Source organism: Gambusia affinis, linkage group LG03 (assembly GCF_019740435.1).
Source record: "Gambusia affinis linkage group LG03, SWU_Gaff_1.0, whole genome shotgun sequence".
Taxonomy (NCBI): domain Eukaryota; kingdom Metazoa; phylum Chordata; class Actinopteri; order Cyprinodontiformes; family Poeciliidae; genus Gambusia; species Gambusia affinis.
Genome location: NC_057870.1, coordinates 29,297,953 through 29,416,048, shown reverse-complemented (window position 1 = coordinate 29,416,048; position 118,096 = coordinate 29,297,953). Strand labels below are relative to the sequence as shown.

At 37.4% G+C, this 118,096-nt stretch overlaps 2 protein-coding genes across 2 annotated transcripts; one reads left to right on the top strand and one right to left on the bottom strand.

The window, feature by feature from the left end:
• The first annotated feature begins 31,812 nt into the window (after positions 1-31,812).
• col27a1b (collagen, type XXVII, alpha 1b) lies at positions 31,813-111,307 on the top strand. The gene is made up of 62 exons (XM_044112034.1): positions 31,813-31,942; positions 32,120-32,260; positions 33,905-33,969; positions 37,707-38,863; positions 42,401-42,454; positions 51,028-51,081; positions 56,512-56,565; positions 56,645-56,698; positions 64,795-64,839; positions 66,692-66,745; positions 67,839-67,883; positions 69,131-69,184; positions 69,634-69,678; positions 73,283-73,336; positions 75,576-75,620; positions 75,882-75,935; positions 76,057-76,101; positions 76,296-76,349; positions 76,551-76,604; positions 77,221-77,274; positions 77,417-77,470; positions 77,546-77,599; positions 77,688-77,732; positions 79,713-79,766; positions 80,004-80,048; positions 80,192-80,245; positions 80,432-80,485; positions 80,681-80,734; positions 81,278-81,331; positions 85,396-85,449; positions 85,777-85,821; positions 86,580-86,624; positions 86,713-86,766; positions 87,304-87,357; positions 87,444-87,497; positions 88,407-88,460; positions 88,697-88,750; positions 92,895-93,002; positions 93,102-93,155; positions 93,410-93,517; positions 93,593-93,646; positions 94,859-94,912; positions 95,885-95,941; positions 96,033-96,086; positions 96,179-96,232; positions 96,341-96,394; positions 96,512-96,565; positions 97,047-97,154; positions 97,252-97,359; positions 98,069-98,176; positions 98,265-98,318; positions 99,851-99,913; positions 100,079-100,132; positions 100,236-100,271; positions 100,769-100,786; positions 100,878-100,913; positions 102,774-102,800; positions 102,880-102,945; positions 103,039-103,207; positions 103,303-103,412; positions 106,891-107,109; positions 109,625-111,307. Exons 2-62 carry the CDS (start codon positions 32,208-32,210, stop codon positions 109,769-109,771), a joined length of 4,950 nt encoding a protein of 1,649 aa, XP_043967969.1. The 5' UTR covers positions 31,813-31,942; positions 32,120-32,207; the 3' UTR covers positions 109,772-111,307.
• A 132-nt stretch (positions 111,308-111,439) lies between these two features.
• Positions 111,440-117,407, bottom strand: zgc:101858 (uncharacterized protein LOC449555 homolog). The gene is made up of 8 exons (XM_044112035.1): positions 117,300-117,407; positions 116,957-117,127; positions 116,440-116,618; positions 112,637-112,730; positions 112,423-112,492; positions 112,305-112,341; positions 112,128-112,191; positions 111,440-111,645 (listed from the first exon to the last, which is right to left on the bottom strand). The coding sequence occupies exons 1-8, from the start codon at positions 117,321-117,323 to the stop codon at positions 111,487-111,489; spliced, it is 798 nt and encodes a 265-aa protein (XP_043967970.1). The 5' UTR covers positions 117,324-117,407; the 3' UTR covers positions 111,440-111,486.
• Positions 117,408-118,096: the final 689 nt, after the last annotated feature.

Here is a 118,096-nt window from a genome sequence, read left to right as displayed (position 1 = left end):
TTTTGGGAAAATGTGCTGAAATTAAATTCTTCATCATTCAGTGGGGCATCATGTCTTTTCAACATCTTGATCATGGTCCCTGGCACTTTATATGAACGTAAATGGCTAACATAGGTAATTTTAGTATAAAAACTGGAAGAAAGAAAATCCAGAAGGACTGGATTATTTATACAAAGTGCAAAGTCTATACCGCACTCAAGAGTAAGATGGTGACATCTTGAGTTGTTCCTCTCTGTGGTTTGAGCTTCTGATGCTCAGTATAGGCTATTATTACACAGGGAAGGCAGGAATATTTGAAAATCTAAAAGACTACAGTGAAAAGTGGAACACAGGATGACTTCTAAGTGATTAAACCTGCCCCCTGATAGCAGATAATTACATAAGCTGTCTGTAAAATGCTTTGATCACTTCCAAGCTCTCGCTGCTGTCTCTCATGCTTATTTCCTTGTTGCTAATTGATGACATTTACAAACCTCGACCCTCAAAGATGCCGCGCTGTGACAAAAGACAAATCGCAGCTCCTGCAAAGCTCGTCTCACATAATGCTCCCCCATTCCAGGATTGTGCAGGGCGGAGGTGTGTGACGAACCAGTAACAAACCGACACATTTCATCAGTGAACATGGCAGGGAGCAAACGTTGTGCTGCCAAGCCAAATACGCTCAGACCCCTATCAGTTTATGAACGTAATGGATCCAGCAGCCAGGCTGAGAGCGTGGCCTCCAGAGGCTCTTTGAATGTGCCACAGCACATAAGAAACTGCAAAGAGCTTGTAAGCGCTCGGCAGGCCAGGCTTTTTTTTTTAGAGACAGCTGAGGCCCACAGTGCACAGTACAACCATTTAGACAGCTTACAGAGGAAATGTCTTAAAAAAGAGCAGGTCTCTCTGACAAAGGGCTGAAAAGTAGCTATTATATAAATGATGATGCCAGAAAAATTTATTTTAGACCATAAATGCTGGTGGACTTACTGCACGAAACAAAAGCTTCATATCTGAGATGTTCTTCAGGTTTTATTTTAGATAGAAAACAACCAAAAATATGCTTAGTTTTACTTAGTAACAGTGCTATTTATTGTGTCAAGGTGGAAGATTTTCTGGTGATGTTTTAAAAATGTTTTGGGCAACATTCTTAAAACTATTTCTCAACCCTTTGCCTATTAGGAACCACAACTGTATTGTTGGTCATGGTCCTCTTTGCATTTTAAGTTTTTCTGGTAAGCAAGAAAAACAATTCCTCAGAGACTTCAAAACAGGAAGAACCACAACATGAAAAAACCCACGTAAAAATGCAAGAGACCAAGAAAAGAATAAAGTTCAAAAAGTAATTTTGAACAGCCACAAAATAACCACGAACAGGGATAACAAAAACAACAACAAAACAAGAAACACAACCCACACAATAGTAATGTGTTACTCTACTGAAATGAACTGAACTAAATAACACCTATGAACGATAGGGATACAAAGAATTAAAAAAAACAGAGAGAATTGACTAAAATGAAGACTCCAAGTGACAAAATATCCAAGAAATGCAGGGCAAGGAAATTCCAGGAAGAGAGGTTAACAGTGAACAACAGTAGAGGTGCAAAATACAGGAATGAAGGTCCAGCCATTATGCCATAATAACATAATGACATATAGTAATACATGGGATAAAGCAGCACACCTTAACCTGACCCAGGAGAAAGATCCAGTACAATGGAAGATATTCTGTCCTGTTCCCGGACCCAGCAGTCCTTACTGACTGCAAACCTGCTGCCCAAGAATCACACACCATAAAGTAGTGGAGAGACTCTTACTGACCCATTAAGAAAACAAATTATCACCTTTTGGGATCCACTGTAGTTTGATAATCATTATCAGGTTGTAGTTGAAGATGCTATCATACAGCTTCTTCAAACTCGCTGTCATCTGGACTAAGCAGGCAACACTATGAAGATGACCGTCTTTGATTTCTAAGGTCCATCTACCACAGATAAGTCTGATTTATACTAGCAAGACAGGATCTCAGTTTGAGAGCCTGGAGCATTGTTTGTCTAAGCAGGCCATCAGGTGGAGCACCACAGGGCACTGTACTCTCACTCTTTACACTTTGGACATTTTGTGAAAGTTCTGTATCTGCAAACATATTCAGATGACTCTGCAGTAGTTTCAAGTATCAGAGATTGATGAGAAGCTGCATAAAAACAGCTTGTAGCTTGGTGTAAGAGCAGTCATCTAATTTTGAATGCAAACAAAGCAAAGATGAGTGTAGATTTGCAGAGAAACATAAATATGTCAACCACTGGACTGTCACTTTGCATGAAGGGAATGAGGGGACTGGATTAATTGAGGAATGTTTTGTCATTTTGCTTGCAGCAGGATGTTGCTGATCTACTACACATCTGTAGTGGGAGTACAATTTCTACTGCAGTCATTTGTTTGGGAATCAACATCAGATCCAGTCGCTTCAGGATCTCGTCAAAGAAACTTGGAGTCAATACCACAACTAATTTACCTTCTAAAATAGTAATGTGTTACTCAACTAAACTGAACGAATACACATTAGCAACAATTTGGCCTTTTTATACTAGGCTCTATTGTTCTACTCAATAAATACCTAACCCATATGAAGCCACCATCAATCAAAATTTGACATAAAACCTTTATGCTTTACAAATAAACTTTTAAAAGGAAAACGCTAAAACAGAACACTCATAATGTGACATTTATTGGATCAGACAGAATGAGAACCAGAATTTTAAATGTTATACTTCTGTAAGTAAAAGTAGTTCTTTTTTGTTTCAAGCATTTTAAGAAATGCAACTGAAGAGTAATGAACAAAGGTCAGCCGAAATTAAAGATGCATGAGCAACCAGTGTGAGGACGGCAGCGTCTCAGTGCCAAAGGTGTGCACTGCTCAGGTGTCACCGGTTGGCTGCGTGAGGAGAGCAGAGAACAGGAGATCAGCAGCTGTGCAGGTATCAGATCACCTGGTGCAAAAAGACTCTTTCAGCTCCACACTCAGACAAGGCGGCAGGTAAGGCTGTGCTGTGTGGGTTTAACAGAAAAGCATTGAATCAAAGAAGAGATTTCACTTTCTATACATTAAGGTTGTTATAGACATGGTTCTTAAAGGTGTTTTCTACTTCTAAGTAAATAATCTTTGCATTTCTCAGATCAAAGAATGCCATTGGTTTAAAATGATCAGTAGCCAGAATGACTCCTCTTTTAAAATGCAGCCTGTTCCATACATACGCAGTTCTGCTACAGAAAAGTCTCCATCACCTCTGCATTCAAGCCAGGATTTAGAAATTTAGTGGAGCGACTGATTCGTTGACCTTAGTGTTCTGGCTGGAGTGTAACTGTGTTAAAAGTTCAGGCAGGTAAGGCAGTCATAAGTCAGAAAGAGTTGAAAAAAAAAACAAGATGGTTAACTTGATCCTATTATGTATATAAAACTACCATAGGGAAGCCAGTGCATCTGTCTTCTGAATACAAATACAATGTTTTTGTACCTTGCAGGCACAAAAATAATAATGTAAACATCATGGAATCATTTCATTAATACGTCCTGTGTCAAAGTCATGTATTACGAGGTGGCCTGACTCTGATGGTCATTAAAAGCTGTAATAGCTTAGGTTTTCCAGCTTTACAACAGCAGTAAATAAAATTAATTTAAATTTTAAATTGTTGCTATGGAGACTTGGTAACCCTAAGACACTCCATTTCTCTTAGCCTCCTTTATGAATATCCTCATTGTGCGTGGTAGAAAGAAAATCTGTAATCCTCTTGCAGTCGTGTATGTCACAGTTCCAGTTTTAAGCTTATGAATTATTGCTTTTCTTCTATATATGACCACATGAAGAAAAGTTTCTATTTTTCTCGCTGTTTCTTGTCAGACTCATATCTGTCCGACTGAAATGGGATATTTTCTTATCGTTCCCAGAGCGACCATAAGGAGAAAAACAAATTTCTGTTGAATGACATTTATACCACAGGGAATGTTCCTTGTATTTCTGAATGTGAGATCATGTGACTGCAATTACAAATCAATTTATTTTATCACTTCATACGTATCTTTACCATGTGTTGGGATGGTATATATTTGCACTGTAAATATAAATACGCTGCCTGCTGTCTGTTTTTCCGGAATCCCTCAGTCCAGATGCAATTATTAGGTTTGATGTTCCACATCTCAATGTCAGGCTGCAAAAGGAACAATGGAGGCTTGTTAGTGAGAAGTGAAAAAAAAAAAAAAAAACAACTAAGATCACTGTCATCTCAATATATTCTTTCTGTGGAGTTTTTCTTTAACACATTGGGTACCACAGAGCAGCTATTGTGCTTGAATGAATTCGCTGAGCTGCAGGATCACAGCGGTTCCTCAGCTCAGGTGAGAAGAAGACTAAATCAATTTTCACCCTCAGACACTAATCTCATGACTTCACCTCATTCTGCTTGAGTGAATTACTTTCCACATCGTACCCCAACCAGGAAAATCTATTCTGTCCTCTGTTGGTTCAGTGTTCATAATAGATACCAGATAATCACTTTGTCATAGGCAACAGCTGTACAAATCAGCATGGTAACTCAAAAAAGCAACGTTTGACAAATATAAATGAGTTAGCATAATTTTATTCTTTCAGATAAACAAGGACCTAACCAATAAGCACATATTTATTTCTTTGTGATAATCAAAATTTAACATTTAAATGTTTTTGTAGCTCTCTATTGCACCAATTTACATCAATTTATTAGTTTTTAGGAAGTTAATTTATTTATTTAAAATTTTTTCTTAATTTTTACCAGTGATTCCCCAGCACATGCAGCCATTTTAAGTCTTCTTAAAATTTTTGTAATAATTTTGAATAATAATTTTGAATGTGAAATATTTTATTTCAAAATCTCCTTCCAAATCGGACAAAGCAAAAGTTGGATGTATTACCACAAATTTCTCCAGTTTTCACATTTTAGATGCTGCAAACCATCAAATAGCTGCAGTTGATCATTTGTGCTAACTGACAAAAAATTTTTAATTGAGCCATTAAACGGTTTTAAAGCATCATGGACCTGTTTAAGGAATCATTATATCATCTCTTTGAGGAGCTTTTTTCCCCATAATAAATTAATTCATCATTTACAAATAGCTTTTATAGACTTTACTATGATATTAAAACATATTTGTTGACTACTTTGTGTCTTTCTCATATATAATTTTCACATCTGCAGAGAACCCTTCAAAACTCTCAAGGATGTCAGTGTTGACAAATGAACTATTCTATTCAATAGAAATTGATTTTAGTGTTCCATAAAATAAAAGTGTTTATATCCATTTGTCTGAGTTTGTGATGGAGACAAATCAGAACAAGTCGATGAGAAGAACTCGGAGGAACAGCCAGGCTCTTCTTCAGGATCCGTATTACAGGGAAGTTCCTGGAAGAGATAGAGACACTCCTGTGAGTCTTCATTACATTTCCTTGTCATATTTAGGAAGATGTTTCAATTTATCCTCCACTGTCTGTGTTTGTGATTGTTTGATTTGTATGTGCAGATCCCAGGAATGCCAAGAGATGCTAAAATGATTCACTCCATTGCAAGTCTGATCAGGGCAAAGAGCAAACTGCTCCTGCTCGAGAACCCTGATACTGTGGAAATCTACAAGGTAAGTAACACTTATGCAGTTATAAGTAAGTTATAAGTTATAGACATTTCTACACTGAAAGTTATATTTTCTTTCAAGTTTAAAACTGAGTTATAAAGGAGAAACAACATGCATTCCAAGCAACAGCTAAACATGTGCATTATGCAAAAGTCTAGAGCTACATTAATGTTTTATTTTTTGCAACACTTTAATAATCCTGACTAATAATGTAATGTTTTATCATTCAATGAATACAGTCTGAGAAAAAGAGAAAAATGTTGTCCTTTGATCAAAATACCACTTTGTTTTACTTTTATTTTACTTTTTATTGCTTACATTCAAATGCTTCTGTTTTTAAGGGCAATATTGATTTAGGCTGTATTTAAAAATAAAAGCAATGCCCTTCTTCGTTTTAACATAATTTCTGCAGTACCACCCATTACCTTTGAGAGGCGCCAGAGTACAGGACGCCCATATGGTTAAAAAGAAATGAAGAAACAGCTGTAAAGGCTGGTTAGCTAAGATAAAATGCATTTTTTTATGAAATATTGAGCCAAAACATTATCGAAGAATCCAGTTAACATGAAACAGATATAGAGACATGAAGAGAGGTTTGACAGTGCTGAAAGATTTCTTATACAGAAACTTTAATGGTTCTGTGCACAATCAAGGTGATAGTCATCAGACCTTTGCAAACTTTTTAAAAAGCTCTTTTTATCTGTTTGTGTATGCTGGATTTAGCTGAATGATCCCACAGCTGATACCAGAAAGTCGGCAAGAGGTGACCTTTATCTTCCAGCCATCTCAAAAAAAGCTCCAAGCCTAAACTCACTCAGCAGAGCTCTGAGTCAGTCCTGCCCTTATCTATATGACAAAAGGAGAGGATCCTTCTCATCAGTTACTTCACAGAGAACAAGAGTTCACACAGAAAAACAGGTGAAGTGACTGTTTATCAGATTCATGCTGAAAAAGATTTATATAAACTGTTATGTACTAACCAGTCACTTTATTTGGTGTATCTCTTCCATTGATCATACAGTAAATTAGATGATTTACGTATCTTTCAATTCCAGATGGGCTAAACTTTATCAGAAACTGCTGATCTGTTGTGATTTACACACAAAGCTATTTCTTTGGTGACAGAGAAGGTTTTTAAAAAATGTAGCCTGGTCCGATGATTCTTCGGTTTAGCAGTAATAATCTGATCGCTATGTCAGATTTTGATGCTGATAACATAAAAGCATGGCTCCATCCTGCTTTTTATCAACATTTTAGACTGCTACAGCTCAGACTGAGGTAACTGTATTTCAGTGGACTCCACAATCAAACAGTTATCATAACCTAATGCCTGATGATGCATTAGTGATCTTTGGAGTTCTTTAGCTCATTTTTTTTCTCTGCTTTTAACACATCAACTTTGAGAACAACATTTTCACTTATAGCACAAATGCAAGTATGTATGACTTGTCTTTCTTTATAGCAGAATAACCTAAAGGCCCAAAAGGAGGCAAAGAAATCCAATGTGACAGTGACTATGACCTACTTAGGAAGAAGTCAGCGACGGTCACTCTCAAAGTCCAGCAAGGATGAACTGAAGGTGCTTCAGCAAGTCAATGGAGGAGAAAATCTCTGTGTCTTTAAGGGCCTGGTTAGCACAGGAGGTAATATACAAATCTCTTATAATTTTGGATAAATTGAAGCTGTTGTTAATTATTTAAGATGAAACAGATTCAAAAACTAATGTAATATGTTACAAGTCCAGGTTTTCCCTAAATAACTGCTAAGGTTTGACAATATTTTACGTAGAAAGATCATTACTTCTCTGTATCAGTTGTATGATCCTTCTTTATTCTTTATTTCCTTCATTCTAACACGCTGCCTTGCACATTGCTCATCGGTTATTTGTTATGAAACTTTTTACAGCTTATGGAACTTACAGATATTTACAGATATTTAAATATCTGTAAATTTGCTTTAAATTTGCTGTTACTTTCGGGTTTTTCCACTTATTTTGGTAACTTCCACTCAATTGTTTCTCATTTTACCAGTCTCAAGTGTTTCCATCAAAGTCTACTTTATAAAACAAGACATAAAGATGCCAGTGTAGATTTAGTGTCTTCGATTGTGTCCACATGATTTGGCTGTAAGTTCCCTTAACACCAGACTAAGAACGGACCACAAGATTAAAATCCACCAGAGTGTGGATGATGATCTCTGCAGGGCCTCAGAAAGGTGTTCTGCAGAGCATAAAGATCGTAATCCACTCTCCATTAAGCGGTCGGATTGGGAGAGTTTCTTGAGTGTTTTGAGCTTTCACTAAATCTTTGGGGCGGTGCATCACTGCAGACTGGTTTTAAGAGTATCTGAGGCTGCAGCACCTGTTGAGTAATCTATAATTTTCACAACAACTCAATAAAAGCACTGTGCTGAGATTTCTTGCACATAGAAATTGGCATGTGTTTCATTCACAGGTAGTAAGGATCACATTTGTTAAGACGACATCTAAATTGCAATAAATAGGTTAATGCTGGGGGACTGAAAGAAACTGAGAGTTTTTCAGACTGCAGAAAAAATGCAAACTGGACGGATACAAAGCTGTCAAACAGACGTCCTGGCATCGTATTTAACAATCAAGATGTGAGAGGAGGAAAATGTACAAGAAGCAGCTTATATACTGCAATGCAATACTGATATGCCCTTTAATACTGAGCAAACAGAAGGAAGTCAGGGAAAGCAGCAGGAATAACATTGATGCTGAGCAACCAGAGACCAGTCTGAAGTCATGAGAGCGAAATGGATTTTACAAATTTGCTGCAATCCAGCAATGTTTCAATATTTCTAACAATCCTAGATGCCATTCGATTGACTTAATCTGATGTGACAGATTTAACATACGCTTACTGATATATTGAAATAAACCCAATAAATATCTTGAATATAAAGAGTAAAGGATATAGTTGCTCCTGTATTGATGGAAATGGGAGACCTTCAGTTTGAAATATTATTTTAAGTCTTACTGTTTGTCCTCTTTTACTTTTCAGAGCAGTTTCAGTTTGTGTCTCAAAGGCACAGAGGTTTCCCCTTCAGCGCCAGCTTGTATGTCAACGGCATCATGGTGGCTCGGATCAGCTCCTGCTGTGAGTACCGTTACGCTCCCGGCTTTCAGCAGGGCAGGAAAAGCTACTTCAGACTGAGCTGGCTGGCTGGTGGGACCCCCTGCTACAGGTTAGGTTTCATCCTACAGTGAAGGTACAGCCACATGTCGGCAGAAATTTAAAATCAGAACCAGAGAAAACAAAAGGCAAATCTAACACTAGACATTTGGGAACAAAAGAGAAAGACTGCTTAAAAAATAATGGTAGTGACGATGGTGGCACAGGGGAGGAAATATGACTTATGATGAAAGCACATTTTTCATCTTTTTCAGATGCACTAGTCTCCGAAACAAATACAGCTCCTGCCAACAGCTGAACAACGGCACAAAGGAAAACTTAATTCTCCCTCTCGAGCAGAACACTGGCAATGGTACAAAGCCTGGAAATGAGTGTCTCCATTTTCCATTACTTCCTAAAGCTTATTCATCAATATTTTTTGACATTGTGCCCACTCCTGGGTTGCAGAGGACTACTCTAACTGAAAAATCTACCACAAAGACTTATTTCTTTCATTTTGTCTCCCATAAAGGCACCATCGAGTCGTGTCCATCATCCCCTCTTTTTATCCCAGCCAAACCTGAGAAGATATCAGTGAGGGGAACTAGAAAACATGTTAAGGAATGCAGCGGAGGATCCACTGACAGTGAAGAGGCTGTTGTTTCTGGGATAAAAGAAAAATTCAGGAGGAAAAAACGCAAGGGTCAAACCGATCAGAAAGAGAGCAAAGGAAAGACAGGTGGGAAAAGCAGAGGGGAAGATGAGCAAGGCGGCAAGGGCTCAGAGAGATCAACAGTGCCTGAACAATCTGAGGAGCAGGCAGGACAGAAACCCAACCACTCAAAAACAAAAGGAAAAGTCACTAAGCCGCAGACAGAACAGCTGCCATCAAACAAGACAAGTAAAACCGTTGGTGAGTGCTGGACCATTCCTGGTGGTTTCATTACTGTGAAACAGAATGAAAAAGTGAAACTAGTGTTTGTATTTTTGACCTCAACATTTGGTTTCATCAGCTATAAAAGCATAAAAATCAATTTGCTAAAACCAAATGTGAACATAACAGTTATGATTTTATAATTTTTAAGAGTTCAATGCTACTAGCCTGTCGTCTTGGCAAAAATGCATTTTATTTATTCATTATAAATTTATAATTAGTCTACTTGTTTGTCCAAATTAAAAATTAAATGTTTAGGGCGTAAAATTCAAATGTTATGGATTTTGGACATGACTGACTCACTTTGCGACTTTGTACTTGACCTGTGACCCAACTAGATGGAAGGATTTCTTTTTAAATTGTTCAATTCAGTCTGACATATTTCATATAAACTTGTGAAGTTGATCAAATTTGTTCTTTCAAAGAATTGACCACATGTTCTCATTAGGTTTAGCGTTGAAAATGTTCTGACCATATGTCCAAAAATTCATGTGGTTGAAGTGGTTAATCTGTAAACCACTTCAACATGATCAGAGCTCCATCACACTGGAAAATTATTAAATTTTTATCTAATATGATGAAATGACACCACTCTTTCTTCATGGCATTGTTCTTTGGTAGAATTATTAAGCTCATTCTTTTGGATGAGCAGCAATCCAATATGAACGATTCACTTGTGGCATGACACGGGACAGACAATGCTCATAATCTCTTGCTGGAAAAATGGTTCTCCAGATGCTGCTGAACTATGAACTTGTTCAAAAAATAAAGTTTAAATTCCTGCAGTCAGAGAGCAAAGTGGTCTGTTAGGAAAATATGGAAAATCTTTAATGTATCTTGATTATTAAGGGATTTACTAGAGAGCTAAAATATGATCTTTCTTTTTAATTATCATCCAAACTTTTCCAGGAGGGTTTTAGATCAGCAAAAATCTTTTAATGCAAATGCATTTGGTGGACTTCCTGACAGTAAAGAATCACAGTCGTCCTGCCTTAAAGTAACAAATGCAAAGTCTAGTTTTACAGTGTCACCCCTGGACAGGAGGTGTAACTCAACCTGACAAGATTTGTGCATGTGTTATTTCTCTTTAATGGTTTTGCAATAAAAGAAGAAGAGCATTTCTTTTTAAAAGATTCATTGCAGGATGAGGAGGGACTGACTAAGCAGAACAGAAAGGAGCAGAGCGACCTTAAATCAGATGGGAAAACCAGCGATGGGGGAAGACTGAAGGACTTCTACAAAGAATGTGTGGAAATGAGTGTTGAATTGAACCAGAGCCCAAGCAAACACTGGTTCAAGGCAAACAGTGAGTACAGACTATGCATAACAGCAGAATTAAAATGAGTCCCACTGGAGGGCTGTAACTCATTTACATAACACAATTTTTGGGGAAAAAATGACTGAATTTGCAAGAAGCACGCTGAGCAGCGTCTGCTTGAAGGAAGATTGATGATGTGTGGGAGAGATTATACAGATGTTGCCTACACAGACACACATATTCCCACATCTATAAATCTAAACTGTTTCACTTTCTCTATGGCTTAATGGATGCACAAACTGAACATTTCTAGTTTGACTCTCGGATGCAACTCTTGTGTTCCTTTCACACGGTTTTATCACCCATTAGTTGCTTGATTCTTTCTTTAAGTCCTAGAGAGGTGCCGGCTCCAGAAGAGGATGTCGTCCTCATGCCCCAAAGCTCAAAACTCCGATGTGGAGCTGAGTGCAGAAAGTGACACGGTACCACAGCCTGACGGAGAGCCGCCAGAAGAGGAGGTGGACACTGCAGACCAGGATGCTGCCAAAGAGGAGCCTGTTCAAGAACAAGACCTGCAGGCACAGGTGTGTGTCCAACACAAATCCAATGTGGAGAGAACCTGTGTTTCTGCCAGAAGCACTGCTGCCTTGAAATCACAAGCACAGGCTGTGCCAGATGACCAGATTTTGGAATTACTTTATGCAAGCATGTGCATTGGTTTTTTTAGATTGGGGAAAAAAACAATAGCCCACCAAACTAAAACACATTTAGTTTTTTAGGATTGTTTATTATAATTGCTGCAACACATCAAGTCAGAGTTGATATCAAAAATCAATCAAAATGCTAAAGTTTACAGAGATGGATTGAAACGCCAGGAAAAGAAAAGAGTGAGAAATAAAGAAATAAACCTCCCAAAAACAACATCAAGTGTAATATATTCATGAAATATATGTGACATTTTATCTCTGTCCTTCTTTAAAAATTCTATTAAAATAATCTGGTGTTTATGTTCAAACCCAGGCTTTAAACCACTTTTTTGTTAATTTGAGTTTTTATTACTGTGATAGTGGTGCTTGACAATTTGAGAACTCTAAATAATTTATCAATAATTTTGCCTGAATATGAACAAAACCTTGATAGTGTTTTCATAGAAATCCTTAAGATCAATAAACAAAATAAAAATGTTCCACCATAAGTTGTCTCATTTTACATTAGAACCATCAATAAAACACAATCATAGAATTAGAATATTCTGATGAGCATTGACGTGAATTGCCTTCCATACACGATGAGAAAACAAATTTTGTTTCATTTGTGAATCCAGGAGGAACTAAATCCTAGTTAGGAACAATAAATCACAAAAAATGTTGCTAAATAATAAATGTTGTTTTTGATGGATATAAAGCCAGCAGTTAGGGGAAGAAACCTACAAGAAATATTTTAAAGGTGATGGGAAATCTTTATGTGCAAATGACATCAGAAACAAAAAGCAACGGTTTACACTATTGTTTCTCTGAGGCTGTGTTGTCATGTTGAAAGGAAGTACATTCTTTCCAAAACAGTAATGGTTCTTGCTTGTCTATTTAATAACACTTGTTCCAAATCTGCTTCGATATGTAACAACATGTTTTCTTTCTGGACGTGTAATCAGATTATTTTAAATTAGATTTTTCTTGTACTCTTTAAATCTTCTTTAATACTACTGCTTTCACTTTTATCTGTAATGATTTTTGTTGACGCTTTCTAATGAGGATAAACAGCGGTCTTGAATTTTCTGAGTTGATTCGCTGTGTCTTTATGAAGATGGTTTTCTCTTGCTGATGAGCATCAACATCTCTTCTTACCTCTTGTAATCTTGTTTAGTTGAGTCTTGATGATGTGATCGATTGCTGTTCTGTAGATAAATTAGGGCAGCCACTCACCTCTAAAGGTCATCCCATTGATCGGTCTCGCTCATTTATTCTAATTGCACCTTTGACTTAATCAACAAGACGAATGCGTACACCTTCTCATCACATATGGGTTCCTGTAATGCACAACAGCACCAAGGCTCAATAATTAAAAATGATTACATTATCATGGAATATGCTTTAATTAGTATCCTCATGTTTCTTACATCAAGGTTTCTGTTTGCATCCATCAATGTTAAACTGGCACATTATCAACAAGAAGTGCTTGAAGAGTGAAGCTCAAATGGAAAAAGAGAAAACATAGGAATAAACTAAAAACTTTGCTTTTCTACCATTTTTGAAAACTGGTAGATAATAAAAAAGAAAAGCAAGTATAGCATAAGTGAAATTGGAAAAAATATTATAAACATTGTTTTTTTTTTAGATGGAAATCTCAGAGAAATAAACAAAAGTCTTCAGAGGGTAACTGCAGGCCTCTGCAATGTGGAGCTTTGTAAACGTGTTTCTTATAAGTTGTAATAAATTACTTTGGTTTATTGCCGTTCTGTTTGTTTATTGCTGAACATAAAGTTTGCACCATCGTAACTTTGTTGATGCATGAGTTGCTTGGTCAAAGGATTCCAAGAAGAAAACAGTTTGTAAATCAGGGATGATTTAAACATCATACTTATAGGACAGAATACTTATGGACCGGTGACCAGAACATGGACGCATCTTTCACTGGACAATTTTACTAAAGATTGGAATATTTTTTTGCTTGCATCTATAAAACACATTTTCTTCATTTGCGTACCTAATTGTTTTGTCAAATAAATCATAACATCACAAGCATATGATGCAGTCACCAGTTGTAAAACCAGTAACAAACATTGCATTGTGCCAAGTGCCCTCATTAAATATATCAATACACGTCAAATGTGTTGGTCAATGTTCCAGTTATCTTGGGTCAAAAGCAACTTTGAACAGATAAGTTTTTAGCATTGATCTAAAGGAACTCAGTGTTTCAGCTGTTTAGCAGTTTTCTGGAAGTTTGTTTCCCTTGGTGCTGCTGTGGTTTATGGGCATACAGGAACCAATCAGTATCATTTAATCTCCTTCTTGCGTCAGGAGTCGATTCCAGCTTTTGGTCAAACAAATCCATGAGAAGTAGAGAAACATGCTGAGAGCATACTTGCAGATATAAACAATTTGACTGTCATACTTTTATCAGACATTAATTCAGAAGAGACAAATGGACCAACTGACACAAAACTGCATTAGAATTATTTTTTAAAGAGTTAGCAACAGTGTAAATTTGTTTTATAGTGCTTTATTCAGTCTTATTATAAACCATAAAAAAATGAATCATTCCCAGCACATTATTTTGTATAAAATGAAACATATACATTGATAGATATGAATGAACTGCTTCAACATTTTAGCATAATTTTAAGTTTAATCCTTTCCACCTTTTTCTAGAAAATAGTAAACTGAAAACTAATATTCTTACCATTTCCACAAAAGTGTCAAAATTACTTCTAAAATCACATAAATTCTCTATAAATCCAGGCTACTCTAATAGATAATTAGTTGCATTTTGCTGCAACATGTAACAGTTGCAGCAAATGGTCCTTGAACTTTATCTGAGGTAAGAAGATCAGGATGTCACATAGATCAGGATGAAAAATCTTCAGCAGTGCATGAAGAATTCCTCATTCTCTCGCAAAGTGGCCAGGCAGACGTGGCCGACAGCCAGACCATATGTCTCCCCTGGACCCTCTTCTCATCTCTGTATTTAAGCCTCCAACACCTGCCTTCCTCATATCTCTATTCCACGAGCATCAAGATGCTTTGAAGCTGTGCTGCTGCCTTTTGCATAAACAGTTAATATCTTATTTTTTGTTTGTTTGCGCATATTGCACAAATTTATATCCATACGAAGGAGAAGATGATATTTCTTACTCAAATGTGTTTTACAGTGTTCTTCTCTTTCATTTGACATAATTTCCTGCAGGAAACAAAATACATAAATAAGTAAATAGGTGAAAAGTGTATATTATGTGGAACCTTTAGAGCCCTGAATACACAACTCTTGCTATATCTATGAAATATGTCTAAAATTCTGTGGGAAACTTTTTGATAGACTTTTGTTTTGTTTTACTTTCAGATTTTTTTCAACTTGTGAAGCTAAACAAGTTTTCTACACTGCTAAAACAAAATCTTCAGTCTAGTTTATTGTGCAAATATCTTAGTACACTTGAAATAATAACACACAAACTTATATTTCCTGCTGAAAAGTTACTTGTAATGTAAGTAGTTCTGTCTTATTTCATGTGTAGTAATATATTTCCACTAGAAACTAAACCAAAAATGCCCTGTGACAGACTGGCGACCTGTCCAGGGTCTGCCCAGCCTCTCGCTCAAAACTTTTGCTGGAGACAAGCACCAGCACCTCCCAACCCCACTGAGGACAAGGATGTTAGAAAATGGATGGATGGACTAAACCAAAAACACCTGAAGAGATTTTATGCTTTTGCAGTGTGCCGTTATCTTACAACAAACCTAAATTACTTTAGAACACAGCATCTTGCTTTAATAATGTAACACCTTTTTTCTTGTGTTGTGAACACAGTTTGATGCCATGATGACGGTGTTGAGCACATCTGATGAGGTTGAGCAGCTGGTTCTGAGGAACACTGAACTGACAGATGACCTTTTGTTCAGTCTCGCGGGAGTTCTGAAGAGCAGTGCGTCTGAAGTCACGTTGCTCAATCTCAACCTGAACCTCATTGGGCCCTACGGCGCTCACATCCTGCTGGACGTCCTGAGAGTAAAGCCGCAGGTCCAACGCTTACAGTAAGTCCGTGGTTCCACCCAATCGTATTACATCAGATAAAAATCTGGCAAAGAAATAGATTATCTAAAAATCACAACATGTCCTGCAGTCATGAGATTATTTAAAATAGCTTACCCTAACAAAAGAAGACAATTAAATAAATTAAAGAGACAGGGCAAAGATTTCTACTGGCAAGCTTTGTCTTTTTTTATATGAACAAAGAGATTCTCCAGCTCTATAAACTCACCTCTATAACTTTCTGAGTTATGTCCTTTTTCATAATAAACAGTCTTGCTATAGCTTTATGTGAATTTATACTGCCTCAAGAAAAAGTGCTGTCATTATTGTCATTTACATTTACATTAAACCATTCTTTAGTTATACATACTCTGCTTCTCAGAGCCCAGAGACCTTTTTTTTCTGTATTGATTATGAGCTCCATATTTTTACTCTTTTCCTTTGGTCTTTGGCTGCTTTAGACTTTGGATATCTGTTCCTAACACCCACAACTGTCTACAGGAGACAGACAAAATCTGAATGTTACATCTTTAAGAAAGAAATGGAAAAATCTTGATGCAGGACCAGAGTGAGCCATCCTCAAGTTGTCAGCTGACACTGTCCTGGTCTTTCAGCGTCTTTGTGACACTGGTGGCAACAACGTGACTAAACATCCTATTTAAACTTGAATATGACCTAATTTGTTGACACAACTAGTCCCTGAAGTTTTTCACTCTTTTCATATCTACATGACTCAGATGCCAGAGAAGACAGACTAAACAGTCACAAAACATTTTGTATGAAAACTATTGGGTCTAAAACTGAGTTAAAAGCAAAACATCTATGCTCAAAGTAAATATTACAACATTTAACATAAAATAATTATCAAAACTACTTTTGATAAAATAAAGTTAAATTAAAACAAACAAGAAATTAACTACTCAAATATTTGATGTTTACTGTAATTATATTAATATTTATAACAAAATTTGGAAATAGGTAAATATAGGAATATACATTTTTCTGCACCTACTCCTGCATTGCTTGTTCTTTATTTTTGCAGCTTGTTTGGGAACAAACTGCGTGACCACGGAGTGCTGACCCTCTTGAGTGGCGTAGCGGAGCTGCAGGATCAAACTGCAGCAGCTGCCGCAGCCATCTACCAGACGCTGCCTTTCCCATTAGAGCAAAATGCGCTGCTGCAGCTCCCCACTGGCTGGAGCTCTTTTAGGGCTTTTACGCTTCTGGAACTGGATATTGGTGGAAATGGCCTCGGCAGCGATGGGGTCAAGGTTTTAGCATCATACATGAGATCCCACTCACAGCTGCAGTACCTGGGGCTGGCACAAACAAATGGCGCTGATCTGTCTGCGTGGAAGGAACTTTTTGACAGCCTGAAAGGCAACAACTCTCTGACTCAGATCATCCTAGATGAGAACAATCTGGGGGACCCTGGAGTTAGGCTGCTGGCAGACATGTTGAAAGAAAACACCAGTCTGCAGCAGGTGGACCTCGACAGGAACGGCATCAGCGATGTGGGAGGAAATGACATCATGGGGGCGCTGCTCTGCAGGACTCAGGTACCCTTGACACATCTTAGCCTTGATGAGAACACCATAAGTGAAGGATTGATGAGCAGAATACAGGAGCAGACAAAATTCAAATAAAGCCTGCAAGAAGAACTGAGTAAGGTTGAAAAACACCAACAAGTTGTACAAATTAAACAGCCTTGATCCCTGGTGTTCACTGTTTGATGACAGATGAACAAACTGACTCATTGGATTTGTTTTATCATCAAACACATACACTCACACAAATGTCTCTTCCTTCCTACAAGTGGGTGGCCCTGTGAAGAAACGCTGCCTCTCGGTTTGGAGCAGGCAGGTAGTGTAGGAGGTCTGTTTGCTTTTGAGCCGCACTGCGGTGTGGAGGCATTTTCAAAGACGTTTCAATGAACTGAATCTTTCTTCTGTGCAGCAAGGTTACATCTGCACCTTCACCTTCCCAGCAGCATGCCCCGCTGCGACTCAACACCCACCTCTTCTAAAACCGACTTCATCGCGGGGCTCACCGATACCTCTGTCATTTTATTGAATAATTTGCTTCCTCTTCACCAAAAAGAAACCGCTATGAATCAGTCCACCCACAGTATTTACGGGTGGATGACTTACCCGCAGCATTCCCACCTCAGGACTTTACAGCAGTCGTCAACACATGCCGATCTTCACTCCTCCAAAACAGAAGATTGGTACAGACGGCAAAGCCGTGACACATCACCAACCCTCATTTAGTTCTCCTTGTCTTTTCACGTGCTAGACAGAGCTTCTATTCAGAGTGCAACGGAGATAAAAAAGACAAAACTGGGGAGAATTTATGTGAATCCCAAGGCCATCATCTCATTGTTCTATCATCACAGACATTCTGAGAATAACTGTACCTGTGATCAAAGCTTGTCAGGGTGGTAATTATCTCGTCCTCTCAGGGCTGCCATCGGTGAATCTGTCAAAACCAACCCGTCCATATTTCATCTGCAGTCTTAGCAAATTCCTTTTTGTGGAGCCCTGACAAAGATGCCTCCAGAAGGATGACAGATAAATGAGACTGACGTTTCTGAAGATAACATCCATGCTTTGCTGTTTTAGACTGAGTTTCTGTTTGGAATGTTACAAGGTGCCATGAAAATGTTTTTGCCTCCTTAACGGTTTGTTCTTTCAGCTTTTTTAAACCACTTAAATCTTTCAGATCAAACAAATTTTACAGTCAGACCAAATTGACCTGAGCAAAACTAAAATGCACAAATCAACAATTCCTCAGCAAGAAGGCTTCAAGTAGCTGGGTTTAGACAAATACTCTGTTCTTCACAATCGTCATTTGAAAACTGCCCGTTGTATTCAACCAAATACTTATTCAAGACACTGTACATTTGTTAGTCTAGGAAGTTTGTTAAGACACAGGTTTTTTTCTAATTTTTTACTATTTTAAGGTCTCTGTACGCACATTTGAATTGAAGAAAGAGGTACACCTTTAAGCCTGGATGAGAATAGGCTGGTAAACAGGACCTGCCCTGTAATTCAAAGACTCCTTCGGTTAAGGCGTTGTGCGTCTCTGTTACAAAAGAACCTCACATCACTGATCCCATTGTCTGTCTGCTCATGTACTTGAAAGAAATCCTGCAGCATCACAAGCTTCTTTCAGCTACTTTTCAAAGAACAAGACCTTCAACCACAAAGACTCAATCTGGAAGGAATTTTCTGTGCGCTGTTCAGCCAGTTGAGGTTGTTCAGTCTGTCCATTTATTGTGGAATAATAAAGTTAAATGCACAGATTATTGATTTTCTGCAATTGTCGTGTTACTAGTAAATAAATGCCCTAAATCTTTGAAAAGAGAATGACTTATTTATTCTGTTATATGGTAAAGTCCATGTTTGTGCACACAGTTGGAGCCATTAAAGCTGCTTCTGATTCTTCTGAGCAGGCTGCAGCTGATACACAGGTACACAGGAGTTCATTTTCAGGTAACTGATACTTTGCTTGAAGCAAGCTGCAAAATAAAAACAAAGTCTTGGAAATTGAGTTTCTTGACTCTGACTGAAGGCAAAAATAAAACAAATAAAGTGAACAATGGTTCACTGTTCAGACTTTGTTTAGGTTTTCAGGGGAGGGTGATGTAATTTATTCTCACTGAACTAAAAGGTCAGTGTCTGTTTGCTGAACCGATTCTTTTTTTGTGTCCTTACAAACTCAGTTTCTGGATGAATAATGGTGCGCTTCAAAATCTTTAGTTAGTTTGCAGAAATCCTTTTGGCGTTGCTGTAAGATCTTCTTGACAATAGTTTAATCAGCAGATAGAGGTAAGTTTAAAATGGGGTAAACAGACATTGGATTCCACAACCATGTTTATGACAACATCTTATGTTATACAATAGAAAATTATATTTGATAGCTTTTTACATAGTGGCTGCAACTCTAAATTTCCCCTGGGTTTCCCTCTGGTCATTTTGAACTAAGTTGCTTGACTACTCTGTCTGGAAACCATTGCTTTTCGATCTGGACAAGTTCATACATCAACACTTTTTCAAACAGGAAAATATTCTTGACAGCAGCTTTTAAATTACACTCCTTCCAAATTGAAGACTAAAGTTCTTCATAACACAAACCTTGTTCCGTGATAATTTAGTTCAGAAGGGTGGGCAAGTCGGTGTATGTTTGTGAATGTCAAACACAGCATCCAACTTTTCATGTGGTGTACTTTCATTTACAGAAAACAAAGAATAGAGGGGTAGCTGCAAGGTCGTCAAACCCTTTGTGTCATAAAAGTTGGCTCTGTATTTGTTTTATCCACTCAATCCAAAGGGTTTGTAATTCAGCATCTTTTTTTTAAACTATCCCTGAGACACTCTACAAGCCCCAAACTGTTGCCAGGCTTTGTTGCATGCTAATTAAGCAGACTAAGTTCAGATTAAGACAATAATGAGCAAAGTAAAGCAGAGAACATCTGAGCTGTTGTGGTAAACATGGAGAGGAGAGCAGGAAGTTTATGTCATCTGATATTTGAAGCCTGCAATGCAGCTGCAGGTGAAACAGCATGACGGAGGATGAATGTGGGAGTCTCCTTTTCCACTCAAAATTAGGATCATGTGTTCAGGCTTAAGTAAAATTTATTTTTGTGAAAGTTGGGGCAATATGCTACTACACAAAAACATCAGAGAGGAGGTTTTATAACTTTTCCAATTCCTTAACTTCTAAGATTAAACTCTTCTCTGTTGTGTAAACTGGCATGTTCTCTGCAGTGTAGAACAATACATTCTGATGTTGGTGAAGTGAAAGTTTTGCTGTCTACTCCAACAAAGGATCCTGCTGCCGTTTGACATTCGGCAGAGAGAGCTGGTTTTTCAAGATGGATTATTCATCAGCATTTTGATCCTCTGCTCAAATGTCACCACAACAATACGTCCAACTTTCCGGCAGCGCTTGTCTTCCTGCAGCTCTGCAGGCAATGTGGCCTTCAGACAGATTAAGACGTTTTAGTCCACACACATTGTTTTCCATTCTGTTGGTGAAGTAAAGTCCTTGTACAGTGACATACAGTTTTCTGAATAAAATTTAGGGATCACAACACAAGAATTGTCTAAATTAACAGGATTATGTAGCATGCAGAAAAAAATTAATGACCATAATTATAACAAAAATATTTAACTCATGTAAATATGTTTAGTGGCTTTAAATGGTGGCTCCTAGAAGAATGTGCCTGACATCCAAGATCCAAAATAAGTACACAAACCATAAATACACTTTCAAATGATCTGGGGCTTACATAGTCTGCAACTCATTCTCTCCTAAAGCCATATCACATAAAATCTGAGTTCAGGTCCTGCTGATTGAAAACAAGCCCATGGGTCTTCAAACTCCAGTAATATGTCAGTCGTTCTTGCATTAATTTAGTTTATTGTGCAAATATCTTAGTACACTTGAAATAATAACACACAAACTTATATTTCCTGCTGAAAAGTTACTTGTAATGTAAGTAGTTCTGTCTTATTTCATGTGTAGTAATATATTTCCACTAGAAACTAAACCAAAAATGCCCTGTGACAGACTGGCGACCTGTCCAGGGTCTGCCCAGCCTCTCGCTCAAAACTTTTGCTGGAGACAAGCACCAGCACCTCCCAACCCCACTGAGGACAAGGATGTTAGAAAATGGATGGATGGACTAAACCAAAAACACCTGAAGAGATTTTATGCTTTTGCAGTGTGCCGTTATCTTACAACAAACCTAAATTACTTTAGAACACAGCATCTTGCTTTAATAATGTAACACCTTTTTTCTTGTGTTGTGAACACAGTTTGATGCCATGATGACGGTGTTGAGCACATCTGATGAGGTTGAGCAGCTGGTTCTGAGGAACACTGAACTGACAGATGACCTTTTGTTCAGTCTCGCGGGAGTTCTGAAGAGCAGTGCGTCTGAAGTCACGTTGCTCAATCTCAACCTGAACCTCATTGGGCCCTACGGCGCTCACATCCTGCTGGACGTCCTGAGAGTAAAGCCGCAGGTCCAACGCTTACAGTAAGTCCGTGGTTCCACCCAATCGTATTACATCAGATAAAAATCTGGCAAAGAAATAGATTATCTAAAAATCACAACATGTCCTGCAGTCATGAGATTATTTAAAATAGCTTACCCTAACAAAAGAAGACAATTAAATAAATTAAAGAGACAGGGCAAAGATTTCTACTGGCAAGCTTTGTCTTTTTTTATATGAACAAAGAGATTCTCCAGCTCTATAAACTCACCTCTATAACTTTCTGAGTTATGTCCTTTTTCCGCAATAAACAGTCTTGCTATAGCTTTATGTGAATTTATACTGCCTCAAGAAAAAGTGCTGTCATTATTGTCATTTACATTTACATTAAACCATTCTTTAGTTATACATACTCTGCTTCTCAGAGCCCAGAGACCTTTTTTTTCTGTATTGATTATGAGCTCCATATTTTTACTCTTTTCCTTTGGTCTTTGGCTGCTTTAGACTTTGGATATCTGTTCCTAACACCCACAACTGTCTACAGGAGACAGACAAAATCTGAATGTTACATCTTTAAGAAAGAAATGGAAAAATCTTGATGCAGGACCAGAGTGAGCCATCCTCAAGTTGTCAGCTGACACTGTCCTGGTCTTTCAGCGTCTTTGTGACACTGGTGGCAACAACGTGACTAAACATCCTATTTAAACTTGAATATGACCTAATTTGTTGACACAACTAGTCCCTGAAGTTTTTCACTCTTTTCATATCTACATGACTCAGATGCCAGAGAAGACAGACTAAACAGTCACAAAACATTTTGTATGAAAACTATTGGGTCTAAAACTGAGTTAAAAGCAAAACATCTATGCTCAAAGTAAATATTACAACATTTAACATAAAATAATTATCAAAACTACTTTTGATAAAATAAAGTTAAATTAAAACAAACAAGAAATTAACTACTCAAATATTTGATGTTTACTGTAATTATATTAATATTTATAACAAAATTTGGAAATAGGTAAATATAGGAATATACATTTTTCTGCACCTACTCCTGCATTGCTTGTTCTTTATTTTTGCAGCTTGTTTGGGAACAAACTGCGTGACCACGGAGTGCTGACCCTCTTGAGTGGCGTAGCGGAGCTGCAGGATCAAACTGCAGCAGCTGCCGCAGCCATCTACCAGACGCTGCCTTTCCCATTAGAGCAAAATGCGCTGCTGCAGCTCCCCACTGGCTGGAGCTCTTTTAGGGCTTTTACGCTTCTGGAACTGGATATTGGTGGAAATGGCCTCGGCAGCGATGGGGTCAAGGTTTTAGCATCATACATGAGATCCCACTCACAGCTGCAGTACCTGGGGCTGGCACAAACAAATGGCGCTGATCTGTCTGCGTGGAAGGAACTTTTTGACAGCCTGAAAGGCAACAACTCTCTGACTCAGATCATCCTAGATGAGAACAATCTGGGGGACCCTGGAGTTAGGCTGCTGGCAGACATGTTGAAAGAAAACACCAGTCTGCAGCAGGTGGACCTCGACAGGAACGGCATCAGCGATGTGGGAGGAAATGACATCATGGGGCGCTGCTCTGCAGGACTCAGGTACCCTTGACACATCTTAGCCTTGATGAGAACACCATAAGTGAAGGATTGATGAGCAGAATACAGGAGCAGACAAAATTCAAATAAAGCCTGCAAGAAGAACTGAGTAAGGTTGAAAAACACCAACAAGTTGTACAAATTAAACAGCCTTGATCCCTGGTGTTCACTGTTTGATGACAGATGAACAAACTGACTCATTGTGTGGAGGCATTTTCAAAGACGTTTCAATGAACTGAATCTTTCTTCTGTGCAGCAAGGTTACATCTGCACCTTCACCTTCCCAGCAGCATGCCCCGCTGCGACTCAACACCCACCTCTTCTAAAACCGACTTCATCGCGGGGCTCACCGATACCTCTGTCATTTTATTGAATAATTTGCTTCCTCTTCACCAAAAAGAAACCGCTATGAATCAGTCCACCCACAGTATTTACGGGTGGATGACTTACCCGCAGCATTCCCACCTCAGGACTTTACAGCAGTCGTCAACACATGCCGATCTTCACTCCTCCAAAACAGAAGATTGGTACAGACGGCAAAGCCGTGACACATCACCAACCCTCATTTAGTTCTCCTTGTCTTTTCACGTGCTAGACAGAGCTTCTATTCAGAGTGCAACGGAGATAAAAAAGACAAAACTGGGGAGAATTTATGTGAATCCCAAGGCCATCATCTCATTGTTCTATCATCACAGACATTCTGAGAATAACTGTACCTGTGATCAAAGCTTGTCAGGGTGGTAATTATCTCGTCCTCTCAGGGCTGCCATCGGTGAATCTGTCAAAACCAACCCGTCCATATTTCATCTGCAGTCTTAGCAAATTCCTTTTTGTGGAGCCCTGACAAAGATGCCTCCAGAAGGATGACAGATAAATGAGACTGACGTTTCTGAAGATAACATCCATGCTTTGCTGTTTTAGACTGAGTTTCTGTTTGGAATGTTACAAGGTGCCATGAAAATGTTTTTGCCTCCTTAACGGTTTGTTCTTTCAGCTTTTTTAAACCACTTAAATCTTTCAGATCAAACAAATTTTACAGTCAGACCAAATTGACCTGAGCAAAACTAAAATGCACAAATCAACAATTCCTCAGCAAGAAGGCTTCAAGTAGCTGGGTTTAGACAAATACTCTGTTCTTCACAATCGTCATTTGAAAACTGCCCGTTGTATTCAACCAAATACTTATTCAAGACACTGTACATTTGTTAGTCTAGGAAGTTTGTTAAGACACAGGTTTTTTTCTAATTTTTTACTATTTTAAGGTCTCTGTACGCACATTTGAATTGAAGAAAGAGGTACACCTTTAAGCCTGGATGAGAATAGGCTGGTAAACAGGACCTGCCCTGTAATTCAAAGACTCCTTCGGTTAAGGCGTTGTGCGTCTCTGTTACAAAAGAACCTCACATCACTGATCCCATTGTCTGTCTGCTCATGTACTTGAAAGAAATCCTGCAGCATCACAAGCTTCTTTCAGCTACTTTTCAAAGAACAAGACCTTCAACCACAAAGACTCAATCTGGAAGGAATTTTCTGTGCGCTGTTCAGCCAGTTGAGGTTGTTCAGTCTGTCCATTTATTGTGGAATAATAAAGTTAAATGCACAGATTATTGATTTTCTGCAATTGTCGTGTTACTAGTAAATAAATGCCCTAAATCTTTGAAAAGAGAATGACTTATTTATTCTGTTATATGGTAAAGTCCATGTTTGTGCACACAGTTGGAGCCATTAAAGCTGCTTCTGATTCTTCTGAGCAGGCTGCAGCTGATACACAGGTACACAGGAGTTCATTTTCAGGTAACTGATACTTTGCTTGAAGCAAGCTGCAAAATAAAAACAAAGTCTTGGAAATTGAGTTTCTTGACTCTGACTGAAGGCAAAAATAAAACAAATAAAGTGAACAATGGTTCACTGTTCAGACTTTGTTTAGGTTTTCAGGGGAGGGTGATGTAATTTATTCTCACTGAACTAAAAGGTCAGTGTCTGTTTGCTGAACCGATTCTTTTTTTGTGTCCTTACAAACTCAGTTTCTGGATGAATAATGGTGCGCTTCAAAATCTTTAGTTAGTTTGCAGAAATCCTTTTGGCGTTGCTGTAAGATCTTCTTGACAATAGTTTAATCAGCAGATAGAGGTAAGTTTAAAATGGGGTAAACAGACATTGGATTCCACAACCATGTTTATGACAACATCTTATGTTATACAATAGAAAATTATATTTGATAGCTTTTTACATAGTGGCTGCAACTCTAAATTTCCCCTGGGTTTCCCTCTGGTCATTTTGAACTAAGTTGCTTGACTACTCTGTCTGGAAACCATTGCTTTTCGATCTGGACAAGTTCATACATCAACACTTTTTCAAACAGGAAAATATTCTTGACAGCAGCTTTTAAATTACACTCCTTCCAAATTGAAGACTAAAGTTCTTCATAACACAAACCTTGTTCCGTGATAATTTAGTTCAGAAGGGTGGGCAAGTCGGTGTATGTTTGTGAATGTCAAACACAGCATCCAACTTTTCATGTGGTGTACTTTCATTTACAGAAAACAAAGAATAGAGGGGTAGCTGCAAGGTCGTCAAACCCTTTGTGTCATAAAAGTTGGCTCTGTATTTGTTTTATCCACTCAATCCAAAGGGTTTGTAATTCAGCATCTTTTTTTTAAACTATCCCTGAGACACTCTACAAGCCCCAAACTGTTGCCAGGCTTTGTTGCATGCTAATTAAGCAGACTAAGTTCAGATTAAGACAATAATGAGCAAAGTAAAGCAGAGAACATCTGAGCTGTTGTGGTAAACATGGAGAGGAGAGCAGGAAGTTTATGTCATCTGATATTTGAAGCCTGCAATGCAGCTGCAGGTGAAACAGCATGACGGAGGATGAATGTGGGAGTCTCCTTTTCCACTCAAAATTAGGATCATGTGTTCAGGCTTAAGTAAAATTTATTTTTGTGAAAGTTGGGGCAATATGCTACTACACAAAACACATCAGAGAGGAGGTTTTATAACTTTTCCAATTCCTTAACTTCTAAGATTAAACTCTTCTCTGTTGTGTAAACTGGCATGTTCTCTGCAGTGTAGAACAATACATTCTGATGTTGGTGAAGTGAAAGTTTTGCTGTCTACTCCAACAAAGGATCCTGCTGCCGTTTGACATTCGGCAGAGAGAGCTGGTTTTTCAAGATGGATTATTCATCAGCATTTTGATCCTCTGCTCAAATGTCACCACAACAATACGTCCAACTTTCCGGCAGCGCTTGTCTTCCTGCAGCTCTGCAGGCAATGTGGCCTTCAGACAGATTAAGACGTTTTAGTCCACACACATTGTTTTCCATTCTGTTGGTGAAGTAAAGTCCTTGTACAGTGACATACAGTTTTCTGAATAAAATTTAGGGATCACAACACAAGAATTGTCTAAATTAACAGGATTATGTAGCATGCAGAAAAAAATTAATGACCATAATTATAACAAAAATATTTAACTCATGTAAATATGTTTAGTGGCTTTAAATGGTGGCTCCTAGAAGAATGTGCCTGACATCCAAGATCCAAAATAAGTACACAAACCATAAATACACTTTCAAATGATCTGGGGCTTACATAGTCTGCAACTCATTCTCTCCTAAAGCCATATCACATAAAATCTGAGTTCAGGTCCTGCTGATTGAAAACAAGCCCATGGGTCTTCAAACTCCAGTAATATGTCAGTCGTTCTTGCATTAATTTGGTGTGAAATGTTTTAGATGAGATGTCCATAGTACCGTGACAGTGAAATACAAACACCCATGTTGCAGCCCTAGTGGAAGATAATAAAAGAGTTAAAAACATGGTGAAAAAATATGTGCTGCAGCCGGGTCCCCTAAACGAATGGACAGGAATACTAATTTATCACTTCTTAAGAGTTCAGTACCCCTATTTAATCTCTGATTGATCCAATAAAACTTTAAGATCCATTGTTTTTGTGTACTTTGTGGTAAGTGAGAGCAGCAACCTTTGCTAAAAAGCTGTTTGTCCGAAGTCGACGGGTAATTGCAGTTTGTTTCCTCTATTAACTCAGGCTTATTGATTTTTTTTTTCATGACTTGGGGTTGCACAATCGGCTGTAAAAACCTTTAAACATCACCGTTTAAAGGTGAAAATTGCTCTTGTGTTAGCCAAAATTTGCCTTATTACACATTTACCCAAACACAGAACAGCTTTATAATTCATTGGAGTTGGACTTTGCTCCCTTTATCAAAAATGTTCCACTATGGTAATGACCAGCCCTTATATTCATAAATCTGCAGCTTGTATAGCCTGTAAGACACTTGTCTTACTCAAATATGCTGCCAGTAGTGGTGACAGTGTTGATGGTAGCAGTGAAATTGCATCAAATTTGCTATGCTGTGTGGCAAAAAGCCCAAACAGGACAACAAACAAGTTGTTTATTTGAAGGAAGACAATAAAGAGTTAGCTCAAAAACTAACTACTCTCTTGTTTTTAAGCTGCTCCTGGTCATTACTTTTATTATCACTCGATCTTCCAAGTATTTCAACCTGGGGGTTAGTGTGGATCACACTTCTGTTGCTGATTTACTTTCCTCCCACCTTCACCTTTATACCTGCCTTTAGGGAAACTCCTGCAGTCATCTACATGTCACTTCCAGCTCCTCAGTTCTTCTCGTACCTTCTTCACCTCTATATCCCTTCTTAAATCTTTGACCTCTTGACACTGCTGGCAGATTCTTTTTCCTTTGTCCAGTTTTCTCTCAGGGGAAAAACTAATTTCAAAGTCCAGTCGTTAACCCTAATAAACGCTTGCGCTCATTTTGAGTACTACTGATCTTAAGGGGCAGCACAACTCAATTCCAAGCTCATCTTTTCATTTGTGTTACTTCCTCCAGTTTTATTTGCACTGTGGGAACTATTTTGTTGATTTATGAAAGGATAGGATTTTAATTTTCCTTTTAAACAAAAGCAACAATTCAGCATGTTCATTCATATAGGCCACTCAAAAGTAAACAAAAAAAACAAAATACAATGCATTAATTTTAAAATATAAATATTATATTAACTTTATAATTTGATAATAACAGATAATATTTTCTGCTTAAGGCTTAACTTCTTGTGGAAAATTTCCTGTCCTAATGTATGGAATGAGTAAATGGAGCACCAGGGCATGATCTTATTGGATCCAGCTGTGCCTCCTCAGAGGTTGCCTGCACTCAAATTCCCAGGACACAAGAGCAGAACAACAAAGGCCTGTGTTTATCTAACCAGAGTTTCCATCACTGGAAAATGGCAAGGAAGGATGTGTGTGAAATGCATTTTTTGGTACTTATTGTAAAAATAGAACTTCAAGTGCTTTCAATCTTACCAAGTACTTTGCTTTATCTAATTAACATAAATCTATATGTGATAACATGCCAGTTATTCAGTGAATGAAATAAAATTATATGGATAGTTTACACAGATGATTTTTACCCTGGATTGCAGGAAAACTCTTCCTGAACAGCTGGCAGGGAAGAAAAATAATAATTTATTTATAAAATACTTGTTTAAAATATAACCCTCCACTGGTCAACACCGCATTAGCTCTAAAAATGTTTTCTATTCTGGACCACCAGAATACTGTTTTGTTCTGTCCACAAAAACAATACCTGTCTCTAGAAAATCATTACATGACAAAGTTTAGCTAAGTAACCTTTAAACAGTAGTCTGTATCTTTATACATTTTGTTCAAAACTGATACAACTCAAGAGTTAATTGTTTGAAATTACCCTAACTAAATGATATTATTAAGAAATGCCTCAGTAAAATGTAAAAAAAACCTTTATATATTCAGTAGAAATTAAAGGTCTTGGAGTTGAGCGCTTGGGAATTCTGAAAGAGTGACAACTGCACTGATGGTTTTGGTTGTTGACAGTAAAGCTTAAGCTGCAGGAACCCTTTAAAGGTTCCTAGTCCATGTCTTCCTGGATTTCCATCACAGCAACCTTGAAGTAAACAGAACACCAGGTCAACGGGTCAAAAAGTCTCAACTGGGATGATGAGTGAAAATTGTAGGGCAGTAAAGTGGTCAAAGCATTTTATATCTACATTCCTTCCACTGTTTTATCATAATAGTGTATAATAACCATTAAAATGCTTTAAAAATATGCTGCAACTTTATAAGTCTGTGTTGAAATCATATCTTCATATGAAGGCATGTGAATACTTTCAGAAGCTTCAGATTTGTTGTGTAAGTATAATTTTCTTGGTCTTGTTTGGACCCAGGAGTGACTATAATGTCTGTAATTATCAAGCTGCGAAAACATAACCTTATATGCAGGTGTTTTTATTATACATGAGATCCTTCAGTGCCTGACCTCTCCTCCACTTTAGTACAATATTAATGAGTTATTTTGGTTCCCCATGGTTGTTTTCAATATGAATAAACTCTACTAAAAAATAAAAAGAGATGAATAGTAAATTCCATTTTTATGCTAACACTATAAGAAATAAGACGACAAGAAAATTACCTTGTATGATTTGACTGGAAAGGACCGAACGGAAAACATCACTTGCTTTGTTGTAAAACTGAAAATAAAGCGCTAAAGCTCAATAAAAACCCTTTTATGCCCTCCAACATCTGCTATCACCTGTTCTTGGGTTCAGTGTAGCAGAACTTATTCAGGTTTCAAACTCGAGTCTAAAAAGAATTGTCTCTAGCTGCTAGTATTTCTTAAATCTTTCTTTGATTACTTCTGTTTGGAACGTGCAAATCCAAGTTAAACAGTAGAGTTCAATGAGTTGCTATTATGGGGACAAATCACGTGATGGAGCATATTTGTGTCTTAATTCCATTAGAGGTCCGGAAACTGAAACTTGAAACAATAAATGGGACATATTAGTGGTGCTTCACAGCAGTTACTTTTAAAGATAAACTGCAGAACACAGTAAAACATTTCAAATTCATAAAATCAATTTATGGTTTATTTGCCTAAACTATGCAGCTTTAATTAACATGCAAAGTTTTTTTTAAATAAAAAGTTCAAATGAGAAACTAGACAAAATAAGCAAATATGTGATTTTAAAAACAGACTACTAGTTCTTGTTGCCCAACTTTTTGAAAAATCAAGAGTGTCTCCCCTGAGAAATTGTGCCAGTCTCCAGTCCCAGTTTGTTACACCAACCTGGTGAAACCTTACTCTCCAGATTGGAGATCTTCATCTCGGCTCCTCCGCGCGCTCTGGGGACATTGCCTTTCCTGTCTGTGAACTTAAATTTGTGGTAACAAAAGCTGACATCTGATGTTGCTCAGACAGGTAGATGGGAAGTGATCTTTCAAGGTGGTGAGCTCTCTTACTTCCTGACCACGAGACGATGAACTGGGCTCTGTGTGAGGAGGAGGGATCCAGTTGCAGGCAGCTGAATCAGGGCTCTGTTGGTTCTCTCCTGGACACTGTCACAGCGTGTTTGTTGAAGGTGGGTCAATGAGGACTTTCTTTGGCAGAGGAATTTCACTTACACACACACACCAGAACCTGTGCACCATAAATCCCTCTATGTACAATGAGAATGGATGTGAATACAGGTGTCAGGTGGAGGGAGGTTGTCAAAAGTAGGCATTTTGATAAAAGTTTAATGCAATTAAGTAATTGGTAAATTCTATTGTCAGGTTAGTGTCATGTTTGCTTTTGCTCATTTAGACCTAACACAGACAGAGCAGGTGTGAAGTGCAAACAGGCTAATTGTTTGGAGGTCAAATGACTTTCCAAGTATCTCGCCACAACATCATTTATTTTTCGTGAGTTGTCACCAAATGTGACGCGTTTAAAGCCAAAGAGCAAGTGGGTATAAATGCAGAGCCATTAAAAGGTATTTATCCCCTTACAAAGATACATTTTTTGCTACACTTAAGTTTTTTAATAGCAGCCAAAGATAACCTCAGTAAAAACAAAATGTAGATAAATGACAGGATGTTTTAAAAGTATAGATAAAAATCACATATTTTATCCAAAATTGATACTCCTTGCTTCATTGTTATATTTTTTGCGAATTCATTTCTTATTTTCTGTCAGAAACAAGCATCTTGGTTCAATGGGAAATTATTTATCCATTATCCTAGCAGTGCTGCGAGGTGGCTGGTAATTGAGGATTTCGCCTCTAAATCACTGAAATGCTGTAACTACTACTAACTCTTAAAATAATGAAAAAAAGAAGTTATTTTTAATTTCAGTGGTGGGTGGGCACTGTGGGGGGCTTTTGCGTGGGTCTCTGGAAGGCTTGCTGCGGCCCTGTGCACGTTTTAAACGTAGCATTCACGTAGTAAGGAAGAACATCTTATCACAGTTGAGCACGTGCAGTGTGAGAGGGTCCCGCTTGCTGCGAAGACACACCTTCAGCTGCAGCTCCAAAATGTGTTTCCCTGGATGTCAGCTGAGGGCGACAGAGGGAGGCGCCCCCTCCCCCATCCCCCCACCTCCCCCCGATTCTCAAGATTTTCCTGAGTCCACAATAAACTTTCATTTTGGAAAGTCGTCACACACATACACACTCATCCTTGCGCGTCATCCTGTATCGCCAGGAAAGCTGCACAGCATTTTTATTCTTGCTGTTGTTGATATATTACAAAACGCATGGAGAAGAGACGGAAAACTAAATAGAAGAGCGCACAGGTGGAGCGTCTTTTTTTTTTTTTTTTTTAATCTTGTAGTCATCTTCTTGGAGACTGCAGAAAATAAGGACACGACAATGACATCAAACGGCATTATCAGTGTTTGATTCTTGCTTTGTTTATTTTTAATTCGTGCTTTATTTTATTTTTAATTTTTGCGCTCTTCCTCTGCGCACAGCTCCCCAAGGAACACCTGGGATGGAAAAACTTTGCCTCCTCTGTACTCTGGATAATAAAATCTCCCGGGAAAGAATGAAGTAACCGCTATGGAGCCGGACAATGCCCCGAACTCCAAACTCAAAGCCACTGGAGTCGGGGGGTGAGTCGTCAGACTAAATCAGCGCTTTCCTTTAATACATTTCATGGTTGAAAAGGTTCAAGATGAAGTCCTAAATGTCTTCTTAAACATGTCCGAGTCTGAACTAACGAACGTTTAGAGGGGGGGATGATGTTTGTAATGTGCGTGTAACGTCGTAAAAGCTCGCTAAAGTACTTGCTGAGCTGAGAAGTTTAGATTTGGATGCAGATATGAAGTGGAGCGGGCGGGATACTTTAATAAGTTGCAGATAAACGTATGGAAACAATTCCGCCTGTTCTCTCTGCACAGTTCAATGAAAGTCTGAGCTATTCGGCTGAACTGCTCCTCAACTTGTTTCAGAATGAATTGCCAAACGATCTGGGACTGATTTGTGGGAGATGTGCGAGAGGCGGAGACAGTAATCATCTCCTCCTTCCTCTTTCCCTCTCATCCCCGCTGTGCGTCTCACTCAGCTGGCCGACGGGCTGTCCCGGAGGGAGGGGGGATTATTAGTTTTTTATTTAATAAGGCCAAAATGTTGCATCATTCCAAACTTGTTGAAGAAAAGAGTTTTGGTCACACACTGTTTCTGCTGGTAATTTATGTTTAACAAGTCAAGTTTATTAAACGGGTTTTTAAATCGTTAATCGGTGAGAAGAAACATTGTTCTGACTCTGCAAGGCGTCAAATGTTAAAGATTCCCTGACACAGCTTCCACATTCAACAAACACACTACAAAACGACTGAATTAAACCTTTAATCAGTGTGTTTCAAAAGATTCAACATGATCCAGACAGTAGTTTAGATTTATACTGTACAGTCTAGTTGGATTAATATCAATACGTAGTTTACTCAATAGAAAATCTCTCATGGGAAAAACAAAACCCAAACCATGCACTGTAAAGATGTGGCTAATTGATTAAAGGGAAAATGTTTATTGGGATTTGCTGATCTAAATTAGTTTTCACTTCATAGAAATATTCACACTTGTGAAACAATGTGTTAAGTATTGTATTAGATTGTGTTTTTATGATTTGTTCTGTGTAACTCCATTTCATAAAGGCCAAAAGTGCGAAGTTCTCCACTGAACACGTCTTCCCACAGGAGGTGTAGATCTCTTCAGTTACAATGGGCCGTCCTCTTTAATATGGCGATTTATAAAGGTTGCAATGAATTGTATTTCAGGATTTAAAAGACTGAATACAAATTTGCATTTGTAAAAATGTGAAAATAATTCCTTCTGCCTCCTAAATGCAATAATTCACATAGCATCCCAATACTACCAAAATGGTGTCCCAATGCTTGAATAGCAAAGCAGTAGTTTATCTAGTCAGGCAGAAAGACAAATAGATGTCAGTATTTAATAAAATGAGTAAAGAATATAACTTATGATCAGGTTTAGAGAATACAGGTTGTGTTATATTTAAATTTATAGTCCGATATATCAAATTGAAAAACAATAGTAAATGTAACAGTTAAAATATCACTGTCCTGCTAGGCTTTTAAATGAAAAACATCTGAAGCACTAAAATTTTGACTTTTTGTGACTTTCCCACAAAATTTTATAGCTACAATTTTGAGAAAGATAAAAACTTACTTTAGTGACTGAAGAATTAATTTTTACTATCGATGATGCTTTCCAAACTTCTCTGTCCTTGTTTTTAGGAGAGCTCTGATTCTTTGGACTGTACTGGTTTCCATCTGTTCTGTGAGATTTGCACAAGCGCAAGGTAAGAAAACCAAGTAGAAAGATGCATAACTAAGGTTTTTATTCCTATACACTGTTTATCTGGTGATATCTGAAATGTGAGAAATAAAGAATTAAAAGTTTGGGATGCCTTCAGTGGTTTGAAATTTAACATACAGAACAGATAAAGTTTGCACTATTGAAGAGGTCAACATGATACAAATAGTTGTATATTTGAATTGTATCAGGGTGATAAGCACAGTTAGTGGCTTGGATTATTCTTTTAGAAATTCTCTCTTATCAAACCACATTAGCTATATTGATGTTGCTATGTGATGCACTCTGATGTCAGCAGTTTTGTTTTTGCATCCCAAATTTTTAACAAACCTCAACCTTGTTTTGAATCCTTTACAAGTATGTTGCATAACTTTTAATTAAAAAGAAATTAAAAAATCCTATACCTGGACTTCTTAATCTGACAAGATATTTTATATTTTTTATTTTTTGTTTTAATATAGTCTTTTTATAATTCTTTTCTCCTTGTGTTTTGATGACTGACTGCTGTGTGGTTTGTAGAAAAAAAATCTGCTAATAAAAGTAAAGGGCAGAAAGTTCTTGGATCATAGCCAGTTAGTTTTAAAAAAAGGAGCCTTAGTTTTAAATCAGGGCCTTATTATTACATTTTTTAGAGCTGAGATGATAAACAGGGTAAAAAATGTTTGGAACTATCCAGGGTTTTGAAAACTCATTGCAATATAGTTAAGTTAATCTGAGTTGAAGGTACTTGTCTTTTTGACTGAAAACATTACATAGTAGCATGTGTGAAGGCTGAATAGACTGGATTCATGCAGAGAAATTTCTAATATGAAAGTGTTACTTGCACATGGTTCAGAAAGAAATTCTAGCAATTTTCTAACCTTGAGTAGAATACTAGAGTTTCACAATATGTAACTACTTACACAGATGTTTTAAATAAAAACATGTGAGAAGATTGAATCCATTTTCTTTAAAATAGCATAGCAACAAAAGTTCATACTGCAGCAAAAATAATGCAATTTATTAATTATTAGGTTTTTATGTTATGTGTATGTCGTCAGTGTCTACAAGTAAACTTGCTTATTGCAACATACATGAAATAAACATATGCTGAAATTATTTGAAGTTATTATATTTCCAGCAGTTTGTCTTGTGTGTGTGTGTGTGTGTGGGTGCGTGTGTGTGGAGGTGGGGGTGAGGGGGGTAAAGGAACACTGTATTAACCATCTGACTCAGCAGTGCACAGCAACAGATAGGGGAGGGGCCGAACGTTGCTACTTTATAATTCATATAGTCAGATAAAGTGCCAGTCACTCTGGAATTTCCTCTGTCATCTCATTAAAAGAATTCAAAATTTGACACTTTATTATCAAATTAAACATGGAGAACAGTTACTTTATTACTTGATAGTTTTCTTTTCATTCATCCATATTCTTTCACTTATCCAAGATTGGGTTACCACAGTAACAGGTCCAGGCTTGTAACCCTGGTGTTTGAAGACCATAAGAAATATATATTCCCTCTGATCATTTCTACACATGCAGACTCCAATCACTGAAACCCCAGAGCAGGATTTGAACATCTTGCTGCAAAGCAACAATGCTTCCAGCTGTTCCACTGTGCAGTCCTCTAAAGGGACAATTTGTTTTATTTTCCTCTCGTACATGAAGGGAGAAACTGTACAGGAACTGTAAAGACTGCACTGAGTACAGGGGAATAGACTTTCTCAGTGGCTGTTCTTCTGTATAAGTTTTGCTTTCTAATTTAGTTACTTTCTTGCCAAACTTGTCTTTGTATCAAATTTTATGCGCTTAATACTTTGTTATTTTTGTTCTGCTCATCAGGAGGTCACAAAGAGCTGCAGGCAGCCGGTCTACCCACTCAGATTAAAACATGATGTGCAGAAAACCCTGAGAAAACACAACACACAATCAAAGAGCAATTTTGCTTTCTCATGCCTTATTAACAATTCAAATCAGTGCTGCATTAGAAATTGACTGTATATGGTCGTTTTATGGGATGTCAGGGATTTTTTCTCTATGCCTGAGTTTTCAAGTCTGGCTGATCTCCTGCTGCCTCTGCACACCGAGCAGGGTTTCCCTCCTCCTAACAGGATGTGTGTCTATTCTTATTTTTCTTCTGCTGAGCTGGAATTTATTATTCAGCAGTTTGATTAAATCTAGCTAACATCTGTCTGTTAGTTATTAAGAAAAAAATCGTATGACGTAGGTTTTTGTGTTAACATCCAGTGTATGTGTAGGACCCAAAGACACAATAAGCTGATTTAGGTTGTGCAGTGGTAAAAAAAAAATCTCCCCTCCCATTTTCTCTTGTAGGTTTAAACCTTTTATTATACAAATGACTGCAAGTGTGACCTAAGAAAAAGAGACGAGTCGGCAATGGAAAAGGTCCTAATGAGTTTTAAAGCCAGAAGGATCAGTTTTACCTTCACATTGTTTGTTTTTAGACAGTGGGATAAAACCTGTTTTCTGTTTTTATAATTCATGAGGACTGAAAAGCAATTTGAGAAACCACGAATAGTTCCGGCCTGATGCTTCCTATCATCAAAGTTAGTTTTGATCTTTGAATTATTTATTTGAATCATTTCTCTCTAGGGTGGAATAATAACAATACAAGCAACTTTATCCATCCAAAAAGGTAGAGATGGCTACAAAAATGCACAGGTGTTAACACTGAAAGCACATTATCTTTTAGCAGATGTGTATATTTGAGATTGAATATGGAATAGAGAAAATCCACAGTAAATTCAAAGTTGTACACCCAGTTCTGTAAAAAATAAATTACTGAAGCCGTTTGTTGTATATTAATTTAATGTTGAAGTTTGGAAACTTGTTAAAAGAATTTCTGCCCATAGTGACTGCATGGTGTAGCTGAGCTTCTGATTGGAACTCTATGTCCTTTCGTACTACAGTTTTCTTGTCCATGCTACAGGATGCAGTTGCTTTAAGAACAGACATACTATCTGGAATGCAGCAAAAACAAGGTCTGCCTCCTTTTAAACTGAAATGTGGGTTTAATTAAGCTCTTCCTCTAAGGTGTGAATCCAGTTTGGAGCAATACACCATGCAAACAGCACAGCAAGGTGTGAACATTACTCACATTTTCCTCCCATGAGATGCAAGTAGCAATTAAAACCTGCGGCAAGCACTGCAGTGTGTTTCTGAGCACAGGCTCCCGTCAGAGGAATCATCTTTAATCAGCAGACATTACCAGATATCATTTCTAGCTATGCACCTTACATTCCCACAACCATCCCCTCTGGGGAGCTGTTCAGCTTCTGTTTGCTGAGATTGTCCTAATTAAGTCTTGATGTAAGGATTACATAATATCCAGCAACCCCCTAAAGCAAATAATGTATGACCCTATATGCGGAGACTTTAATGCAGTCTTTTCGCTTCTGGTTTTCAATTAGTCTGGCTTTAAAACGGTAAATTCCCAGTATTGCTTCACAACATATTAAATATCACTTCAGTTCCTGCTTTTTTAATTTTGTTCAGTTTATGCTTTGATGCAGATCACTGGAGTGGAAGACTGATTGAAGAGTTTCACTCAATTTTTTTCTTTGAACGTCTCCCACAGTGCAATGCAGTATATGTAGTCATTTTGTATGTATCTAGGTTGTACCTCCATCAAAGAGATGAAACTGGGAATTAAAAAATAACAGCAGTACATCTTTCAAATCCCACCCAAAACACAATGACGTCTCTCCTGTTTTTATTACAGATGTGGATGTCTTGCAGCAGCTGGGGGTTTTTGGGCAAAGGCCGGGTGTGCCACCACCAACAGGGACTCGCTCCATTCCTGTTGGTGTCATCCCCGTTAAGTCCGGCTTCATCCTCACTCCGAGGGCCCGGCTCCAGGTGCCGCTCCGCAACGTCATCCCTGCTAGCTACAACACCAGCAGCCTCTCCCTGATCATCAGCCTCTCTGCTCATCGCTTCAACAGCGCCTTCCTTTTCTCTGTTCTGTCTAAGAGAAAGAAAGTTCAACTCGGAGTTCAGTTCACAATGGGGAATGTTTTTGTATACGTGGGACACAAGAACTCTGTGAGTTTTGACTACAATGTCTACGATGGACGGTGGCATAATTTTGCTGTGGCTATACGAGACCGCCAGGTATTTTTGCACACATCCTGTGGTGAGAAGAGCTTACATGGAAATTTGTCCTCGAAAAAAGACCAGAGTCTGGATCCAGAGGGCTCCTTCCTGCTGGGTAAAATGAGCCACAACTCAGTGCCATTTGAAGGTGCAATCTGTCAATTTGACATTTATCCCTCGGCTGAGGCAGCTCATAACTATTGTGATCACATTAAGAAACACTGCAGAGAAGCTGACACATATCGGCCCTTTTTTCCACCAGTGCTACCTCTATTTTCAGACCCGGATATTTCTTTAACTCGTACAACTTCATCATCACTGACAAAGAGATCGTTAGCTACAGAATATGCTGTTGTGTCCATTTCTCCACCAGCTAATGTTGGATTGGAAAACCCTCCCAAATTTTCATCTCCAACTGTTACTCCATCTCTACGGATCATAAATCCACTAGATCAGAAACACTTTGTCAAAAACACAAATCAGAGGAATAGTGAGTCTTCAGGAGCTTCTGGGAAAAGTTTACTTCTGCCTGTTTCCATCGGACCATCATCAAATCTCAGGACCACGGGCTTTTCCACACAGGCGTACGTTCCCCATGAAAAGGAACTGACCACAGTAGCTCCAAAGAAACCTGAGCCAGAAGTGACCAACAATTTCAAACCAACTGCACTCCCTGCGGTGACTCCAGTTGCAACAGATGGCTTTCAGACATTTGACCTGGAGCCGACCCAGTTCTCACTGCTAGCTGGACCACCTGGGCTAAAAGGAGAACCAGGACCACCGGTGAGTGGTCAAACAAATGTGTATCAGAAATTTCTGAATTGATGTACGGCTGTCTGGTGTGAGGTAGTCCTGCTGGAAGAAATGAAACAAGGTGTTAGGACTGTGGCAAATCTAGAGTTTTGTTTTGAACTTTTCAGGATCACAGTCGTGGATAAAATGAGCAGTTTATTGTTTCAGTGTTGTTGTGTTGTTTTCTTTTTGTTCATTCATTGCCTATATCTGAAACAGGTGCAGGCTTGGATTATAAAATCACTTAAATGTGTGGTCAAGTGATCTTGACAGTGTGGCTAATGCTAATGGTAGAGAGTTTTCCACTTGCCTCAATCCTTGTTTATTTTCCAAGTTGCCAGTCATGCATGTGTGAGGTCTTAGAGGCTCTCAGTTCACACCACTTTGGTGCTCATTATTGGATGATCATTCCTTTCAACAGCTGTGCAATGATAGCACTTTGAAGCTTACTTAGTAGTGTGTACAGTGAGGTGTAAGATTTCTCTGAGATGATGTGTTACTTCTTACTCCAACTTCTGAAATAGGTTAAAAAAGTTTAAGTGATAAAACACTACTACACATTCAACTATTAAAACTTTGTGTTGTGAGGGCGTAAAGTGTCCGCCTCTGGTACTTCTGAAAAACATGTTAAAAGCCTCAAAATAAACTCATCATGCAATAAAAGCACAATCTTACCCTGTGAATTTTAGAATAAAAGTAAAAGTTTTGATGTTTAAAATAACGTCCTTTCAATTATAAGTGCCAAAACATCTATGACAATTTAAAATAAACATAGCTAAATAATTTTGCTTAAATTAACCAAAGTTTCTTGAAACTTTTAATTGCTAATTCATAATAACAATAACGTTTCTTTTCACTTCAAGTTTGAGAAGACAACTGAACATGTAATTTCAGTAAAGAACATGCGTTGCCCACCATGTATAAGAAAGCTCCTCATCTAAGCATGTCCATCACTGACTGAGCAGTGATTTCTACGTTTTTTTATCGACTATGGGCACACAGGAGAATGATAAAAGAGGTAAAAGATATTCTACAAATCTCTCTGAGAGACGGATATAGCTAAATGTTTCTTCACTGGGTCAGAATCTAAAAGATTGTTGCCAGTTTGGAATCCCAAATCAGATTTTACTGGGCATGTTGACTATGGTGTCCTCACCGCCACATTTCCCTCCTCTGGAGAGCATTCAAGGCAGACTTGTGGTCAGTATTAAAGCAGAGAAGCAGGATTCTCTCCATTAAAAAAATCTATGCTTATATCCAGTGGATTAATTATCAAAGTACTATTGGTTTTCATTATTTCTTATTGCAGAGGTCAAGACCAGAAAAAAACCACTTAACAAACCTAAAATAAAGCAGTTTATCTGAAAAATAATAATATTTTTTTTCATCCTAATGACACCAACAGATCAGACAAAGTTAGTAACAAGTGAATATCTGTCTTTTTAAGGTAAGGTGTTGGGGGCATTTATGAATTTATTACAGCTTGAAATGGAAATGGAAGTGAACAGCAAGGGGAGGCCCTTGCTGTTCACTTCCATTTCAAGAGATGTATAAGAAAAAACAACAACACAAATCTGTTGCTATAACAAACAAAGCAACTGTGGGAGAATTTATTGTACACTCATCCAGTCAAGATTTGCCTTCTCCATCTCCATATATTATTTTTAATTATGCTACAATGGTAAGGTGGTGTTATTGTCTGAGATACATTGAACATGCTTTGCAAAACAGACTTCATTTTGTCAAGCATACTTTGACACTTTTGTATCATGAGACTTTTTGGCAGTCTGGTTAGGACTTTCTAAAAATCCTAACCAAAAGTCTTAACCAATCCTAAAGGGAGAAAAATCACTATCCAGATGTGTCCAACATCAGTTCTCCAGGGCTGGTGGTATCCTGCATGTTTTCATTCTTTCCCTGGGTCAACATCTGAATCAAATGAGGGTGCATTAGCAGACCTCTGCAGACCTCTAAAATTTTAAAGAGGTAGTTGGACCGTTGGAATTAGCTGTGTTGGAGAGGAGACACATGTGGTACTGCCAGGCCACTTGAAGACTGGAACCGATCACCCGTGTACTACATGGACTGGCAAGATCTTGTTCAGCCAAGTCTCAGTGAAGGCTGGATTATGATGTCAGATGCAATTGAAGAGTGACTTCAGCTCCAACGGCCTGCAAAGTTTATGTTGCAACAGAAAGTGCATGCAGAGTTAATCAAAGTTTGCCGTTATCAATCGTCAAAACTGGTTCCAATAGTTACATGAGAATCAGAACAGGGCCAATGTGCAATGAAATAAAAGACATCATCTAATAATTCTGGCTTTCTTTTAAATTGTGTGCCTTTCTGAATTTGTCTTGCTTGCTCATTTGAGAAGTACGTGTAAAAGTACGGCAAGCTGGAGGTGGCAAAACGTTGGGCAATGTTCTGCTAGAAAACTTAAATCCTGCCCTTCAAATGACACCATCAACTTTGCAATGAAATTTGATGTATTAATTTATCTTGCATTGTCAACAATGTGCAAAGTCATGTGCAATCTGTAGTAACTCCACCGACCATTGTTGAATATCCAATTGATCTGCAACAACAAGTCCATACCAGTTGACCTCCAAAGATGCAGTGGAGTTCACATCTGAATTGTCAAAATTCTGTTTGCAAGATAAAAGGTCACCTACTCAGGCGCTTACAAACTTAATATACTGTAAATGCTTGTGGATACAAAATATAAAAGTTTGGACAAGTTCTTAGGAAATTGGCTGAAGCTGTGACTTGGCTCTGACCCGATTAGTGGCTGAAGCTTAAACTGCTTTATCACGTGTGGATCGCCTGATGGTTGCAATCAACAGGATCTAAAGTTTGCTAAACAGCTTTATGGCTTGTTAGATTATTTTCTGGTTAATTATAGTCAAACGTGGGTTTCTTTCCAAGAGATGTAAAAGTCGTCAGTGTGTTAGGATTTATAAACCCAGAATAGGCCATCAAGTTGTTCTTGGGCCAGTTCCTCTCTTTTCCGTTTAACTGCTTCAGCTGTGAGAAAGTAACTTAAAATCCCAAGATATCAAACGCAATCAGGTTCCACAGACTTGACCCCTCATTAAATGTGACCTTTCAGAGCTTTGTTAATCCATGTGTAAAATTGTTTTAAAGTTAGCTGATGCTTGTAATTAATGTGATTGGCTGTGGCTGGAACCAGCAGCGACCTCACAGCCAGCACAATGACTCAGACTTACAGTTTATTCAGTGTTGAAATAATGTTGGTTGAGTGAGGGCCTGTATCATCTTTTAATAGGAAATCCTCACACATGGAACAACACAGAGACTGCAAGTAACCCTAATCTAACTTCATCATACATGTGATAAAGTGGAAAAAATGTATTTAACTGAGTGAATGTCACTCAAAGAGACAAAAGAAATACTCTTTTTGCATTTCTCTCCTAACATGACTATAGGCTGTATCTTTAATGTTGTCTTTTGTATTCATACCACTGATTCATTTTGACTCTTGACTATTTTTAAATCTTTTCCTTTCAGGGTCCCCAAGGATTTCCAGGATTGCCAGGAATCCCAGGAAAAAGGGGCCCCAGGGTAAGTGAATCACATGCGTAGGTGACAAGTTTGTCATGTTGAGTGACAACATGACAAACTTGAACTTTTTCACACGTTGTCAGGGTTTAAGCACATAATTCAGTGTAATTCTTTGTGATTTTATCTGATGGAGCAACACAGTTTAGCACATAATTGTCAAGTGGAATGAAAAGAATAAAACTTTAAGCTTAGCTTTTCTTTTTTATTCTTTTACAATAAAAACCTGAAAACTGACAAAGTTTTGTATTCAGCATTTCTGAGTCAATTATTTTCAGAACAGTCTTTTCCTTTCATAACACCTACTTTTCTTTTGCAGCTTCTATTAGGTTTTTCTTCAGAATTAACATTAATTTAGCTCTATCCATCTTCCAATCAGTCTTTTCTGTTGCTGCTGAAGAAAATAATTCCCATATACCGGTAGCCACTTTCTGGACAAATTCATGAGGATGGGGAGTGTAGTTTTCTGATGTTCAGCCATTATTGTCATCTAGCCAAAGTTGTGGTAAACTTTATATAAACATAACTCTAATGACCTCTTTTAAATATATCTTTCTTTGTTCCACTCTTCCATAAAGGTCAGATTTGTGGGGTCACAGTTAATAGTTGTCCTGCTGTCAGATACTACAAATTTAATTCAACTCAAGGGACTTAGAGAAAGACTAAGAAGTTAGTTTTTAGGAAGTTGCTTGATTGTGCAGGGATAAATAGACAAGTTAATTTTTCATCTAATGGGCAACCATTAGCCTGGGCAGTGCCATCCTGTGCAATTGCGCTTGATTAAAATCTGGCGTTACATACAGTCTGGGTTTCTCCTGCTTCCTTGGATTATTTTGGTAGAATTTCAACCAAGCCAATCAGCGAACAGGAGAAATCATGGATGGTGACATGCATTGTTTTAGAATTGTAGTCTGCCTGTAGTTTTAGCATTGGCAGCGGAGAAGGTGAACGAAGCCGTTCAGTCCGTGTTGGTCATGCTTCCAAATATTGAATCAACATCAACAGCCCCCTTGTTCGGCTTGGCACTTCTCTCTTTGCAGTGGAGGATGGTTGTTTACATGCAGGCAATTCCTGGAAAGTTTCATAGTGTCAAATCGGCACATTACATACGTCACGACTCACTTGAACAGAGTCCATGCCTCCAGGAAGCAATCAATAGCCAAGCATCCTGAACCTCTGTACGAAGCAAATAGCAGAGAACAAGAGTTTGCTGTCGGAAAGAAGCTAAAACTGCTGTAATATGATCTCTTTCTTGAGTGAACATGGAGCCTCCCAACACCTGAACTATGAATCTTTAGCTTCTCCAAAGTTATGCTGAGTCTCTGTGATTACTCCTCTTTTATGTTGGTTATCCTTCCAGTTTATATGGATAATGTTAGGTTTGTTTGGAAGGTTTGTTTAAAACCTGACATTGTATTAAACCTCTCTACAGCTTTTTGCCTTACCTTTCTGATATTCCCCAGTCTTCATGTTTGTTCACTCATGCTCCCTAACAAGACTCTGAGGCCTTCACGGGACAGTTGTGTTTATGATGTTCATAATGACATAAAAATACACACTGATGATCTCTGTTTACACAGTTGCAATGCATTTTATTTAGACGTATTCAAATAAATTGGGTTAAATATTGCTTCTTACTTTACAATTATGTGCTGTTTGTTGTTAGTGTGTGAGATAAGATCTCCATTAAGTACAATACAATTTGTAGTTTCAACCTGACAAAATGTGAGAAAAGTTCACTTTTTGTCTTTTGCATGTCATTATACCTTCAGACAATTACTCTCCTTTCCATTTTCCCTTTTTCATTCTCCTTTAATATTTGCTGCATTCTCTAATTCATGTGATGCTTTCATCAAAGCAAAGTGACACCCATTAGTTGAGTACTGACATAGAAAACTTTTTAGTACTCTGCTTTTGATCACACTGAACATGCAGAAGGCTCTTTGAAGTGTGGAGAATTACTTAGCCAGGCTTTCGTTTGCTTTGGCTCTGGGTTTGTTCAGGCTGCGCTTCACTGCTGCCAAGGTCAATTTGTAAATTTGAAGTGCAAACAACCACAATCTACAGATCTGTGTTCTGTCTTTATATTAAAAGGATTGAATGTGCAACATGGAGGATAGCGTGGATGGGGAAAAAAAACCTGATGTTGTTACCAGTGTGCATTTACATTTTCAGAACCAGAAAAAAAATGATTGTTAGGATTATATTATAATGCAGGCAATATGTTATAAAGAAGGGACAATTCTCATTCATCGGGTCTGCAACCTTTCCTTTAAATTAAAATTATAGTTTATTTGTATAACAAACAAGGCAGTTCAAAGTGCTTTAAGAACTTTGTGTGTATTGATGATCTTAACGATGACGCTTGACAAGATGTAATGTCTGTTACTGGTTTCCACAGCTATTGAATATATGATATGTTTGATGTTTTTTATGCTTTCATGATGTGAATCAATTTTAACTGCCATGTTGCTGAAATGTGCTACATATATGAATGATTGAAAAAAAAAAACGTCAAATAGTCACCAATTGTGAAACAAGTAATAGATATTACATTTTGTCAAATGCCATCATCAGAATCATCAATGCACATCAAATAATAAATTGATTTAAAGGAACTCAGTGTTTCAGCTATTTTGCAGTTTTCTGGATGTTTGTTTCAGACGCCGAATGCTTTAAAACCTTTAATCCGAGCCTTACAATGAGCTGAGGCTTTCAAACAAGTTAAAAAATCCCGGTAGAAAATGTTACCAATGTGTTTTATGTTGATGCTGCACGCTAAGGCAGCACTCATCTGTTGAATTAAATCAAGCAAAAGTGAAGCTTTGTATTTCAATGGTAGGATGCCTGAAAGCAGACCTTCTGATGGAGACCTTGCACTGCTGGGATTTGTCTGTGTGCTACCTACTGTAGCCGAGCCGTGGGGCCTCCAGGGTGGGTCCAGGGAACTCAATCTCTTTAAACACGGAAGAAAGAAAGCTTTGTCTCCATCTTATTTAAGGCATTTAAAACCCTGTCTGGAGCTCAGTCGTCCTGCAGTAAAATCTATAGAGCTCATTCATCATCAAACTTTTGAAATCCAACCAGTCATGCCGGCACAGAATTGAAGAGTATTTAAGTTTCCTTTTTTTTAAACTTTTTTTTTTTTTTTTGACTTCAGATGATTAGGGGAAAATGCTCAACAGCTCCACAACGTAATCCACAGAAACTCACAAGTGGACTCTGGGATAAGGACTTTCCTGATTCTATTTTTAGAGTTCATACTCATTAAATGGACATCAGGGCTCCTTTGTTTTCTCTTATTTGTAACAATTTGTTAAAAAAAGAATAAATAAACAAAGGTTTGAAGATAAAAATATACTTAAAAAAATGACTCAAATAAATGATAGAAGGGCAAACATGTAAGCCTGTTTATTTACCGAGTAAGAGTCACAGAAATGCAGGTTGTAGCCCAGGCTACGTCCAGTGATGAAAAAACTCACTCTTTCCCATCATACACATCATAATTCAATAGCACCATTAGCTGTGACCTGAAGTCATTGGTTTCTAGAAAAGGGTGAGCTCTGGACTTTGACTGGGCCACTGCAGCACTTTGATTAACTTCTTTCCCAGCAGTTCTAACTCATGTTTAATCTACTTTCAATCAACTCAGTAATGCTTTGGCATACACAGTTCATGGTCAGTTAACTGACTGAAAGCTGCCAAGGTCCAGTGGCTGGAAAATAAAATTTCAAATAATCACCCCTTTGCCACCACAGTTGGCAGTTGGTGTGAGCTTTTTGTGCCGATACGCTGTGATAATTTTCACCAGACATGGTGCTGTGCATCGTGGGGAAATTTCTCCCCTGTTAAAAGGAACATTGCTGCAGACATTTTGTGGTTTATTCAGTTGAATCTTTGTAAACATTTTGGATCAAAACTGGAGTAAAACTGTGTTATTTTAGGTTTTATGTTTAAAGCACATGTTGCATGGAAGCACAAAATAATGTTTAAGAATTAATGGATGTATTTACAACTTTTACAGTATTAACTTTTTCTTTAAGTGGGGCAGTAACTTAACTATAGAGCTTTGGTGCTCTCATCAAATTTTATTCTTGTATGTGACACAGTTTCTGAAATCCCAGTTATTCCATTTGAAGATGTATACATTTAAACTAAAACACTTGACAGTACCCATGATTGTTCTAGCATTTCTAAAGTTTAGATGGCCCAAGAAGATTCAGATGTTTGTGATGAATTTTATCCTCATCAGGAATCTCTGATGTTCAAAGAGAAATTCCAATCTGCAGCAGACCATGACCTCATTCCAGCTCTTCTTCTTAGGCTGGATATTGAACAGATTGCAGGCAGGCACAAACTAAGCAACTCGAAAATATTGGCAAACTATGAATAAAAATGTCCAGCATGTCCTGAAAGCTGCAGGCATTCTTATTCATCATAAAAGCAAAAGCAGCCGGAATCACACAGTGCTGTTAGGAGTGTTACCTTTCAGACAGCAGGGTGTCATGTCTGACTGGTCAGACTGTCTCACCACTGCTTCCACCTTGCAGCGGCTCTAACTCATGAAAACATCCACGTTCTGCAGCCGGCTATAAGCCTACTGAGAGCCAAAGTTTAGCCGGCCCTGTAGGGAATGCTTGAGAGTGGATCAAACGAGGCTTTGTGGAGGGAAGCTGACCTGCAAGCGTGCAGTCGGTACATGATGCAGAGTTTGTGCAAAGCTGGGGCCATTTGCATAAATGTCTTGAGGATGATTGACACTACATAACATAAAATATAGTCTATAGAGATTAGAGTTTTGGAAGCACTGTTCTGCCACTGTTTGACTGGTGAAAAAAGTTGAACTGATAAATGAAAGTCATGGATGCTTTCGCAATTCCTTAGAGAGCTGTGTCATCATTATTGACTGGGATATCTTCCATTGATTCTTAAGCTTTGGCTAACTGGGAGCACATTTAGAGCTAAAATTTAATTTTAGAGGCTTAAAAAACATTCTGGTATTATGATAAACAATTCATGCTATTGATTAGTCATGCAAAAGTAGCATGTGCCAATCTGTAGATTTCAATGTTTTTAATTTGCTCAATATTCCATTAATATTCTAAAAATAAATTCTCTGTGTTACATAAACTTAAGAGATGTTTAGTGGTACCAACATATGGTGCATATGGCTAGCAGACATCACTGTTGGTCCAGAGGGGAAGATTTAGTTCACATTTCCATCTGTTAGAAGCAGATGTTTGGTTAAAAGAATGTATGAAATGAAACCATCAATGTTATTGTTTATGAAAATTATTGCAGTGAGGAAACGGTGAGCAAGCAAGTCAGATTACCAGTTGTTAGATGAAAAGACAAAACATTTATTAGTTTATCTACGCAAAAAGAAATGAGGACTGTCATCAAAACAGTGTTGACATGGAGCCAAGATTTCACTGAAATCCTGATTATTGAAACAGAGGAGGTGATCAGCTCCTCAAAAAATCTTTTTATTATCTTTTTATCTTTTATATTACTGCAAAATTTGTTACATTTCATTGGGAATCCCAATACAAAGACCAATACAAAAAAAGCAAAATTGTGAAGTGAAAAATTATGCTGTTTCAAAAATTTAACAAATGCAATTCTTAAGTGTGGCATGCATATGTTAGAATAGGACCATCTTTTGCTGCACTTGCCCCAGATTTGTACATCGTGGGACTGGATTGAGCTCTGCACTTTGGTTTTCCTCTCATCCATACATTCATCTTCTATAGTCACCTATTCTTTAAGGGAGGCAGGAGAGCTGGTACTTATCTCCAGCGGTGATCAGGCAAGAGGCGGGGTCACCAGTCCATCACAGGGCAACACAGAGACACACAATACAAACAACCATACAAACACACTCTTTCTCCCAAATGCAATAGAGAAAGATTACAATCAACTTACAAGTCATGATTTTGGACTGCAGGAGGAAATCAGACTACCTGGAAAGAATCCAGTCATGCACAGGAAGAACATGCAAACACCATGCATAAAAATAGAGATTTGAACCCAGAGCCTTTCTTGCTCTGAGGCAACACTGATACTAATTGAATCAGTTTTAGCTAATTGACTTGATCTGATTTAAACCATTCTGTCTTAGGCCTGACTGTACGTTCGTTATCCCGCAGCAACATAACCATCCACTCTAGTTCCAACCTCTAACAGGATGAACATTATTTAGCTCTGTCCATCTTCCCATTAGCTTTGACCAGCTTCTCTGTCTCTGCTGAGAAAAGAATCCCCAGAGCATAATGCCATCCTCACCATGCATCCCGATGGAGATGGTGTGTTAAGGTTTAAACACAATGTCAGCTTTTCCCTACTGAAAATGGGTGATTTTTTTTGCACTCTTCCTGAAAGTCCAGATTTATGGAGTGACCAGTAGTACCATGCATAATATTTTGTGGATCTCTGTTGTTCCTCCAGAATTACCATGAACCTCTTGACTGCTTCTGTAATGCCCTCCTTTCCAGGCCTTCCAGTTTAGGTAAATGGCCGTGTTTTGTTAGCTTTGCTCTTTCCATTTTAGGAAGATGGTCTGGACATGCTGAACAAGATGTGTAAAGCTTGGCATATTTTTTTTCCAACCCAACTTTGTCTTGTTTTTCTCCACAACTTTTTTTCCTGCCCTGTCTGCCAAATTTCTGGGGTCTTTTACATAACCAGTGTAAGTGTACTGAGATTAAAGTAAACACAGATGAACTCTATTTAGTGAGGAGGTGACGTTTGTGTATCGTAGTAAAAGGTGGCTGAATACTGAGTACTGAACTTTACTGCATTGTTTGAAAAATAGGATCAAATTGAAATATATGCCATTGAATCTGTCTGGATTACTGGATGATTTCCCCCCACCTCCCTTTTTTATTTGCAAAGTACCTGTAAAATTGAACTGAATACAAATGGATGCTTTTCATACTTTTCAAACCGACTTTTATTTTTGTTTTATTTCACAATTTTGTTGATGTTTCATATAAAATCCCAATAAGCAGATTAAAGTTTGGCTTTGATAGAGTGAGAAAAATTTCTTTTGCAAGTCACTGTGTTTGGCTTTAAATGACTTACTTTGAAATAAAACAAATGCAACCTTTTATCTTTTATAAAACCCCCCAACTGCACAATTGTTATTCAAATGATGCAGTGTTTCCAGTCGCTGTGTCCAAAGATTTCGACTGGTGTGTTCTGGCTTTATGGTCAACACAAAACAGTAGCACCCTTGTAAAAGCCATTAACTCTCGTTGCAAACCATGCACACAGATGCCCCTCCATCTGCAAGCTGTAGGTGTAACTGTGTGTATTTGTTTCTGTCTTGTCAGCGTTAATTTGCTTGTGTTTAGCTGCTGGTTCCCACCTAATGGTTCCTTGTCAGGAGCTCATTCCAGTAATTATTCTAAACACAAAGGATCTCCATTCCTCCTCTCACCTACCTGAAGATGGATGGACCAAGAGACTCGTTCTCACCAATATTCCTGTCCCCACTGGGATGCCACCCGCCCAGCCTCTCATCACCACTCTGCCTCCTTATCTTATGTACGGCAAGAATGCAATTTGTAACACTCTGTCCCAGCCTCCTTATTTCTCTCCTTCTCCTCCTCCTTTTGCTCTCTATTTTGAGGTAATGACTTCCATACGGTTTAATATTGCAAGCGAAAGGGGGAATGGTCTGAATAGAGAAGAGGCTGGAGGAAATCTATAGATGAGCTTCTGTTGAGCGTCTCCATATGTCCAGCAGCCAGCGCTGGGGAGGAAAGAGGCTTGGCCAGCTCAGGGGAAGAGGAACTGCTTCGGCTGTTTGACTCCTTTCCACAACGTGATAACAGACAGACGGTGTCTGAATCCACCCAGCTGTATACTTACACCTCTGCTCCCTAGTCTGCTGCGCTCACAGTAATTCTATCCGATGACTCCCACCTCCGGCTTAGAGGGGGGAAAAATGCCTTTGCTTGCAACCCATGGAAATTCTGACCAAGATGAAAAACTGACAGAAGATACAGTAGCTTGCTTTTCCAAGCCATTTGAACATGTTTCGGGCTTTTTTGTTTTTGCCTGAGAGGATTTTTCCATGCTCAGCTTTTCATTCGCGCTTCACCCAAGCACCCAGTTGAAAGGAAAACTCTTGGATTGATGTCGAAACTGTGATTTATCAAATATTTTCACTTTGTCACTGCTTGCAGTTGTGATCCTCTCAAACCACCACCGGCAAAAATAAAATAAAATAAATAAAAAGTCCTCTTTTCTCCTGTGCGTTAAACTCCCTTGCATGATGCTAACATTTCAGATTCCTGGTTCAAAGCATTTCAGGAAAATATGTAGATAGAGTGGTTATCATTTGTTGAAGAATTAGGATGAAGATAATCCACATGCAATTACTTTACCTGCAACCCAGACACAGTAGGTACCTTTACTCAAACCAAAAGAACCTCCCAGTTTGAGCTGTATAGTGGAACACACATGTAGCATGTAGCATTAACTCCTCCTTTGACCGAGACTTTTCCAAATCATCCACATCATCATCATCACCCTGTGTCCTCCTAACTCATTCTTTTCTTTGTTTCCAGGGCCCTCCTGGTTCTCATGGAAACCCTGGTCGTCCCGGACCACCCGGAGTGAAGGTAAATACATAAAAGTGTCTCTGATTACGTTAAAACAACATTTTGCAATATGTGCTACATTAATGTGATCCAGATTACTATTGCTTATGTTTTTTTTCCCAAGTTGAAGATGAAGCTGATTGCAGTTTTCCACAATCCAACTTTAAATTGTTCTTAAGTCTGCCATTCCTTTAAAAATATGGCTTCTATTGAAAGCAGTCTTGTGCTCTGCATGCCATTATGGTTATAAATGACAGGATAATACTGGGGAATTTTTTATTCTTCCTTTCATCAAAAAAAGAAAAAAAAACTGGAACTGATCATTTTTTTCTGACGGTAAGCATTTCCTTGTTTTTCGTGCGAAGGACCACAATGACACTCTAAAAAGATTACATCAGGGTTTTTCAGGATTGTTTTAGTCTATTGCTAGCCTGTTTTTTGTAAATACCGTCTCTTGATCTGTGTCCATCTGTCAATATATGCATGCCATGCAAAATCTGACTCAGAACTGTATGAGAAAATTAGTCAGCTCTTAGGAAGAGTAAAACTGCTGCACGTTTGTGCTGTTTGTTGAACATCTTACCAACCTGAAACCTTTATTCTGAACTATACAGACAGAACTGAGACAGATCAGATTGTTTATAGCATCGTTGAATTATGAGATATTTATAACTTATACAATGATCAGCTTATGATTTACACGATCAATTAAAAAAAATTGTCTGGATTTTATAGCTAAACCACTGTCTAAGTTGTGCACAAGTTTTTGAGACTTTAATGTGAAAATGTTGCCAGAAATAAAACAATCAAATATGTCAGAGGGGAAAATGTAAAAAGCAAAAAAGCTGTAATAACCTTGCAATTTATTTGTTAAAATCTCTCACAATTGCTTATGGTCCAAAGCAACCAACCTGGATGTCTTGGGCCACAATCCCAAACAGTGTGGTTACATAGAAACAACAATCTGCATCACTAAAAAGATCACCACAGAAGATAAAACAGGGTATTGGTAGCATCATGCTGTGGGGGTCACCTTTCTTCAAATAAACTTTATTTGTGGATTAAATTATGAACAATTCCAAATGACTCAAATCTTTCAGTGATCTGCTTGAAAGCTGAATAAGGTTTTAGTATTTTTTATCATGTACAGTACAGGCCAAAAGTTTGGACACAACTGTGTGTCCAAATTTTTGGCCTGTAAGTGTATAAAAAAATAATGGGTTTTCTAGAATGATAAATACAAGAGAGTAAATGTTTCATTAATTGCAGAAAAAGTGTGGAAATTATTTATCACGACCTAATCTTTTTAGATCCCAAAAACCTGTAACTTTAACAAGGGTGTGTAAACTTTTGAGAGCCAAGGCATTTTTACCTTCTGACTATACCAATTCAAAAATTAAGATACTTAATGTTTAAATTAGTTCCAATAGTTTTAGTCATAAACGAGGCTAATTGAATTTGTCCTTCATCTGTTGAGCTGAAAATTACTTCCATTGGTGTCTCTAGTCAACGTGTGTGTATATTTTGAGTTGTGTTCTTGCATTTCGAAACATCTAAAACAGAACATTTAGTGCCCAAAGGTGTAGCAAAGGTTTATTGTGTGTAACATCTAAAAACACAGAATGTTGTGGTTCCAAGCCAGCAGCAAATTACAGCTGAACTGGTGTTGTTTCTTCTTTTAAGGTTCTATTGTCGTGTTAAACCGGTTATTGTTCTGTTTAGGGGTATTTTGAATGGATTTCATGGATTTTGATAGTATTCTTGTATGTTCTCCTATGTATGGCTTCTCTGTTAGCTGCTTTTGTCCTTGGAGGTCATCATTAGCTCATCTTGTTCCTAATTCAACTTGGCACCGCTCGGTACTCCTCGACATCGACTCAAACTCTTATATATACCCCTTAGTTCTCTCTGTTCCTTGTTGGATTCTTGTTCTCTGCTTGTCTGCCTGCCACATTTTACTCTCCCAGGAAATCCTTGCTCTACACTGACCTTGTACGCTGTGCAGTTGGAGTCTTCCTTTTTTTTATTTAGAGCAGCAGTAATATTCAAGCCAGAAAGCATGCAAGGAGATGAGAGAACACTGTGGTTTAAAATGCAGTTCAAATGACTTGCCTGTTCTTGATTCACTAAAGTTTGGGAAGTTCAATAATGGCATTGTTATATCAAAATCATTAACACCTCTTATAAAAATGTGCAAAAAACTAGATGATTACAGCTGTCCCAGTAGGGGTATTTTGTCTGAAAAACCGATCTGAGTCATTCAAGATAAAGGGTTTGCCTATACCTGCAAATTAGTGCTTCATTAAAGTAAATCAAATTATGTTTTATTTATTCTAGAAGAACAAGAAACTTAAAACTGAATTAAAATAACACACTGCATTTCATCAGCATTACCCTATTCACTCACCAAGAACGTGGTGAGCACTGCCGTCTCTGTCGGTTTATGAACTTCTCAGAGTTTCTGCAGATCAGTGTTAGTGTGAACCTACAAAATGGTAAAGAAAGCTACAGAAATGTATCACCTTAAACTTGCATTTCTTCTTCACGTTTGTATTCACTCCCTGTGGAGTCATTTGCTGAAGCGCTAGGCTAATGTTAGCTTGCTTTCTCTTTGTTTTGATAAGACTCATTCATAATGTCTCATTGTATTTGTAAGGTGGCAAAAATGTTTCTTTTAGCTTATTTTGGTCGCTGTTTAGGCTTTATGTATAAACGACTTTGGTGAGTTTTTTTTATTTGTATAGTCTTAAGGAACACCCAAGAATTCTCTTACTATTCATTTTTAATAGTAAGAGAATAACATATTTTTAAATGAGGGCAGTGAAGTAAGTTTTTTGTTGTAAAACAATATCTGGTTAAAAACAGTTAAATAAAAACTTTTTAAATGTGTTTTCAACAAAATATTCTTCAATAAGTTTTATGTTATATAATGTTATAAGGTATAACTTTAGCAATGATGAACATTTTCACAGCAGGAGCCTTGAACAGGATAAACCAGATATTGTAAATGAATAAACAAAAGGAGCCTGTTTACGTGTTTTTGTGTCTTAGTCATCCAGTGTTTGTGATTTTGCTCACTTTGCATTTTTGTGGTGAACCCTTCTTGGCTTTCTGTTGTTTCTCAAAAGGTCATTCGCTTCCTTTCTGGGAGAAACTAGCGTTTTATCTTTTTTTCCGTCTCACTAATTTGCATGAACTCAACACAGCCTGTATTCCAGCTGAGAACTTCTGTCAACAGGGAGGTATTTTTAGCCTGTCATAAGAAAGAAAAGATGCCTGTAGACAATGTCACTCACTGTTTAACTCAATGAGTGATCAATAAAAAAACATTACATTCCTGCTTTTCAAATTATTTCTACAAGTTGAAAAATCATAATTAGCAGGTTCTTTGGGCTTATTTAAACAGAATGTGCTCTTCTTTTGTTCATGGATATTTGCTGAGCTACTTGATTTAATCTGACCTATTTGCACACAAATTTCAAACTGCAAATTGTCTGCTTGAACACAGGTCTCCGGATTTATAAAGCTGACCCACACAAACAAAACCGTATAAGAGTTAAAAGAACTTTATCTCCTAGATTTCAAATGTAATTATGATATATTTTGGACTGGGTCATTTTTCAATTATCTGCTGCTATAAGTAGAATGAATGGCTTTGAAACTATAAGCTTACCAATAGTAAGCCTATAGTTGAGCGGCATGCTTTCCTTGCAAAGTCTTTCATAGGTGGATGGCCATGTCTTGCAGTTCAGCTCTTTCCATTTTCAGATGATAGTTAAAAAATGCTGTGCAAGATTTCCAATATTAGAAATATTATTTTATAACCTAATTCTGCCTTAAATTTCACCACAACTTTATACCTGACTTGCTAAGTGCTGTCTTTGGCTTTCAAAATGCAATTTGATCACTCATACAAACTTCTTTAGTCTCCACAGATGATATAAAATTACACACAAGTGAACTCTTTTTTTTAATCTGAAGGAACTTAATTGCACTTTATTTTGTGTTAGATAAAAAGTGCACTGAATGTGAATACTTGTCACAGTTTTTATTGGCAAAATTTAATTTTGTAAAATTCTTTGCTATTTTGTGTTGGTCTCTTTCAGAAAATCATAATTAAATATTTTGAAGTTGGACTGTAATTTCACAAAATGCTGAATATTTCAAGGCTTCTAAATGTTTGCAAGGCATTGTAAAAGTTCATTGAACAACCGCATTGACAATGACTGAATTACACAGGTACAATTAGATACAATGTTTACTTATCTCTCCTGACGTAAACATTTTAGACTATATATTGTCTTTTATGTTTTAGACAATATCTCTCAATATCTCAAATATATTGAGATATGTTATCTCAATATATTTGAGATGAATACCCACTAAGAAAACAAAGTATGCATACAATTCGAAGCTTTTCAGATTTAGTTTTTGTTACAATTTCAGTTTTGTTTGTTGAAGTTCAGTTTTCAACATTTTAGACAAATCCACTCTGAAAAGCATTGTCTAAGATCTGATACTGTTTCTGTCAAACCTCTCAGGCCTTTGTGGAACAGCTGATGTTAAATTACACACAAATGAACATCTGTTGACTGTTTGTTGCATTTATTTTATTGAGTGGCGTTAGAGTAAGGGGAATTGATTTCAAGATCACTTTTCCAAACCTTTCAAGTTTTTTAGAGGGGATATATAATTCTTTTTTTTAAATATAATTTTTCTTGCACTCCACAACTATGTTGTGGAGTGCAACTATGTTGCACTCCACAATTCATGCTTGCACTCCACAAGCATGAATTTTTGTAAATTCATGCAGAATTTACAAAAATAAATTGGGATGAATTGAGACTTTTGTGTCAGTTTCATCAGCCAAAGATAACCCACTCATGAACCTCCCCAGCTGCAGGATTGTGTGAAATTCATCACAGTACAGGATGATGAACTTCCACAGTTGTGTGATTTTATTCAAGTCAACTCAATCCTGTAGCATTTTTATTTGTATTTCTATTTTTGCGATAAGAACTCACACAGGAAATGATCTGGTCCTCCTTGGAGCTGTTGTGTTGTAATTGCTCAGAGACTCCTTCACCAGAAACACTGGACCTTGAAAGCTGACCCAGACTGCTCTGACAGGATTCCCACTGCCTGAAAAGGCAGAAGAATGTTCACCATTACTTCCCATCACTTCTTGCTGGCTTGTTGTAAACTGAGTTACAGGAAGGAATAAACTGACTGTTCATTTGTGTAAATACAAGCTCTGGACTCCTCCAATAAGTACAATGAACTCATTACACTGTAATAGTGTTAGTAGAATGTAAACAGTAAAGTTTCCTGCTCCTTCTCACAAGAAATACTGTTGCAGTGCAGAGAATATTCAATAAACACCAGATCCTGTTTGAGGAAATATGTTTTAAATTTTGAAAACATAATAATTCCTTGTTGTTTATTTTGTAGGGACAAAAAGGAGATCCTGGAATGTCACCTGGTCAAGCCCTGGAAGGACAAAAAGTATGAAATGGTACCATCTTTCAAAAAACAACTTGACGTTGTTATGACATTGTGTGTGTGACCTAATTGATATTTTCAGGGAGAACCTGGTTTGATCGGCCTGCCTGGACCGCCCGGCCAAGATGGACGAAAGGTAAAAACATTCAAAGTTAACAGATCTTATGTGTGAGTAAGATTTCTCAGTCTAACGATGTGATTTCAGTCATAAGAAATTAATCTTCTGCTTGTTGAAATTAAGTGAACAAACACTGCCAACTTGTGATGTTGAAATGGTCCAACCAAATGAGCTCATGTGGAAGCTGAATGATCATAACATATGAATGAATTATCACACATGTAAAAAGTTTAAACAGGATTTGCTGTCTTCCACGTAATACTGTAATATATCATCAGTATAATAGTCTTCTGATTTTCGAAAACATCTCAACTGAAGTGGATTACTGGGTGAAAAGTTTTACATGCCTTCTCCAAATGTTATGTCACTCGTTCCTTGGAGAGCTCTCCTCTGAAAAGAAGGACAAGTTTGGAATGTGTCTCAGTTCTGTGATGTGATCCTTCTCATGATGTAAAATATTTGACTTTCTCTGCCTACTGCTGAGTTGTTGCTGCAGAGAGAGAGAGACGTTTTGCAGCAGTGTCCTCTATGGTGTTATTTTATCACTGGCCTTTTTCCAAGCCCCTCACAGTAATTACAGACATCAATAGGGGATCTGTCTGTTGAGTTTTTCTACCAAGCATTATAGGAAATGATAGTCTGATTGGACTTTTCAATATCAGTTGTCAGGTTATTCCAGAGTCTAAGAGGCTGAATCATCATTGTTTGGATTTCAGCTTTGCTGAGAGCATCTGGTTGGTGATCTTGTGCTCCTTTAGGGTTAGACAGGTCAAGCAGCTGGACCAAGCCATTATAAAAGTTTAAAGTAAAACAAAATAACTAGACAATCAAGTCCAAAATATGGAGTATTTGTTCAAATTTAGCTAAAGTGAGAGAGTCTTCCTTGTGGCTGTGCCCCTCTGCTTTTCTAATTTTGAGCATTTTAATTTCAAATCTGTCTATAAACATTTCAACTACAATGTATAAGACATAGTTCTTCCAAAAGGGAAACAGATGATCAAATACAATATTCTTATGTACCCTGTTTTCACTTAGTGTTTGACAATTCTGTGTTATCCAACCACTGACATCTTGTAGACAGCTAAAGAGCATCCAAAATGGGAAAACAAGCATATAATTTGAAAAAGAAATAAACCTGGATGTCATCAACATAAAACAGAGGATCTTTTCTCTCCAGCTAATAAAAACAAAATAAATCATCTTGGTTCTGCTGAAGATTAGCATATACCTCCTTGCTTGCAGCTGTGTTTGCTCTCAGTAATTTTGTTTTTTTGGATTATTCCCAGAGACAGAAAGTTCCTATAAAGCTAAATCTTGCTGCACCTGAAGCATTTGCTCTTTAATTGTCAATACAGCCAGTAAATCTCTGGACCACTTCCACCTGATAGATCTCTTACACCGAGATTTCTAACTCCAGGGTATCAATGGAGTTAGAAGAGGATGTTAAGTTATTAACCAAAGGAGCAGGAGTTCCAAATACAATAATTGTGTGTGAAGAATACTTATACAGCTAGGTGGAGGTCACAGAGGGTGAAAAATACAAAATTTAAAAGAGAAATAAATCTGAACGTCATCAGCATAGCAATCAACAAAATGCTTGCACTTCCTGATTTGGTTTTATTCTACAGAGTGGATTTATCATAAGTTTTGGTTTATTTATTCTTAATCAGTATGTTGAACATTTAAATGGTTAATATTTCTGCAAGAATGTTGGTCATTTTGTTGGGTTCCTATGCTCTGTGGCTTTCACATATTTTACACAGAATTCAAACTTTATAAAAGATGCAGTTTAAACACAGAACCATTCCTGTTGACTCTCCTTCTCATTAAAATGTTTTAATGATTCTCATTAAAATATCCTCACTCACTTTCTCCCAGTCAGATTAAACTTTTCTTTTTTACAGAGTTTTCCTAACTGGTAAAGTTCTTGAGTATGTGAAGAGTTAAAGCTCTTTAGACATTTGCCAGTAGGCTCAGAATTGAATTGAAAGTGTCTGGTGGATAAAATGAGATAGAAGAAGGGGAACTTTCAATAAAGAGAAGCACTGATGTTTTGCAAAAAAGCATAAATAATTATGACTGGAACTAAACTTCTCTTTAATTATGCTAGAGGGTTTGTGAATTTTGAAAGCTGCTGTCAGAGTCAACCCTGGAGGAAAAGGAAGCAAATAAAAAGAAAAGGTTGTTGTGGGGTGAGGATTTAGATGCTGCATCTGTGGTAATTAAAACAAAAAGCATGACAAAATGAGCAAATCTTTGTCATTAGTGTACTGTTTTCACAGAGAGACTTTCTCTTACTATTTTAAATCTATCCTCAGCATAATGAGGTCTTTGTGAGTTCTCCAGCCATTTGTTATGCAATCAGACGGCGCTGACGGGAAAACAGTTCTCCCATTTAGGAACGTAATGGGAAGTGCTATGTTAAAAAGGAAAGGATCACATCTTGTGTTATGACTCATGGAACATAGAACCATGGGAAAAGGCTGATAATGTCCTGACTGATTCATGGTCAGCTTGGACCTTTACTGGACATGGAACAGCTTGTTGTTGCTACTACGGTCCTGTCGGCTAGGTTTCTCAATCCACTGTTACAAATCTGCGTTAGCCTGTATTCTTGTAGCCTGAATTCATCTTTGCACAGGATCAGCTGACAGCTATTCAGAGTATTACAAGTCTTATCCAGCTAATTAAAACAAGACAGATCCACTTGGCTCTGCACAAGACCACCAGACACCTCCTTGCTTGCAGCTGTTTTTACTCTCAGTATTTTCTTTGTTTAATCATTCTCAGGCACACAAAGCCCCCCATAAAACGGAGTATCGCTGAAATTCCACCAGATGCAGATGAAACTCAAGCATTTGCTTTCTAGCTGTCCAAGCAACCAGTAAAACTTTGACCCAATGCAGCATGATAGATCTCTTATTACTGGGTTTTCTGCTCAGAAAGTGGCCCACTGCCAAAAAAAAGTCTTTCCTCACTGTGGGAAATGTGTAACAATGTAATGGGAAGGTTGCCTGGGAGTCATTCAGTGGTCTGAGCTGTAAAATAGGAAAGGACTCGTGTATGTGTGTGTGTAAAATCCAAACACTGTGGAGAGTATTACCAATTCTGGACCATAGAGTCCTTTAAACAGCCAGCTTAAAATTTTGGCAGACTGAAATAAAACTGTATTTTTCATGAGGTGTGCAGATTTTTTCCCTCTCCTGCTCCCCAGTTTTGCAGAGTCAAAGCTGTGTTTGCTGATTGATTTATGAAAGCGAACAGAGAGAGGCCTGCCTGTTGGGACTGGGGGTTTGTGTCACATTGAAAATAAAAATCTGTGTAAAGAATAATGCATTATTTGTCTGACAGGTGTAGTCTGTTTGTTCTGCTGCAGACGGGGGAGACAGTGAAGCTGGCCCAGTTTGCTGGTGGCAGCAGGGTTGCTCTTTTGTGATTCAAATCAATAAACAGCAGCTTCAAGTTGTTCACATTTTGTCACATTACAAACTCAAGCTTTAATGTTTTTAGGGGGGATTCATGTGATCAGCCTATGTGACATATGGTATTGGCTCATTTGCACATCTAGAGACGGAGATTTTTGGCTATTTTTCTTTTTCAAAAATAGATTAAGCTGAATCAGATTTTTTTGAGTGTCTAAAACAGGGGTCTCAAACTCCAGTCCTCAAGGGCCGCAGTCCTGCAGTTTTTAGATGTGCCACAGGTACAAAACACTGGAATGAAATGGCTTAATTACCTCCACCTTGTGTAGATCAGTTCTCCAGAGCCTTAATTATTCTATTCAGGTGTGTTGCAGCAGAGGCACATCTAAAAGTTGCAGGACTGCAGCCCTCGAGGACTGGAGTTTGAGACCCCTGGTCTAAAACAATTGTTTTCAAGTGTTGGCAGAAATTTCGGCCAAACTGCATTTGAACTTTGTTCCATTCTACAGGATTTGATCTTAATCAGTTAATAATAACTTTAGCACGTTGGCTGTAATGTTTAGTTTGTTACGCTTCGTTCCACATGTTTGCAATGTCTTCAACACGACTTGCGGCAAACTTCTTCATCCATTCAATGTTGGCTTTCTTGCCACTCTTCAAAATTGCCAGACTTTCTAATAAGTATCATGTTGATAAATTTTGTAGCCCAGAGCTACCACCAGGAGGCACAAGGTAACCTAACGCTGCTTTAACTTCCACAGCTTGTGTTCCTTTTGTGTCTGTGATGCTAATTGTTCACTAATGTTCTCCAGTAAACCTCTGAGGCCTTCACAGAACAGCTGGACTTAAAATGAGATTAAATTACACACAAGCAGACTCTGCTCATTCACTAGATGACTTCTAAAGCCATTTGTGTTCATCGAATTGGATTTAGGAGTTTCAGAAAGATTAGGATGAATACAAATACACAATGGCTTTTTAGATTTTTACGTGAATGTAAATGAAAACCATGTAGCATTTTGCTTTCACTTCTCAATAATGCACTACATTGTTTTGATCTGTGAAACAAATGGAAGTGCAGTTGTAATGCGTCAGAATGTGTGCAAGTTAAAGTGATAGGAATCATTTTGAAGGGTTCTGCATGTGCAAATAATACATTTAAATAAACAAATTTCCTTTATTTTCTGCCTCACATTTGCTCACAGAAACACTTTTGAGTTTTCCAAATTACTGCAGCATTTTACTTGTTTGCAGATAAACAGCCAAAAAAGATGGACTGTGTACATTTTGACTAAAGTAATAAAAATTCTTGGCACCTTGAAAAGAAACAAATAAAACTGTTGCCTACTCTTTCAGTGTGAAGGAAGTGTGGAAACAGTTGTAAGCTCTTTAAAAGATTCAGGCCCAATTTCTTGTTTTGGAATTGCACCTCCATTTCGATGGATTACAGTGCCTCTTTTCTTTTGGGGATCAAGGAGAAATGGTCATTCGGCTGTTTAAATGGGCCCACAACGTCCCGACCAAGGACTCCTTTCAAGAGGGACACCTTATTTTTGTCAAGAGGAAAAGTAAGGCTAGGAACGGGATTGGTTATTTTTATCTTTGTATTGTAAATTGCTTTGATTGCCTAATTTTGATCTATTTTTTCAGTTAAATATATTTTTGCAGTGAGTAACTAAAAATGAAATGACCTTTTATCTTATTCTGAGAGATCGACCTGTCAGGATGATTTTTCTCAGCGGCTTCCTGCCTGTCAGTTTCACTCTGCTCCAGACTTTCAGATCTGCCTCTGTGTCCATCATTATTAACTTTCACTGTGAAGTCAAACTATTTTCAAACCAAACTTACCTCTGAATCAGCACCATTTTACTGTGAAAGGCTGAGACAGCCATATGCAGGTGGTATGAGTGTTTTAGAGCTTCCTGGCTTTCCATAAACATACTATGCATGCCCGACATATGCTTCCTCTTCTGCGAGACACTTGGAAGCAAAGGCTGTTAGACTGGAACAGCTTGCAGCTTATATAAATGATCCTGCATGTTGTGTGTCTGCTGAATGTGATGAATAGGATCAGCTGAGTAAATGCTGATGTACTTCATCATTTAGATCAGCTGGTGGAATGACGTGTGCGCTGCACCTGAGTGGGCTCGCCTGAAATGACTCCATGATGTTGGTGTCATAAGAACAAAATAATTTTAAAGGCAGATTTATACTTCTCAGGCGGCTCAGCTGCAAGTAAACTATACAAGGTTTCATCTCAACCTGCAGTTCACAATAAGTCTGTAGATATCAAAGCCAAGTCAAGTCTAAGCAGAACTCAATGTTTCGCTGTTTTGCAGTTTTCTGAAAGTTTGTTCCAGATATTAACGTGCTACCCAAACTAATCTGATATATGGGTTTAAACATTCAATGTCTGAAGACATACAACATGTGATAGTGCTAATGAATGTTACAAGGATGATATGACTTGAGATAAAGAAAGAAATACTGAAATGATGGTTAGGTATTAAAACTGTGTAACTTTACTACTACTAATAATAATACCAACAAAGATGAGGTGCAGGATGGTGCAGTGTTGCCTTGCAGCTAAAGTTGGGTTCTGATCCTGGCCCGAGGTCTTTCTGCATTCAGTTTGCATGTTCTCTGTGGATAATTCAGCCACCTCCCACGGTCCAAAAATAGCATGGTAGGTAAATTGGTCTCCATTTATTTCCCTTGGGAGTGAATGTGTGTACATGGTTGTTTGTGTTGTGTGTGTGTGCCTCTGTGTGGCCCTGTGATGGATTGGCAACCTGTCTGGGGTCTACTTTACCTTTGGTCCAATGACAACTGGGCCCTGCATGGATAACTGGGTGTAGATAATTGATGGATGGAACAGTAAAGGCATAACAGAACATCTGGAAGTCCTTGTAAAACATTTGCTGCTGCATTAGAAACATCACCAACAATTTATTGCCATAGGGAGCATGAATGCTTGGTATGCATTGAAGAAGCCACTGCAGTCCAAGTAGTTCTTTGTGTTATTTATACTGATGATAGCGGAATAACAGTGCAATCCTGCTGTGCATTTACCTTTAAAAGTAAATATCTGCATGCAGGTGAATGAACGGCCTAAATAAGAGAACATTCCCCTCTCTATTTGGAAACCCAACAATGTCAAGAAAAATACCCCATAAAACATGCAACCAATGGAGAATACTGGCAAGCACTTAAAAAGTGTAATCTAATACAGGCAGATGTATATTTCATAGTGTGACACACTGAAACCCAGTTTAGAACAAAAGTGCTTGAGGAGCTTTTTCTTCTTCAGTGAAATTGAAAGCACAGCTCTGATTGTGACTTTTAACTCTGTCACAAATCCTTAAGCTTGTTTACATTTTCCTAACTTTTGGTTCTGTCAGTCATGTACGTGTAAGAGCTGAAGTCTGCTTTGCAATCAATACTTTGATATCTCACAGTTCGTTCATGTAAGAAGATTTTAATATTATCCTCTTTAGTGCAGCCTGCTGACAGGAGTGCATGCTTTGTATGACATTATTGTCTACGTTGATGCTACTTTTCCAGCCTTTTGCCGCCTGTTGTTTACTCGATCTGCCGCTGACAGGCTGACACAGCTGGCGGCTAATGACTTCACACTTGAGAGGACAGCCTTGTTCATTCCTCAGAGATAATTTCACATCTCTATCTTTGCTACTTGTGAGCCTTGATTGGGAGAAGATTAATATATTTTATAACCAGCTGGTAGAGCCATTGGAGAACACAGGGTGTGAAGATGTCCATTAAATATCCTTCTGGGTGTCAGGTGTTACTGCCTAATTGGTTTACTGGCTTTATTAATTTTAAGCAGAGTGCAGAGGTGGCAGTAACTAAGCAAACACACCAATAGCTGAGCTGCTACAATTAAAGTCAGTATAACTCCTGTGTGTAAATAGTAAAGAACTGCTTTATTAGGGACTGCACAGTCAACACAGCTTGTAAGTAGTCTATTAGTTTAGCAGCTGTTAAATTTGTCTTACCTGAGCAGCGTTGTAAATGCCTCTCTCTACGTACTTTATTAAAGTATTTGTCAGCAAACAGAAGCTCTTCTTTTGCATGGGAAAACATAATTTTCTCCCATGCAGTGGTGACTGCGGCACTCCATCGTGATGGTTTCCAGTATTGTCATCAAAACGATGTTGTTAGTGTTCTTCAAAACACATTTTAAATGGCACCTTCTTTCTCCTGTTGTGCCTCATCCTCTGTGCCTCAGCTTCTCTCCCAACAACATTGTTGGATGTATACAAACCTTAATGTTGTTTAAATCTTTTTTTTGATATCTTGAATGTGTTGAATGAGACAAGGAACAAATATGGATTAAGCTTCTAAATTGATTTTAGATGCAAAATGAAGTCCAAGTTTAACAGTTAGAACCGCAGAGTTCTGGTTTGATGGTTTGTTCAGCAAAGTGTGATTTAGATAGTATCTGAACTTCTTGAATAAGTTTTGTCGCCAAGAAACAAGAAAAGAAGTCCAGTTGTTCGGTTCTGCTCTGCCTAACATTAGGACATTAAAAGGCTTGATTAGAGATTTGTGTATTTACAAATAAATACATTTCACAGTACTTTTGTAAAAAAGATAAATAAAAAAAATAAAAAAAATGAAGACAATTCAGACTTGTAAACAGCTAAGCTATATTTTTTTCTTTATCAACAGGGACAAAAAGGCTATTCTGGTCCTTGTGGTCATCCGGGCGAACCTGTGAGTAAGCTTTATTTCAATTGATGCAAAAAGTGCTTCAGATGCTTTCTGCAACAAGAAAGCAGCTGTTGCTGCTGTAAATGTAGAGATGAGAGAGATGTGACATATTTAATCCCTCATCTGAAGACTTTATGTGCCTGCAAGAGACAAAGTTGATATAAAAGAACCATCAGTAAATTGTTATTTACAAATTAAAATAGAAAAATAACTTGCTTTTTTTTTTTTTTTTTACAAAAAAATAAATTTAAAAAAGTAGTCAAATCATATCAAGCTATATGTAATTCACAGACAGTTGTAGCATCAGTAAGAGATTTCTGGCTGAAGTACAAGTAGTTTGAACTTCAAGAGTCATTCCTCCTCCACATTATCCTCCATCTCTTCTCACCACTTTCTAACCTTTGCATAATCTTTCTTTCAAGGAATGTGCTGTCTCACAACCAGAATAGGAAGAAATTTCTCCGTTTATTTTTTAACAGAATTACATATTTTAGCTTAATTATGTGTTTTAAATTTTTAACAACTCAGTTCCTTCTCAGAAAGGTTTTGATATGCCTTGTTAGGCAGTTCAGTTCCTGTCTGCTTAAGAATGTTTTTTTGTGTATTTATTGACGTAATATGTTAATAAATTCTTACTGGATCACTGTGGAATAAATTACATGTGTTCCATAAGCTGTGGCTCTTGGGCAGTGTGTAAGATTGTAGGGTTTGGAGCTAGACAGAAAGGCAAGAACATGCTGGGATTTGTTGCAAGGCAGGGGAATTTTTTAATTAATGGAAAACCGGATCGGGAGCCAACTAACACGAACAACTACTGACCAGATGTTCCAGGGTCAGGCCGGATTCTGAAGATGCTTTAAAGGTACAGCAAATGCTCACTGGCAGCCCACCGCCAACCCCACGAAACCTAATATCAACCTTCGATATCAATACAGAACATGACTTGCTCTTTGCTTGAACTTACTGGTTTTTTCCAGACCCTGCAGTTAAGGGACTTTAATGTTTTATTTCTGTAATATGAAGGTTACTTTTCTGGGGTTTACAGGCTGTATCAAAACATTCCTTATTAAGTTATCAGTGGTCTTTTCTTCCTGTTTAAATATTTTGTGGTATAAACGTTCTGTTATTTCTTCCATTTGATACTTCAGAATATTTGTGCCTCTTATTGCATGACTCACTCAGTTTTAAAGACCACTGAAACTGATGAGACGTAACTGTTGTCAGCGTATGTCAGAATGTGGTTAGCTGTGTGTACACTGTAAAAACAGCCTATAATTTGTGGCATGCCTTCACTTATTGACTTTGTTTAGATTTTCTTATAAGCATTATGTAATATTAAACATTCCTCTCAGAGAGATGCATTTACTTTGGTCTTGCCACAAGGAGGGAATGACTCATGTGTTCATCTGTGCATTATTGAAGATAAATGGATGAAAGTCAAACTGTTCCCACAGTAGTTGTGCCACCAAGTGACTTGACTACATTGCACTCTCACTTGCTGTCAGATTAAATAGTCTGAGTGGTCATATTTGTTGTGTCGCCACTTAGACATTATTGTCTTGACTAAATGAAAGGCCTTCATTGAAAGTTTGGAGAGTTTAATGGTGTAATATCTGCAACTGCCAATTGTTGCAACACAAATACATCACTTATTTTCATCAGATTTTATTTCTATCTTTGCTTGTCCTCTGTTACTGCAGTCAGGCTAAAAGAAAAGCTATCTGCACATAAAAAATAATTTTCCAGAAAATTGCTGACTCCTTCTGCCGATCAGCTGCTCCTTCTTCTTTTCGTTTTCCACCTTGATCCTTGTCCTCTTCTACCTCTGACTTCTGTGCTGTCTTTGTTTCCACAGGGTGAGCAGGGAGATGATGGAAGCCCTGGGGCCAAAGGCTATCCTGGCAGGCAGGTGCAGTAAATCTAGTGTTGCGGTGCTGATTGAGCAGGGACAAACGCACACTTTCACACACACACACACACACACACACATACACACACACTGAGTGAATAAAAGTTGGTTAGATTTTATATAATGGTATTTCCTCTTGAGATTTAGTGCTTCCTTTGGCTTTTCAAAATTGTTTTTCTGATAAGTAAGACAAATAAAAGTCAGAATAAATAAAGTCCTACATCCAGAAGTCTTAGCAATATTAATGTGTAAGGTATTGTTTAGTACCATACAAACAAAATATCCTTAAATTATCCTCTCACGTAGATATTAATCATATTTTGAATTATATGATTAATATACAAATAAACAAATAAACTGTTTCCAGCATTCACATAAAAGGAACAAGAACCAGAGCAACAGTGCCAAGCATGAAATCTCTCTGGAAATTCCAGGACTTGTTAGGAAAAATGTCAAAGGTTTCCAAAGTAAGCGCTACCCTGAAAGGAAGAGAGTAATAAAAGTGTGACTAATGCCACAGCTCTGTGGGTACAAATAGGCTTTCTCTGTCCAGTTTGAATAGTGGGCGTCATCTCCTGTTCCAATTCGTTGGAAAGTCTTTAACATAAGAAGTAAGAGACGTACAGCTTTACAGCTCCTTAACACTTAATGCATGTTTTGGCTCAGCTTTAAGCAAAATCCATTAAAACATTTGGATGACTGCCGACGTCTTTTCAAGGTTATGATATAGTTTGGGCACAAGTCACTGTACTTTCTGCTTCATCATGCACACACAGTAAAGTGTAATGGATTAGGTTTTAGCACCCCCTACCATTTCTACATTATGAATCACTCAGGCTTTTGTGGTCATCTTTATGATACTCTGGTGAGAAGTGTTGCATTGAGCTCAGGATTTATGTTTTTGATTGCAGAGAGAGAATGGTGAATTAAATTAATTTATTTATAGATAAAAAAGTTGTAGATGTTGTAAACTGCAGTCATTATTATTATCAGATGTTTCAAAGGCTTAAATTCTTAAAGTAATTTATTCCCATGCATAATTATTTTTATCGCATTTGCATTGACAGAACTGTTTTATTGTGTTTAATCTCAGGGTTTGCCTGGACCTGTAGGAAAAACTGGACCAAAAGGTGTCAGTGTAAGTAGAAACTAAAACGATATCCAGTGTTGTTGTTATTTCCTTTATTACAAACTCTTTAAGATCAGGACCTGAAATATCTGTACCATGCTAATGACTACATAATTGGTTGTTTGTACTTTATGTAATTGTTTTGCCTCATTTAAATAAAATGTGAAATGTTTACTGTATGGCTGTTAACCCAGTGAAGCCACATAAAACCTACATAATAACAAACATTTACAATACTTTGTAAAAGGATTCATACCCCTTGAACTTTCTCATATTTTGTCTTGATTATTATGCAATAATGCAACATAAATTAGTGTGTATTTGTAAAGAAAAAAAGTACAGTTTTCAGAACTTTACAGTTTAAAACCCTGAAAATGTTGAGCCAGTTACCGCTGATATCCCTGTGAAAGTTTACATACCAAGAGATATATGAAACTGAATGTGTAGCTGGAGATGAAAAGGAATAGTTTAGAGCAAAACGTGTTCATGTGCTAGAACAGCCGAGTCAGAGCCATTAAACCGGCTGTTCATGGATGTTTTCCACGCAGCTTGTCGGAGTTCAGGGTGTTCTGCAAAGACAAATGTGGAACGGTGTCAGATGCCGCATGTAAAGAGCTGATAGAGACAAACAGCAAAAGATGTGACTACAAACAGGAACTGTATGCAGTGCTTTGAGTTGTTTTGTCATATTAAATCCCAATAAAATACCTTGAAGTCTGATTGTAATATTACAAAAAGTGTAAAAGTTCAAGGTTGTGAATACTTTTGCAACACACTGAATTTGACATTGGTAAATTCTCAGTGATAACAGTACACAGTTGGTTTTTTTTTCAGAAATTCATAATTTCCAACATAATTCATAATTTTTAAGTAAAAGTGGAGTAGATTAAATACAATATGCTGTTACCATTTCTACTTTTCTGCTGGTTAGGTTTTACACAAAGATCTTCAGAGATCCCTGATGCGAGGGTATGTGCCCTTGGACTACATCGTGGAAGCCAGCACCATGCAGTCCATGGGCATATACACTTACCTCAAGGCCTGGCTCCTCAAGACTTCAGCCTGTCTCAGAAACCTGGCAGAACTGTAACAGATGGCAGAGAAATCTGTGTTGTTGTTCTGATAACTCACCCTTCTGAACAATGTCACCTATCTTTTTCTTACTCCCACTTTGTCCTTTTTCATCATCCTCTTTTTCATTTCATTTATGTGTGCCTTTTCCATTTCTCTCCTCCATCTTTTATTCATCTCTCCAGGGTCACATTGGCATCCCAGGGCTTTTTGGCTTTCCTGGTCCTGATGGAGAGAGAGTAAGTATTAGTGGCTGTGAGTGTCTTGCCTGCAGGGCTGCGTTGTGGCAGTCCATGGGCCAAATGATGAAACAGAAATACATTTCATTGTTGCAGAAATGAGATGCTTGAGGCAGATTTCTACCAAACTAGTAATCTTTAAATAGTGTTTGGATCGGCCCTCATACCACAGCCTACATACAGTGGTGGATAATTCTTGAGTGTAGAAGATGGATATAAATTTATAGAAACCCAGCTATAAATCAAATCCACACCATCAAACCACTGAATCAAAACAAAGGGATTCATATCACGTTTTTTACTTTAGCCGATGTGGATAATGACCAAATTACTGAAATCAGGAGTAAAATTTGTCTTTGTATCTGAAATAACAAATGTTATTGTTTTTATCAAGTGCAAATTTGTTGCCTCTCGCGGCTTTCATGCTCTGATTTCTGTCTCCTTTACAGGGAATTCCTGGTGTGCATGGGAAGAAGGGCAAGATGGGTAGGCCGGTAAAGTTTTCTCTCAACATACTTCTCATTGTTAAGGCAGCCTTGTGGCAGTGAATTTGTTTGTGATCTATGGGATATAACAGTAATGCAGTGATACTGTAAAGTCTTTCAAAATGCCGCTCCTTAGGCCAACTCTTTGATGGTAAACCCCTTTTGGCTTTTTGAGTTGATATGCAGAAAATGGTGCTGAGCAGCATGTTAATGCACTGGCTTGTGGGGAATGTGAGTATTTTCAGGAGGCCTGTTTCATACCTCACATTTTGTCATATTATAATCTCAATATATTTCATTGGGGCTTTAAATGATTGACAAACAGAGAAGTTAATAAATCAAAGTCATGCTGTTGTATGTTTTTTATTTTTATTTTAAGCTATACTGTTGTAAACTTTTGCAGCTGTTTTCAGGCTTCTTTATTCTGGTACCCCTAAATAAAATTCAGTGTGATGTTTAGAAGTCACCTTATTGTATTCAGATCGTTTTACTCTGATAAAATGAAGTACAACCTTGAGAAGTGTCCAGGCTTGCAGCTCTTTTGTGAAGACCTCAGGGGTATTCATTCGTTTGTACTAAACAGTTTCATGAATGTTATTGGGTCGTAAAGGTTTATGTGTCTGCAGTGCATCATGGTTCTTGCTGAGTTTCAGGAATAACTTGGCCCATTTTATACTGGAGCTCTGTGATTCATTTTCTGTGCTTGGCCGTAATAACAAAACTTTGTACTTTTGACAGTTTGGTTATTACTGGGCTTGTGGTGACATTTATCTATCTATTTGTCTGCCTTTCTTTCTTTCATTCTTTCTTTTTTTCTTTCCTTCTTTTTTCTTTCTTTCTTTCTTTCTTTCTTTCTTTCTTTCTTTCTTTCTTTCTTTCTTTCTTTCTTTCTTTCATTCTTTCTTTCTTTCTTTCTTTTTTCTTTCCTTCTTTTTCCTTTCTTTCTTTTTTTTCTTTTTTTCCTTCTTCTTTCCTTCCTTTCTTCCTTTCTTTCTTTTTTTCTTTGTTTCTTTCTTTCTTCCTTATGGGTTTGGCTCTCTGGTGACTTTACCCAGTCAAAAAAAGTCTGATGTCATCGGCGCCTGGAAGCAAACTTCCCGTCATTCTTTGCTATCGCGGAGAAAACAGTAATGTTCTCATGGACACGTGTAGAAACGGGATACTTCCCATGCGCTGTCTAGTAGTACATGATTACTAAATATTATTACGCAATTATGGTCTGTGACATATCTTGAGGTTGAAAAGTACGCGTGTCCAAGTCATGAGCATGATGTTTCTCTTCCTCTGCAGTGGAAAGCAAAGTCTGGTGCTTTCTTTCCTGAGTCAGGAGTAAACTGGAAGAGAAAAGAGATAAAAATGGAAAGTTGTTGTTATTCAGCAAAATGTGCTTCTAGAAGATGAGGAAAAAAGACATTTCAAACGGATTTTATTGCTGGGTATAAAATCTTCCTGGAATAGTTTCTATAGTCAGCTCTGGATTTATAGCTTCATAAATGCTTTACAAAAGTATTCATAAGTTTTCACATGTTGTCACATTGCAACCACAAATGTGTTTTCTAGAAATTTTATGCTATCACATAGTAGTGCAAAATTGAAAGTACAAAAATTAAATTTTTTACAACTGAAAACCTGAGAAGTGTATTTTCACCCTAGAAGTTTGACTTTTTCCAGGATTGCCTTGCATTTAGCTCCACTTATTTTTCTGCCAACCTGAATGAACTTTCCTTTCCTTGTTGAAGAAAAACATCTCTACTGGATGATGCTGCATCCACCATGTCTCACTTTATGTAGGAATTAGGCTTTTTGAATGTTGTCAAATGTTAGTTTTCTTTGACACACGGCAAAGTTTTGAATGTAGGTTATAAAGTCTTATTATGGCTTTGTTTTATTACAGTAGCTTTCCATGAAGGTCAGATTCGACTCCCAAATAGTTGTACTAACAGACAGATTGTCTGAGCTTGTCTCTGCTGCTCCTCTAGTGTTACACTAGACTGATTCTTGAAGCAATGTCCATTTTTGCCAATTAGCTTAGTTCAGTGAAAGTGGATAGGCATATTTTGGTTGGATATAATTTAATAATGTGATCCGGATTTTAATTCTTGGTCTTTAATTCTGCTGTTTGTTTACTGATGTTATCTGACCAACCGCTGTACCTTTCATAGAGTACTGTATATGGATTTGAATTGTTACTAAATTACAGCCCGGTGAACTCTACATAATGTAATGACTTGTGAATTTCAACTTAGCGATGTAAGAGGAAGGAGGGGGTGGAATCCAAGCTCAAATTTTTAAACTTTTGGGAGGACCTTTGAAAACCATGTATCAGTTAACATGTTTTTTTAACTTCCCCATTATGTGCAACTTGATATTTGCAGTAGAACTAGTAATGATGATCTCATTGAACACATCCTGGTAAAAACCAGCTTCTTATTCTGTGCTTTGCTTCATGCAGAGGGTCTCGACTTTTGACTATTGAGAAATAATTGCTTGCTGGCGGCATGGCCTGTGTTGAAGTTTTACCCAGTTGTTAACGTTTGGCCATGACATATGCACCAATTTGACTCTATGAAGCTTTCTCATAAGAACCATCCTACACCATAAAAAGAGAAGTCCTGAGCTGAATGAGTCGGCTGTTAATATTAATTCAATATCTGGAAGCGTTACCAACAGGGACTGTTCATTTGTTACTTTTAGCACTTGCCATTGCTAAAATTACACTCTGACTACAATTTTAAAACCGTGTAGAAAATCAACATCAGTGTTCAGAACTTCTCCTGGTCACTGATTGGCCCTGAGGAACCAGAGCCATTGAAGAATCCTTTTCAATGGGAGAAAGCCCAGACTGAGCTGTGAAGTGAGAATGAAATCTAGCAGAATTTGCCTAGGAAAGCAATGGGTAGTCTGCACTAAACCTGTAATTCTTCAGTAATTTTTATAATATTGCAATGAAGCCGCTAAGATGTTCTTAATACACAAGATCTTCTCCTCTCAGCCTGCCAGCAGGGAGTGAGGGAGATCTCTTCTTTGCTGCCATCTATCATTTGTGTCCCAAAAGCACACACTTTCTGTAGCCAAGCATTGATTTATGATATGTGGCAGCTTGCATGTTAACCTTGGCGCTCTGACAGGCACATGATGAGCATGTGGCATCACAGCTGCATTACATACCTCTAGTTCTGTTTCTATAGTTGAAAACAGAGGACCATGCAGCAAAAAAAAAAAAAAAAAAAGAAAGGCACAGTCAGCAGTTTCTTGTCCAAAGCAGCTTTATTCAGCCGTTTAGGCAAGTCCTGGGGGTTTTGCTTTGGGGGCTCTGTGCACATGTAGACGCTCGTCACTTGAAAACACTCAGCCGCGGAATTTCCTCAGAGTCTCCCAGGAATGAAAGCACTGGGAGAATGTTTAATGGGATTTGCTTGGCTTGACTCTGCAAACTTCTGTTTTGGGGGCCACTTTGTCAATCCCCAGTGTTTGGTGTAATCACCTAAATGGCAAATCATGTAATTTCTGAATACATTCAACATTAAAATGACCACTCTGAGTGTGTAAACATTGCAGTGCCACACAGTTCCCTTTCTGGTTAGCTAACCATTTTGTTTGCGTTTGTTCTCAGGGGTTTCCTGGTGACTTTGGAGAGCGAGGACCGCCTGGCCCTGATGGGAACCCAGTGAGTGGAACTACATTAAAATGAAATATGTCTTTCATGCAAACACAATTATATCCCAAAGAGATTTAAATTGATTTCAACTGCTGATTACACAGTGCACTGTAATTTCACACACAAAAAAATCAACATTGGTTCTCGTCACTTCTCCTGCAGCTGCAAAAAAGCGGAATCATTACTCGGAGATCCAGAATAATGGAGTCAGAGCTTTCTTGCATATTCCTTCACAGCAGGACCATTTCAGTCCGATACAGGAATGACCACAAAGCAACTCCCTGCAGTTGTTCCACTCACCCATCATCATCCATGCTGATGTGAGGGCAGCAGCAGTTTGACTCACTGCTCCTCTTTTCGTAGTTTGACCCTAACCGCTTGTGATTGACAGGGTCAGTGTTAGATTAAAGACTGGCTGACCTCCAACAGTCTGCTGCAGGCTACATTTCCTCTCCCTGCAGTGGGAAGCGGGGATTTTCCATTTGGCCTGATTCATGTTGTTTCATTCAAAGAGAGACCCAAGGAGGTGACAGGAAGGCCACACTGTGCTGTGCTGTGCTGTGTCTTCCATCTCTCCCCTCTTTGCAATGTTTAGAGTGGATGGAGGCAGAGTTTGGACAACAAGCCAGCCTGTATTAGTGGCTAAATCACTCCCTTGAAAAGCTAAACATAGTGGGGAAGAATTTTATTCAGCTTATTAGAGGGGATGGGACCTGCATTTGGGGATGGGAAATATAAAACATATTGTATTCTTTGAAATGGTTGACTAATAGAGACCCACAGTCAGGATAAAAGAGAGTACACCCTTTTTGGAGCGTAACAACATGATCATAATTATCTGGTTTTGGGCATTTTCTATCTTATATATGTGTAATTTTGACTCTAGAAGAGTCTTGTAGCAAAACTGAAACCAAAATAAAAAGTTGTTTAAAAATCAAGTGCATCCTTGCTGCATCTGTAGGAATTGAGAAGGGAGGGAGAGCTGCTAATCAAATGACCTTGAATAAGTGAGAATCAGCAAGATTAACCAGCTTTAAACATCTATCAAAACCAGCAGAAAGTGTCTTTCCCTTAAAAGTATGTTGCTGTTTAACTTAGCTTTGCACTGTTTTGTCTGAACAAAGGAACAGAGTAATTAGGACAGATGAGACCAAAGCATGAGGCCAAAATGCATTTCATATGACAAAAAACAAACAAACAGACAAAATCCATCACGTTGGTACAAACACAGGAACTGGGCACTGTGAACCAGGTGTTGTGCGGTCAAATGTGAAGCCAGAAGCTGGACACATGGATTCACTAAAACTGAGTAATCAACAGCAAAATGATCCCAAACCTCAACATGATTGCGATTTTAAATAGTGTATGTTACCTAAAATTAACATTTGTTTTTGCTTTATATGTTTGTTTGTTTTTTCATTAAAAACATACCCTCCATCTTCTGTGGTTTTGCTTTGATTCTTTCATGCATGTTAGTGAAATCCTTGAATCTCCCATGGCAACCATTCCTGGCTGGATAAAGATTTACTTTTACAAAACTGCTCCTCTCAGCAGGAGTCTCCAGCCGAGCTTCCGCCTCACAGGGCATCCCTCGCCCACGCTTCCCTCACTTAGCTCCTCCAGACTAGTGGCAGCAGCAGTTATCTGAAATTGCACATCTACAGAATTTATGGCTGGAAACATCATAATGGAGGAGCAATGTTGTGATGAAGATGGATTATCAGAAAGAACAGCAGCTTCTTAAAGAGACAGGCCCAATTTCAAGGCGTCAAATTGTAAAGTCTTTCTTTTGAGTGATATACGCAGCATTTTATAACTGAAGGTAACATTTGTACTTTAATGTGTGATAAAATGGCACTATGTGCCTTGAAAAACACATCATGCCCCCCCTTTATAAGAATTGTGCAGCTATAAAGTTTGCCAGTAAAATGAGCGATAGCGATGGAAAAAAATGGGCGAAATCTCCCTTAATGATTTGAGAAATAACCCTATGTAGTTGCTGCTGAAGGAGGTTGTAGAAAACATTTGAATTTGATTAACCACAGGCCTTTCATGCAGTTTTTCCATTTTGGCTACGTCTTTGTTTAGTCAATAATGGCATGGTTTGTGTGCTTTGTTTCACTTGATCTTTTTTATTAGGTTCTAATCAGTTCAAGATTAGACCTGAAGGAAGGTGTTTCACCCTATTTTCCCAGACCACATAAACTTATCTTAGTGGCATCTAATCTCCTGGTTCTTGTTTGTTCAGGGTGAACTGGGAGCCCCTGGTCCGTGTGGAGTCACTGGCCTCATTGTAAGTGGTGATGAATCTTTTTCTGCTACTGATGTTTTAAACATGCTTTATTTTCTCGTGTGATGTTGCTTTAAGCTGCAGTTTTAAAATGAAATTGAAGCCAATAACTGAAATGAGCAACTACATGTAAAAATCATCTCTCTTTAATTACACAGATGATGAAAAAAAGGGCTTAGACATTTGTAATGATTCTATTTTTTTAAAATTAATGCTTTTCAAAAGTGTTGTGAAATTTGTACTTGAATGTTGTGTTGGTTTCAGGGAGATATGGGCTCGAGTGGCATGATGGGCTTACCAGGGTTTCCAGGACTCAAGGTAAATCCTACAGTTTGGACTTGGTACATTATGAGAGATTTAGTTGCTTCGACAAATTATGATTCAAATATGAGTTTTATTGATTCTTTATCTTGATTTTTGCTTTGCTTTTGCTTTAAAGGGAGTGCCTGGTAATCCAGGGGTAGCAGGACTGAAAGGTGATAAGGTGATCTGCAAAAGAATTTCTCATATTATTATTTATGTGTATACAGGAATATTTGTGGAGCTAATATATAAATATAATTTTCTGGATTCTGATCAAAATGAATTCACATCTTGTATAGCTGATCATTGAATGCACAAGAGTAGTAAATTGGTGTTTCCATTGTGAATAATTTTGTTGCATCTTGTTTGTCAAAGGGGGACGTGGGCTTAACGGGAGAACAGGGGGAGTGTGGATTCCAAGGGGACAAGGTAAGAGTTTACTGATCTGGCTAGAGCCAGATTGTTTTTCAGTGACTTTATATGGTCTGCCTTGAGTTAGATCAACTGTTTGTGTGTCAAGGACTAAAGTATGCTTTTTATTATTGTTATGGAGTGGAACAGATTTATAAACCTGCTCCTGTTGTTTGTTTCCTGGTGATATTTGAAGTAAATATGGAGTTTATGTTGCAGGGCAGCCGGGGTTCCCCTGGGTTACCTGGTCCTCGTGGAAAACCTGGACCGCAGGTATTTTCTGTACATCTGTGACATACAATAAAATGATGAGGCAAAGAATGTCCACTTTGAATCATTGAGAGTCACATTTTATATAGCAGTTCCTTCAAATGTATATTCTAACTTTATACAGAACACATATGTGTCTAAGGATAGTTTTATCGTTTTTGACCACCTGCTAGCTTTGTAGTAGGATTTGGCTAAAGAGTTTTAAAGGGTTTGTTTTATTGTTGCATGAAAGAACATTAGTGGTGCTGGTTAAGCTTTATATTAAAATTAAGTAACACTTTAAAGAATGAAGAGCAAATAAACTTTATGATCTTGCATTTGTGACTAAGTATTTAAATGATCAATGATGCTTATTTTACCCCAAAAAGGAATTTTGAACAGAAAACTCAGTTTCTTGTATTTGCACCTTATAAAAATAAACCACTTGTTCCCTGTGTAATTCTATTACATACCTTTGACATTTTAATGTGCAGCCTTAACTCAGATGATGGATAAAGATGGTGTGCTTGTTTTTTCTATATTTCACAGTGTGAAATACTATTACATTTTCAAATAATATCTTATTTACTTTAACTTACCAAATTATTCTCAAGGTTTTAGTGACTGTGTCTTTTCAAAGGGTAAACCTGGAGAAAAAGGTCCTGATGGCATTCCCGGTCCTCTTGGTTCAGAGGTAAATTGACCATATGTCCTAAAGAATAATTAAAGAATAGCTAAATAAAATGAATAACTTCATCCAGTATATGTCTTTGCACATATACTGTGCAAAGACATATACAGTTGTGTGGTTATAAAGCCTTGTTTCATTTTCAAAGGGCTTCCCAGGTGACATTGGCCCACCAGGACAAAATGGTCTAGAGGGACCGAAGGTTAGTAGAGGAACATGTACTCATTTCCACCAGAAGAAGTGAAGTGAATTTGTGCTCTCAATGTTTCCTCCACAGGGAAAGGAAGGGACAAGAGGTTTGCCAGGGCCAACAGGAGCACCTGGACTTCAGGTGAGGTTACTTGTACTTATTCTGCAAACAAGCTAAATATGTGTGAAATGTATTTTCCTTTCAGCTTTGGCAACTTTCTTTTCATCAGGGTGATGAGGGACCAGTTGGGCCAGCTGGACCCGCTGGAGCCGAGGTGAGTTCTGATTGAATAAGCTGTGCAACCTAACACCAGACAGAAAATAAAATGACACTGCGGGAACTCTCACAAAGCACTGTAAAGCACGCTGAGTGGAAGCACACATGTGGCTCTGCCTAAATTTAGCTTCGGATGAATGAGTAGTTTGGGTCTGTTAGTTCTTTGGCTGACTGCTCTTTCTATTGTTGTAAAGCTGTTTTGAAAGCAGTCCTACTGGACAATGTGTCCCCATATTACCAGACTGGTCAGCAAATTGCTATTTACTATGACTGAAAAATATATATAATTGTAAACAAAAACGGTTCTAAAATTTAAACCCAAGATGGACCAGAGAAAGGAAGTGTTGTTTTAAATCAAAACTTTTCTTTTTTTTATTATAATGATAGACCAAGGTTGACTTCCTTATTATGTAATACGCTTAATATATTGTACTTACTATATCACTATCTCAACATTAACAGTAGGGAGTGTATTCAAGTTAACTTTCTTTTAATTCAATGTTCTCCCAAAACAAACAGGTTTGGTTCATATCATATCATATTGAAGCCAAATCAGACCAAACTCAAGTTTTACTGGTCCAAGATATTCCAGCGTAGCAAGATTATACAATCAAATTCAGAAATACAGTCCAATGTATCTACTGTAATTCTTTTACAGTACAGTCAAGTTGATAATTTACTGCCAATTAGTAAAAAGTATCTACCTAAGGTAGTTCAGACAATTGCACTGGGTAGTTTGACTTTGCAGAAATCCCTCATCTGTAGCAAACATGAAGAATGGCAACAGCAGATGGGCCCCAGTGGAACCAGACTGTGCAGGAATGGCCATTTGTCATCGCTGGGGGTAAAGAAGAGAGAAACAGACAGAAAGTCCTGGCTGGCTCATGCATACTTTCTATTGGAAAGAAAAAAAAGTACCTTGGATAATAACAGCAGTATGTTAGTCAATGGTTCAAACAAGGAAAGGGACACAATTAATGACATCTGCAATGGTCCAGGCATATATTTTTAAGACAAAATACAAAGAATACACAAAGTCAATGAGCAATAGCTTGATGAGTGACAGTGTCCAGAACGCTAACAGAGCTAACAGAACTGGCACAGCCAAACATGAAAGCCAGGTTTACCTTCTATGAAAAGAAAACAGGTTAATGGCAGCAAAAGCTCCACTAATGACTGTCCAGGACAATAACACAGTTAGGCACAGAAATGCTGAGCCAGGTGTATCTTCTATTTGGAAAACAAAACAGAGTAATAACACAAGTAACAGCAGCAACACTTGTTAATGGCTCCATCTAGGAAAGGCTGGCCACAAATTTAATAGCACAATAATGCACAAGAGGAGAGTATCAGGACAAAACATCAACAGTGAAAGACTAGTCACTAAGTCTAAACCTGTAGCCGCATAATTTGACCTGGAATAATCAACCAAATAAACTACAAGCTACATTAAAAGAACATTTTATAGATCTCCCTATGAACCACCAAGAAAAATCAGAGCAAAGTGCTCTTTCGGGGTAAATACAGATCTTTAAATGTAAGATGGAGATTATGTACTCATAGCTTTAGATGTGGAAAGAAGAGTTTTAAATTGACATTTGGCATCTTTCAAATATATAAAAATGAAAACATTCCTCCCAAGTTAAACTACTGCACAAACTTTACCAGATTTCATCTCTTTGAGGTTTCCTTTAGTTTGTCATCTCCCAAAACCATAAATGATAGAAGAAAACAAACACAAATGACCAAAAGTGTTTTGTTAGTAATGAGGCCTTTGATGCTGGAAACCATTCTTTGTTGTCTGAATTATTAAGATTCCTGGAGGAATCTCTGTTTTGGCGACAGATGTCGGTTTCTTTTGTGCGTCATCCTCTGAAGGGAGAGTTAGACTGACACATGACATGCTTCCCTGTAGCGATATACTTCGTTTCAATTTGTGTGGAGCCGTACACTTCTCTGATTTTTGTTTTCTGTTCAGGGCAGGCCTGGGAGGCAGGGATTCCCTGGACTGATGGGCTCAGAAGGACCCAAGGTCAGACTTAAAAGTGGCACAACCACTGCTGAACTACTGTCATCTTTAAATGAACATTCTCTCTCCGGTTTTCTTTTATAGCAACGTATCCACGGACTATGTGTAAATTAGATGTTAATTCTTAGATACCACAGGGGAACTAACTTCTAAGCTCATTTCATCTGAACCAAAAGAAGAAAAAAAACCCTAAATGGCTGAATAAGATTGTGAAATGTTAATTTAGCTACTTTGCTGTAGGGCGAGACGGGAATAACCGGCGAGGTCGGCAAGCTTGGCGAGAGGGTAAAGGCTTTTCTCTCTGTTTCTGGTAATTTGTGTGTGTCTGTTTTATTTGAGCGCCTTAGATGAGTTGTCAATGTTGGGTAGTCTATACTAAAGTTCATAGATTCAAAACACAGGAAAGACTATTTGTTTCTCTTCTTTAGGGCCTACCAGGCTTTATCGGGCCTATTGGGGAAGCAGGAATGGCTGCAGAAAAGGTTACTCTAGTCCTGTTTCATCATATTTTGCATGGATCCTGACACATTTACCTTCAGAATGTGTCCAGTGACAATAAATCAGTCAATGGACAGAAAATGCCATTTGAAATCTAATATAACAGCATGCTTAGGAGTCATGGTTATCATTTGCAGTGTGACATTTGTTGATGACCTTTGGTTTCTCAGGGGGATCGAGGGAAAACGGGTATCCCCGGACCTCCAGGTGAACCTGGGCCGATGGTAAGGAGTAAGTCTGGACCCCGTCTCTTGTACCAGGGGATATTCAGTTCAACTTTCAAGAGATGTGGGAGAGATTTCTCCAGAAACTCTGATTTAAACCAGTATTTCAGGAATCAGAATCGACTTTTTCAGGGATTTATTTTATGATTAAGTAAAAATTGTTGTATTATTTGCATTGCATTCTCAATCTATCAGGGTCACTCTGGACTACCTGGAGAGACAGGCCCACCAGGACTGGAAGGGATTCCAGTAAGTTTACTAATACTTCAGATTTAATTATGCCATAAACCTTAGTTTCTGGCGTAAATGTGGGTAGTATTCTTAATGTGAAAATTAAGAAAACTGGCATGCGACTTGGAGATTTTCTTTTTTCCACCACGGCAATCAAACCTTATCAGTCGTTTAAAGAAAGGCCAAGGAATGGCAGGACAGAAGAGGTTTGCTCTGTTCCTGTCCTGTTTATACGTCCAAATGATTACTAATCATGGAATAATTTACAAGAGTTTGATGTTTTTGTAGGAAGTCTCAAGTATTCAACTATTTGTGGACAGTTGTGGTTCCTAAACCCTACAAATACTGGGTTACACTGTATTTATTTCATTGAAATTGCTTGTAGTGTCTTTATTTTTTCCAACATCTTTCTGTAATGGATTATTCTGCTGCCATAAAAGACACTATACTTTAAGGTTTTAACAAAACTTAACTAGGGTTGCCACTAAGATTTGCTCACTGTTTTTCAGTTTCAATAGTATTGAATGGTTGAGCTAAAATAATGTTTTTGCACATATTCAGGGCCCGCCTGGTTCACGAGGATCTGCTGGTATCAGAGGACACAAAGGCAGGAGAGTAAGTAACTGGAGTAAATATTAACAGTAGTTCACACATGATTAAATGTTGGTGCTACATATGATATCATGATGTGTTTGCACAAGCAGTTCTTCTACTGCTTGTGCAGATATACACAAAAATGGTATATTTAGGATCTTACTAGTTATTTCTCATCTCACAATAAACATCAACAAAAGCTTTGGGTTTTTGCTGATGTTGTCATCAGATGGGAAACTTGCATTTTCAAAATGTAATTTTTCAAAAAATGAAAATAACATCTTACTTCTAAATCTGCATTTTTGCTGCTTGGCAAAGTTACATGTGTACAGAGATTATCTAGATTTAGTTTATATAATGTATTTGACAGGGACCACGAACAGGACCGTTTATCAAAAACATGAAAAGATGCTTTTTACCAAGCTTCAACTCTTAGCACTAATTTCCATCTGCAGTTCGTCAACTTATAGAACATTTTACATAAAAACATAAAACAATACAATTTGTACTATTTACAGACACATTCAGTTATGAATGTGTCTGTAAAAATCTACTTTTCACTGAATGTAAAAAGTACATTCAGTAAAAGCTAATAAAAACATTTTAAAAAATGTTATCCTGTAACCTTTTTGATATTATCTAATCAAGTAGAGTCTAATGTAGTTTTGTGTCATGTTGGGTGTGTTTGTTATATTTTTTTCTTTCTTTTGCTGGCACATCTGCATTCCTATAAAGTCTTGTTTCAAAGTAAGACTGCATATTTTTAAGCCTTTGTGTAAATTTAGCTGTGTTAGGAGTTTATTCCTTTCAGTGATAAAGGAAAAAGGCAGATTATCCTAATACTGTGTTTAGGACAATTTGACAATGGTACATTGTGTATAGTTGCTATAACTAAATATCTGCTGATATCACTGTTTTCTGCTCCAGGGTGCTGTTAGTTAAACATTTAGTGCTTGTACCATTAAGACAAACATGAATAAACAACAAGCACTGGCAGTTATACTGCTGAGATTTGTGCTTCTGTCTCCCTTTCAGGCAGTAAAATGAAAATAAAATGGCTCGCATTAACAAGTGACAATGCCATACAACAAGCCTTTCTACTGTGAACTGTCATTAATTAACTGTTTTTGTGTGAAATTTAAAGAAAAGCCAAAAAGCAAATGAATAAAAGAAGAGTTTACTATTTCAGTGCAACAAAAATAAGAACATATGTTAGTGACATTTCTAAAGCATGGAGCAGGTCCTCCATGTGTTGCCTGGAATGAAGATATTCATATCTTGTCTTGTAGTCTTTGAGTAGGCTGCCATCATTATGCTCCTTGGCAGAAAGAGGATGAAAGTAAAAAAAAAAAAGACAAACCAAAATTAAATGTTCTGTATTTCAGTTAACCTTTCTGTTGCGTCTCTGTTGACCTCCAGCAACAGAAAATTATGTTTTTTGGGTTGGAGCTACAGCACGATATTAAATGCATAGACTCAATAACATTTAATTGGATCGGGCACATCTCTTTTTCAAATGTGTCCTCTCAGTTGAAACTTAGAGACTTCTTCCTTGTTTTTTAGCTTAACTCTGAAGTTCAGCTCTACAGCAGTCTCGTCTTGTCCTTCAAATTGTTTTAAAAGCCAAATTTTGCTGTCAGGAAAATTGCTCCTCAGAATTCACACAGTTCTCTGGGCTTAACATGATACATTTCTGCTGTGATTTGGGCTCTTTGTAAGTCACTCATCACTGTCATTTCCTCTCATGTGTCTCTACTGGAAAGACTCTCCACAGTGAAAGTAGCAGAGCTCCAAGTCGACTGAGTACTTGTTCCATTAGTTTGAAAAACGGGGAATATATGTGAAAAAGTAAATGAAATTAAATATAAATGAAGTTTGTAGACAGTCATCTCTCTTTCTCTCTATTGCTCTCTCTCTTAATGAATAAAATCGATCAGTGGGATATCTGTCAGCTTGTAGATTAATTAGTTTTCCTTATCTGGGAGCTCTAATTGGATATTTGGCAGAAAGGAATATAGGAGATATAAATATTATAAATGTGAATTTTGAAAATACAATATTGACATTTCAATTGGACTCATATAGATGGACTATGAGATACTTTTTGATTCAATGGTAAAGAAACAAAACAGAGTCAAAGAAACATCAAACTACTTACTATGTTGGAGAAATTCCAAGCAATTCCACAATCCTGTTAAAACACTTTTATCAACAAACTCACTGACCTAGAAACACTCCAATGAAATACTAAATGCAAGATTTTCATGCATAATTTGGAGGTACAGGCACCTGACTGAAATCTGAGGAAAAGTGTGAAAAAGAAAAAAGAGAGAATTTAAAAGAGGAATTAGATATGGTGAGCAACCTTGATCTGGAGCTCAAGGCACCAGTAAATCGCCCTGATAAAACTAATGAGGAGACCTCAGTTAGTTGTGAAGTCAGATTGATGTTTAACCTCTCTGGGATGGCTGGATTGAACTTCACCAGGTGTAATTTTCACACCTTCAAACTGGAATATCGCTAGAATTCAGTACAAAGTTGATAACAGTCTAAAAGTTAACCTTGTTGGATAAGCTGGATCCTTAAATTTATGACATTTGCATAATATTAAAAAAATACCCTTGCTGGATCTTTAGTTCTTAACAGACTACAGCCACATATTTGCCCTCAAATCATCACACATTCTGCATGAAATTGGGTCGAACATTTTTAACAGAAATACAAGTAGGAATAAGAAAGCAATATTAGACAGAAATCCACAAATTAAAGACAATTACATGCCACCAAGTTGATTGGGATTGATAAATGTGATCAAGCTTTTCTTGGTTCTGTGTGTTTTCCCAGACCATTCCAAATTCTTCTCTGTGTCTGCATTTGACACCTAACAGAAGTCAGTCACTGTGATGTTTTCAAACTCCCGTCATGGAGGAGTTGGTTTTGTGCTACAGTGCACCATTTCTGTCTGCAGCCTATTATTTAGGTTTTCAGAAAGAAACAGCTCCAAAGCACTACATGATATGTTGCTAGCTGAAAAAAGAATGTCGAGGGTTTGCAATGTATTGGAGGAAGTTTCCATTTCTAATCACACATTAAATCCGTACTTAAACTGATAACTGATCAGAAAAAAATGTGAACAATTTCAAAAGTGTACAGATTTCTGAATAGGCAGAAAAAGATTATTACTTTAAAATGCATTATTTGACTTGTACTGACATGGATCTAAATGAACCATAAATAGTTATGGTAAAGGGTCATAAATAGTTTGGAGAATCTCCTCTGGAGAACAAAAACATTTAAATATTAAATATTAAAATATCGATTTGAGGTGATGATCAAGGCATTTTGCATACATCTTGCTCAGAGATGATTCATGTTTGTCCATTATATAAGCTACTGATATATGCATCCTGCTTTTATGAACAAAAATAGCTCCCTTATCTCCCAATGTTACAATATCTCCTATGTAAAAATTGTCAGTGATAAGTTAACGGTATAATTTTTTTAGGATGTTACTGAAAATATTTGATCTGTGGATCTTTAAAATTTTTTTAATTTGTCCTGTTACCCCATGTTCAAAAAGCTGATTATAAATTCTATTTGTAATCTGGCTTTTTATCACTTGAGAGCCGTTTTAGGAATTATGTAAGAAGTTGTTTTATTCTGGTTGGGTTCAATTTATATTTCTTATTTAAAATGCTTTTAGGGATATTTCCAAAAATACTTCATTTTTCGACTGAATAGTTTGACTCAATTTTAGGGGCAAGAATAACTGAGCTTCAGGACGACAATTTCACTCTGCAGGCAGGACCACAGTTATGATTGTGGAAAAGTGGGGATAAAGTTCTGCACAGTGGGATTTGAGCACACCGCGGAGCTAAATTGCAGATGCCAAGCATTTGCTAAGTAGCTACAGTTCGTTTCTCCAGAGTGGGAAAATTTAAAGGACACACTCCTGACAAAACTCTCCCAGCTTTCCTTAGAGTGGATAATGGAAATGCAATTTGTTCAACAACATCAGCCCCAAGGTCATTAAAGGACATCTTTCTAATGCTGTTGATCAATGATAACTATTATTCTTTAAACAGGGTCCAAGAGGACCTGATGGTCCACTGGGGTCAAAGGGGTCAACAGGGGTCAAGGTGAGCATGTGATAATACACTGAAAAGTGACAGTAGCACAAAATATTCAAGAGGTGTTAAATTATGGTTGATTTGTTTTTTTGTGATGTCTGGCATCAGGTTTCTATAACGGCATATATGAAAAATAAATAAATAAAAAATTTAACCTGTAGAAAAACAAGAAGTCTGATTTCTTAACTCTTTATTCCCCAGCTGAAGGACACTCATAAATAAAAACCTAAAGTGCAGAGTTGTTTATCAAGGGACTTTAAATAATAATGATGGTAGCACATTATGACTTGAGGGGGATTTCAGGAAGCTCATTTATCTCATGCTGTTTCTTCACAGGGGCCTGATGGTCCACCAGGAAAATTGGGCCTCCCTGGGGAAATGGTGAGAAAAATAAAATCTATATTTTTCTCTGCTAACAAAAAGTGTTTGAGCACTAGCTCCAGTCCTGGTTGTGCATTTGTTCAAGTGGTATTTCTAAAAACTTCAGATCAAAGAACTAGTGTGTTGGCTTGAGAAGTTATAAAACAGATACTATGTCTGTTTGATCACATAGTAAAATCATGTGAAGTTAGGACTCCCTTTTAATATTCAGTTCTGAACAAGGAAATTTGTGCATATTAAGGCCCAATCGTTTTTTATATTTGCAAAACAAAAGAGATTTAACTGCTGGTGAAATTTTCTCCCAAGTTTTGTAGAAACTTGTTATTATTATTTTTACTAGAATACCCACCTTTGGAATAAAACAGCAGTTCTCTTTTTCACATATTTTCACATTACAAACCTAAAGCAACTAGAAATGGCAATTATGCTTAATTTGTTAAATATCTTTGCCAGGGCCTTTATTATTATTATTATTATTATTATTATTATTATTATTATTATTATTATTATTATTATTATTATTATTATTATTATTATTATTATTATTATTATTATTATTATTATTATTATTATTATTATTGATCATTCAAGTACTTTACACTTATTGACAGACAAGTAACCAATAATTACCCTGCATTGTGTAATATAAAACTCATGATTTCTGTAGAAAATGTCAGAAACCATATTAACCATATTAACCTAGAATATTTATCTTGTCCTGTGATCACATTTTTCCCATCTTTGTGGTTGTGCTGCAGGGAAAGCTTGGTGAGCCAGGAGAAGCCGGGCCGAAGGGATTTCCAGTAAGTGATTAAGGCTAATAGAATTGTCTATTATATTGGGTCAGATCAGTTTTAGTTTTTATGAATACCATCAATGTTATAATTTCAGGGTATCCCAGGGCCCTCAGGACCACCTGGAGCCAAAGGAATTGTAGGAGAACCAGTGAGTTGATTATTCAAATTGAGCTTCTATGTATTTTAGTAATGTAACCCTTTAACTGTCAGTCCAAAGGAGAACTGCAGTGTTAGTTATGCTTTATGGCTCTTGCATAAATTCTTTTCTTGAAATCATTTCCTTGAGCTTTTCCTAGAAACTTCTATCCAGTTGGAAAAGCTTAAAAACATCCTAATCCTCTTCTTCCTCTCCCTCTGTCCAGACCTCATGGACATGAACAGCAAAGTACGGCAAAGCAGGGACAATTTGATTTACTCCATTTCCTCTTTGTCGAGGCAGCTTTATTGTAGTTTCAGTGTGCCTCTATATCAGCGGGTCAGTTTTACTCACATCCAGAAGCTTTGGTTTATTGTTTGAAAGATTCTGAGCCTTCCAGATGATCCTGCCCCCACAAATACTCACTTTCCGCTCAGTTCTTATCCATTTTCCCATTTTTCCCATTTGCTGTCAATGTCAGAGGAGTTTATCTTATGACAGAAAACGCTCTTAACCATTTTTATTGATGCCTTTGTCGTGCTGCTGCAGGGGTCATCAGGTCCAGCAGGAACTATCGGGCCACTGGGGGCAATTGGACCAATGGTTAGTTGATCACACAGCTGGCATTAAAACTCCACTAGCGTTTTACATTAGTGCCAAATATTAAAGGCTGTAACTGTTTCTCAAAGGGACCTGCTGGAAATGCTGGGGAAAAAGGGCCGCTGGGTGAATCTGGAGAGAAGGTGAGGAGAACAAGATATGAAAAATGAAATGCCATGGAATTATAGCTACTCAGTACTCCAGATGCATATGTGGAGTTTTAAAAACACACTGCCTTTGCTAAAGTATTCATATCCCTTAAACTGAATTACATTTTGTCCTATTACAAACACAAACTTCAGTTTTCTTAACTGGGATTTAGACCAACACAATGTGGTGCAAATGTATGGTGTAGAAAGAGAGCTGTACTTGGTTCTTAAAGTTTCTTTAAGTGTGACATGCATACAACTTCAATCCTCTTTTTTCTGAAACCCCAAAATAAAAACAAGTGTAAACAATCACCTCTAGTTTTTGCATAAACTCTCCACATGAGCGTAAAAATTCTGTGGAAATCCAGTTCCTGTCCATAAATCTCAGAGGTTTAATGCAGAACATTTGCGAACAAACATTATAAAGACCAAAATAGATTGGTTTTCATTAAAACATACTCAAGTTAAATGAAAGTCAGTTGGACGACTTGAAGATTGCTGTTCCAGATTTAGCTAGTTAAAAAAAAGAAAGTTGGTTTCTACATGGGCAAAGCTGGCTGAGACATTTAAAAAAAGACTGTAGCTGTAAGTGTGAAATGTGATTTTATTGACGTGGGGGTGGTCAATGCAAATCTACGCCACTCATCTGTAATAAAATATGAAAACCATGTCATAATTTTTTAAGTGGTATAATTATGTTGACAATCAAGGTGAATTATTGTGTTTTTTTTTTGTTTTTTTTTTGACTCCAGCTGCTTTAATTAAAGTGTTACATTTGAGTATCCATCCTGCAGGAAAGTGGGAAGCACAGATTTAACTTTGCAATCAAAGGTTGTAGCTGTATTTTGGGGCATTTAAAAACATAAAGCAAATACTTCATAGTCTTGATTGTTTGCTTTACAGGGTTCTGTTGGTTTGCCTGGCAGCATTGGGGAGCAGGGCCTGACTGGCCAGAGAGTGAGTAGAATTTGTTCTGAACTCAGGTTGTACCTATTAAAGTGGCAATAAAACCTCTGAGCTTCAGTATTTATTGTCTGTCAAACATTATTTATAAATGATCATTTCAAGCATATGTTTTTGAGGAGACACCTGGAATGCATAATGTGTAAAGAAGCAAAGACATTTACTTTTTAAATATTTTCTTGTCATCCTTACATATAAAAACTATATATATTTTATGATTTGTATTTCAGGGTGAGACAGGAATTGACGGGGAGGCTGGACTAAGTGGACCACATGGTATCATGGTAAGTCTAAAAAAACACTAACATTTTACAATTTCAAACCAGTTGATCTCTTTTTTATTACACTAACTCATTGCCACTAAATGAAGCATATTTGACATGTTGGCTGCACAGTGTTGATGCTTGGGGAACAAAGTGAGCAGAAGTTATTAAAGCTGTCTGTCATACAGTGCAACTGGAGCAAAAAAATGCTTCTAAAATAACTGAACAGAACCAGTCCAAGAGTCTGCTGAGCTTATGGCTGTACACAGCAGTTTTACTTACACAGGATTGGAAAATGCTCCTAATTGATCCTGGCCTTCGTGCAACATTTTGGTGGAAACTTGAAAACATTTGAAGCTTTCGTTATTTTTTGAGAGCCAAATTTTGTGTGCTTGTGGAACATCCAACTTGAGATTTTACAAAGAAAAAAAGGGGAAAAAAATCCAGTATGTTGATAGCAGAACACAATAAAACTTACAACCTTATGTTTGGTCATTTTAGTCATGAGCTGAATTTGAGAATATTATTTCTTATACTTTGACTATATTTGCAGAGGCTAAGGCACAGCACCATTTCTTCACTTAACTCTCATTATTGTCTCCACCTTGAGTTTAAATGATTCTCCATTTACTTCGAGGATTTGGTTGAAATGCTTGCAAGCCCTTAAAAACGGTGCACTTAGAAACAATGGGGTTGAAGCTGTGCTTGTAGAAATCTCTCATAACTGAGAAAATAACAGAATAAACATTTTATCTACTAACATTTTACATCTACATCTAGATATGTTTGCAATTATTATATTTAGCTTCACTGTTAATGTTATTCTGCATTAAGATTACATTATCACCACAACAATGAAGAAAATTTGTAAATTGACGCAAGCCAAAGTATTTAGTCTGCTATCAATCTTTGGTGCTCTCTAAAACAGAATCAAAAAAAGAAAAAATCCATTTTTTATGTGTTTACACAAACAAAAACACTTTTATATTGTAAAATAATAGATTCTGAGTTATTAAAATAAATCAGTTAAGCACAGTGCTGTGAAAAAGTATTTGCAATTTACAGATTACTTTTTTGTTGCTCTAACATGTTTCAGATCATCAAGGAAAACCAGAGAAAATATAAAAGGGAGTTTCGAGAAGAACAACAGTATTTAGTTTAAAAACTCTGCTTAACTGAACCTTAGCTTGTGTGAAAAAGTAATCAGTTGAATCACAATGCTGTACTTTGCAAAGTGTGTTCTAGTTCCATTCACCTAAATGTGACCTCTGACCTGTAGAATCAGAAAATTACTTAAACAGAACCTGACTGTCAATATAAGGTTAGAGAAAATATCTTAGAAAGCAACAAAATATGTAAAGAAATTCAAGAAGACATGAGAAACAAAGCAACTGAATTCTGTCGGCGTGGAGGGAGTTACAAAACCAATCCTAAGACTTTGAGACTCCAGTAAACCACAGTGGGAGCTATTATCCATAAAAGTAGAAAAGATGTAGCAGTGGGAAACCTTCCCAGGAGTGGCCAGCCTATCAAAACTGATGACTCATCCAATCTGCAGCTCTGCAGGCCTTGCTTGTCCCAGTTAAGGTCAATGTGTTCTTGATTCAACAACAAGAAAGAGGCTCTGCAAAAATGGTTTAGGAGATCTTTCACATTGGGCCAGGTTGGCTTGGTTAGCCCCCCCACCCCCTTAATACGTCAAACTAACATTTAAAAATGTCATTTTTTTCCTCAGCCTATCTTTGGGGGATGTTTTTGTTTTCATGATGCAAAAAATTTCAAAAGCAAAAACAAGAAATCTGAAAAGAGATTTTCACACACCATTTTACGCTAGCTAACTTCAGCTTACATACAAAATAATGTGTGCTGCAGGATTGGTCACTGTTTATATGATGCATAAACAGTGACCAATATTAAGTCAAATATGTTTACACATTAGAAATCCTTAGGAACTGACTGTAGCTCAGCCTCTTGGATACTTGACCTGTTTTTCAAGCAATATTTTACCCACTTGCTGAATTAAATGTCTTCCTTCTTTAGAGTGAAACAGCATTTTTTTATTAGCATTTCTATATGCTGGAAAAATACTGTACACCTTGGAAGGGTATAAATTTATTTACTTAACAAGTTTTCCACCACATGCTTTTCTTGCAAACACGTCTTGTGTGGGATAGAAACAAATGCTTCTTGTTCTGATAATCAGACAGGAAATAGTGGGAGAAATGTGTGTGAACAAGTGTGAAATGAATAAAAGAAACAGTTAAGATAAAAAGAAAAGACTTGTTTTCTATTCTCTTTGAAAAAAGAATATTTTGGGTTTTTGGTTAAAATGATGTGTTTTAGTCTTTGATGCACCGTTTTGTCCCTGTATGAGGTTATATCTTTCACTTTCATTTTTTTCCCATGAATTTTTTATTATATTTCCTTTGATTTTATACAGATTTGTTTTATGGTTGCATTAATTTGATTCTTTAAGAAGAGGTTTATATACTTTAAAAACTCAAAAGGACCAACTGCTTCTTTCAGAAAAAAATCCTCTAGGACTGAAGTTCTCGTGCTTTGGCCTACTTTGCTGCGACATAAAATGTTGAGGGACCATAAACACCTTGGAAAAAAAAAATATGTCAAGTCACATTTCTGTATTTCATCTTTGAAATTTCTCCAATTCACAGCTTGCTGTGTCTAACTAATAAATAAGTCATGGTTTTGTGTCATTCTAGTTCCACTACTGTGACTCTTTGTTTACATGCCTGAGCTGTCATTGCAGAAACTTCACACTGTAGCTCTGAGCGCTGCAGCAAAAATTTTTAAGTAGAGCTTATTGAGTGTGAGGCACACAACTTCTCACTGTGGGCCTTTTCAGACACCTGTGAATAATGGATACATTTTAGGGTTTTACTTGAAACCTTGAGCATTTGGTTGATATTAGCACCATTTACAGCTTCAGTATCTCTGCGCTCATTAGGCAAGGGTTTTACTAGCTATACTAATAGATGAATATAAGAGGCTTAACTTTTGTGGCTGTGGATCCTCGGGCTCTGTAGTAACTCGTGTTCTGGTATTTGTTCATTTGATGATGTAGAAAATTTAAAGAGGAGAGCATAAGGCTGAAAGCACCAGCCAAAGTTTTGCTGCACCATCACCACGTTTTGGCACTTGGTGATAAATATGTGTGAAAATCTCAAAGATAAATTGCTTCTTTATTGAAGCAGCTAGTATCCCACATTAAAGCAAAAAATCCCTCTTTAATATGAGTAAAATTATTTAAGGGGGAAACATTCAAGTGCTAAGAAAATCTATTTTTATAATAAATTATGTATACATCACTTGCTGTCATCCCTGCTGAATGTATGTCGTATAATCTCCTTTTTCCAATTCATCCGCAAGAGGTCATTTATTTTAGGAATTAAATGAACTCTAGCAACACCTTTTTGACATTGACATTGACATTTTCTTAGATAAAGAATGATCATTTAAAAAAACTATTTTCCTTTCACTCAGTTGGAAAAAGTAATTTTTTTCTCAAATATTTGTGATTTGTGATTTTTAAATCACCTCATCAACACAAACCAGCCTAATAAATGTGAAACTCTCTCAGGGCATCTAAACTTAGAAGCTCAACATTATCTTTTTTTTTCTTTTCTTTTTTTTTTAAATCTCGACTTACAGCCAATGAAAACCCAGAATTCAGTCTCCCAGAAAATAACATTTTCTTGCATTGTGACTCACACCATTAAATAACATCGAGAAAAACAAGAATTTTAGATTCATGAATTGTATCCATGTGTATACACTTGGTGGTTGTTTTGGGCTCCTTCAGCATGAATTATAGTGAAGGATGTCATGAAGCCGGTGGTTCTGCTGAGCTGTTAAGTAAGTCCAGTTTGCCGTAACACTTTGCTTTGTAAAGGAATGCTAAAAAATGTAATATGATGTCGTTATCTCGTAAAGCTTGCCAGCAGGTGGAAGCATTTCCTGCCACTGACTTTATGCTGATGTCCTTGATTTCCAGACTAAAATCTAATTTTACTTTCTCCTGAACAAATTATTAAATTTGTTACATTGCGACGTCTCAGCAGCTGAGAATCCCCTCTAAGAGTACGTCTGATTTCTACCAAAAGCAGTGCAGCTTAACTCAAAGGTGTCACCTTTTTTATTTTCTCAGGGCGAGAAAGGAGATGGCGGTCCAGACGGGGCCGATGGGGACAGAGGTGAAATTGGCCTGAAAGGAAAGGAAGGCAGACCTGGTCCTCCTGGACTTGTGGGGGTCAGAGTGAGTATCTCAAGAGCGATCTTTGATTCCCTTTCACTTCTAATGAAGACAGCTCTTTTTGTCCACTAAAAGCCCTCTGCTCTGACTCTCGGTTAACAGGGTCAGGAGGGCACGCCCGGCAAAATCGGGGAAAGAGGAAAGCCAGGAGAAAAGGTCTGCCAGTTCACTTGCCTGCAGCAAAACACACCTTTCATTGTAGTTGGTTCTCAATTTGCTCTGTTGGATAGGGACTTGAATATTCCTTTGATGTAGTTGTAAACAAACTAGGAACTTAGTAAGCTCCATAAGAGCAGAAGTGGAGGTTCTTGTCAAATAGTTTCAGCATTGAATGTTTGAATTGTCATATTCCTCCCACATGCGTTCAGGCGTGTTTTGTACATACCTGATTGTTGGTATGCTTTCTCCAGGGGAGCAAAGGTCAGCAAGGTCATTTAGGTGAGGGTGGACCAATCGGGGAGCGTGGAGAGCATGGATTTATTGGACAGAAAGGGGCAAGAGGAACCACCGGCCCCGTGGTACGTTTTCATTTCAGGGAGGGAAGGACTTTGAATTTTGGTAAAACTTATTATTTCTATTATATTTTTTGTCAGGGTGTTCCTGGAAGAATGGGCCAACATGGTGATCCAGGCATAGCAGGTTATGAGGTAACACACGTTTTAATCAGAAGAATCTATGATAAACCTTTAAGCCTTTTGTTTTAAAGCTAAAGGATGTCAAATGCACTTTAGCCCAGAAGACATTTGTCTTGGGCTGACATAATAGCTTTTATGGCATCACAAGACAAATGTCTTCTGGTCAGCAAGGTCCAGAAGCTGCCACAAAACAACTTTTATGGCAGCCTTGTTTATGTTTTTGTTTTTAAAAAAAATAAAAAATAAACAAAAAAGCCTTAAGAAACAAGTCACCTGGCTTTGACATGTCTTTTTTTTTATTTGTGATGTATGTTCTTGTCTGATAAATGGATTAAACTGAAAGAAAGAAAAATTATTTATTTTAAAAATTAACTTGAAAAATATCTTTATACATTGTGTCCATAGTTCGAATGAGAAAATCAAAAAATAGTTTAGCACAGTGTTATTTACTTACAAATAATTTAAAATGGTGATTTCATTCTGTAAACCTTGTAGTTGTCATGATAACTTACTCTGTGAATTTATCCTGCTAGGTGGCAGGATTCCTTCACAATTCACTGCTGCTGAGCCTGAAGCAGCCATCTGCCACAGTTTCTTTTCCTTATTTATGCTTTACAGGCCTTTCATTTCACATGTGTTTATAGCTCTAGAAATACCAAAGTCTACATCAGACAATGGATCACAGCCCACCAAGGGAGTTCAACTGAAATTATTTTAGGGATATTTTATTGATGTAATAATAGAGATCAAAGTTATTTAGCATTGTGGCACAAAATCAATAGAAATCTTCTGACAGTGAGGCCAACTGTGAAATTTCAATTTTTAGGGTAAAATATAGATATTTACCAGGTTCTGTGTTAGATTCAAACACTTTCACTTGATGCTGTAAGTCACACAAAATAAGCTTTGACCAAGCACTTTAAGATTTTTTCTTCTTAAAAATCATTTTGTTTTGGCCTAATGCAATTTTGAGAAGGATGAATTCATATTATTATCAAAATGAGCAGAAATAAACACCTGAAATATACTTCTTTGTGTGTAATGATGCTACATAATATAGCAGTTTTATTTTTTAATTGAATAGCTGAAATAAATTATATTTTTAATGATGTTATAATTTATTGAGATGTAACTCTATTCACACTACTTTGCTGTTGTATTTGAAAATTTGATTGATTTTGCTCCGTTTGTGTGAAATCATAGTTTGTCTTTCTGTTCTTGTAGGGTTATGTGGGTCCATCAGGACCGCTTGGACCCCCTGGATCGAAAGGTGAAAAGGTATATCAACCATGTATTTGTTCGCCTTTAAGCCACCGGCTGTCAAATTGTTTTATGAGCCCTGGGGGACTTGTCATATGTCAGATTGTTTTGGTGCACAACTACTTGTTTGAGACCAGATCTCTGTTCCTAATTATTGCCTTCTTGCTCTGCCTTAGTGTCATTGTCTGTCCCCAAAGTTACCCCTAATTTAATCTGTGATATGAACCTGGACAAATCCAATTAACTCAGCACAGTCAAATGTGTATAATTAGCCAGGCACCTGGACTTCCTCTCATAATTTTGCAGATATTAGCCACATAATTTGTGTTTATTTGACAGAAGCTCTGTGTAATATGTGTATACACTGTGCACCAGAGTTTAGTGATACACTCATTTGCATTTTTTTAGTCCCTGGGCAGAAGCCATCTGGATGCGGTTATTTGTTGTTTTCTCATTCCCAGTATCCGCCGTATAATTGCTGTTGCCTGCACTCTAATTAATGCAGTATCACGCTATCACCCAGGCCATTGTAGAATTTATGATTGTCAATTTAGCGCCAGGTACTTCTGGCATTGAAACTACAATGTCAATACAAATCTAAATTATAGTTGAAGGTACTGCTTATTGCTTTTCATCTGTGCAGTTGTCAGCCGTCTTTGCCCCCTAGCCTTAACTATTTATCCCTCTTATAGTTTCATAGTTGGGTTCTGTATTTATTTATTTCATTCCCCACATGTGCAGCATGTAATTGTTTAAATTATACACACATCCATTTCTATTGTTTAATGAATATCACAAAAGCTCCCAGAGCAAACCAGCTTCATTTATGTGTAATAGGATCATTGCTGGTAATAGCTTTGGAAAATGACTTGCCTTTCTTTGAAAGAGGACCTCCTGCTGTTAAAGAAACATGTAACACAGCCACGCCTGTTCAGGTCATTGGATTTAATAGTGAAAACCTCTGACTGTTGTCTTTGGCTTCTTGCTTAGGGTGAACAGGGAGATGACGGCAAGGTAGAGGGTCTTCCAGGTCCCCAAGGTGACAGAGTGAGTTTCCATCCTGCACCAGATCTTTGTGTGCCATGTGATAGCAGCAACCTGCCAACACATGGCACACATTGTTTTCATCTGAATTCAGGGTTCTCCCGGAGACAGAGGGGAACGAGGAGAGCCAGGTGACCCAGGATACATTGTAAGTTGGCATAAGACAACAATAATATCCTCCAAATCTATAATTTCAAAAATGAGCTAAAAACAAAGAGACAATGACCATTTTTTTGTTAGGGTGAAATTGGTTTCAATGGGCCTAGAGGTGGAGCAGGTGCACCAGGTCTTCCTGTAGGTATCAATTTTCTGGCCTCTAACATGTTAAGTATCATTTTACCAATCATATATCAGTTAAATAATACAAAGTCCAATAATGTTTATATGAATGATCCTTTTCAGGGACATCCAGGGCTGAAGGGCCAACCAGGTCTGAAAGGATCCAAAGGTGATCAGGTAAAGACATAAATTAAATAGTTATGTAGCATTGAGTTAGAAACTGAGATTATTTGTTCAATTTCATATGCATTTTTTTTTACCGCAAATTCAGACGATGGCTTTTTGTTGCTTTAGGGTCCTAAAGGAAAATCAGGTGTAACAGGAGCATCTGGGATCAGAGGACCATCAGTGAGTTGCACTGACATTTAGGTCTTAAGTGTATTCAGCCCTCATGAGCCTTTGTGCTCATTTCTGATGAAATGTGTCCTGAAAAATAAAGACACATTAAACTGGTTGCACAAGAGAGTGTGTCCTCTAACTCAGTGGTCCCCAACCACAATTGGTACTGGGCCGCACAAGAAATAATTAAATATGTCCGTTCTATGTATTGAGTCTGGAGGAGCTTTTATTTTGAAAATCCTAAACCGGTTGCTGTCGGTTACGTTTTGCGCGGCAACATGCAGCAGAATGTGTAAGAAATCACAACGCGTATCATTTATAGGACAAGGTTTTGATTATTTTAATATTTTTTTTTTCACACCACAAAACATGATCTTTTAACAGGGGGGTATACACTTTTTAGATCTATCATATTTTTTGTCTAAGAGTTGTTTTACATATTAAATATTTGCTTAGCAGTAGTATTTATTTTGAGTTTTTTTGTCCTAAGGGCCCACAGGGGCCATCTGGCCCACGTGGGGTCCTGGGCAGGGAGGGGCTGGAGGGCCCACCTGGGATGGATGGCTTACCTGGTAAAGATGGAAGTAATGGAATCAAGGTGAGCTCATTGTCTGAGAAGCATTTAAATAAGAGAGAAATAAAAAAAAAACTAATTTCCTTTTTTCTGTTGCTCACTATTGGTGCTTTGGAATTAGGGGGATCAAGGAGAGGACGGAGAAGTTGGTTTACCTGGAAAACCTGGGATGCCAGGCGGAAAGGGGGTGACGGGACTTTCAGGAAGCCAGGGCTCTTTTGGCTCAAAGGTATAAAGGCTGGTTTAACCACATTTTTTCATTTTAACTGGTTGTGCTAAAAATGATAAAAGGAACTTTTATAAATAAGAATGCACAAATGTATTTCCATTGACAGAACAGCCAACAAGCTTTGATATGTTGGAACAGCCTCTCTTGGCATTTATGTAGCAATTGCTGCCTGTTTGTTACTTTTTTATTGTGCCTGACTCCACTTCATAGCCTTTCTTAAAATACCACCAGTCAATGCAGTAATCACTGTTGCAAAATAGATGACAATATTTATTTGCATGGCCATTCCAGGAATATAAAAATGCAAAATTCATAATGTTTGAGAAGAGAATTAATGACACCCACAGAGAAGCTGCATTTATTAGTTCTGCAGTAATATTCAGTTTTTATCTCCTGGGCGACTCCTGGGATAGGAAGTAAAATTCTGTTTAAGTCATATTTTGGAAACGTGTTGGATTTATTAGAGTTGAAGCTTTGATTGTTGTTTTGTACCCCAATGTCAAATACATATTTTAAGAATGCACCTGAATGACATTATGGAAAGTAACTTGGGGGTTGAATTTTCAGGAGTAATATTTTCATGCAGTCCACACTACCGGTGTTGTGAACTATAAATTTGTTGTAATAGTAACTTCTACTGGTTTGTCAACATAAAAGTGCCAAAGCTGTGGTGTAGTTGCAAAGGAAGATGTTGCTGTGTGTGTTTCAGGGGGACAGGGGTCTGCCAGGACAGGTGGGCCCAGCGGGGAAGAGAGGTTTTGTCGGTGTGATGGGATTACCGGGAAAGCCAGGAGACCTGGGAGCAAAAGGCCAAACAGTTAGCAGAGATTTATTTTAATTGGCCAAATTCCTTTAAACGACACTAATATTTGATTTTCTAATGGCTGCTATTTTATTTTTGTCAGGGGGATAGTGGTGAACAGGGCTATCAAGGGGTACTGGGCATGTTCGGCCCAAAGGTGAGTAACCAAGAACTCTTTGTTTCAAGGGTTCAACTTTTGCATTTCCAAACATCAGTCTGGAGGCTGGGCTTGGCATTTGGCAGTAGAATGTCCTAAAAGTTATATTCAGGGTTAGCCAAGGTACTTTTGTTAAGATTAAGTACCAAAAATTATCTGGAAGTCCCAATGATTATGTTGTGTTTGAGAGAATTAGGCTTCAGAGCTAAGAGTATTATTGTATAATGCCCCTGAGTGGCCTCTGCTCAGCCACAGCTGTTTTATTTTTAGCCATTTTGCACTTAAGATAAAACCAGCAGATAAAACTGCATGGAGTTTATTAGCTTATGTCTTTCAAATGAAACCCTCTGAGTGATGCCAAAAAATTACCCTGTAATGGACCTCTTTCTGAATAACTATTGTTAATGTTCAGTAGTTGATCCAACTCTGAAGCTTTTAGCAAAGATAGAAACAGTAAAATTGGGATTAAAGTGTAGAGGCTCTAAAATGTCTGGTGATTGTCTGGTAAAGCTATGGTAGTGGAGGATTTGAATTTTTAGTAGAATAAAATGTGTTGTGCCTTTGGTCACCTTAAGTCTGGAAAAAGCTATTTTTTAACTAGGAAACTTGGAGTAAAAAATGACAAAAAATCTTGCTGAAGTAGTTCTGACAATCAATGCAAGAGTAAAAAGGGTAATCTGCTCTAGTTTGTATTTAGAGGGTGTAACAAAGTTAAAACTGCATTAGAATATTGACTTCCATAAAACAATTTGTCTTATAACTTATCAAAATCAATCTGAAGAGAAAATACTTTTTATTTCCAATCATCTGATTACATCACATTGACAGAGGACATGATAATATTTGTTTAGGTTTATTTAAAATCAACACATAATTAGTTTTAGCTATGAATGAAAATGTTCAAACTAATAAACAAAATTATCAATCCGATCAGTATCAACTCGCTGCTAACAAACTGATGATCTCTCATGGATTTCTAAAATAAGAGATTTTAACCCAGATAAACTGTTTTAAAATGATCTTCCCTTCAAAGTTTGTGAATAAAAAGGTTACCTAATCCCAGCTTTAATTGAACTACACAAAATAAAGAAAAGTACGATGTAAACAATGAATAATTTAAATATAACACAGACGAAGATAGGGCAACAGGCACTGTGGAGTTTTTGGACGACTTCTGAATTCAGCTTAGTGGAAGAGTTAACTTTGGAGGGAGTTGAACAACTTACTATAAAATCAGTGTTTCTGTTTACGCATAAAGACTATACCATAACTGCTTGCACATGTGCTATCATGCAAACCAACAAGATAATAACAACCTAACTGGATCATAAACTCTTCATTTCAGATACTCTGCTGTCATTGGTGTGTTACCTTTAACTAACATGCCTCTGCTTTTAAAGTTGAAAGATTACAGTTCATATCTGATAATCTCAACATATCCTTTGCTCCATGTAGATTTCTTGTTACTTTTCCCGAGGTCTGTTTTTTAACCTGCATGTCTTTTGCACTGAGATGTGTTGATGTGTTTCCAGGGATCCCGAGGGGACATTGGCCTGGCAGGAATACAGGGACCTAAAGGACCACGAGGATTGATGGTAAGCTGATAACAAATAACAGCTTGCCAGCTCAGTGCAGTATTTCAGCCAACTCTGGGCCACTGAATTCTCCCAAACTGCACATTTGGCATGAAAAATAAGTGCGGCCTCATCAGAAGCTTCATCACATGTGTCCTTAGTCACTTACATGCCTCTGCTTTTCAGGGTGCGGTGGGAGCCTTGGGCCCCGTTGGCATCATTGGGCCCAGCGGTCATCCAGTATGTACCTCATCCCTCATCCTGTGTGCCAAGCTTTATGCGACTCCTCTCTGCCTTCCTAGCAGTGATGGAGTGATCGTCTGTTTTTTTTTCTCCTCACCAGGGACCTCAGGGTGACAAAGGAAGTCGCGGGGAGACGGTGCGTGGCGCTGTTTTGATGAATCCTTGTCTGTCTGTACTGTGAGCACAGAATAGGATACTTAGCAAGGAGACAGCACACCACTCAGCCTCCTCCTGCCCTTCAGCACTTTTCATTTCCTATTGTGTTCCGCTGTTTGTTGTTACACTCGCAGTGACACTTAGCTGCTGTGGAAATCCTGTCAGTGTGATAAATGTAGGCCTCTTGCACGTCTCTGAGCTTTTTAAGAGGTTTGTTGAACGCTCGCACACAGCATAATTTACGGGCGCTCTCTGAAAACGCCTACATTCACATCCAGGTTTGTAGTGTGAAAATTGGATTTGCTAGGTGGAATAAGATTCTTAAGTAAGAAGTTGCAACAGGCAAAAGAGTAATTTTAGCAATAAAGTACACCAGATAAAGATGGTAAGTTGTTTTTTTTTTTTTTTTAGAAATGATAAAGTTTTTCTGCCTTTATTCTTATTTCATAATCAGTTTGTTTTCTTTTTCTCCCTAAGGGGTTACCAGGACCAAATGTAAGTAGTTTTTAATATATGTACAAGAACAAAATTTATATATATTGTTATATAAAATGTAAATGTTTTAATTTTTTTATTATTTTTTTAGGGATCTCCTGGTCCTCGAGGACCACCTGGACCCCCAGTAGGTTTTCCTTTTTGCATGCTAAACATTTGAAAAATAGATAGATTATTTTCACATTCATTAATACTTCACATAGTGTCAGCTTCTCACAGTCTATAGACAACTTTCAGGTTTGTGTTGTGCACTGATTTGCAAAGCTACTAATTTCTCTGGAACTTTTCCACATTTAGCACACTAAAGACACAACTTTCAATGTATTTATATTGTAACCATTTGTCATAAACCAAGCACATTACTGTTCTGTGTTGGTTTATAAAAAAAATAAAATAAATCCTAATGTAAAATGCCACTATGTTCCTGGAAATACGTAATACTGCACCTTTAACTTGCATGCAAAATGTATGATGGAAAACTAACACTGCACTGTTACGTTCACTGACATCTAGGGATTTTCTTCTAGTGGTGGATCTGCTCCAGCTTATCAGCAACAACATAAAGTGTGTCATAACACAGTGTTACTTCACTCTTTCTCCCTGGGCTTTTATTTGTGGCTATCTGGTTTCTGTGACACACACATTGTGTGTTTTTTGGTGCTTTTGATGAATTTTTAAGAGGCAGATCAGTGTTTTTCAAACCACACAAAGGAAGCTGACAGGGACTCCCTACTTTCTTTGTTCATTTTTTCCTACTGTTTTGTGGTCAGCAAGGGAGCACAGTCTTCATAGTTTTTTGTCTACTTGTTGGGCATATTTCTTTTATTTTGTGTTAGTAAATGTGGCAATATTCTGCTGTGGGGATACTTTCCTTTAGCAGGGGCAGAGAAATTGGTCAGAGCTGATGGGCGTGTGGATGGACCGAAGCTCAGAGCAACCCTAAAAGAAAATTTGCAATAGACTTTGCAACTGGGATACAGCAACAAAGCATGTTTATGGGTCAGAATGGCCCAATCTATGTCCAAACCCAAACTGAACTGAGAATTTGTCAGAACTTAAAAACTACCGTACTATTCAAAGATGCTGTACACCCAGTATGACTGAGCTGTAGCTATTTTGCTAAACTAAACCCTCCTATAGTTAGCTTAATATCAACAAATTTTATGTTCAGAATTTATGCTTTTGTTTTTTCACTATTGAATATCAAATTTGCTACAATGAGAAATGAAGATTTAGCGCAGCATAGGTCAGCAAAACACAAACAAACTGAATTCTAATGCATGACACTGGAAATATTTGAACCTACCAAAAATATCAAACAATTATTCATTTGTCATATTCAAATCTTAGATATTGCAATGTTTTACATTAATTTTTAGGACTGACAGAAAAAAACAACAATTAAATCCTGCAATACATGATTGTAAAATAAGCTGTGAAAAATGCTTGTGCTTTTTCTAAATAAATGTGATGTTTGTCAAAACAGTTAGCAGAAATGATCAAAATCTTGATTAGATTGTTTTTAACAATGGGACATGAGGTGACCACACACTGAAATGTCTAAAATTCAGATTTTAAGATTAGATTTTATTTTCCATATGTGGAAAAATGGTACATTTTAGACACATTCTTGGTGGAAAACTATTAGAGGAATAAAAATGCAGGAGGTGAACTGTAACTGTGTTATTTGGAGCAGATAATCGTTCTTTTCAGGCCTGCTTTTGTTCTTTTGTTATCAGCTGTGTTATAGCTGGCCGCTCGTCTCCTCTGCAGTTATGGATAATTTATTTTCTATTCATGCATCATTTCCTGCACATCATTAATTTGTTTCTGCTTATCTTCATATTTAGTAAGAATAGAACGCCATAACTACTAGATTATAGATTATTATAAAGACGCTTGACACACAGTAGGAAAAAGCTAACAAGAAGAGCAGACGGGGTTGAGATTGATGTATTAATGCCTCTTTTCTTTTGCTGGTTTGAAGGGCCTTCCAATTTCTGAGCATTTACTAGTAAGTTTGTTTCTTCTCACATCATAATTTGGGGTTTAATGCTAACAAAATACAAACTAATTGTGTTTTCTGATTGCAGAGAAATGAAGCTCTCCGTCCTGCTTTGGAAAGCATCATGGATCCTCCTGCTGTTCTACAGCAAGAGGTCAGTTTCTAATTGCCATGATATGATTTTCTTCTATTATAAATTGCAGAACATTTTGACCCTAAACTGTGTAAAAACTCACATTAACACTAGAATTATCAAAGCATGGACTTGCCCATGTTAGACCAAGGCACGGAGATCTTGAAGACACTTCACCACCTCAGCACGTTGATCCACAGCCTGAAGAACCCGCTGGGAACCAGACGCAACCCGGCTCGAACCTGCCTGGACCTTTACAACTGTGAGCAGCGGATGTACGACGGTGAGAAGTCGTTTAACTGAATGTTGTGTCTATGCACCTGTTCTGTGTCAGTTAGTCAGATTTTGTTTTCTTCTGTGGTTGACTTCTTTTTGCAGGACCTTACTGGATCGATCCAAACCTTGGTTGCAGTGCAGACAGCATTGAAGTGATGTGTAACTTCACTGGTGGAGGACAAACTTGTCTGAAACCTATTACAGTTTCAAAGGTTTGAACTTCTTTGCATTCCCTCTTAACCAAATCTACAGGGCCTTCCACAATGTATTGACAAACATCAATGTTTATATGATACGTAAAGAGAATGGCTGAACTTTTTATGAAGATCTAAAAAGAGAGGCATGCATTTGTTTCCAGCCCCCTTATTCTGTTATTCCTAAATAAAATCTACAAATTTTACTTATGGTGCAATTGCAAAAAGAAAGTTATTGTTGAAATTCAACTATTTGGACATTAGAACTCTGCAAGTTGTGAAAAACCTGACATCCTACATTACTATTCACATGGTAAAAATGGTGGGATGATCTGGGTGTGGTGATGCTTTCCTTCAGGAGAGACAGGGACACTTATAAGAGATTATGGATAGATGGAGGGTGGTAAATTCAGGTCATACATGGAATAAAAGGTTGTATTGTTTTGTAGGGTCACTTTCCATTAGGACAAATATAAACGTTGAACTAGAATATTTATATTTATATTAGATTACTTTGATTTCAGTTATCTCAGATCAAAGTAATCTAATTTAGAATCTATGATATGACTTGAAAATTGATATTCAATAATGCATTTCATCCCATTTGAGCTAATTTGCAAAATGCAAAAACAAAAACTTTATACTGTGGTTACAACAATAAATTGGCTTATGCTTAATACAAATCCATGACACGTGTTTAAAATGTTTATTTGCATAAAATTCTCAAAGCATGAACTGTCTGGATTTGTCCATCACACAAAATCCAATTCAACAACACTGAAGATTGTGAAGTGACAAAATGTGAAAAAAAGCTCCTATAGGTTTGAATACTTTTACAAAGCTTTGTAGATGAAGCTGTAATGAACATTTACCACTCAGATTCTACAGAGGAAACAAGTAGGGGAATAAACACATAACTGTAATTATCCTTAAGGGACATGCTCCACATAAATCTCAAAAAGGGATATCCAACAAAAAAGCTGAAGAAGCAAAGAGTTTAAGACTGTAAATATCACTTTTGACAAACAGACGCGTAGCCTTCCAGGTTTTTGCTTTTAAGCATGCTTTTGGAACAATTTGGATGGCCTGTTTGAACAGTAAATCTAAATGTATTGCATTAAGTCTCCAGAGTTGGATACAATCAAAAGCACTCTCATCTGGAAAGTAAATCTCTTTATTTAACCTTCATCTGTTGGAGTTATTTTATCTTTAATATACAGAGTAAAATGTTTGGATTCCATAAAATTCAAAGACTTAGGCCAGCATATTTCCAGCAGAAGGAGCAAAGAAAATTATAAAAACATAAATTCATTCTTAATTCAGAATCTGTTATACAGATGTAAGTGATTCATAGAAAAACGGGTTTATTTTTATGCTTAGACCAGCAAGAATGACTTAAAACTTTGAAAAAGCAGTAGTTGATCAAATTTCTAAGTTAATTATGTCAATGCAAGATCTGTTTAAAACAGGGGTGGGCACTCCTGGCCCTAGAGGGCCGGTGTCCTGCAACTTTTAGATGTATCTCTACTTCAACACACCTGAGTCAAATAATGAGGTCATTAGCAGGACTCTGGAGAACCTGACTGCACTGAGGAGGTGATTCAGCTCTTGGATTCAGGTGTGTTGGACCAGGGAGTCATCTAAGAGTTGCAGGACAGCGGCCCTCCAGGACCAGGAGTGCCCACACCTGGTTTCAAAGAAAACACACACATTACGGTAGATCAAACTAGACCACCAACATCTGCAGTTGATTTGAATGTTGTGCTGTTTTTTAGGGGACATTATAAAAAGCTTAATGTAGCTTAATAAATACAAACATCTATTCATTTATCCATCCTTTACCTGTAACTGCTGGTCTGTGCCGCGTTACGGTGAGACAGGACACAGGACAAACAAACATGCACACACACTCACAATTTCAGAGACCATTTGACTTAAGAGGGATTGTTTTGGACTGTTGGAGGAGGCCAAAGTATCCAAGCACAAGCTTTTGGGACGAAATGCAAACTGCAGAAATACCTCAGGAATTCAAACCCAGAATGTTGTAGCTGCACAGCAACAGTGGAAACAACTGCTGGCATTTTCTCCCTGAATCCAAACAACAATCAACAATTACTAAATCTCTCTTGAACACAAAATGAAGGCCTGGCAAAAAAGCTAAAATGAAGCTCATAGATGATAGAATATTTTACATTAAGTTCTATATTCCAAGGACAAAAGCTGAGTGTTGCTTTATGCTTCAGAGTTTATTTACATATAAATTATTTATCTGTTGGTGAAGAGCAATAACTGCTACAAATAGAGTTATCATCGGTGGCTGTGTTGAGCATGCAAATATATGTTTGTTTTTTGCTTACAGACTGTGACCTTACAAAAGGCATAATGTAAGACGATATCTATAGGGCATATCCTTTGACATTTTTCACTCTTTGTGAATTCATTTGATAGATCAACAGAAAGAAGTGTTGGACAATTGTTAAGTGCAAGAATTCCACACTTTATACATTCACAAATGTATAAAGTGTGGAGACCAGAACCAATGAGGCAGTAGTTTATAGAACCATGTTTAACTGTGGATCTTTTTGAGGTATGCATCTGCCATCTTTGCATAGTGAAAGGCCAAAATTTGAGCCCATTCTTTGTAAAATAGTTCAAGCTCAGTCAGAATATATTGAAGGTATTTTCAGCAATTTTCAGCAGGAATTTTCAAGTCATGCCACTGAATCTCAGTTGGGCTTCGATGGAGACCTTAACTGGCCCATTTTTAATACAATTGCTTTGATCTAAACTACTCGGTTACATCTCCAGCTGTATGTTTAAAAGCTCTTCTTGGTTTGCATTCAATCTAGGTAGGTGTCCATGTCTTGGTAGGTCTGCAGTTGTGCCAAACTATTTTCATTTTTAGACTTTGGCTTGCAGATATGAAGTTTAACACATTAATAACTAAACCTTCTCCCTGATGTGTCTGCTGTATCGTTTGGTCTTCATGATGCTATTTGTTCTCTAATGGTCTTAAGAAACCTTTGAGGCCTTCAGTTGTATTGAAAGTGAGATTTATTTACACAAAGGCAGACATTGTTAATAATTAGGTAATGTATGAAGGGAATTGATATTCAATAATGCATTTCATCCCATTTGACTGAGCTTGAACAAATTTGCAAAAAAATTAGCTCAATGACTTGGAGGCATCAGAGTGAAGAGGTTTAACAAAAAAGGCACAGCAGTGATTGAGAAATTTTAGAGAGCTCTGATTTGTGTTTTCGGTCTCCTTAGCTTTTTCCAGGCAAATAATGACAAAAAACGTAATGTGATCTGATAACCACAAAATCTTTTTTTTTTTTTTTTCCCACATTAGAGCTCATTTCAAGACGTGTCCATGTTTTAGTACTAAAATATCCTTTTTGATACACTAAACCACGTTAATCAGTCTGAAGTGTTCCAGATTGTTTTCATTGTCTTCCAGTTTTTCAGTACTGGTCATATGTTTTCTCTGTAGTTGGAAATTGGAGTGGGTCGAATCCAGATGAATTTTATCCACCTGCTGAGCACCGAGGCTGTGCAGCACATCATAATTCACTGCCTCAACGCCTCTGTGTGGGCCGAAGGTCCCACCCAGCAGCCTTCACCCAGGTCTGTAAGCTTCAAGGCCTGGACCGGGGAGGAGATCCAGGCGGGGGACCTTCTGGAGCCTCAGATACCCAGAGACGACTGCTGCGTATGACTCTTTTTATTAACACGTTGTACATAGATTGACAGTAACAATGTGATGACCTTTCTAACATTAAATAATTACTGATGAATGTCTAAAGCTGTAAATTGGGATACTCATGTGTAAACATTGATGGTTCATTTAACAGATCACTGCCTGCACAGTCTACTGCGGACCAAACTGATGAGCGTTTTGTTCTGATGCTGTGCTGTGACAACAACTATAGCTAATTTGTGATAATGCTGATGTTTATGCATATAAATAAGTTTGTGGTCTTAATAGCTACAGTAGTGGAGATGTTTAGACTTCTAATAAAGTTCCTCAGATCCCTCATTGTGCTCCTTACTTTGGTTCAAATAACCCCAATATTAAAACTTTAGTAATCAGCTTTAATTACTAAAAGTTAAATTGCTGCCTAAATTGTGTGATGAGATGCATGATTCTCAAATTAACTGATTTTGGTTCACATTCAATATAGTATGGCTGATTAAGGTCAAGGATTTAACTTTCACAAATTTATTCAGCAGCAACCCTTATATATGAAGCATTTTCAAAGCTTTTCCTGCACACAGTTGAAGTTAATTTTGTTTCTGCTTTTGCCTTTCATCTTCAGAGAAAACAAACGTTTTGGAAAGCTCCCTTCAGGGTTAAGATTTTCATTAATTCTTGTTTGCAGTATTGATGTCTAGACAGGAAAACAAGAGACTTTTGGCAAGTTTGCAGTGCAATCGCCTTTGTTTACAGGAGGTGATTCCTTTGGTGCAGAAGCGGGCAGTATAATTGTTTTTTTGCAATCAACCATAAAACACAAAGAAGTAAAAGATGGAAAGGGTCTGTTAGCTTGGCAGCTGCTGACAGCATTTGAGTTTAGTTTTTTATTGTGTTTTTGCATTTTTACGTGGACAGACTTTATGAGAAACAATCCTCTATAAGGAAGACATATTTAAGAAGGAAAGGGAAAGGTTGTTTTAAAAAATACCTTCTGTAGGACTGGCTCAACTAAAAGTCATAAACTAAGCAATTTCCCATCCATTTTATTGCTAACCAGTAAACAATAGCTTTTTAATTGGATACATAAATAGATAAAACATTAGACATTTTTACCAGTTTGTGCATGAATGAAACATAATGCAGCTTTTAAAGTGATTCTGCTAGACCATTTTAGATAGCTGAGCTGAACCACAATTTTAGCCTTTCATAGAAATGCACCAATTATATTGATATCAAGTAACATGGCGTTTTCTTTGATAGAGATACTAGTTTTGAATTGAATAAAAAAAAAATGAACAAAAAAAACAAATGATCTCCTTTTTCATTTCAATTAGAAATGGCAGAATGCATTAAGCTGCAACTTTAATCTAATGTTTGTCTCTGCTAACACAAAGCTGGCTTCCCAGCAGCAGGCTCCTGCACAATAACAGAAACTGGGGCAGAGAGGCAATTAGTATGACTTAAATCTTTTGATAGTTGGGTCTTGGTTTTTTTGTCTTATTTTGGTTTATTTAGCTAAAGTCAGAGCCAGGGGAGAGACATACTTATCAATAACAGGTCTCCACTAAGAAAGAAATACAGTCACTCTTCACTGTATTGGCCACTTTGCTAGGACGAGGTTGGATCCCCATTTTTGTATCAATTTTTCTTAATTCTTCATTTGGATAGATTCTAAAGTGTTAAAAACATTCTTCAGAGATTTCGGTGCACAATGACATAAAAATGCAGTTCCTACAGATTTGTAAGCTGATCCATGATGGGAGTTTCCTCTTCCACCACATCCCAGTTACATCCCAAATACTTTTTTTGAAGCAAGGAGAAGTTGTGCTCACTTTGAGTTCTCCAGAAAACATATGCCATTCACGCCTGTGCTCATTTGAACTTCTCTGTTCATCTGGAAGGTTTTCACAACTCTTTATTTTTTGAAACATTTTGTGCTACAGCTTTATTACAAATTGTTTCAAATTTATCCCTTTTATCTTTAGAATGTTTTATTAAATTGAAACCAAGAAATCAGATTTATGATCATATTCACAGCCTTTACTTACACTTTCTTGATCCACTTTTGGCAGCAATTACAACCTCAAGTCTTTTTGAATATGATAGCACAAGCTTAGCTCACCGATCTGTAAGCAATTTGGCCCGTTCTACTTTGCAGAACTTCTCAAGCTCCATTAAACCCTGAGATCTCCACCATGTGCTTTGTGCACCCTGGAGCAGGTTTTGATCCAGGATATCTCCGTCTTGAATACTTTCTGGATGCACAGTACAAAAAGCAAAGGGATCATTTCCACTGGAAACTGTTACCTGGTAGCTCTGTTCATTATTCAGTGACTGGTGATATTTTAATAGAAAGGCAGGCTGTAAGAAAAGCTGATCAAATTTAGATCTACTCCACTTGCATTAATCTCTGGAGTAGAAATCAGAAATGTGCCTCCACTTTCAATATTCCTGTAGAAAAGGTAGAACTGAATTTTTGCCATCATTTTGTCTTCTGCCTCATGTGTTGTTATATAATTGTGTCTTTCAGATCAGAGATGGACGCTGGCATCAGACCCACTTCATCTTCCAGAGCCAAGACCCAACTTTGCTTCCCATCATAGATGTGCACAATTTGCCAACCACAGAGCCTGGTGCGCGGTTTCACCTCGAGGTTGGACCTGTTTGCTTCCTGTAGCGCCGACTCTGAACACTTCACAAAGGAGCGACTGCATTAAAGCTTTGAAACGGAGGAAGAACATCAAAGATTTTGTACTTTAAAAAACAATGAGACTCTCCACCCTCCCTATGAAAAATGCTTGGACTGCAAAATAAAAACAAGACAAAAACAACAGCAGGGACACTATAAAAAGACAGCTCATTGAAATGGCAGAGATAAAACTTCTGGCCCAACTGAAAACAAAGACTTGGTTGTGTGATACAAGAGCTGGTTGCTTCCTTCAGAAAAATAAGATGAGCATCTTAAACTTGTCATCTCTGAAACCTTGTTGTATATTTTCATTCGTGGTCTGATGAACCGTTCTGCGAAAAACTGTACAGAAATATGGAAATTATACATCTTGAAATGAAACTATTTATAGATGTAAATGTACTCTATACTGTGCGTTGAAGTGCAATTGCTATAGTTTGTGACTTGTAGGGATATACAGTCATATCACCCATTCAGGTATCCAGTGTTACTCCAGGAATTTTTGCGTGAGCCTCAATTAGCAGCTCGGTGATGAGTGTTTGTGCAGGTATGTTCACAGTGTTGTGTGGCACTTTTAGTGCAAACGTGGAGCAAAGATGTCAGAAATGCTACCTCGCTCTGCACCGCTCAACTCGACGCAAACTGAAGCCACGACCTGATCTAATCTGGGACAACATAGAGGTGACACCTGGTGCTGAAGCTGTTCACACTCTGGGGATAAACTCATGTCAGGGCTCATCCGAGCTATCTCTGTGCTTTAAAAGGGAAGAATGTAAAGTATACACACACACACAAAATTTCTTGAAGTATCATCTTGACAGTTTAACGATTATTTGTATAATTTTCAACACCATAAGTTAAGTTTTTCTTGTCAAAATGTAAGTTTATTATCTGCAACCATTTAGTATCAATAATTTCTATTTAAAACTTATTTAAATATTCATTAGCTCTCCACCTCAGAAGCAGGTACCAGCGCTTTTAAGGTTATTTAAGATGCAACAAATATGATTGGTCTCACCAGTCTGTGAACTCAGAGGATTTCTAACATGACAGAATACAATGTAAATCTCAGTTTTTGTTGTGTGAACAATCTTTTTTTAATGCTGAATAAAGTTTTAATGACTCCACAGGTCATTGAGATAAAGTGTGAAACTCTTTAGAAACAGCTTTTATATAATACATGTTTTGACCAGATAAAATAATTTAAGTACAATTTTTCAAAGAATATGAAAAACACGACTCAATGATCCTCAGTGTTAAATATCCAAGTTTACATGAAGTTGTAAACTTGCATAGTAAAAAGGTTTTAGAGAAAATATTTTTTTAAAATACAATGAGTATGCTATATAGCACTCATTTTCCTATTTTTAATGAGCCAACTGTATGAAAAACAAAAAAGGTCACAAAGCCCTATTGATATATTGTCAGCTGCAAATGTTAGATTTACAATAAATTCTTTAATGCTATACCTTTAACATATTAACTGACAAAATGTTATTACATCCAACAATATTACACTTTATTACATTCTCGATGGCCAAAATGGTTACATTATTTGCAGACATTAAATGACTCTAAATTACTATAATACGTCTACTTTTCCTTCCTGGCTTCAGTGATAAAACAAACAAACCAACAAAAAACTCACTGAGACGCTTTATTCAAACTGCCTTTATTCTCAGGCCTTTGCAGGTTAACATCCCTCATCTTGGGCACATGGCATGGCGACCCCCATCAACCGGTAGGTTCACTCCAGTGATGAAGCTGGCAGCGTCGGACGCCAGGAAGGCAATGCTGTGCGCCACCTCTTCCACCTCACCCGGCCGGCCAAGGGCGTGCGTCTGCTTGCACTTTTCAAGAAACTGCGGATGGAAGGTCAACAAGGATGTTTGGATGTGTGAAGAGTGTTGGGCAAATTCATGTAACAATGAAATCCAATTCAGACTGTAACGGCTAATGTTTTTAATAATCAAGTATTTGTTAGAACGTATAATAAATGAAGCATGAATAAACTACAATTGACTGTTATGAGCCCTAATATTTAATCAAACAACTGACCAATTCCATTCATTGCTTTTTATGATCTTGTGACTTGAACCGGTCAGGAAAAGAAGTGCTACAACTACTGACTGTTTTACACAGCTTTTCTTAATTTACAACATAGTATAATAAATCTGTTTTAACAGTGGAGCTTGCAGGCCAATTTGCACAGATTGTAATTTGAAATTTGTTTCAAAAAAGCCTACATCAGGAAAAACAGACACCAAGTGCATAAAAGGCTGTCTGTTTAAAAGTCCCTCATACAAAATCGGCTCAGTTCGACCAGCATTTGTTGTTTTATTACCTGGGTGTACTGGTCCTCATCCAGCCCAGCTCTTCTGTGGACATCTGTGATAATCACTCCAGGACTAGAGATTAAAACACAAATACAGAATAAACATCTTATAACAGAACGGACGATTTAGTTCTGTGAAAGTAAGAATTTCAGAAAAAGAAATAGCAAGAGCTTCCAGTCACTTACCAGACAGAGTTTACTCTAACTTGCTTCGATGCCAGCTCTACAGGTAAAATGAAGCAGCCATATAATGCTCAGTACATGTGAGTACAGTGCAGTACATTAAAAACAATATTTATCTTACCAAGAGCTGTACAACGTGTAAACTGGTCAATGGCGGATTTGGACATGCAGTAAGCCAACACACCAGGGAACTGAAAAGAACAAACATCTCAATTTTCACAACGTTTAAAACAAAACATATGATGCACATGATTTACAGTGTTTCCATTAACAGTTTGCATCCCGATGGATGAACTTTATCAATCCCTCCACAGGAAGATGAATAAACAACTCACAGATCTCTGTCCATTCACACTGGAAACATTGACGATGGAGCCTTTGGTCCTGATCAGGTGGGGTACACAGAGCTGAGTCAGGTGGTAGACCGATCTGATCAGGGAAACAGAAAAGATATAGTCCTGGAAAATCAGCTTAAGATTCAAATATGAAGTCACTATCATCTAAAAGAGGGTCTAAAATGTCAGATTCCTTGTCAGCAAGGATATTATTGCTGAAGGGAAAATAATCCCACATCTGTGACTGGATTCAGTAGTGTGATAACAGCAATATCACACCTGCCCACTAACATTCACACGATTTGTGTCAGGCGGCTTTTTGCTGCTGCCGAGATCTGATGTTTGTGTTGAATTAATGCTGTTTGTGAAGCTGTGGGTAAAGGAAATGTTTTTTTGTTACAACATGCTGTTTTCTTTCAATGTTCACCTTCATTTAACACACAAATTGAATTGATGTTCTAGAAAGTGTGATAAATGAGATAAAAGAGAGAGAAAACACATCAAATGCTACTCCAAAGGTCTCTTTGTCCTTCAATTCAGTTCACTTTAGTTTATAGCACTCATTCACAACAACAATTGTCTCAAGCTAAAACATTTGTAGTTTATATATAAAAATACGGATTCAAACAGGATCACTGGCCCTGGAGTACTTTCTATGTTAAGGGACAAACAAGTTCAAGTGTTTTATATATACAGAGAACAGATTGAGTTACAGACAGCAATAGCTCAGGCCCTATTGTCAAATGGTGTCACAGCTAAAAAGAAATGCTATGGATGAAATAATATGCTATACAGAGGGAAAACATAACAGAAACGTAACAGAAGCTATAACCTCAAATAATGAGTAATTGGAGAGTAGTAGGAAAAGGTGGTACAGTGAGGAAACATGATTATACTGGAATGACTGGAATTGATATGAATGTTTTTCAGCCAGAGTCCCGACCTAAATCTGACAGAGAATATGTGGAAGAACTTATAGTCGAATAAAAATGGTCAAAATGTCACTGGAAACATCCAAGAAGGTGTTTGTGATTATATTTCCAGTAATTATTTAGAAAGGTATGAGTAATTTTAGACATATAATTTTCAGTTTGTTAATATAGAACATTAGAAATGTGTAATGTAACCCAAAGCTCCTAACGACAAATATAATCTTATGTTACTTCTGGTCAGAAACAAACTTATTGCTGATTAAAAGATCTTTTATTTTGGGGGGCTTAACCCTATTTTATGCTACTGGAGAAAAATAATCTATTAAAAAAGCAAAAGACTTTAAAAAGGTTCATTTATCTAGAGAAAGTAGTAATATGTTTTTAGATTTAATGTCCTATTACAAATAGTCATAGCCAATAGTCAACAATTACAAAACAGACATGCAAGATTGGAAAAAACAATAGATCAAATTAAAATTTACTAAGTTGCTTAATACGGTGGGTACACCATCAAAAACATTTTCAAGACGTTTTACATTACATTTGCATAATAGCAGTTCTTCACCTTTCAATAAATAAATACATGTAAGACTAAAAAGGCTGCTTCACGGTGGGAAAATAATTCAGGACAGGGCTTTTTCTTTTTTATAAAGTCACAGATGCCACAATTATCCCTGCCTCTAACAGTCTCTTAAAATAAACATAATTAAATCATTATTATTATCTATACTTCAAATGTTTCAGCTGATTAGATTCTTTTAATTAGTAATCCAAAACTGTTTTTATCTGGGGTGTAAATGTAAAACTACAGAGACCTTTTTTTTTTAACATTTTTGAATGGAATTGGAAGACATTTAAGAATTTGTTTTATCTAAAGAAGTGAAAATTGTATTTCTTATATGCCTTTTCAAATTACAATTTAAAGGGTTAGTTCACCTGATTCATTTACACTAAACTGATAAGGTAAAGCCCTCCCCACACTCTTCTACTACAGAATGTTTTAATATAACATAGATGTATAATTAATGCAAGAGGAATCAAGTGATGACAGTTTGGATGCTGAGGAAAAATTAGACTAAACCTATTAGGTTACAAGCAACATGAAAGAACATTTTTTGAGAGAAGTGAGAAGATTTTTTTCTTGTAGTTTTAAAACTGTAAAACATGCGATACAAAAATACCAAATGCTAAACTACAAATTTCCCCCTAGACTCATCATCTGACATATAAAGGAGAACACAAGAAAGAAAAACAACTGAAACCAATCAGATTACTCCTGAGAGTCATTCTTTTAATAATCAAGAAGGCAATAAAAATATTTTTGCCCAGAGCTGCAGCTGCAGCAGTAACAACTCAAGGAGAAATAATGAATTTTTATCACATGGAAAACAGAAACACAAGGTTATGGTTAAAAAACTGTCTTTTTTTCTCCTAAATTGTATTCATAATTCTTCAAATGATGTGAAACTTTCATATTATAATGAAGGTAATCTATTAACGCCTAATGGGATTTTTTTTTTTCAACTGTACTCAATGGCTGCACATAATCAAAAACAGCATTAGGAGTTCATACAATAAAGATACAAATTTCCATTATTCTTTCAAGGTGCATGAAAGAAAATTAAATAATGATTAAAACCTTTTTGCTTCCAGTAATTGTTACAGACATTTGTGCTTCCCTCTGCTGAAAAGCTTTCTGAAGATGCAGATTTCATCTTGATTATTGACTAGGGAATATCTGTGTTTGACTTGCCAGGAAACACATGGAAACCCAATAGTGATTATATGGAAAGTTTTTCAATAAGAGGATGAGATAAGCTGGACACAACAATGCAGGCGAGCTAAAGTATGCTATTAAACCATCCGGTGCTTCCTTAGCACCCCATGTACCGATCTGTTTTACTCCTTCAGCTAGTTTAGTGAAATAAATAAACTTTTTTTATGATATTTGAAACTGACCAAAACCCATCTGTATTTTGTAGAAAATCACATGGGCTCTTATAACAAGCAGTCCAAAATAAAATTGTTGCATTTTAAATCTTACAATTCCAAATGTATTGAAACATGAAATCTGTAAGCAGGAATATCTGATGGCTGAAGGTTTCAGCCATCAGATATTGTAGATTAAAGACCACTCTGGGAGAAACACATAAAGTGTATTATTAGAAACAATCAGCATAAAAATCAGACAAACTCATTAGGTATGCGACACAACAGACAAGGCTGAAAATAAATATTAAATGGCTTTGAGGCCCCTCAGAAAGCTCTGGAATAAAGAGGAATAGCAGTGCAGAGAAAAGTGCAGCAAAGCATAAAACACTGTTTAAACTCTACCTACAGACAAAACTTCTAAATTATCAAAATAACTAAAAGCAGCTGCCTTGCAGGCACCCTGAGGTCACATAAACTGGACTAACGTGTTGAAGCATCTTTTGGTTGGACCTTACAAAATTACCTATTTAAGACACACACAAAAAAAAAAATCAACATCAGATTGATTTTAATCTCATGAGAAACGTTCCTTTTGCAACATCTAAATCACTGTGGAACTGAGTATCACAAATTTCTGAGTATCTGTGATCCGAGTTTCACAGATTGAGTTAATTCAATCTGTGAAACTCGGATCACAGATTGAGTGACAAATGTCGGAATGTCACCATTCCGACATTTCACTCGGAATGGTGAATCAGTTGTAGATCATTCAGAGAGTTTTCATTCAAACAACCCCAGACTGATTAGAGATTTTAACAATGCATTTCTATGTATTTTGTACACAGAAATATAAATCCAAAATTGAGTTGAGCTGACTTTCTAAATATATATTTGTTCTACATTCAAATGCATTTGAATGGTGTCTCCTGTGAATCCTACCTGACGTTAACATTCATGACCTTGTCATACTGAGCTAGGTCTGAGGTCTCAATGCTGCCCATAGCCAGGATGCCAGCGCTGTTGACCAGGACATCCAGCCGGCCAAAGCGGTTAATGGTTTGTTCCACAGTCTTCCTCACTGTGTCTTCATCAGTCAGGTCTCCAGGAACAAGCAGAGGCTGTAGAAGAAAACTGACACTATATTATTATTCATTTCACAAAAAAGACAATTAAAATTTTACACTTGCAGTAAAATATATATTTTTTTACAATACAAACCTGAAGCAGAAAGATTTAGTTATGGTGAATTAGTTGTAGATCATTCAGAGAGTTTTCATTCATAAAAACTCTGATAAGCAATAAATATGTCTAACAAATACTGAAACCCTAGCCAATCTGCTCATATTTACTAAATATTGGCTAATTCTCGGGGCTATAAACGGAAATTGTTTAAATGCACCTGTTATACTTTTGGCTCAATGCATATTTGTACACAGATCCTAGGAAAAGAGTGTACCTCAGCAGCGCCACATTCGACGCACTGCTTGGCTACTTTCTGCAGGTTTTGCAAGTCTCGGCCGTTCAGAGCCAACAGAGCTCCGAGTTTAGCGAACAGCACGCTGGTACCAGCCCCGATCCCCGAGCTGGCTCCCGTTATCAGGGACACCTTCCCCCTCAGTGATGACACCTACAAAAAAAAAAAAAAAAAAAAAAACAACAACAAGAAGAAAAACACCAACATAGACACTGAAACTTTCAGGTGACTCTGTACACAAAGGTAAACAAACATGCAGAAGGAAGCTTTTCATCAACTGCATTTAACGAAAAACGCGAATTAACCATCTTAAAGTACGACTCACTTTAAACGCGTCTTCTGAAGCCATTTTTGAACGTTTTGCTTGTGTCTATGCTATGGTTTCTATTCCATGACCAGCAAGGTCTGTCCACCACTGATGACGTAATATGACAAACCAGCACCAGATGTTTAGTTTATGCGAACAGATGCTCCTAAAAAAACATGAATCAATTCTTAAAGTAAAACTTTTGTCTTTTAAAGTTATTACAAGCAGTGATATAATTTGGTAGTTTATTTTTGTTTGTTTTAATAACTATGGCGTCATCAGACTGACCACAAGGTCGTTTGCAACTACAATTCAAGAGTGCTGCAAATTTGTCGCAAAATAGGGTATTTCACTGAATTGTGACAGTATTTCTACAAATACAACATGTTTGTACAACGCAAAATTTGTTTTAATTTTGACATGAAAATGTGTTATTAGGGTCACATGGCAAAAAGTTTGTACACTCCTGTGTACAGGTAAAATCCCAAAGGTAGAAACAAAGGTTTTGGTATCACATACCTTCCTGGAATTATTGGATACTATTTTAATCCAATAATACATTCTTCAAACATGCTAGAAACAAATAGACACTCCAGGTTTGTTATAATGACATTATAAAGCTAAAATAAGTTGATTTTAGATAAAAGCCCCCATTTAAATAACCAACAAAGTGGATTATTTAAAGTGGATTCAGTTTGTTTTTAAACTTGTAACTTTTCAGCAGTAGTTGAAAAGTTACAACTACTTTGTGTCCATGCAATGCTGCAACTACGCATTAATGCAAGAAGGACCCCTGATCAAGTATTTGAGACATA

Excerpts from the sequence above, each read along its gene's own strand:
- col27a1b (XM_044112034.1), top strand. The coding sequence starts at position 32,208 with ATGGAGCCGGACAATGCCCCGAACTCCAAACTCAAAGCCACTGGAGTC. Across the intron at positions 94,913-95,884 it reads CTGGATCGAAAGGTGAAAAG|GGTGAACAGGGAGATGACGG; the intron begins GTATATCAACCA and ends CTTCTTGCTTAG. Across the intron at positions 100,133-100,235 it reads TTGGGCCCAGCGGTCATCCA|GGACCTCAGGGTGACAAAGG; the intron begins GTATGTACCTCA and ends TCTCCTCACCAG.
- zgc:101858 (XM_044112035.1), bottom strand. The coding sequence starts at position 117,323 with ATGGCTTCAGAAGACGCGTTTAAA. Across the intron at positions 112,731-116,439 it reads GTCATGAATGTTAACGTCAG|ATCGGTCTACCACCTGACTC; the intron begins GTAGGATTCACA and ends TTCCCTGATCAG. Across the intron at positions 111,646-112,127 it reads ATGAGGACCAGTACACCCAG|TTTCTTGAAAAGTGCAAGCA; the intron begins GTAATAAAACAA and ends TTCCATCCGCAG.